Source organism: Salvia hispanica, chromosome 5 (genome assembly GCF_029641045.1).
Source record: "Salvia hispanica isolate PSC_SH4W2 chromosome 5, Shi_PSC_v1, whole genome shotgun sequence".
Classification (NCBI taxonomy): Eukaryota; Viridiplantae; Streptophyta; class Magnoliopsida; order Lamiales; family Lamiaceae; genus Salvia; species Salvia hispanica.
In genome coordinates this window covers 33,572,586-33,714,679 of record NC_142696.1, presented here as the reverse complement: position 1 = coordinate 33,714,679, position 142,094 = coordinate 33,572,586, and the positions used below count along the sequence as shown (strand labels likewise).

General features: G+C 39.6%; 12 protein-coding genes, 1 long non-coding RNA gene, 3 other non-coding genes and 3 pseudogenes across 20 annotated transcripts; 7 read left to right on the top strand and 12 right to left on the bottom strand.

The window, feature by feature from the left end:
• Positions 1-1,297: 1,297 nt before the first annotated feature.
• On the bottom strand, positions 1,298-2,655 carry LOC125186306 (acid phosphatase 1-like). The gene is made up of 2 exons (XM_048082658.2): positions 2,208-2,655; positions 1,298-1,930 (listed from the first exon to the last, which is right to left on the bottom strand). The coding sequence occupies exons 1-2, from the start codon at positions 2,588-2,590 to the stop codon at positions 1,543-1,545; spliced, it is 771 nt and encodes a 256-aa protein (XP_047938615.2). The 5' UTR covers positions 2,591-2,655; the 3' UTR covers positions 1,298-1,542.
• A 4,308-nt stretch (positions 2,656-6,963) lies between these two features.
• Positions 6,964-7,526, top strand: LOC125189485 (uncharacterized). The gene has a single exon (XM_048086759.2). The coding sequence runs from the start codon at positions 7,022-7,024 to the stop codon at positions 7,328-7,330; it is 309 nt and encodes a 102-aa protein (XP_047942716.2). The 5' UTR covers positions 6,964-7,021; the 3' UTR covers positions 7,331-7,526.
• Positions 7,527-12,548: 5,022 nt separating this feature from the next.
• LOC125188830 (profilin-3-like) lies at positions 12,549-13,428 on the bottom strand. The gene is made up of 3 exons (XM_048085891.2): positions 13,217-13,428; positions 13,011-13,148; positions 12,549-12,904 (listed from the first exon to the last, which is right to left on the bottom strand). The coding sequence occupies exons 1-3, from the start codon at positions 13,346-13,348 to the stop codon at positions 12,770-12,772; spliced, it is 405 nt and encodes a 134-aa protein (XP_047941848.1). The 5' UTR covers positions 13,349-13,428; the 3' UTR covers positions 12,549-12,769.
• Positions 13,429-13,600: 172 nt separating this feature from the next.
• Positions 13,601-16,891, bottom strand: LOC125188829 (O-Glycosyl hydrolases family 17 protein). The gene is made up of 4 exons (XM_048085889.2): positions 16,537-16,891; positions 14,249-15,523; positions 14,048-14,078; positions 13,601-13,962 (listed from the first exon to the last, which is right to left on the bottom strand). Exons 1-4 carry the CDS (start codon positions 16,583-16,585, stop codon positions 13,836-13,838), a joined length of 1,482 nt encoding a protein of 493 aa, XP_047941846.1. The 5' UTR covers positions 16,586-16,891; the 3' UTR covers positions 13,601-13,835.
• A 2,764-nt stretch (positions 16,892-19,655) lies between these two features.
• On the top strand, positions 19,656-21,782 carry LOC125190684 (putative pectinesterase 53). Of its 2 annotated transcripts, none has more exons than XM_048088039.2 (4): positions 19,656-20,142; positions 20,647-21,028; positions 21,181-21,386; positions 21,489-21,782. In XM_048088039.2, exons 1-4 carry the CDS (start codon positions 19,811-19,813, stop codon positions 21,634-21,636), a joined length of 1,068 nt encoding a protein of 355 aa, XP_047943996.1. In that variant the 5' UTR covers positions 19,656-19,810; the 3' UTR covers positions 21,637-21,782. The 2 variants fall into 2 exon arrangements, with proteins under 2 accessions (XP_047943996.1, XP_047943995.1); XM_048088038.2 differs by having other exon boundaries at positions 19,659-20,142; positions 21,181-21,416.
• Positions 21,783-26,598: 4,816 nt separating this feature from the next.
• LOC125188359 (initiator tRNA phosphoribosyl transferase family protein) lies at positions 26,599-31,903 on the bottom strand. 2 transcript variants are annotated; one of them, XM_048085154.1, is made up of 7 exons: positions 31,618-31,903; positions 30,813-30,967; positions 28,647-29,334; positions 28,232-28,332; positions 27,862-27,970; positions 27,503-27,562; positions 26,599-27,138 (listed from the first exon to the last, which is right to left on the bottom strand). In XM_048085154.1, exons 1-7 carry the CDS (start codon positions 31,901-31,903, stop codon positions 26,969-26,971), a joined length of 1,569 nt encoding a protein of 522 aa, XP_047941111.1. In that variant the 3' UTR covers positions 26,599-26,968. The 2 variants fall into 2 exon arrangements, with proteins under 2 accessions (XP_047941111.1, XP_047941112.1); XM_048085155.2 differs by having other exon boundaries at positions 30,813-30,962; positions 31,618-31,774.
• Positions 31,904-32,228: 325 nt separating this feature from the next.
• LOC125188360 (4-hydroxybenzoate geranyltransferase 2-like) lies at positions 32,229-36,760 on the top strand (annotated as a pseudogene). Its single transcript, XR_016130575.1, has 9 exons — positions 32,229-32,638; positions 33,177-33,312; positions 33,793-33,913; positions 34,438-34,507; positions 34,705-34,854; positions 35,353-35,488; positions 35,606-35,702; positions 35,943-36,027; positions 36,186-36,760. The product of XR_016130575.1 is annotated as a 4-hydroxybenzoate geranyltransferase 2-like (transcript).
• A 17,093-nt stretch (positions 36,761-53,853) lies between these two features.
• Positions 53,854-54,315, bottom strand: LOC125189486 (uncharacterized). Its single transcript, XM_048086760.1, has one exon. The coding sequence runs from the start codon at positions 54,313-54,315 to the stop codon at positions 53,854-53,856; it is 462 nt and encodes a 153-aa protein (XP_047942717.1).
• Positions 54,316-66,920: 12,605 nt separating this feature from the next.
• LOC148926690 (uncharacterized) lies at positions 66,921-68,789 on the bottom strand (annotated as a pseudogene).
• Positions 68,790-73,229: 4,440 nt separating this feature from the next.
• LOC148926689 (uncharacterized) lies at positions 73,230-74,451 on the top strand. The gene is made up of 3 exons (XM_089059217.1): positions 73,230-73,652; positions 73,766-74,040; positions 74,142-74,451. The coding sequence occupies exons 1-3, from the start codon at positions 73,230-73,232 to the stop codon at positions 74,449-74,451; spliced, it is 1,008 nt and encodes a 335-aa protein (XP_088915343.1).
• Positions 74,452-84,343: 9,892 nt separating this feature from the next.
• Positions 84,344-84,450, top strand: LOC148926688 (small nucleolar RNA R71). Its single transcript, XR_016131881.1, has one exon. It is a non-coding gene; the product is annotated as a small nucleolar RNA R71 (small nucleolar RNA).
• A 4,832-nt stretch (positions 84,451-89,282) lies between these two features.
• On the bottom strand, positions 89,283-95,042 carry LOC148926687 (uncharacterized). The gene is made up of 4 exons (XR_016130363.1): positions 94,754-95,042; positions 94,002-94,068; positions 90,420-92,707; positions 89,283-89,787 (listed from the first exon to the last, which is right to left on the bottom strand). It is a non-coding gene; the product is annotated as an uncharacterized LOC148926687 (long non-coding RNA).
• A 3,953-nt stretch (positions 95,043-98,995) lies between these two features.
• LOC125187600 (pentatricopeptide repeat-containing protein At2g22410, mitochondrial pseudogene) lies at positions 98,996-101,261 on the bottom strand (annotated as a pseudogene).
• Positions 101,262-102,359: 1,098 nt separating this feature from the next.
• On the bottom strand, positions 102,360-103,742 carry LOC125191255 (oxygen-evolving enhancer protein 1, chloroplastic-like). Its single transcript, XM_048088769.1, has 2 exons — positions 103,477-103,742; positions 102,360-103,243 (listed from the first exon to the last, which is right to left on the bottom strand). Exons 1-2 carry the CDS (start codon positions 103,696-103,698, stop codon positions 102,488-102,490), a joined length of 978 nt encoding a protein of 325 aa, XP_047944726.1. The 5' UTR covers positions 103,699-103,742; the 3' UTR covers positions 102,360-102,487.
• A 175-nt stretch (positions 103,743-103,917) lies between these two features.
• TRNAI-AAU (transfer RNA isoleucine (anticodon AAU)) lies at positions 103,918-103,991 on the bottom strand. Its single transcript has one exon. It is a non-coding gene; the product is annotated as a tRNA-Ile (tRNA).
• An 885-nt stretch (positions 103,992-104,876) lies between these two features.
• TRNAR-ACG (transfer RNA arginine (anticodon ACG)) lies at positions 104,877-104,949 on the bottom strand. The gene has a single exon. It is a non-coding gene; the product is annotated as a tRNA-Arg (tRNA).
• Positions 104,950-105,791: 842 nt separating this feature from the next.
• On the top strand, positions 105,792-107,883 carry LOC125187353 (NASP-related protein sim3-like). Of its 2 annotated transcripts, none has more exons than XM_048083935.2 (6): positions 105,792-106,114; positions 106,304-106,521; positions 106,596-106,769; positions 106,880-106,970; positions 107,087-107,321; positions 107,395-107,883. In XM_048083935.2, the coding sequence occupies exons 1-6, from the start codon at positions 105,876-105,878 to the stop codon at positions 107,749-107,751; spliced, it is 1,314 nt and encodes a 437-aa protein (XP_047939892.1). In that variant the 5' UTR covers positions 105,792-105,875; the 3' UTR covers positions 107,752-107,883. The 2 variants fall into 2 exon arrangements, with proteins under 2 accessions (XP_047939892.1, XP_047939891.1); XM_048083934.2 differs by having other exon boundaries at positions 105,793-106,114; positions 106,590-106,769.
• An 8,703-nt stretch (positions 107,884-116,586) lies between these two features.
• LOC148926686 (uncharacterized) lies at positions 116,587-123,748 on the top strand. The gene is made up of 2 exons (XM_089059216.1): positions 116,587-117,353; positions 123,682-123,748. The coding sequence occupies exons 1-2, from the start codon at positions 116,587-116,589 to the stop codon at positions 123,746-123,748; spliced, it is 834 nt and encodes a 277-aa protein (XP_088915342.1).
• A 4,004-nt stretch (positions 123,749-127,752) lies between these two features.
• LOC125190223 (Protein kinase superfamily protein) lies at positions 127,753-131,482 on the bottom strand. The gene is made up of 3 exons (XM_048087461.2): positions 130,372-131,482; positions 129,319-129,390; positions 127,753-129,192 (listed from the first exon to the last, which is right to left on the bottom strand). The coding sequence occupies exons 1-3, from the start codon at positions 131,132-131,134 to the stop codon at positions 127,883-127,885; spliced, it is 2,145 nt and encodes a 714-aa protein (XP_047943418.1). The 5' UTR covers positions 131,135-131,482; the 3' UTR covers positions 127,753-127,882.
• Positions 131,483-142,094: the final 10,612 nt, after the last annotated feature.

Below are 142,094 nucleotides of genomic sequence, written 5' to 3'. Positions count from 1 at the left end.
TTAAGAGATGGAGGGAATACACTATTAACTAGCTTAGAATTTTAATTGATGTAGATTGTAGATAAATAAACCTACCTAGTTGGTGGGTTAAATTAATCTAAGTCATACATGAAAAACAGTATGGGCTTAACGGGGCTGGTAAGATAATACGGGCCTATATTTCATTTATCTTGAATACGAAACAACATATGAAGTGAAGATAAAATCTCATTATCTTAGCAAAACATAGCTAATGGATATAAAGTGCAGTTAAGACTGATAATTATGTTGGTGCTTGTTGATTTGTGGATAGAATAGTCAAAAAATAAAATAAAAAAACTTTTTCTTATTTATTAAAATTTGATTAGTATGCCAGCTTATTAAAATTTATGTTTGTTTATCAAAAATAGTTACTCCATTACACTAATACTTTCTGAACTGAGATTGTAATTTCCCGTTATAGTATAAATTTTAGGATCTTATTAGTTACGGTATTACTTATTAGTAGTAGTATTTTAGTCGTAATTTTGTATTTCGACAATTTACAATGCCATTTTTGTACTAGTATCTTCTTTATACTTTCATAGGAGAATTTAAACCTATGGCACTTTTATTTTGAATATTAGCTTAGAATTTAAAATTAGTTCAAAAAATTATACTCCATCTGTCCCAAGATAAGCGACTCACATTTCTTTTTGGGACGTCCCAAGGTAAGTGAGTCATTTCCTTTTTTTTGGTATCCTCTTTCTTACTTTTTACTTTATTAACTCTCTTACTTTATTTACTTTCAACTTTACTAACAAAACTCCATTTCAATTTGATAGGAATTAATATGGGATTAATTCCTATCTAGAGAAATTATATGAAAAGAGATTAGAGAGGGTGGAAACTAGCGTGACTTTGAGAGATTTGAGAGATTTGAGAGAACTGGCGGTTTCTCCAAGAGGGAGAGCCGGAGGAGAGAACGAGATTAATAATTTAATTCTTCATTCTGCTTGATAATAATAAAAGACTCAACAAATATTTATAATATGTGTGGTACAAAAAGATCTTTATAAACTAGGAAAACAAATCAAAGCAAATCAAATCCTAACCACTATGGAAAGTAAATAAAATCATAATAACTAAATAATAATAAAACATAAATAAACTAAATACATATACGGAGAGAATATCAGCTCCCTTTCAGAATAAAATAGAATATTAGGTCCCTATCAACTTAAATCTCGTGCTGAAAAGTTTGTGCTCACTTATCTTAGAACGGAGGGAGTAAATAACAAAACGAAAAGATAGCGCAGCTAGCACTTGAGAAGAAATATGCGGTGGCGAGAAATTATGTTCATAAAAATCAAGAATATTTACAGCAGCCTAAAAACATGAAAATGCAGATAGGTAAAAGAAAACTAAGAGACTTGAACTGACCTTCCGTGACCTCAAACTGCCAATCCATCCTTATTTTTTGAATCAAGAAAATCCCATTAAAAAAACTAGAACTCTATGCAAAAGACTAGTAACTATTGCTATGGAGCAGACCAAAAAAGTGACATCTTATCTCCATACATACTAGGCAATGTAGTATAAGGGGTTGGGTAGTTTGAAGGAGCGTCTTGCGAGAGCGAATCCCATCAAGTCGCTCCACTGATCTCCGGAGCTCCCGTGGATTATGTAACCTGCATCCTCTATCTCCTTCCTCTTCTCGGATTTGAAAACCGATGCCGGCTTACCTTTATCAGTGTTTCCCCTGACGATAAGCTTTTCCCAGTTGGTGAATCCAGCGTACATTAGGTTACGCTCGGTAGCATGCTTCTGATATTCACCCCGTCCGGTCAACAGAAATAATGTGAAGCCTAGCTTCTGTAGCTCCTTGTACAATCTCAGCCCAGGGACTATTGCTGGAGCCTCCGTCAACTCTACCCAGTCGTTGAAAGAAAGTTCGTCAAAGATCTGTGATCTGATCAACACCAAAAATAACAGCTTAAAGTAGTCCATGTTGATAATAATGGATTGAGGATGCTCCCTACCGTCTACTAATAGGAATAGGAGTCCCGTTTTTTTCATTTGTTTCACATTTTATTTAAAACTAATACTAGTATTAGTATATATATAAATGAGACATATTTCACAAACTTTTTTTCTCCACACATTTCTTAATATTTCTTAAAACTCTGGAAATGTGGCTCCTGATATGAGTATATTACAAGAAGGATAAAAGGGAAATGATTGGTTACCCGAATCCATTGACGGCGTAGTAAGGGACATTGGAGAGCAAGGTCTCGTCGATGTCGAAAACCCAGGCGTCTCTGCCGTCGCCGGAGACCCCGATGGCCCTGGCGTACTCGGCCGCATTGGCCGCGACGGCCTCCAGCTCGGAGGCGTAGAGGTCGCCGGTGATGTACTCCTTGACGAAATCGACGCACCTCGCCGGCACGCGCGTCCAGGCGCCGGCGTCGTTGGTCTCGACCGTTAAGCGCCAGCTGCTGCAGAAGAGGTGGTCGGCGTCCAAAAGGGTGTCCTTTTCCGGCCTCATCTGAATGATGGAAGGGGCCGACCAAGTGGGCCCCGCGCTGAGGATCACGACGAGCGCGATCAGGCCCCATTGGATGAACGCCATGCCGGAAAAACCGATTGAAGAAAAGCTCTTTTCCTGCTTCAAGAAAAGCGCTTTTCCAGGTTTTCCGGTTGGGATGATTTGGAGCTTTTTCAGTTTGATTCAACAATTTATATATCCTCTTTTTCCCGAATATATAGCTCTATAACTGGAAATAGTTTTATGTCCGGTAATAATGGATCAAAATAACTAAATCAAGTACTAATATCAAAGTGTATATAAAAGAGCAAATACAATTAATATTTTAGGCATATTTCTAATTCTTATAAACAAAACTTTTATATGTCCTTGTCCACATATCAATTATAACTAGAAGAGTGAACTATAAAAATAGTCCATGTATTATGCGTTTATCTTGTCAATATACCCTGGATTTTTAAAATATTCCCAGAAAATCTTGTACTAAGCGTTTATCTCGAAAATAGTCATTTTCAATGTTTCGTGACAAAAATACCCTTTTGGGGGTTTAGGCAATTTGGTCTTTTTACATTTTAAATCTAATATTATTTAAGTGATGTACTAAATCTGATATTATTTCAAAATTGTCATTCTTCTTTCCTTTTGTCATTCTTCACTTTGTTTCTTTATTTCAATATTAGATTTAATTTTATAAAATTAAATATAAATTTAAATTTTTAAATATAAATAAATTTTTTAATTATTAAAATTACGATTAAATACTCCCTCCGTCCTACATAATTTTACTTACTTTGACCCGACACGGGTTTTAAGAAATTTAATGGAAAGTGAGTTGAAAAAGTTGGTGGGATGTAGGTCCTACTTTTAGGGTTCGTTTGGTAGCTATGTCATGTTTCGACTAGACATGATACCATTATGATAGTAATCATAGTTTCGATTAGTTAATTTACATATATTGGATGTTTGGTAGATTAAGATAATTGTGAGTTATCTTATTGTAGTGTTTGGTACAATAAGTCACAAGTAAGGATTAAAATTATGATTGTCAAAATTATCCTCATTAGTTTAAGTTAATTACTAAACTATCATCATTTTACCCTAATTATTCCTATAAAATCGTTTTGTTTAAAATTAACATCTTTTCAAGCTAAACTCCTTACAAAAATTAGCATCTTTATATCAAAAAACTTATATTTATTTTGGTATTCTATTTTTGTGAGCATTAATAATTTTGGACAAATTTTATGAATAATCAATTATTATTTTGGACAAATTCTATATGAAAATATTTTATCAAGTACCAAATTTTATATGTTCAATTTTTTTGAAGTTTAAAGCGTTTGTGGATTGAACAACATCGTATATTTATGTTCAAAACAAAAGCAATTGTCTTCAAGTATTACGTAATTATAAGTATAATATAATATAATGTAAATAAAGTAATATAATGAGAATATAATACGATTTAATGTAAAGTAATATAACGAGAACATAAAGTAATATAATGAGAATATTATAATATAATATAATGTAAATAAAATAACAAAGTAATATAATTAGAACAACAAATTGACATCAACAAAATTCTTAATATGATTTAATAGGAAAATGACGTCCTTCAATACAACAACTAAGTAAAATTGATGGGTTAGAAATTTTGATGGGTAAAATTGTATTTTGCTAACTTAACTAGGCTTCCATGATAAATAACATAAGATTTTGGGTAGTTACAAATATGACTAAAACATAAGATTTTCAGTGGGCTTTGTGCGGGCCGGAAATAAAACACGGGCTACTATGTTTGGTAACATAACTACCAAACACACAAATAAACCCAGATTAATCTCTTATCTAGGCGAAACATAGCTACCAAACGGCCCCTTAAAGTATTAGTTTTATAATAAAATGTGAGTTGGAATGAGTTAGTGGAATATGAGGTCCACTACCAAAAATGGTAAAAGTGAAGTGTGTAAAATTATGTGGGATGACCCAAAATGGAATACTGGGTAAAATTATATGGGACGAATGGAGTAACAAATTAATAATTTTAACAATATTTGATAGTGTCTATTATTTAATCAATAAGGTACTACAGACGCCTTAGTTTTAATTAATATTTAATAGTTTTAATCATAAATAGATCATATAACACGATTTATTCTGAAATAAATATGCATCTAATGTAAGACTAATATAATTTTCGTTTATTAATTTGGAAACAATAAAAATTAACTTGAAAATTTCAACACAAATTCACTTATATCAAATTTTTAGTCAACTTCATAATAATTTTAGTCAAATTTTTCTATACATTAGAATCGAATTTTTTTGATATTTAAAAATCAAAATTTAAAATTAATTTTATAAAATTAAATCTAATATTGAAATAAAGAACCAAAGTGAAGGATGACAAAAGGGAAGAAGAATGATAATTTTGAAATTATATCATATTTAGTACATCACTCAAATAATATCAGATTTAAAATGTAAAAAGACCAAGTGTCCAAACCTCCCCTCCTAAGGGTATTTTCGTCACGAAACAATGAAAAAGGATCATTTTCGAGATAAATGTTTAGTCCAGGGTTGTCTGGAGATATTTTTTAAGTCCAGGATTCATTAATTGGCGAAATAAATGCATAGTCCATGGACTATTTTTGTAGTTCACTCTGACTATGAAAAATAAAACAAGATAGTAATAATTGAATGATTGAATGTATGCTGTTTATTTTGGCCTTGTTTGATATAATTAGGTCCATTTTCAACATACATAGGTTGAACTAATAGTTTATTAGTCTAGATATAGTCTCCCAGGGAAGTAATCAATTGTTAACTTATCATTTAATTGCTAATTACAACTAATTTAAGGCTATAAGATTTTAGAAAATGTGTGGTCCATAATTTTCCACGTATAATTTTCGTTTTTATTAATAAAATAAAAAAGAAAAATTTCCAAATTAGGATTTTAGTTGAAAATGTCAATATAGTGTTTCGAAAATATCAACACAATGTTTTGAGAATGTCAACACAATGCTTTAAGAATGTTAACCCATTGCTTATATTGACATTCTACATGTATTATATTGACATATTTTATATAGTATGTTCACATTTCTGCTGTACGAAATATTAAAAGTTTTCAAAAAAAATTTCAAATTTTGACGTCGGAACATATGCATGTAGGATATCGTTGGAATCCTTATGAAATTATCTTTAATTTGATATATTTTATATGAATTTAAAATTTTAGGATTTCTTTTAAAAGTTAGTTATAACTAAACATGCAGTTAATTGACATTAATACCCCTATTAATATTTTTTGGAATTAATCATATGGCCTTATTGACGTTTTTCGTTGATCGTATTGACATTTAGGGATTGATGATCTAAACCCTTAATTTGAATATCTAATGGCTATTATTTAGTTGTAGTTAGCAATTAAGTTATGAGTTAGCAATATAACACTCCCCTAGTCTCCCATGTATCAGAATTAAGCAAAGTCAAATTCTAAATCATTGTCTCTTGACATAGTGCATCTAACATATATACTCATAGGGGGTGTTCAGTTTGCAAGATTGTATCCGTGATTAAATTTGTAATGTGTTTGGTTCACGAGATTCAACCCCACAACTCAATCCTAGATTGATAATCATGAGATAATTAGTCATAGCTAGCCTCATATGACTAAAATAATTTCACAAGTCAATCCTAAATGATATCTTGGTACTCCCTCCATCCCGCTTAAGATGACACGTTTTCCTTTTTAGTCTGTCCCAACTAAGATGACACATTTCCTTTTTTGGTAACTTTCTCTCTCCAATAAATACACTCAACCACTTTTTCTCACTACTGTTAAAATATTCATCTTTCTTTATCTCTCTACTTTAATACACTAAACCCTAAACCCACATTCTCTCTCTTCAATTAAACACTTTAACTAATAACTCCTAAAATCCCGTGCCGGCTAAGCAATGTTCCATCTTAGCCGGAACGAAGGGAGCATTATTTTATCTTGGAAATCGAAAACCACCATATACTTTATCTCAACAGTGCCACATGTTAGGCTTATGGAAGATAAATTAATATGGGGCAGGAGTTTTCTGCCAATTGAAACTAAAACAACAGCTAGAATGCAAATTTATTGTTCTCCCACACAATGAGTTCACTTTCAATAGAAAAAGGAGTTAAATTTGCACCAAAATATGGAGTAATATTTATCAAAATTTCATTTTATTCATGAGCTCGGTGATGTTCCCTAATGATTTGGCACTCTATAGAGGACTAGAGGAGTGGTGGTCTTGGTGGAATATTATTTCTACTTTCATCATTAATCCTAACACAATTTTATAAAATATTTATTTTTTATTTTTACATAATTTTAATAAATAAAATTGATAACAACGCGTTAGTACTTTTGTTCTCACGTGAGGGTCCAACCATCTAAAATTAACCCTCATGCCCATTTCCATAATTCCATTAATCATACATCACTCTCTCTCTTCCCCTTTCCATCAAAAAATGACTTCCAACATGCTACCGATCCGACCTGTGGTGGTGCAGGCGCAGCTGCAACCCGCCGACGCCAACAAATCTCCCAACTGGTGGGCTCCGCTTTTCGGTTTCTCCTCCGAACCGGACTATATCAAACCAGCCGAGGCGGATCGGAAGCCACCAAAAACCCGGTTCGCTCCCGGCTCTTTCACGGAGGATAAAGCCAGGCAGCTGCGGAAGATGACTTGCGATGCGGCCTCGGTCCATGAGACCATGTATCACTCCGCCATCGCTTCCCGGCTAGCCTCCGACTTCTCCGATCGCTCCGCTGCCTGATTTCTTTCTCTATTCAAATGGCAGTGATGTGGACGTAGTGGAATCCGACGATGGATAGCTATGTAATTTCCTTTATTATATAAAATTTTATTTCTATAGTATTATAAATTTGTAACTCTAGTGACGCGAATCAATGCTTACTTAAGTTGAAATTTGGAATATTAATTTGATCTCTATATTTGCGATCATTGGTTAAGTCTAATGTGTTATGATAGTGATTGTTTAATTTATATTGTTTCACCTGCCTAGATTAATTATTTGGGACTTTAGGCCAATAATTATAAATTTAAAGGAAACGTATTTATCCGAAAGAAACTCCACTTGTCATTATCCAATAAAATTTTAGTTGGGCCAATGATAATCATATTAGTTTAGTTCTGACACACACACAAAATTACTACGTAGTAAAGTACTAGTAAACACAATATAAAGTACACAATTTATTAACGCAACCATATATAAAATTCCATAACGATGTAGTAAATATTATACATGAAAAATAAAATTCTAGTTGGAGAAGAAATAGTATGATTTTCGATGGAGTTTATAATATTGGATTGTTTGATACTACTAGAGACGAGTATAAAATTGGCGGGTGCCGACGGCAAACCACAACTATTCATATTTCGCACATGCTGGAATATGCCTTTTGGATTTGTGTGGGGGATGAGATATTTCGCGAAACGGCTAGAGACGGACAAGCAAATTCTATAGCCACCATATGACCAATTGTATTTTGTCTATTTGCACTTTGATAGAAACTTTTGATATGCAAAGATTGATCATCACATATGCGACAACAATTCATATACGAAAGCACGATATAAACATGAATACATGATAATAAGAAAAAGAAAAAAAAAAAAAAGTTTTGCTCTACTCAGTCTTGTTGCAAAAGATTTTTCAAAAAATCATTGCAAAATGTATTATTACGTGTTGCAGTTTTTAGGTGCAAACATAGAATTTCGTTTTAATGATTCATACGAAATATCAAATATTCTAAGAATAGTGTTTTTGGTTGGGACTAAGAGCACCCGCAACGGTCAGCCTGTTGGGGGTGTTGTACCGTCCCATCCCGTTGGGAGGGGACGGTGACGGGTTTGCCGTTGTGGGTGTCTCGTCCTACAGGGCCTGCCGTGCTGAGGGGTTGAGCCCTTATTTGCGGGACACGCGCCAGGGCCATGTGGCTCTCCCTTGTCGCGCAGTGACGTCTCATAGAACCAAATTTTTCTTTTTCATGTAATTTAATCAAATACTCTCTGCATCCCATTTAAGATGGTCACCTTAATATTTTTATTTGTCCCAATCAAGATGACCACTTTTCAATTTTGGTAACAATCTTCTCTCTCCTCTCTCCTTTCTCCTCATTAAAATATTCAACTACTTTTTTCCTTTTTACTTTATTCCACTTAAGGCCATCTACAGTGGGACGGACGATGCGACGGATGATGTCCGTCGCATCGTCCGCCACTGTGGCATCACGAACGAAGGGTTAACCATCATCCGCGCCCGATCGATCGTCCACGGACGAAGCGCGGACGATGCTCATCGTCCGTCGCATCGTCCGCCACTGTGGCATCGCGGACGACGCGACGGACGATGCTCACGCGTTTTCTTTTTTTTTTTTTTAATTTTTTCTAAAATTTTTTCTTATTTAAACACCACAATTTTCTACCATTTCACACACTCCAATTTCACATCTCTTCAATTACTCTCTCTCATCTTCTCAAAAAAGAATCCCGACGATTACGATTTGAGTACATCGGATGGTTGCAGACGGGCCTTGACTCGAGCCTTGTTCGATGCCGTTAATGAAGCCATGGCGGAATGCTTGGCATAAATGCAGCGGAAGCAGGCAGCGGCGGAGGCGGCGGCGGCGGCGCGGGTCCCTCGGCCGATACGACGTCGGACGTATGTCCCGCGCGAGCACGACATAGCTCACGAACGTCTGTTCGCAGATGATTTTGCCGAGCATCCACGGTGGAGCCCGAATGTTTTTCACCGCCGTTTTAGAATGAGCCGAGATCTTTTTCTCCGCATTATGTACACGTTGGAGGGACGTGATGAGTACTTCCAGTATCGGGAAGACGACATCGGCAGACCCGGACTTACACCGTTACAAAAATGCACGGTTGCGATCCGGCAGTTGGTCTACGGCCACAGCGGATATATTCGACGAGTACCTTCACGTCGGGAGACAACTGGCCGCGAATGTGTAAAGACTTTTTGTAAGGTAGTTGTGGAGGCTTTTGGCGACATATATTTGCGACGCCCGACTGCTGATGATTGCCAGAGGCTGATGAGGATGCACGAGACGGTGCACGGCTTCCCTGGGATGCTAGGGAGCATCAACTGTATGCACTAGCTGTGGAAGAACTGCCCGACGGCGTGGAGAGGCCAATTTACTAGTGGCTACAAGGGCAGCCATCCAACGATGATCCTGGAAGCCGTCGCTGACCACCGCCTCTGGATCTGACATACCTACTTCGGTGTAGTCGGGTCGAACAACGACATCAACGTCCTCAACTCGTCCACCCTCTTCGTCGATCAGTGCAGGGGTCGCGGCCCGGCCATCAAGTTCATTGCCAACGGCCGCAGACATCATATGGGGTACTACTTGGCCGATGGCATATATCCAAGGTGACCTGTTTTTTTGAAGACGAACAGCTGCCCAATTGGTGACAGGAGAGTCCTATTTGCGGCAAAGTAGGAGTTTGCGCGGAAGGATGTGGAACGGGCTTTTGGGGTGCTCCAATCGCGGTGGGCAATCGTGAAAGGTCTGGCGCGTTTCTGGTTCAAGGAAGTCATCGCTGACGTCATGTATGCGTGCATCATCATGCATAACATGATAGTCGAACAAGAAGTTGGACATGTCACTGATTGGGTGGATGATGAAGCCGGATCTAGCTCCAGCACGGCGACCCCGCCTGTCGCTCGAGGATTACCGATGGGCTTAATTCACTTGGATTTTATATGGTTTTAGAGGGTAGTTTTACTTGGTTTTGATCATATATTGTGTACTTTGAGACATGGTTATAGCTAATTCTCTATTATATTGGTATTTTGATCATTTTGTGAAGATTGTGTAGAAAAATGTACAAAATATGTGGATGTGCAGAAGCTTTAGTTCGAGACAGTTTTTCTAGGAGATTTTGAAGTCCGATTTGCACATAATGCATACCATTCTCTTCTTCTTCGAAAGAGCTTGGCGTGGATATCTTAAACGTCTCAATCGGAGTTCGGATAGAAGAAGTTATGACTGTTTTACCAAGACTGCGTAGAGCAGTGACATAGCTGGCGACCAGCCGGGTTCGCATGCAAACGAACTTGGAGACCCGCCAGCAAAACTTGAGAAAAACGCCATAGACAGCTGGCGACTCGCCAGCTTCGACGCACACCCAACCTGGCGACCCGCCAGCTTCGTCCGACAGTTTATTTCGGGCCCAAAGTCAACCCTAGGTATATATGCCGAAGGAAACGCCTCCAAACACAACTTACACGCCTCCTACCCCAAAAATACTACTTTTTCACCTAGGAAGAAGAGAAGAACGAGCAGAGGACTAGTATTCATCGCAAGATTGAAGATGAGACCTCCAATCCGCCCAATCCAATTCTAGGAGTTTCTACTTTTAGTTTTATTCTTGTTCAAACAATGTTTTTGAATATTTCTTTGACTTTTATGTTGAACATGAGTAGTTAAATCCTTCGTGGAGTTCTACGGGGGAGATACAATGATTCTTATGTTTAATTGATTTCCTTTTTCTATGTCTTGGCTCGTGTGGTTATTTTGATTTCTCCTGTGCTTATACATTTATTTGACTGATCATCTTATATATGCTTGTGGGTTTTACTACAAGAACTGAGAAGTGAGTAGCTTAATTTGAAAGAGAAGAAATTGACGTCTTTGCCAATATAATCGAGAGATTTGAGCCTTTGAATGAAGCTAAGTATCTTAGGAGCTATTAGGAGTTGTTGCCTTAGTTCTAGAAAGGAAACTTCGGTTCTAGGTAGCAATCTACAAATTATATGATTCGAGATAAGATATAGTTTTACTTTAATGATAGCTTAATAACCCTTGAGACCCTTTGTTGGCATAGTTTGGAAGTTAATTGAGCATAGGATAGTTGTTATCGATCCCGTAGGATTCTACCCTTCTCATCCTTGATCTACATTCGTTTTCTCTTATTTGCTTTTAGTTCTCTATTTTTTTAATTGCTTTTACCTTGCTTTTAAGTAGATTTAGAAAACCAAACTTTCTGATTCATCTAGATAGTAGTTGAGGTTGGTTCGTGGTAATTAGGTTGACACTGATTGTCTCTGTGGATACGATACTCTTTGATTACTATTTGCTACATTAGCCTCGTACACTTGTGGGTATAATTGTGTTAAAAATAAGTTGAGTCAGGGCTTCAGTGAGGTTCTATTGCGACAGACCTCAATGCGCAGCCAACAAGACCATACTCAACTCATGACCGACATGATTGAAGAAGTTTGGAACCGCAATCGTTGTTGAGAATTTGTAGTTTTTTCACATTCGTAGTGTAATGTTTTAATTTTAATGAATTGAAGTTTTTTTTTTCTAAATTTTGAAGTATTTAAATATTCAAATAATAGTTAAAATGCTTAGGGCGTGGCTTAGGGCGGGCTATAGTCCGCCCCATTGCAGGTGGAAGTGGCGGAGGATAAAATGCTGACGTGGCAATGCATAGGGTGTCACATCCTCCGTCCCATTATGGATGCCCTAACAATACTTCCTAAAATGTGGCTATCTTGAGTGAGACGGAGGGAGCAGCTGTATCTCATAAAGTTATAAAGGTAGTAATTGAATTGAACTTCTGGTTGGCTTTTCAAACATATCCGATATAATCTCGTTCGAGCTTACCATTCAATTTTAAAGCTTGGCGTTACTCGATTTCGTATTGACAAACACGATCATTAATAGATTGGCAAGTTAATTAGTACATAAAATTTATTTAATTGCTAATATTAATTACTAATTTTGAATACTAGTATAACAGTATAACCTATGTATATAGAACCTATTTTTGTAAGTGAGAGGAAATTATATTTATATAATCTTTGGGAAACGTATATCAGTTTTGGACGTAATCCGGATTATAACTTGGACTAAATCAATCTAGATTTTAGAAAATTCAGAATATTCTTCAGCACCTTATACTAACTGTATAGAGTATGAATAGGTAACAAATATTTCAAAAAAAAAAAAAAAGATGGAAAATAATTATATTAAAATTTGCCTGAAATTTAGGCAACAACTCAACATACCAACTTGTATGAGAAACAAAAAAGAAAAAATTAATAAAAGTCGATGGCCTGGAAATGAAGGAGTTGATATTGGAAATGAAAAATGTAGGCCTTTATGAGAAACTAAGTAAGAAACAAGAAATGAAAATGGGGGCTAAGTAGATTTATAAAGGTCTACATGCCCTGGTCGATTAGGTAATCAGCCAGCCTCTCAACAACCATGTTGCATTGCCCCGGAGTCACCGGCTCCTCGTACACTCCGAACACCAATGCTTGCCCAGACTTCTTGATAGTTATGCCTCCAGATCCCTATTGATGGCGTTCAGTTTGTTAAACAAGATAATAGTGAGATACAACATGGAATAAACCACGAGTTATCATGGCATCTGGACGGCCTCGTTGTATATAAACAAACCTTCTTTCCACGAATGACCGCGCCGGGCTCGCCTTGAATGACCATATACTTAGCCCCACCAAAGAACAAGCCAGTGGGGGCCAGAGTCCCGGGTTCCTCGAAATCGTTCAATATTCCTTTTATCTCATCTGGCTTCATCTGCATTACGCAAACATCAAACACATCATAATACAATTACAAATTCAAATAATTAACATTAACCTGACCTGAGGGAAGGTGGCGCTCTGAGCCCAGACAGCGCCATCGTGGCCGAGGATAGCGGCCGCGGCCAGTTTCAGCCCTGCCTGTCCTTCGATGTCGCACATCAAGTGCTCATCCACGTAAGTTTGCCACGACATATTGCTCTGCAAATGTTTATCTCGTTAGTATTTCAAATCACTGCTCGATCGAAATATGATGATGATGCTGTTGTATGTTTTATACTGTAATGCAGTGCTTGAAAAGTAATTCAAAATTAGTGAATGGATGCTCGCGCGTCTCGGCTTCTCACCTCCGCCCTTTTCTCTCTAATTAACCTTAACAACCACCCGATTTACACTACGATTTACTTAGTCAAATACATGCTTTTTTTCAAATTTATTCTAATTAGATTTACATTATCAACTTTTATTTAAAATGATAGAAAGAAGTGAGCATGTGTCTAAAACATCCAAGATGATCTACAACTACAAGGGTGTCTTGTCACATACATGATCCAAGATGATCTACAACTACAAGAGGGAGAGGAAATTCCTTGAAAATTATGATACAACAAAATAATTGAACGCCCTTGGGAAACCATGCTTGAGACAATTTTTTCCGCCAACCAAGATACTAGCACGAATCTTACAGCAACACGAATGAAGCCATCAACGAGTAGCCAAGGAGCAGCATTGAGGCTTCTTGCACATAGGACGACGATGCTTTTGCTGAAGGGTTCGCTGTTGCATTTGCGGCCGCAGTTTTGTTGGCCCTGCAAATCCAAGAAAAGTTCAGTCACAGATATGTAATGCCAATGCTAATATTTTGGAACTACTAATGAACGGATGTTTGCGCACCCTAGTGTCATGTAGAGGCAGTTGTCATAACCTGCGAAAATCATAAAAATGACATGTTATTTGTCGAGGAGTATATCCTTGATCCTCAAAAACCCAAACGAAAGTAATGCAAAAGGCACATCTCATGAGTTTGAATAGAGGGCATCAAGAGTAAAATAAGAGAAGAAATAGTATACTACAAATCAGTTAATCAATACATACTCGGGTTCTGGTTCATTCTGACTCCTGCTCCGCCAAAACTGCAAGCGATATCTGTAGCCCCATTCTGCTGGTAGTAACTGTTGAAGGCATAAGAAGCATGAGATACCAAGTTATCAGGCTCGAAGCAAGGCTGACTCGGCTGAATAGCCGAGCAGTCAACGTTTCCAGAACCACAGGCCCAATCTAGACCATTCCTAAGATCAGGTTCCGAGGCATTGGCTGATGCAATGCACCACGTCCCGTTTGAACTGGCTGTCACGTTTGTGTCCGGATTGATATCCACAGTACTTTTCCCAGTGAAATCCAGATTGTACACGCTTGTCTGGTCAGGAAAAAACAGGCCCCAATTTCTCTCTGATTCCAAACCAGGCTTCCTATTCTCATTGAACAATGAGAAGATGTACGTATCTATCTCCCCTCCTGGCTTCGCAGGAGTTCCGGTGTCATTGATGAGATGACGGATCAGATTCGTGTTGTATGTTTGCGCGTTATCTGGAGTGGCAGCAGTCTCCTTAGGGGATCCTTTAGAAGGCCATCCTGTCTCGGTAACCATAATCTGAATAGTTCGGAAATTCAAAGCCATGAGTGCAAAGTTGATTGCATCAATCTGAGCATCAAACATATTTGTGTATAACAATCCGGTGTTTGGATCAATAACTTCAGACGAGGACTCAAAAAGAGCATAGTCGAGGGACACATTGCTCGAGGAGTCTCTATAGGCATAGTAAGGGTATATATTAACCATAAAGGGAGACTGATTCTCAGCCAGAAATTCCAACATCGGTTTCAGAAACAAAGCAAATTTACTGCTGAAAGCCCCTGCAGAAGGTGGGAACGAGCGGGACAAAACACCCAAGGAATGAGTGCTCGAGACTTTAATCTTCTTATGAAGCCCGGCTTTCTTGAGAGAAGTTAGGACATTTTGCATTGCAGGAACTACCATAGCAGAGATGTTACTGGGAGCTTCGGTTACTTCAGCACCAACAGTTATGTAAGTGATTCTTGTGGCCGGATAGTATGGGAGAATGCTGTTTTTCAACCATGTATCAGCATTGGATTGGAACTGAGAGAAGGCTAGCAAGTCGGCGTTGGGAATCCCAATCATGAGCTCAATTCCTGTATTTGCGAATGTCTTGAGGACTTGGATATTGGAGTCGTATATCCTTACATATTTGATATTGTGAAGTTTGATCAGCTGCACAGCTTTATCCGGGGTGGGTAGATCATCTGCATTTCTCCCATAGCATATTCCGATTTTACCACCTCTGCATACGCCTATCATCAAAATAGGCATTATTAGCATCAAAGCATAACACGAATCCCTCGTCTGTCAAACCATATTACAGTCATTCTGCCACATTTTGAGAAGCAAAACTGAACCTAAGAAGCATGGAAAATTTCTAAACCTATTTGCAACGTGTCCAGTGAACAAAACTCGTGTGAAGTCGTATCAAGATTGGTTTACAACACTCAAGCATGGATGTATTTCATTTTCCACACATTCTCGAATCTCTCCACATAGGAATGATAACACTTATTTCGAGAAGTTAAAAAACTGCAAAATCAATGAACCAACCCATATGAAAACTAAAAATAAGCAGGCAACACGCGCCACTATAAGTCCTTCCTACCTCTGAAAATCTAGATCTATATATCATGAAAAAACAAAAGAACTTCATGATATATAGACACATTCTCTCTGCCTCGGGTAACAAGACAAAAAAGTTTTACTAGAATTAGTTGGTAGTGATGCTTATTTCATTAGCTACCGAATGAGCTAGCCGACATACGAACCATGGAGATGCTCCTACAAAGAACTAAAAGCCATCATCAACAACTCATGAATGCAGCATTCAGATATAAGGGAATTACATAACCATATGTAGAAATGCCATAAAGGTCAATTCTTGCTACTTGAAAAGTACATTTACCAGTAATTTTGTGGTATAACACATGAATTTTGGAGAAGCACAAAATGTGCATCTGCCATATTTCAATTACTAATATAGTCTCTAAACTTAATACATCATGGGATGGCCTACTTATAAGAATACACCCTTGCACATGATAGTTGCTGACATCAAGATTCCACAGAAAGTATTAATCTTTGACTAATTATTGAAGCAACATACCAACCAAATAAAGAAAGACATGCCCTGAATTAACCAATAAAAAACGAGTTCTTGAAGAAAACATTTACAAGAAGTGTCCCAAAATGGAATCACAGCAGAATTAGCAATTTAGATAGTGATGATGTTAATGTAGAGAGTGTAATGTGAGCACATTACCAAAGAGCGTAAGCAGCTGAAGAGTTGCGAAGAGAAACGCGCTCCCCATTTGAAACCCAGTTGCTATGTAAGCGTAGAGAAAGGTAAAGACGATTCAAAACTCCACAAGGTTTTAAATAATTGACTCTCAAAACTCAATGCTTGATTTTAACTTTTTGCTGCTGAGTAAATGTACCACTCTTTTTCCCAACGTCTCTCTTCTTACAAGGAAAAAAGGGTCTCCTCTCGAGCTCCGAGTGAGTGAGAGAGAGAGGTGATCGCTGAGCGTCTGTGCGTGTCGGGTGGAGTGTGTCAGCAAGGTGGAGTCTGGGGATATGCGGACTTGAAATTTTTATGAATTCAATTGACAAATGGTTGATGAATCCGAGAGGTTTTTCTTTTTATTTATTGCGGTTGCGGGGTATATTTGAGCTTGTCTCATTCTATTCCCTACAAAAATCCTCTGCCCCAAACACTGTTTCCGCTTTCTCAAATCTCGAATGCTTTGCTATACGCCAATATCAACGGTCACCACTGCCCATTTTGAAATTAATTATTTGATGCATATCTTTATTTTTGTTAGTACACTTATTTAATCTAGTCTCTAGATATAACTATATAACGGGAAAATAATCTGAATATACAATTTCTTTTATTGGCTACTACTCTGATGTTGACTTCGATTTGAATTGCTCTTATTTGTCAAAATTAGGGGTGGGTCGATACAATAAAAACGTTGTATCGTGTATCGTATCAAAAATATCGATATGAAAGAATTTCATATCGTTATCGTATCGAAAGTTTCGATATATCGAATTTTGATATATCGAACTTTCGATATAAAAAAATTTCATATCGTTATTGTATCGATATTTCGATACCGAAATTCGATATTTCGATATATATCGATATATATCGAAAATAAAATATCGATATATCGTAAATTTTCGATATATATCGTATTTTCGATATAAAACGATATATAGCGATATAAGGACATTCATATCGTTATCGTATCGAAAACTTACGATACGATATCGTATCGTATCAAAAATTACGATATATCGAAAATTCGATAATTTTTCAATATTTTTCAATACGATACGATATATCATTTTTTCGGTATTTTTCACGTCAAAATATAGAAATTTTGATGGAAATAAGGTTTAAGACAACACGTTGACGTATCTAGCCAAAGTATAGAATTTGGCGAATATCTTCAGCCCTTTTTTGGTTTGTTTCACACTTACAGTATATTATGCCACAGAAGGCATGAAATCTGCATTCCCTGTTTATACAGACAATTCTATGTTCTACTTTCTTTTGCAAATAAAGGTGAAGCTTCTAAAATACTCCATTTTTCAAAAGTTTGGGGAATATAAAATTTTTGAACTAATGCAAAAGCAAAACAAATATAGTACTATCTCTGTTTGTTAAAATTCAAATTTTTATTATAAAATTTGTAAAGTAAGAGAAACAGAAAGAATTGATTGGAATATTATTAGTGGAAAATGAGTTCATTATATTAGTGACCAATTTAGAATGAGTACTAATTTAGAATTTTTTTCTCACTAATAAGAAAAAAATTCTAAATTAGAAAATGCAGGATTTTAATGACCAACTAAAATAGAAATAATTTTTATTTTTAATAGAACATTTATGAATTAGTATGAAATATGAGTCCTGCAGCTAATCCAAAATTTATTTATGTAATCCTATTTATTTGAAAAAGTTAAAAGGAAATTAAAACAAAACAATTCCTTGCCCAACCTATTCGTTCCGGCCCAATAACGCAAATCCAACTAATAACTTATGAGGCTGTTTTTCGATCATCTTTTTAGGCAGCACACTATTAAAATGATGTCCTTCAGAGTTGAAGTAGTCTTTGTTATCTAGCATAGTGGGATGTAGTGGTGTTACTGTGACACATTTCATTAAACCTTTTTCACCGGACTTTGATTTTTAATTGAGACATTTATTTATTGAATAATGAACTATTTTATTTTGCAAAAATAAGTACCGCTACTATTTACAAAACTAAATATAAATGTTAAATTTAGGAAGGGAAAACAATAAAATTCTAAAATTTTCACTGATGGTGCCATATGGCGCACCCAAATTGGCCGATTCCATGCGACTTATATCGCTCCACAGTCAATGCTGGCAGCCCAATTCACACTTGGTGACTCGCCCCGCTGTTTGCAGCAGTCTATCCATGTTTATGCCTCAAGTGTAACTGTGTAACCAAGTGTTGTTAATGGTTGTCAATCCCTTTAACACTTTATTATATGTGTGCCCAAAGAAGTAGTGAGACTAGAGTAGAGCAATCATGTAAGTCTATTATCATTTATATACTTCACTCTTTATTTATAAATTATATTAAAATTATTGTTTGATTTGTTATTTTAGTTTTTTACTTGAAGTTATATATGTGATAATGAACAAAACAAAACCTCCTAAAAATTATATTTTCTTTCTCCATTTAACACATAAAACAACACCTCCTAAAATCTCGTGCCATCCAACAAGTGTGACATCTTTTGTGGGACGGAGGGAGTATATACTACTAGGAATATAAAATAAAACAAGGGACAAATTGCACTTCATATTTATGAAATTAAAACAAACTAAAAAATTTAAAAATTGCATAACTAAAATTTAAAAAGTTATAGTACTAGTATGTAAGATTTGTTGACCAAACAATTCAAATATAAAGAATAAGAATCTAAATTCTAAATTTGCAGTTGACCGGCTCACCTCGATTAGTTGACCACGAGGCCTGGATGGCTCCGCAGTTAGTATAGAGCCCAATCCACGGGCCGTGACCCACTTCATCGTTTGTAGTGGACGATCCGCCCTTGCCCAGGTCTAAATAAATGTTGGTAGACTTTATTATCGTCATTATATATGTATGTGTTGAAAAGAGTCGTAAGCGTGAGTGCAGCAATCATGTAAGATTAGGTTGGGGGGAGAGGAATATATTGATGTTGAGAAACAAACAAATGAGTGACTCACGGGTGCCTTCTCTAACTCTCTAAAAGCGCATCCCTGCGAACCTACTTTTCCGCCTGTGAATCCACCAAACATATACATATATATTCTGCCCGTGACACCTCTCTCAATTTCATACACCCCACCAAATCCAAAACTAACACTTTATACAATTATTAAAATTAATTCCTATAGTATTTTCTCTCCTCCCAAACTGAACATATAAATTAACCATACATGCCATTTCCTAATCCACCACTCTCCCATTCCACTAGCTACTATTTCTCTCTCAATTTCTAACACAATGCCTCATTGTGGCAGACTTGTGATTTTCTATGTGACAGTTTTGGTGGTAGTGCTGCTGAATTCGATGGGCACAAGATGCCACACCAAAGGCATTAGGCCCGAGAGAACGGCCAACTCGGAGCAGCAGTTCATGAAATGGGTTGATTTTGTGGGAAGCTTAAAGCATTCTCTCTTCAAGACAGCCACCAACAAAGTCTCACCATCTCGCATCATCACAGTCCACAAAAACCCCAAATATGGAGACTTCACTTCCATTCAGGACGCAATTCACTCTCTCCCTACCATCAATCTCGTCAGAGTCGTCATCAAGGTCCATGCAGGCCTTTACACGTTAGTGCTCTACCCCGAATGTTGTCAATTTTTGTCATTTCAGTCCGTCCACAAAATATTGTTCACTTTGTTTTTTTTTTCATTTTTGGTTAGTGGGCCTCACTCAATTTACACTTACATTCGATTATAAAACTAATATATACAATTGGAATCATATTCCACTAATTTTTTAAACTCTCTTTTCTTCATATTTTTTAAAACTCGTGTCAAATCAAACATAGACAATATTTAGAGGACTGAGTGAGTAATTACTAATTTGTAACTTAGCACTTAATTCTTTTTGGACAATGCAATATGTGTACTTTGGTTTGACAAGATCGTTGAATAAGAAGGAAAAAGAAATTAGTGTAATTACAAAATGTAACACGTGAATGAGTCCAACTAGTGTTGTGATCTAATTGGGCTAAATAACAAAAGGTAGAGGTTCACGGGAATGAATGAATGTATGTGATGTGTTGTGATTTTTTGTCATTTTTTATGAAGTCTGAAAATTTTAGCTGGCAGGGAGAAAGTGGAAATACCTCCATTTAAATCATACGTAACGATCGAAGGTGCGGGAGCAGATACAACGGTAGTGCAATGGGGCGATACGGCTCAATCGCAGCCTCTGGGGACGTACGGCTCAGCCACGTTCGCGGTGAATTCCCCATTCTTCATTGCCAAGAACATCACATTCAAGAACACTGCGCCGGTGCCAGAGCCGGGCGCGGTGGGGAAGCAGGCGGTGGCGTTCCGGATATCAGCCGACACTGCAGTGCTGGTGGGGTGCAAGTTCTTGGGGGCCCAGGACACTCTGTACGATCAACTCGGGAGACACTACTACAAGGATTGCTACATCGAGGGGTCGGTCGACTTCATCTTCGGCAGTGGCCTCTCCCTGTTTGAGGTAAGGTACTCTGCCTGTCCGTCATTACTTGTCAATAGTTTCCTTTTCAGTCTGTAGTCAATAATTGTCAACTACTGACTCATTCACGCTCATATTTTATTACTGCTATAAAACTAATAAATTGGTGATCCTGACTCGTCTAAAAATTGCAGAATTGTCATGTGCATGCTATAGCATCGAGGGTGGGGGCGGTGACGGCGCAGGGGAGAAGCAGTATATTGGATGAGAGCGGATTTTCGTTTGTCAAGTGCAAGGTGACAGGGTCGGGGGCGCTCTACCTCGGGAGGGCGTGGGGCCCGTTTTCAAGGGTTGTTTTCTCCTACACCTACATGGACAATATCATCATCCCTAAAGGCTGGTACAACTGGGGTGACCCCTCTAGAGAAATGTATCTCTCTCACTCAATTCTTCTGATCATCTTGTGAATGAAGTGATTAATTGTAGTAGTATTCATTTGCAGGACTGTGTTTTATGGGCAATACAAATGCACAGGAGAAGGGGCAAAGTTTGCAGGAAGAGTGGCATGGTCAAGAGAACTAACTGATGAAGAGGCCAAGCCTTTTATCTCTTTAAACTTCATTGATGGCACTGAGTGGATCACTATTTGATTCTCATTTTTTCACCTATACATATCATTTTTTATGGATATCAATATAACCCCTACCTATGTGTATAAACTATTGTTCATCGTTTCTCACGAATTTTTATTCATATGGGACAAATGGATAACGCATATTACTAGTGACTTTTTTTATTCTTTGGCACACATTTTTTTTTTATTCTTTGCCATCAATCTTCTTTGCACAACCTTGACTGAATCTGCATAGCATAGGCTTATGAAAATACTCCCTTCGTTTCGCCATAATTGAGGCGAAATTTTTCGGCATGAAGTTTTAGAAATGAATATTGAGTGTGTTAAATAAATAGATAAAAAAGTAAGAGAGAAGAAAAGGTAGAGAGAATAAAGTAATAGAGAGTAAAGGGTTACCATATATAGAAATGACTCAATTATGAAAAAACGGAGGAGGTACTTTATTTTGATGTCAACTTTTAAGTGCAATTTCGATTTTATCAATGAGTGCATATTTTGATGTCAACTTTTAAGTGCAATTTCGATTTTATCAATGAGTGCAACATTATGCGATGCAGTGTTTTAAAAATCGGTTTGGACTGGCCGGTCAGATTCAAAACCGGCTGGTTCAACCGGGAACCGCCAACCGGTTGAACCGGTTTTCTTGATTTTCGGCAATTTTTTTAAAATTTGAGTTAAATGAGATTCAAACCATAGACCTCATGTATGCAAGTCCAACTCCATTACCACTCCACCACTTCAATTGTTGTGTCATAATAATAACTTTAATTATTCTTATAATCAATAAATAAATTTTCATTCATTCTATAATTTATTTTTATTTTTTAAATTGATTAATTAATTATGATTAATTGTAAATAAAATATATTATTTATGCTTGTTATCTAATAAACTTTGATAGTAATTTATCACACTAAATTTGAATATTGTCATACATGTATTTAATTAAATATAAGTTTTAATATATTAGGTATATATTTATACAATTGTATTTTTATTTCACTAAAATTTAATTATACTTATCCTTAATTAAGCTTGATAAGATTTTATTATTCACTAAATTTGATCAAAAACTACATTTTATTATATGAATTTGATCAAAACTACATTTTATTATATATAATATATTTGAGTATTATATACTCCCTCCGTCCCCTTAGGAGTCACACTTTGACCGAACACGAGTTTTAAGAAATGTAAAGAAAAGTTGGTTGAAAAAGTTAGTGGAATGCGAGACCCATTTTTTTTATATTAGTTTTATAATAAAATATGAGTGAATTGAGTTAGTGGAATGTGAGACCTACTTACTATTTATGGTAAAAATGAAGTGTGACTCTTAATTGGGGACGGACCGAAATGGAAAAGTGTGACTCTTAATCGGGGACGGAGGGAGTATGATATATTTAATTATATATGTTACAGTAAAACGGCCCGACCAGTGGTTGGACCGATCAGACCAGTTGAACCGTGAACTAGTAGCTTCACAGGTTTGCTTGCCGGTCCGGTTTTTAAAACACTGATGCGATGTGTACCATTGGAAAGTTCTCTGAGTGAAGAATATATTGCTAGCATATAGATATATGAGTTTGATGAACATTGTCATTGTCTAAGCAATTTAAGATTAGCGGTTTACTGGCCAATAACATTTATTTTTGTTTTTTTAAACAAGTACTACAAAGATAAAACTTTTGCTACGTTAGTCTCTGGGTTCAAAATTTAACGATAGTATTTTTTTTTAATTTCAAGTTTTAGTTAATAAATTGCTGGTGTCTTAATTAAGGCGTGCTTTGAACTATTAATACATTATACATGCACAAATTGAAATTGGAAGTCATTTGAAATTCCAGCAAATTGAAGTACTACATATGTCCCTGAAAATTTGATACACATTATCATTTCGGTCCGTCCCTGAAAATTTGATACACTTCACTTTTACCATTTTTGGTAGTGGACCCCATATTCCACTAACTCATTCCTACTCACATTTTATTATAAAACTAAAACTTTAAAAGTAGGACCCACATCCCACCAACTTTTTCTAACTCACTTTCCATTACATTTCTTAAAACCCGTACCGGATCAAAGTGTAGCAAATTTTGGGGGAGGTAGTAATATTGAATTTGGAGTATTTATTACACATCAGTCCGCGCCGGAAAACCAATTCAACACTGCAGAATACGAATCCCCAAAACTATGACGAAATTTAAGCCTCCCTCGAAGCGAATAAAAACCGACCCCTCAATTTCTTCCAGGTACGCAGAATTTGATTTTGGATTGCAGACAAATAAGGAGTTAATTGATTATCGATTTACACCTTTTGCTGTAAATTTATGATGGGAACCTTATTTTAGGCAAACATATATGGTTTTGTTGATTTTGGCTTAATTAACAGTGTGTTATGTGTGTGATATCAGCTCATCTCCCCCTTTAAGGATTATTCAACAGGCAAGAGACTATGCAGTTGCCCAAGCGCAGCAAGATGGTTGTACTGGAAACTTTAGAGTAATCGACTCCCCATTTGAAAACTATCTACTTCCTGTCATTCCAACTCGTGCTGAACTTGGTGGATGAGACTTCTGCTTGTATTCCTAGTAACACTGCTGGAGTGGAAGTATGCGTAATTCATGTTTTTTATATGGTATCTTATGCTTTAGATTTCTTGTTGAATACTAGTAGGCCTCATTCAATATAAGTCTATGGTTCCATATTAGATTCTTTGGTTGTGTGAAATCTTTAGCTTGAAAATGGATAACACAACTCGAAATTTATGTTTGTAGTACTGAAGCTGTTTATTGATCTTTATAGATGTAAGTAGTAGGAAATGATGACAACTAAATAAAAATAAGGAAGGGTGAAAATACACCTCTAGCTAATTTATTTGAAGATCTCTAAGCTTACTAGTTAAGCTCTACATCGTACAGAAGTGAAGATACTCTCATCAGACCTTTCTGGCTTAGAACTTTGGAGGAGAGGAGAAACATCGTATTCGTTTCCATTTGTCTTCTCACTGCTTGGCAGCCTTGGCCACAGCGAAGTAAGGTTTGCAGGACATCTTTCATTGCTGGTCTGCTCGAAGGGAATGCGCTGGTAGCCTGGTACAAATCAATCCAAGCTTCAGTATAGTGTTTATGTCTTCCAAGTAGAGGGGATCCTTTAGATCCTCTTCCATAATGTCAACTATTTATTTGCCTTCTTGAATATGACGCCACACCGAAACTCTCTTACCATAATGACCCTCTTTTCAAGTTATCAATTCAAAAAGGACCACACCAAAATTGTACACATCAGAGCACTCCCAATGCTCTCCCTAAAAACTCCCTTATTTCTCCCTAACTCCTGCCACATCAGCGTCACATCAGCACCAAAATTTATCCCCAGTTTTTAGCCAACTGCTCCAATGGTTTCTCCCTTATTTATCTCTTATTTCTCTCTTATTTCTCCCTAACTCAACATTTCATTTTTACATCATTACTAATTTAATTGTTTTATTTTTGTATATAATAAAGCTAGCTAATTTATAAGACAAGACAAATAATAGTAATAAAGTTCGTTGTATTAAACACGAGTAAAAAATTACAACGACGAAAATTAAAAAAAAAATAGGGGGGAAATTATTTTAAATTAATTATTAAATTTTAAATTTATAGGGGGGGAAATTAAAAAAAAAAAAACTATTTTTATCGCCGGATTATCGCCGATTCCTCCCCATTGCCGGCGAATTTTCGGCGATAATCGGCGATAAAACGCCGGATTTAACGTCGAGTGCATTGGGAGTGCTCTCAATCTTCTAACTCACTCTTCTTGTTTGAGCATACTCTGAAATTGATCGTTAATAAGTTAATTTCCAGGGAATCAAATGAGATTCAAAAAATCATCTGCGAACGAAATATACTACTAATACTTACCTGGAGCCATATATCCTAAGGAGCTGGCTACTGACATGGTATTAGGCTTTCAATGTTTGATCAACTTTCTTGCTAGGCCAAAATCGGCGATCTTTGCATTGAATTTAGAATCTAGCAGGATGTTGCTTGATGTTACATCTCGATGGATAGTTGGTGTTGAGCAGTGATGGTGCAGATAGGTGAGACTTTGAGCAGCTCCAACTGCAACATGGTGGACTGAAGCTGAGAGTTGTACGATCTGTTTGTGCTATGAAGCCATCTATCAAGACTACGGTTCTCCATGTACTCGTACACAAGAAGCTTTAAGGTCTTACTTGAAATGCAGTAAAGTAGTTTCACTATGTTGGAGTGCTGAATAGTGCCTAGTATCAGAATTTCAGCTAGGAATTCTTTCTCAAATTTCTCCTCTAATTTAACATTGTCCCAGATCCTCTTAACAGCCACATACTCTCCTGAGCAGCTTATGGGTACACGGAATACTCTCCACTTCCAATTTTATTCTCGTCTCTTAACCTCGATAATACGATTGCTTCTGTGAAATTTAGCCTCTGGAATGGAGTGAACTTCCAAGTTGAGCCTGAAACCTGCTTTCGCTTTATGTAACTTCTGCAAACATATATTGTGTAAAGAAAGACTGCTAGGAAGGCCACTGCTGCAATCACCTAAAGAATATGGCAACCTGCCTCAGTTTGTTACCACCCCTCTAAGTAGCTTATTTGCACACAAATCTTGGGCACTTAACCGTCAAAGTGGTTTTCAGATACCTCAAATGTTTGCAGCTTCTAGTACCTCCCAAACTCTGTTGGTAATACACCTGATAGATTGTTGGTGAACAACTTGATATTTACCATAAGTGGTATTCTGGCTATGTTAGCTGGTGCCTCGCCGGACAATTGGTACCTCAATCGAATGGCCGAACTTACACTTTTAATAATTAAAGGTTAGCTGGGAATTTAAAAAACTTAACTGTTAGCTGATTTTATAAATTGATATAATTAATTTATCATACATCCTGAACACATAAATACACAAGAACAATTAGAAAGAGCATCCAAGGCAGACCCATAAACATCTTTTTACTAAAAAGTTGAAGATTCCTCTTCAACATGTCCCTTTTTTTCCTTTTGATTTCTGAATAATCAAGAATCTTACATATCTTTCAGCACTCAACTGATCTAAAATCCATGTCTATAGGAAGAATACAATTATCATTGCAAACTAATCTAAGTATTATCAAGGGGAACCATGCCCCAATATATCAGCTCCCAAAAGCTTAAAACTACACTCGGATATGTACCACATGCCAGAAATTAGGCAGACTTGCGTCTCATACACGGACTGGGTCTGTCTATTACTGGTGTGTAGCTTAACCTTCAACAGCTAGCGAGGATCTTAGAGTATATCCGATACCGACATACTTGTGTTGCATAATGGAACAATGTCTTATGAAACAGAGGGGATATATTCTCCACCGAGGCACGCAAACACTTGTTTCAAGTTTCCCCTTGATGGCCGCGCATTTATAATGTACTTGCATAGAAAAACTAACCGTCTCCGCAACTCCAGCTTCGTGAGTTCTCTCTTAGCGAACGACCTCCCATCATCAAAGTTTCCTGTTGGAGCATTTCACAGTCAGAGATCTTTGAATCACTTCCAAACAAAATTACTCAAAACCTATAACTTGCGCAATTTCCCTAGTGAACTTTTTTCACTTTTAATAATCGTTGCACAATTTGATATTCAACCAATCACATAAATCATGTGGACTCCGAGCAATTTGTACATATGAGCTCAAAGTGTAAATAAATATGATTTCATTAATCTAGGCACTATTGTATCACACTGAACATTCTAATAAGAGGGCATAATCTTAAGCGCAAAAACTTATAAAACATGCTACATTCTAATAACATGGCATATTCTTAAAAGCAGAAACTTATAAAACATGCTGAGAGTAGTGCAATATCCTAATCCTACCTGCTTCATCAAAAAATGATGTAAAAACAGCCAGACAAACGCATACACTAATATCTTCTCCTGCAAAAATGTAAATGAAAAAAGATGTAAGCAAATGCTTTAGCAGTCGATGAAATTCCGTCCAAATCACAATGTACGGAGTATTAAATTATCACGCAAAAACAATGTCATTAAGGAATATGGAGAGAAAGAAGGAACTGCAAATGTATCTGTGTAGAGAAGCCAAACAGAGATAGACTGACACTAGATAGAAATAAACAAGTCAAATATAGGATGACGAGATGCATAACAGCATAAGTCATAATGATATATTACCATCGTTACATCTTTTACATTGAATGCAACATGAGAGCGCTTACCGTTGCAACAGCAGATGAGGAGTGTATTCCCCTGTCTTAACTGAGACTGGGCAAAGTTCAGAGCAGACGGAAGATTCCTTAACAAACTAAAACGGTCAAGTTTAGAGTCCTGTCAAAAGAAGAGAAAGGGAAAACTGTCAATGCCAAGATAGGAGGAGAATATGATATTATTCAGTATATTATACAAGAGACCTACACATATATATAGGAAAAACTAGGTTACAAATATATATAAGGAAACCTAAATACATTAATACTCTACAACACTCCCCCCTCAAGCTGGAGCATATATTGGTAGTGGTGGCCAAAAGAAAGATAAGGAAATGCAGGATATCAAAATCTATAAAAACACATTGATAATGATACAAACCAGAATTGGCAAGTGCAAATACATCCCAGGATTGTGGAGAGACACAGAAAATGATTCCCTATCACAGTTCAATATGCAGCAGGTAGGAGGGGCTTCCATGGCTGCAAATTAGGACATCATTAAAATGGGTTTGAGATCTATATTCACAAATCCACAATGCACATCTTAAAAAAATCAGTTTTTTACAACCCCACAAAATCACAACAAAAATTTAGGTTTTCTCATCCTGCTTACTCCAACTTGATCTGTACATTCTAGGATGATCTATTACATTCATAGTTTGGCACTCATTTACTAAGTTTGGATCAAAAAGGTGCAAACTGAATTGTTTTAACTCACTTAAAGACAAATATTTTAGAAACAGAAAAGAAAAATCAACAATTTTGCCAAGTCAAAGATGCTGTAAGAGTAATACCAGGTTGAGATTTGCAAACTGCAATGTTGGTTGAGCCCAAAAACGATATGTGGTGATGGTAACTTGATTTATCACCCTCGGGAACCGTTCTGCTATCCAACTGTAATGACTCTCCTATCAGAAACTCATTTGCACTCCCAGGGCACTTAGAAGCTCTGACAGACAATTGCGGTGCACGTTCTCCCCTGTGTGCACGACACACACGGTCTTTTTCAACAATATTTGCAATCTTTTGATTACATGTGTCAGGACCTGAGCATATTATATCATTCACATGTTTCCAGAAAAGATCTGGCGATAAGCCTCTAGCCCAACTCTCTTCATCATCTCCAGCTCCAGCAATATAATTCCAACTAAATTCAGATGTAGTTCGCTTCTGAGAGCCACTTAAAGATGATGTTGAAACAAGTATGATAGGTGTAAAATCCCAAGAATCATATTCAGGTACTTCATTTAACCAGATAACAGTTTTTTGTGAAATCCATAAGGGCCTTAGGGGTTTCCTCAGAGCTAATGCAATAGAAGCAATATCAGCTCCACTAGCCTCTAATTCCATGTCCCAACCTTCCAAACGCTTTTCAATCATTTCTTTCTCGGTTTGAGAAACCCAAAGGGGAAGATGCAAGGAACAATCCCAGTCAGAAATGCCTTGGTCAGGATTCACTGGCTCATTTAAGATGCCTGATTGCTATTAAAACATAGAAATGGAGGTCAACACTGATGCATGTGAATACTAGAAGCACGTATTCAAGCTAACAAGAATATTCAAAAGGACAGCAAGATAAAATTGGGCAAAATTGAACATTGTTATTAACTTATTATCCAACAAATGAATGAGAAGGGACGTCAGGGGCTCATCAGCATGCAGGATATCAAAGAGAGATGGCAATTGCTGTAAAATTCAATAACATATAAGTGTGCAATGAGTCACTAATACTTGCAAGTTGCAACCTTCACTTTATATTTGCAAACAAGCTACATCCAAGACTTAGCTGATATAAGATTAGATCTGGCTGAAGGTAGAATCTAATGCATGGGCAAACTCAAAAGAAATGAAGTTTAAGCAAATTAAAGTTAATAGCAGAACTGCAAAATATTGTCATTCAAGAGTTCGCCAAGAAAGAAATTCAATAAAACTCATAATTTGTACCCTAGTTAATTGAATACGAGGAAACACAAGCATACAAGTCGGTAAATGCAAGAATTCAAGAGGCTAGTTTACACTTATGACAGATTATTAGTTCCTACTTCCTAAGATACAAATATATTTCTAAATTAAAGAAGTATAAGATGTAATATTTCTTGATTCTTTTGAACGCACTTCACATCACAATTGGTTTCTTCCCTTCATTTCTTGTAAAAAAACACTAGGGGGATGCTTGCTAATTTGGGGGAAGGAAATGGAAAAGAATATGGTGGTCTTAGAAGGAAATGTTGTGTAACTAATAATTTCATTCCATATCTCATTCCTAGGGATGAGCCATACCCCTAAATGTTGGGGAGCAGCAGTGAGCACCCAGAAAACTGAAACCTTCAATTTTACAGAACAAAAAAGACTCAACTTTCATAAAACATGGACCCAAGCCACCATATTATTTTATAACCAATCCATGAAGTAACAACACAAAATGTTTTTTATTGATGATGAGCTTAACACAGGGGAAAAAAACAAAATCTTCACTTATGGTATAACTAAAAACCATTGATCTTTCAACATATCAATTACACTAAATTCTTACAACATAAATGCTATTGTGTCGACTTACACAAATTGTTACAGTTTGCAACCTAATCCCCTTCTATGATGGTTAACCATTCAAACAGTAAATTTTTCACTACAACCCTTCAGTATATCTCAGCTCCCAAGCTTTCCTATTTTTGAGTTATATTCCGTTTTTGAACAATAAGGTGAGAGCCCTACTTCCATTGCAGTAAAATTCTTAATAACTTGAATGAGAACACTTTGAAATTACTAGGTCTTTGAAATTCTTAACCAAAGGCTTTGAAATTATATACTAGAATAAAATATGTAATATCCCAAGTATGATTTTTCCGTATAAAAAGTTCAAGCCAAACAAGTTGAATGAGAACACTTTGAAATTACTAGGTCAAGGATAAACTTCAAGAGTAATACATGCAGGCCAAAAAAACAATATTTATACTTACATTCTGCAGACAATCACATCTATCCTGTCTTTTCTTATAATTGAGAATTGCACGATTTAAGACACAAGTCCAAATTGGAATAGTCTTTGACATGCTATCAGGAAACCTCTTCCCTTTCCGTGTTGAATCAACAATGATACATCCTCCCTTCTGTGCTACCCACCAAAAAGCACATAGACAAGTCAATATACTTTGTAAACTACAGCAACTGACTTAAAAAGCATAATAAGACACTTAAAACACAATTTATTCTTGGTAAAATCAGCCGCTTTGTCTAAAAAATATGTTCTCACTACACTCAAGTCACTCAATAAATATGAATGAGTATTGGAAAACAGAATCACTTTTAATTCAAGCAGACATTGGATCAACGAAATCAGATATGTTGCTTGTCATCAACAAGGAACCAAGCAAGGTTCAAAAAATTCTACATTTACATTGAGGACCTACACACATCAACAGCAATCATAAAATTGCTGTCACTGGTCTACTAATTTCCACTAGAAATCAATCGCCAAATGAGCTTGGAGATCACTGCCAACATGATAACCCCACACATTCTGTTGTAGTTTACTAAATTTTAAACTGAAACTAATATTTTAAACAAGCACCACCCTAAGGTGTTGCATCAATTTTCAAACTACTCATGGTTATGTATGATTTTTGCTAAAGAGTCGCTTGGTCAACCAGAAAACAATAGTTCTGAAGGAGTTTATGTATTATCAGCACTCAATTAACTTCAAATAACGCATTTGGAATCATAATTCAATGTAAAAGCATCAGATATGGGAGAGAGAGATGGTACCAGCGAGGAGGGCGACATGGAGGTTGAGGCGGGCGGTGCTGAAAGAGAGGTTGTTGGTGTGGCCGTCGGTGGATTTAAAGTAACAGTTGGAGTGGAAATTGGGGGAGTACCAGAGGCCGCACCGGAGATTGGCGAGAAGCGGGAGTTCCGGCCATAGCTGCGCGATTTCTCCAACGAAGATGGAGTCCTCGTAGATGGAGCGCAGGGCGTTGTACAGGCTGCTGTCTCTGCGCTTTATGCTCCGACAGATTTTGTATATGTTTTGGCTTCGTCTCTGCTCCTCCATTGCAACTCAGTCCTGAATTGACTGCGACTCGAATCGCTGAATTTCATTTCTGGGTAACAATTCGATTTATAGACTCAAAATTATGGTATACTCAATACTGTTCTCACTTTTAAAGCCCAATAAAAAGCCCATCATCTTAGCCCTTCTCTCTCTCCTCCTTCCAATGCCGGCGACAAAAGATCACCCCCTCCACTTTGGCCTCTTCTCTGCTCCGACTTCTTCGCTTTCTTCCTTGAAAATTGACATTGGAAGTTACAGGGAACTTTGAAGATAAATTTATGATTGGTGCCTGAAGCTGGGAGGTGAAATCGGCGCTGTCTCAGCGATGGCATTTTATCGCCTCTCACCAACTGCTCGGAGCCTCCAGCTCCGCCACCGTCGCTCTTCTCTCTCCGCCGCGCAAACTTATTTCCACTCGCCTCCACCATCCGCCGACTCATGCCGGCAATCGTGGTTTCGCTTCCAAGTCTCCGGAACTTTTCACTCTGAAAATAAATTTAACAATGACTGCAATTCATTACGGTCAATTGGAGCCTATCACCGTCTACTTCAGTATTCAAGCTTTTCAACTGCACCATCCGATGAGAAACGAGAAGAGCCGAGAATTTCCAGGGTTAATGAATGTGATCGGTCGTGGATTGATGTTTATTTACCGGAAAAGGTGCGGCCCTATGCTCAGCTGGCGCGGCTGGACAAGCCGATTGGGACTTGGCTCCTGGCATGGCCCTGTATGTGGTAAGTTTGTTTCTCTCTTTATTGTTGTTAGTTCCCAATTCCTTTGGATACACTGCCCTGTTTTGGGCGATTTGTTTAATCTCTTTGTCTATATTTATTCTCTTTCTATGACATTTATGATTGCATATGATGTCAGTGTAAAGAGAAGTTGAAGTAGACTAAGGTTCCCATTTTAGGAACTTTGTATAATTCTGAAAATGGGAAAACGCCAACTCGGTTGGCATGTGTAAAGAAGCAGTTTTAGGCATAATGTTGGGTTTGATCTAAGTGGTTTAGTTGGCAGACTTAAAAGTTCATGCAGCATTTTGTGCTAGTGCGTTTGAATCCAGTTTGAATCCCACTTACAGCATTTTGTGCTAGGTGTTGGATCATGTTTGTTCGAGCATGTTCCTTGGTAATTGCTTCAAGCACTAAACATAGATGACTGTTTTTCTTAGTTTTAGTACTTTGTATTCACCCTGAGAATGCACACCCAAAGAATGTAAGAAGATAATTGTGATGATTCGGAAGTTCACTGAGGTGATATTTTGGGTTTAAGGTCAATTACGATGGCGGCAGCTCCAGAGAGCCTTCCAGATATTAAGATGATGATGCTTTTTGGTACAGGGGCGTTGCTGTTGCGTGGGGCAGGGTGCACTATTAATGATCTATTAGATCGAGATATTGACACCAAGGTACATATCAGTCTAAAATTGTACTCCCTCTGTTTCATTAGTGTTGGATCATATTCCTTTTTGAGATGTTTCATTAGAGTTTCATTTCCTTTTTTTTTGGCAAAATACACCGCACTTATCTCTCTTACTTTACTCTAGTCTACTTTATTCTCAATCTCACTCGACTTAACTTTTTAAATATGTATTCCTTAATCTCCGTGTCCAAAAGAAATGCTCCAACACTAAGGAATGGAGGGAGTTCATTATTGGTTGTATGTGTTCAAGATTTTTAAAGAATCACCGGGTGTGCTTAGTGTCTAATACTGTGGGTCAGGGTCTCAGGGTGGCACCAAGAGAGAACAAATCTTAATACATTTAGCTATTTCATTATATCTTTAGCTATTGCATTGCAGCATATGATTTTTCTTAATGTTTAGTGTGCATCCTTCTTCCTTCTATTGATTGTATTGCTTCTGCTTTTGATAGTTTAATATGGTGTAGGTAGCAAGGACAAGGTCAAGGCCCATAGCAAGTGGTGTGCTATCACCATTTCGGGGGCTTTGTTTTCTTGGTTTCAATTGCTTTTAGGGTTGGAGATTCTTCTGCAACTGAACAATTATAGGTTTGTACTCATTCTTTCTAGTCTTTTATTGCTGCGGTTTGTTTCCTTGAATTGGCGTGCTGGCTTAAGAGCTTAGCATTAATGTATACAGTGCAGTGCTGATCTCTTAGAAGATACAGAATATATGAAAACAACACCATAAGCATATAAGTTTTACCTAGTACGAAATCTCATCCACAGCTAGCATTTCTAGAGGATTCAATCAACTTGCATACTATGTAACAGAAGCTCTGAATTGCTAATTTTTATTAAATAATTCTAGGAATCAGGATCGCAGAAAGTGCAGTGATTATGATGTATTAACATATAATGGACTACGTTCGAGAAAATGTATCCAACTAGTTCAATTTGTTGCATGTATGATTCAACAAGAAATATTTTGAAGTTATCAGGGAGCTCTTACACTTGTTAGATGTCATTCTTCTTAGGAAGTAGGAATGATTTCCAAATTTGGAATATATGTTGAATGGTGATTAGGTGTGTATGTTGCTTGTTTATTGCTTGACTCATAAAACATTATGTAGCCGCGTTCTTGGAGCTTCATCTCTGCTGCTCGTCTTTTCATACCCTCTGATGAAGAGACTGACTTATTGGGTAATGAATTCCAATCTCGATCCTTTTTAATCCTTGCATCGGTCCTTTTGTCTTGAGAGGGGCAAGGTGAGTGAAGGCACTGCACACTGCACACATGCACACAGACACCAAGGAACTTTTGTCTGCTTCTGTACTTTGACAAGCTCTTCCATACGAGTATCTAATATATCTTTAGATGTGTATCTATGTCGGTGCAGCCTCAGGCTTATCTTGGATTGACATTTAACTGGGGTGCTTTACTTGGTTGGGCTGCTGTTAGAGGAAGCCTTGATCTGTCTGTAGTGATCCCACTTTATGCTTCTGGTGTATTTTGGACCCTAGTTTATGATACAATTTATGCACATCAGGTATTGGCTTATTTTCGATCATGCAGTATGGTTCTGATATAAATTTCATGAACTGGATTTGTATGTCTTCGTAATTTAGGAAATCTAATATCTTCAAGGCTTTTAAGAATTTGGTTCTTTCCTTTTGAGTTATATCTTATGGGTAAGATTTAGCTCCCACAAAAAGTTTTGGGGGAAAGTTAGCCTGGTTTTTTCATTTTTTCTTTGGCTTGCTCATATTTCCATGATTCCATCCTAAGTTCAAGTATATGATAAAAAATTGTCACCGTAAATAAGAATCGATACTTAGTGTCCTTCATTCCACATTCGCCATTAATAATTTCCATAATATCAGTTCTTCCATAAACAACTATTTTGTCGTTTTTCATTTGAACATTTCGGTGCTGAATGTTAAACCTCTATATGAAACAAATAAGTGCTTGTAAATATTATGTATTTCCGTTGTTACAGAATATGTGGTTCTAGTGCCATTGAATTAAATGACAATTGTACATGCAGGACAAGGAAGACGATATGCGAGTGGGTGTGAAATCAATGGCATTGAGGTTTGGAGATTCAACAAAAGTATGGATTTCTGGGTTTGGGGCAGCATGTATCAGTAGCCTTGCTCTTAGTGGACATAATGCAAATCTTGGTATGCTAGTTTTATTCTTATCTCTGCCAGCACATATTTGTGCTTCTCTGCTACTATTGGCTCTCCATATTTACACCTCTCTTCCTTCAATCTCTTTGATTGTGATGGTTGGTACAGAATGGCCATATTACGTATTCTTAGTTGCTGGATCGACACAATTAGCGTGGCAGATACTCATAGTGGACCTTTCAAGCCGTGCTGATTGCAACAGAAAGTGGGTACCTCAATGCTTGTTTTCTGTTGTTTAGGTGGCATTTATGTTAACATATGAGCATGTTCTTATCAATTATCTTCTACATCTCTGAAACTATAGGACTTATAATAAAAAAAATATAATGGAAAATGATGCATGTATTATCAGCAAATTTCAAACTAGTCAGATCTTTTTTTGGGTCTGATCTGTGAACTGCTTGTAATGACTATTTCCCTCTCTTGTATTTTTCCTTATCATCAGATTTGTATCCAATAAATGGTTTGGAGCTATTATCTGCACTGGGATTCTTTTTGGAAGACTCTTATCATGATAGAATTAACATCAGGTATTAAACACCTATACAACAATAAATGATCCTGTTCTTGTAAATTCTAGTTGTATAGATAGTAATTCCATCTTCATCTTACTATTTCATTGTCTTTACATATAAATATTCCTTAATAGATTTAGAAGCATTCTTGAGCACTTGTGTCAATGTTACAGAGGCAGGGGTTGATGGCTTTCCTTGGACAATGCCCTGCAGTTGCAAACGCGTGCTCAACTCTGCTCTCCATACCTATTTTGCATAAACCGAAGGCATAACACAGTTCAGAATAGAAGATCTCGAATTCTGTACAAGCTAGCATAAACTTACGTATTAGTGACGGCCGTTTTAAGGGCACCGGAGGTTGGTCTCATTTCTTTGGAGGGAAAAATTAATTTGTATGTGGACTGACAACATGATCACACACTCTTCAAAATTTCTGCATTGTTTCACTTTAAGAATAGTGTGGCTGACCAAGAAAACACAAAAGCAATGTGGCTGATGCCTCCGCTTATAATTGCCTTTGCCAAGAAAGTGTTATAACTATCCACCTCCGGCGCAAACTCCTACAAAACGACATCACCATTTCTCTTCCTCGGAGCCGCTGTGGACGAGCAATTCTCAGTCATAATTTATTACGTAGTATAAAAAAAATAAACACAATATTTCCTTATTAATTACCTATAAATATATACGAACAATACCCAAGTTGAATTTGGTTTCTAATTTTATTTTATTTTATTTTATTTGACTATTTTTGTCTTAATAATATACTATGAAGTTTTAAAGTTTTTTGGAATTTGGTGTGAACTTTGTTTCCTCTTTTATGTATTTTGATTATTTTCTTGAGTTTAACCTTGATTGGACGAGGAAGACAAGTATGAGTACATCATATCAATGTACCACAAACTACACAATTCTCATATCACAAGTCAAATTGGAGTGTAAAATCGACTCTCTGATAGTTGACTTTCTATCTTAAAGCGCATACAACTAATTGAGTTGAATACTCACTTAGGGCCTGTTCAAGTTATTAGATATAGCAAGAAATGGAGCATTTTCTAATCAATTATGGTGTTCATGTTCTTTGTTTCTAAACTGAACAGGCCCTAGATTAAAACTGGGCCCGCATTGTTCATTGCAGTAATGTGCATAAATGAAATCTTGAGAATTTGGTGGTATATGAATCTGCATTGAAGTCTACATCCAGAAATGAAAATGAATTGACAGCTTTACCCCTCTCAACTTGGTTTCTCTCCCCAAAATTATTACAAAACGCCTCTTATTGAGTTCTACATCAATTAACACAAACCCTTCAATGAAGATAAAACAAGCAGGTTTGATGCGTTTGCTGTCGCCTTTCCTCCCTCTTTTTCAGTCTTTGGACGTCGGCGGCGCCGGAGGGAATGAGTCTACGGCGGGGAGTTTGGAGGTGGCGAAGGTGGAGGAGAAGCTCCGTTTGGAGGGCTTCCGCGTGCCGTTGCTGACGGGAATATTCCGCAACGCGCCGCCTTTCGTCCAGTAGTGCTTGCAGCTCCGGCAGAAATTTCCACACCCAAAGATTGATTATCGAAAATTTAGCAAAAAATTTGAGGGCATTTTTGAAAGATTGGGCAGCAGGCTCCTAATTATTATTCCAATAAAAAATAAAATAAGTGGGTCCCAGAATTATAACTTGTTACATGAACACCCGAATAAAGAGCTATAAATATGGACAAAACAGTGAAACTAATGACTCATATTTATTTCTGGCCAATCCATTCCAATGAACCTGAACAGTAGAGTGTCCACTATACCAGAGCCGCGGCCGGGCCACGGGAGAGCCGCGAGCCGCGGCTCACTATAGTGCGGGGGGTGGGCAGCCGCGGCGGGGGGGGTGGACGTGGGCGCGCCACGATCGTGGCCTGGCCGCGGCGCTTGGGCGCGAGCCGCGGCCCTCCTATAGTGATGGCCAAGAGCCGCGGCTCCCCCCTTTTTCAGATTTTTTTTTTTTTTTAAATTTTGAAATTTTTTCTATTTATACCTAAAATTCATATCTTATTTTTACTCTACTCTCACACACAATTTACCCTATTCCCTTCAATTTGAATTTTTGTGAAATGCAGGGCGGAGACGATCCCGGTTATGGAGATTCGGGACAGGGGGGCTTTCCACCCCACCAACGCTGGGGATCGAGTCCCACCCCTCCTCCATCCCAGATGTGGAGTCCGCCATCGCCGGCGCCGTGGCTACAAACACCCCAAAACCGGGGGCAGTCCTCGGCCTATCAGCAGAGATATGCGGGTCGTACCCAACCAGGGACGGGCGACTATCGACCCAACATGGACGCAATTAACTTCCCGTCTCAATTTCAAGCCTCCCCATTTCAGAGCAGTCATTCTCCGCTTGATGAATCTGATAGATTCACATGGGAACAATTGATGGGGTCGCCTGATACCCCGACGCCGACGCCCGGTCGTGTAGAGACGGGGAGAGGAGGCGGTGGAAGAAGCGGCGGTGGCAGCCGAAGTGGCGGCGGGAATGGTGGGCGAAGGGGCGGCGGCGGCGGCGGGCGTGGCGGAGGATCCGAGCGAGGTGGCGGCGACGGCGACGGAGGGCAGGGCGGCGGCCGCGGTGGTCGCGGCAATGGCGGCGGCGGGCAGGAAGGCGGCGGCGGCGGCGGTGGTCGACGAGGGTTTTTGTACACCGACGCCGAGTCCGTTGCTATTGCTAGGGCATGGGACGCGGTGACGACAGATTCCACAGTTGGCACGGATCAGACCGACTTATGCTTCTGGCGGAAAGTCTTGGTGGTGTACAATGAATTCAAACTGTCGGGGAGCGTCGACCGTACACCCGATCAGATTCGGAAGAAGTTCGGTAGGATCACTACAGCTCTTCGGAAGTTCATTGGTATATACGAGAACCAACTACGCACTGCTGAGAGTGGCCGCAGCGAAGCCGACGTCAAATCCCTGTCGCTGCAGTTGTTCAATGTGCAAGTAGGCAAGAAGTTTACCTACTGGGCAGAATTCCTCGTTCTGCGGGACTCCCCAAAATTCCGAGCCATCTGCGAGAACGCGTCTGATTCCGGGCATAGCCGTACAAGACGGGGCAGGGGCGGCAACTACAGCAGTAGTAGCGGCGGTTCAAGGACCTTCAACCTCAACGACGAGGTCATGGAGGAGCCCCCCCCTGTCACTATCCCGACGTCCACGGCCCCTGGGTCAACAGTCCGCCATCCAAGCCGCTAGATCCGCCTCCGCCGCTGCCTCACAACACTCTGCTGCGGGCCCGTCTGCACCCCCTCCCGGATCGGCCCGAGCGGCGTTGCAAAACACCCTAGCCGTGCAGATGATAAAGGAACTCAAGGACACTCTGGCCTTGTATGAGAAGTCGACCGACCCGACTACCAAGGTGATGTACTACGACCTCATAGTGAGGCTGAGGTCGTTGTTGGGGTGGGAGGACACGGCGGCGGCGGCGACGGGACCTCAGAGCGGTGGCGGTGGTGGTGACGATGATGACGTTGGCGGTGACGATGCAACGGGTGAAGATGAAGTGGCGGATTCTGATGATGAGACCGAGTAGTCGGCGATGGCGGTGTTTTTTTATGTTTTTGTTTGCGTGTTCCTAAACAATTTTCGTTGTATAATTTTACCCCGTTCTATAATACAACGAAGATTTGGTTTTCGAGTTAGTTTTCATTAAATTATGCATTTTATTTAATTATTGTAGTCTAACAATTTTAATTGTAGTAGAATTAAAATATAGACAAAATGGATAAAATAAAATTTTTGGTGGCTTGGCCATGTCCACTATAGTGGGAAACATGGGCATTGGTGGCCCAGCCACGATTTTGTGGCCTGACCACACTTTGTGGCTTGGCCCGGCTATGTATAGTGGACACCCTTAGACTTATATAAGATGCCACACTTGGCTAATGGCACATGATTTTTAAAAAACGTTGTTCCGTTTGTTATGTATATATTGATATGAGAAACTTTTTTCCAAAAAAAATGTTATACACCATTTTTTAGGAAACAAACTAAAAAGAAAAGTGTGACATCTTTTTCAGGACAGAGGGAATATTTAATTAGCATCATATCATATATAGATCTAATACCGATGGTTGTTTATTGCTATTGCATGTTGGCCCAAAACAATACTCCATCCGTCCCATATAAATATGGTAACTAGGGATGACACGAGTTTTAATGCGTAATTGATAAAGTAAGAGATGATGAGAAAAAGTTGTGGAAATATTGTAGTGGATGGTGAGACCCATAAATTTCCAAATGGATATGGACTATTTCTATGAGATAGATGAAAAAACAAATTCAATCTATTTGGTCGGAGCGAGTATTTAAATTAGTATAATGTGGAATAGGTAGACGAAGGTGATTGATTGATGCAGGTGGAACCTTTTGAATAATAAATTCAAGTGGTGATGAACATTTTAAGAAAGCGAGTGAATGTTACGTTGCAAATGTGCAAATTGTCTGTGAAAAGTCGCTTCTATTTTTATTTTTTAGGATTACAAAGTCGCGTCTAATTTGACAAAGTGAGTGGCGTTGATCTGTGCCACAATTCCGTCATCCGCCCGACTTTACTGTGGGTGAGGCATGATTTCTAGCCATTGCCTTGCCTGCTTTCTACACGATTTTTACAGTTTTCCATTTTTTATACAGTATATGATTATCGGATTTTATGTGACCTATGTTAGTGTTGTCCCTGCGGACTTCTTTCTACTACTTGATTTTACATGTTTCTTTTTTATTATTTTTTTATGATTATCGTATATTAGGCAAAATATATTGATGCGTATATATGTTTGCTGCTTTTCACGATGATAATATATTTGTAACATAGGAGTAATAATTATCTATCAAAAGTAATGTTTCACACTTCACCCACCAATTGTGGTATTGAAAACAAAGACTATATCTTGTGTTAGTTGGTAAAAGAAAGCAAAAGCAAACACAATTTTCAATTTGTAATTAAAGAATATAAGTCCACCACTTAAATGTCTTAGGAGACGTGTGTAGCATTTATCGTAATAAATAGTACTAAACCAGATAAAAGTCAAAGTTGACGGAAAAAGATCATTAGAAGTAAAATGGATAGGGATTGAGAAAAAAGCAAGCAATAAATTAAATGCAACACCTTTAAAACACACACATAAAACTATGGGTTTCCAATTCACAATCAATTAATTTTGTTTTGCGCCCACTTGGGGTTGTACACTTGTGCCATGAAACAAATAAGTGCTTTTTTAAGTTGACTTGCTTGCTGGCTATATAATACACACAAATTAGGCCACTAAACACAGCTGATAAATTTTGCTACATATCTTTTGCCCTATTGATTTCATTTCATTAGAAAAAGTAGATAGACCCAAATCTCGATGTTCGACCTAGACGCTGCGTTGACGATGGCCGTTGATGCAACCGATAGCCGCGAAGAACGAGAGGAGGAAAGTGATGAATCCAAGGCCTGGCGGTTGCTTGAGCAAGTGCCAACGGTGGAAGGTGGAGGCGGCGACAGCTCCTGTGCAGTTTGCTCGGAGGGGCTCCGCTTTGGCGGGGTAGCGAAGCGGATCCCATGCGGCCATGTTTTCCATCAAGACTGCATTTTGCGGTGGCTCACCCTCATCTATTCCTGTCCCTTGTGCCGCCAAAGCTGTCCGCCGCCGCCGGGCACTACTTCTTCTCATTGACTTCCGGCTACATCTCACTTGGTTTTAACACTATATCTTTAATTAGCCCTTTTTCTTCTCTAGAATTTTGCTTTATAAAGTGTCTAACAATGGATGTATCATGCATGTGTTAGAGTTCTTTTTTTTTTGGAAGCATTTCTTGGTTAATGTATTGGATATTGAGACCCATACAACTATATATAGCTCTTACTACATCATATATCTCTACCTATTTATTTCTTAATTTGGTTGTATTAGTGTAAAAGATCGATGGAGTACTACTTTTTGTTGATAGTTTACCTTTTAAATTTTAAATTTCAAATTTCTTACAACTTTTATTGTACATTGTATAGTGGTGTAAACCTTTAAATATGAGGGAGTATTACTTGTAGCCGCATCGATTTTTCGTCACCGAAATATTAACATGGCTACTCAGATTGTCATGTCATACGTATAAGTCTTATAAAAACACTTTATATATAACCCTCAAACTAATTTTATATGATCAATTATTCCCTCAGTTCCATGTTAATAAAAGCATTTCTTTTCGGCATGTGAATTAAAAAATAGTACTCCCTCCGTCCCAAGATATTAGACTCATTTCTTTTGGCACAAGAATTTAGGAGGTGTTATTTAGTGGTGTAAGTGGAGGTGGTGATAAAGTAAATTTTTACCATAAATAAAAATGACTCAAATATGTTGGGATACCCCAAAGTGGTATATGAGTCTAATATCTTGGGACAGAAGGAGTAGTTAGGGGTGGCGAAACGGGTTACCTGCGGGTACCCGCACCCGACAAGTCGGATACCCGTACCCGATTTTAGTAAAATTTGTTGTCCCAATACCCGCCCCGCGACATACCGGGATTACCCGATACCCGTGACGGGTATCCCGTAGCTAACCCGAAATCCTAATAAAAAATTTGAAAACCATAATAATAACAGTCAATGTTCCCTAATTTAGTACTTTATTAATATCGATGGTAAACGTTGAATAGATTGAGAATAAAAGTAAGTGGACACTCTATAGCTAGTTCCGGTGAGTTTTCAATTTTATGTTCGTGGGAATATAAAAATGTTTTAAAAGAACTCTTAGATTATATAAAGTACTCCCACTTTTCCGCTTTTATAGTGGCATTTCATTTTCTTCACCCATTTTGGAAATATAATAATATAAATACTTTTTTCTACATTATTATCTTTTTTACTTTATTTTTTCTCCGTTCTAATTATTTATTTTTAATTTTTCAAAATGAGTGCGCATATGACTATTATTATTTAACTATTTACTTTTTTTTCTCCACTTTAACTATTTGAAACACCTTTATTATATGGAACGAAGGGAGTATTAAAAGATGAAATATGATTAATACTAATAATAACGGGTATTACGGGACTAACGGTTATATCCGCCTGGGTAGTGGGTATCCGATCTCGCCCCATTTTCCGTTATTGTCGAATAGCGGGTACCTAATACCCGGCAAGTAGCGGGTCGAGATGAGAATTAGCCCCGCAGCCCATTTTGCCACTCCTAGGAGTAGTAGATATTTAGTATGTGAAGTGAAGAGAATAAAGTAAGAGAGATGAAAATATATCAAAGTAAGAGAGAAGATAAGTATGGGAGAGGGCAAGGGCAGACGCAGAAAATTTGGTTAGTAAGGGCTATACTGTTAACGATACCCACTCTGTCCTTTATGGCCTTGACCCTTTAGCATATTTTTGTCCTCAAAAAATTTAAAATAGTGAAAAAGTGGATAATATGATAGTAAGTCAGAGTTGACGGACCTCAAAAGATATTTTTAAAATCTACGGACCAAAATTAATAGTTTGGTAAAGTCCGCGGACTAAAAAATTATTCTCTCTATTAAATCACAACAACTAAACGCTCTGAATTTGTTAGGTATCAATCATCTGAAAAACTTTCTATCTAAACGACTCAAACTCAAATCAATAATTTTCGATGAATAAAAATATCCTATAAATTAAACTTTCTTATTATTAATTTCACTTAGTAAAGTAAATATGAATAATTTTAGACATACAAACTTATGTATAATTAAATTAAAAAATAAACAAAAAAATAATTAAAATTACCTAGCAAAGTCAGCCATGAATAAGCTGAATAATCAATTATTGAGTATTTGCATAGTTCTAATCCAAGAAAATTTTAAAATAATAGAACAATTTATAGTTCTACTAAATCAATTTTATACTCTCTCCCTCCCATAGTAGATGTCATACTTTCCTTTTAAGTTTGTCCCAAAAAAAATGTCATATTTCTTTTTTGAAAAAAGCTATCTCTCACATTAATATAAATGTACTATTTTCTCTCTTCACCTAACATACAAAACAATACCACCTAAAATCTCATGTCAATCCCCAAGTGTGACATCTACTATAGGACAGAGGGAGTAATATATAAAAGCTAATTCTCCTACACAAGAACTCTATAGGAAATTCTGAATATTTTAATCTAACCAAACAGTATATGCACGTTAGAGCATCCACAATAAGACGGACTAACCAATAGACCAGCACTAGAACTAACCACAAACACCTCCTGCCACATCACTAGGACTAACCACAGTCTGCCACATCATTAAAACTAACCACAACACAATAATACCCTAGCACTAGGACAAGCCGACGCCCTAGCCAATAAAACAAATTCACAAGTACAAAATTAAAAATTTGTCACGAATAGGAACAGAGAAAGTGCATAATTTCATTAAATAAAAAAATTAACATAGTAAAATTCAACGAAAAAAAAAACAATGATTAAAACAAATTACATTATAGATATCAATGTGTACTCCTCCGCGCCCATAACTCTTCAATTATATCTTGTTGGAGTCGAATATGAGCTTCTTGTTGTTGAAGATCGGCAAATGCTTGGACCCTTTCGGCGTCCCCTCGAGATATACCCATTCGTACATTGGCGGTGGCCGCGCCATGCTTAGACCGGCAGCATCTTCATTGGCCCAATCAGTTAGTTCTGGATCTTCATTTTCGACAATCATGTTGTGCATGATAATACACGCATACATGACATCAGCAATGCAGTCGTCATACCACAACCATGTTGGACCCTTCACCGCCGCCCATCGAGCCTGGAGCACACCAAATGCCCGCTCCACATCCTTGCGTGCTGCCTCTTGTCGTTGCGCAAAGTAGATCTTCTTTGGATATGTTGGGCATCTGATCGTCTTCACAAAGATGGGCCACCTAGGGTATATCTCATCTACCAAATAGTAGCTCATATTGTGCTGGTTGTCGTTGGCGACGAAACTGATGGCTGGACCAACACCATGCGCTGCTCGTTGAATAGGGGCGACGACTGGAGGACGTTGACGTCGTTGTTCGACCCGGCTACCCCAAAATATGCATGCCAAATCCATAGCCGGAAGTCAGCTACGGCTTCGAAGATCATAGTGGGATTCTTGCCTTTGAAGCCGGTCGTGTACATCCCTTTCCAGGCGATGGGGCAGTTTTTCCAATCCCAATGCATACAATCTATGTTGTCCAATATTCCGGGAAACCCGTGCACCCTCCCGTGCATATCCATCAGACCTTGGCAGTCTTCCGGGGTAGGCTTTCGAAGAAACCTCTCCCCGAATATGTGAATGATGTCCCAACAAAAATACTGCAGACACTTGCGGGCAGCCGCTTCGCCTATGTGAAGGTACAAGTTGAACATGTTGGTCGCACCTCCGTAGGCCAACTGTCTGATTGCGGTAGTGCACTTCTGTATAGGCGAGTGACAGGGTATACCACTCGCATCCTCCCTGAACCGGAAATACTTGTACCGCCGGCTGCTGCTGTTGCTGCTGGCGCAAGTGCATTGCTGGGGTTTGGTGCCCCTTGCACAGCGGAAGACTTGTACAAAACAAATAAATCAGACACGGATCTATTTGACCGATTATGCGATTAATCAATTCACATGTTAAACAAATAATTGCATGCTAGAATGCAAATAATTCATGCTTAAAGAAAGTAAATCCTAAACATGAATTCTACGGTTTAGAGTTACCGATTTGATTCTCCAAAGAATCGACGATTGCTCGCGCCTTCTCCACGTGATGATCTTCAGTACTAGACCACGGATCTTCTCTCTGGTTCCCGAACTGTATCTCGATATCAGGGTGGGCTGATCTTATCAAAATACTAGGACTCGAATAAAGAAGACAGAAGAAATCCTTTTGGGAAAAGGAGTAGAAATCGAAATCTCCTTCAGCTGGAGATTTTCGAAATTTTCGAAAATTTTATGAAATAAAATTGTGATAATTCTGTCTCCTTTATTCTCCTATTTATATTAAGTTCCTTTTGGGCCCAGACAGGGATCTATGGAAGGTTTTGGATATGGGCTCGCCCAATTAGCTTTTTACTAATTAAATTGAACCCACAATTTAATACAAGCTTATATTGGAATATTACGAGCAGCCACTACAGAAGTAATATTGAACTCTCCCCATCCAAATCCGAAATTACAAGTAATCCGGGTTTCCACTTTTATTATTTATTTCCCGCGCTTAAGATATAAATGTCCATTAATTAATCAATGTCTGCTATGGACTTAATTAATTAATATCTTATTAATTCCAAGAGTGGACTTAGCAAGAAACATTTATTTATTATTCATAGAGTAATAAAACTCCAACTGGCCAGTTTTCCGAATAATAAAACCTTGTTCGAGCTCCTCTTGAGGACATTATCAAACGAGACTCACCTCGTGCACGATTCAACATAATAGCAATCCTAGCACCGCTAGATATTAATCACCACTACCCAATATATCAGGATTATTGGGTTGCGAAAAACCCGCACCATTTGATAAGTCAAAGTAGTGCATAATCAATACCGTATGCTCAATACTAACATATGTAGATTAAGAAAAAATATTTTATCAAGACCTAGTCTTTCAGTAGATAGCATAAAGACACGTCTTGCTGTTAGATCCGTTCAGTGCTATACCACACCAATGTCATCTTATTTCAGTAAGGCTTAGAAATATGCGGACTGACATTGCAACCTTTCACGATAGGTAGTCTAAGCCTATCTAGGTTGTGAAATTCTTCTTTTTCTTTTGCAAAGCATTGCATAGATCTGACCGTGTTACCTTAAAGTGGACGACGCCCACAACCGGTCTACTAAGCAAAAGACTTAGACTTTGTTTACTTCTTATGCATTTAAATGTTTGTAAAACATCTTATAAATGCACAAGCAAACACAATGTAATAATAATAGTGATTCTATTCGTGCGAGACTGCTCGAATAATACTGAATCGGGTTAAAAGTGGATTGTAGAGTTTTACGTATACAAGCAAGATTCTATTCGCGTGAAACTGCTCGAAACATGCTTTTCAGTATACCAAACCTAACACTCTTCACTAACCGATTTATCTCTGCGGACGTATAGGCCCACGACTCTTCGTTAAATCGCCGCAAGTGCTCTTACACCAACCGATTTATCTCCGCGGATGTATAGGCCCACAACTCTTTGTTAAATCGCCGCAAGTGCTCTTGCACCAACCGATTTATCTCCGCGGACGTATATGCCCGCAACTCTTCTTTAACTCAGCGCGAGTCGTCACCATCCCACCACTAGCCATTTTTTAATCTACAGATTAAATGAGAAATGAAGAGAGAATGAAGAGAAACTCAATAACACAAGTGGTGCGAATGAAATGAAGTGCAACGAAACGTATATAGAGTTTTTTAAAAAAATAATTTTAAAAATGCGTTAGCCGATCGCGTCACCATAATAGCGGGCGAGCGATCGGCTAACCGCCCCCACCGACCCCCAACCGCTCGTCCATCTCGTTCGTCCATCGCCTGTTTGCCATCTCCAATAGTGGACATCCCCACACCCTAACCGCTAGTCCGTGCTTTAGTCCGCTATTACGAATGCTCTTAAAAGAGGCTAGAATCAAGTCCATATCTTTTAAGTATATCATTATTATATTATTTAATATTTAATTATTTTCTTCCTCCTCAAACCATTACCACCATTATTGCTTTTCTTTAACTATTTCAGAATTTTAAATTCAGCCCCACTTAGTCTTCAGAGATACTGATTTAAGTGGATGGTTTTCAAAAATTTCAAAAAAATTACAAACTGAATGTGACATCCCTAACCCGAAACATGCATCATTTTGCATATTAGCATATGGTATTTTTATTTATGTTCCAAATATATTTAGTGGGTACCATAAAATTATATTTAGTGGTACGATGGTTTCAACATATTATAGTTTTAATTTTTAAAGAGATTTAAAAGTAAATAAAAATATATTATGTGTGCATGGAATTTTACATATCCATTATATATATAGCATAACTAAATAATGAAAAGTGATGGAATGGCAGATAAAAGCTGACTTATGTTGGTCTTCGGGTGCTATATGGATTTGGTTATACCCCGAGTACTCATCTAAGAAACAGTAGAACTCATGCCCAACCAACCTATCTAACATTTGGTCAATAAAGGGTAGTGGGAAATGGTCTTTCCTAGTTGCTGCGTTTAAGGCACGGTAGTCAATACACACTCTCCACCCAGTGACCGTCCTAGTGGCTATCAACTCATCGTTCTCTCCCTTTACTACAGTCGTACCCCCATGTTCAATTGCCTCACCGCCCAATACGATGACTGATCCATCTCAACCGGGAGGTGGCACGACTTCCCAAACACCAATTGATAAGGTGACATACCGATGGGAGTCTTGTAGGCCATCCTATACGCCCATAAAGCATAATCAAGCTTGAGCGCCCAATCCTTGCGATTTTCCTTGACACTCTTTTGAAGAACTTGCTTGATCTCTCTATTGGCCAAATCGGTTTGGCCATTAGCTTGAGGGTGATCCGAGTTGTCACCCGATGCTTTATTCCATATCTTGCTAACACCGCCTCTAGCCACCTATTGCGAAAGTGGGAACCTCCATCACTAATAATAGCTCGTGGTGCGTCAAATCGCGTAGAAATGTTCTTTTGAACAAACTTCGTCACCACCTTCGAATAATTGGTTGAGGTAGGAATGGCCTCCACCCACCTTGATACATAGTCCACGGCTAAGAGGATGTATTGGAACCCATTAGATGGAGGGAAGGGCCCCATGAAGTCGATGCCCCACACATCAAAGAGCTCAACTTCCACAATTGTCGTCATTGGCATCTCCTTCTTCTTAGAAATGCCCCCCATTCTCTGACATTCATCCAATTCTTCACATACTCTTGACAGTCTTTGGTCGTCATCACAACTCTTCACATACTTTTTGCAGCAGGATTTCATGACCGCCTGACGACCACCTCATCACCCGTCGAATCAGTAGAGGTCCGCCCCAATTCCACTTTCTTTCAAGCTTATCCTTGCCTTGGCTTGGAATAAGTTTGGGGGGGTTTCTAGTGAAATTAGGCCTTTTTCTCCTTCCCCTCTCTCTAATTTGTGTTTCCTCGTGATGTAATTTAAGGTGATTTGAGTGATTCCGGCATGTACCCTAATTTAATATGATGACATCTTATATGGTGATAGTAGGATAGTTTCTTTTCTTTTATTTGATTTTTATCTTTTGGTGTCTCTCTTTTGTGTGTTTTTATCGGTCGAGTCTTTCCTTGGATGAAATTGAAATGAGAAATGGGTGAGTTGGCAAGATGAACTAAGCATGTTTGTTGGATAAGTTGCCTGTGATGATTATGGTTAATATATTTGCGAAAACTTGTTGATTTAGCTAAGTGACCTGTGTTTCCTATTTGTGATTTTCCTAAAGTGAATTACTCGTTGCCTTGTCTATTACCAAAAATTACCTTGTGAGGATTGAGACCACCTCCATTTCTAAAAAATATGTGATTTTTCATCAACTATGTTATGTTTCTAGAACTTGCTCGCGGTTTGTTTGAATCTGCAAAGTGGTTATAGTGATCGGAGAGGACGTTAGGCCATCCTTTGGAACTTTTTCTTAATCTTGAATCAAATTGCGAATCATAATCCTTTGCTAGCCTATTTTGAGCTTAAGCCTTTTTCTTTGATAGCCAAAAATATGGGTTGAATCTTTGTTGGGTCATAGGAAAAGATATTTTTGGAAAAGGATATTGTCCTAGCAAGAAAGGATTGAAAAAAAAAGAAAAAAAATGAAATAAAAGACATGCAAAGCATGTAAAAATTAAAAAAAAGAAAGAAATAAATAAAGAAAGAAAGAAAGAAAAGGAAAAAGTATGGGTTCGATTGAATAAGAGTTGCTAAAGAAAAAAAAATATGAGGATTGGGAAGTTGAGAAGAGTTTTGGCAAAGCCTAGTCTACTGAGAGTTGTAATACACATGGGCAGAGTAGTCGTAGTTTCATTTTTGGGGTTATAAGTCACTTTGGCCAAATGTTCCTCACCTAACCAAAAAGCCTTACATTACAACCTTAAGAAAAGACCTTTCGGATCTTAGATCTATAGTCACAACATAGCAGAGGAGAGTCTAAACTTCGAGCAAGCCTATGGTAAACTATACATTTTTGATTGACTTGAGAGTTACATACTTTACCCATACACTTTGAGCGTGAGAGCATATTGAAAAAAAATTACACTATATACATCCGGTGAGGGTAATTGACAAGGTGGAATACGTGCTAGTAGCTTGAAGCAATGTTCGATATGGTTCTACTTGTTTGCGAAGTTAATGATGCATGATGACTTGTTTTCTTTTACTGAGGCAATGATGAAAATCCAACACACTTGCAAGAGTTTATTTTTCTTTGTTTTCTTCTTGTTCGAGGACAAACAAGTGTTTAAGTTTGGGGGAGTTGATAAACTCGTAGTTTAGCAAGTGTTTAGTTTGTTTGAAAGTGCTTAATTGAGTGTTTTGTGTCACATTAGTTGAGTTTTCATCTATGATCCCATACTTTAGTGTTTTGATAAGTTTGTCGAGTTTTTGTAGTCAAAACAGGTGGAAACGGACGAAAATGGCACCAAAACAGGGGGGTCGGGCGTTTCAGTACATGAGACCGGGCATTCCATTGAAGAAGGCCGAGCATTTTGCCTCTCAGGCCGGGCATATGCACTGTCCCCGGGCGTTTTTCATTCAGAAATCGCCCGGGTCGGGCGTTTGTGCAATGCCGCCGTTTAAGAAGAACGCCCGGTCGGGCGTTTTGTTACTTAAAAATTGCCCGGCCGGGCGATTTACTCGTAATGCTGATTTTCTTCATTTTTCGCTTCGGGTATAAATAGGACCTAGGGTTCAACTCCGGCATACTTTCCACATGCCTCAGAAGCAGTTTCCACATTTGAGAGCAGATTGAAGCGACAAAGAGTCCGATTCATCAACAAGTTTGAAGACGAAGACGATTTGCCCATTCAATTCACCTTTGGGAGTATATTTATTAGTTTTCCTATGTTCAATTCACTTTCGATGGATTTCTCTTATGAATTTGTGTTGAATATGAGTAGCTAAATCTATTGTAGAGTTTTGGTGAAGACTACAATGAATGCTTTTGATTAATTCAAGGACTTTTGATTACCTTTTCTCTTGTGATTTCTTTGTTTCATTCTTGTGCTTTTTCAATTCAAATGCTTAGCTACCAATTGAGTTTGTTGACCAAGTTTTGAGTAATCGAGAGATACCTAATTAGGATTGATAAAAGAATGAACAACACCTAGATAATTTGCATTCGAGAGAAGGAATTCTAGAGTGAGGGCTTGAGCCTTTTGTTTTAAGGAGTTAATTGTGAAGTATTAGAAGGAGACTTCGATATTAATGATTAATCAACTGGTTAAGTGTACTCGAGAGAGGGCTTAGTCTAGACTAGCGGCTTTCCTAGTAATCCTAGAGACTTCCATTGGGTAATCGAAGTTGTTGAATTATTCGCATTATGTTCGTTGTAGTTGGATCCAAGGCTCTACCTTGTTCTCTTATTTGAAAATCATCTTTCGTTGCGTGCTTTTATCTTGTTTATGTTTAATTTTTTTTCAAAATCAAAATCAACATTTTCGGATTCTCTAGATAGTAATCAAAATGGATTTGTGGTACTTGAGTTGCACACTTTGTCTCCGTGTATACGATACTCGTACTTGTTTATTGCTACACTAGCCCCGTACACTTGCGGGTAATTCTCGTGTTTAAAATAAATCGAGTCAAGCTTTTGGCGTCACATATCCGGGTGGGTTACTTGATGTGATTTGGTGGTGGGCTGGACTATTCATTAACCAGTTCTCCCTTTGCTCCGGCCCGTGGACACGAGTGGTGTCGGAGTTGGAGAGTGGGAAGTGATCGCCGGCCTTTTGCTTTAAGTAGACTTGTCCATGTTTGTCAGAGGCGATCACAACCGTTCTCTCTAAGAACGTGATGTCCAACACCGGGCTCGGCGATTCACCAACGTCTGCTATCATGCCATTCAGTGGCACCTCGAGATGGAGGGCAATGGCGGCTACCACCGCACCAACACACAACGTCCTGTTCTTCTTCTTCGTGGCCCGTTCTAGATGTTTAATCATAAAGTGGCCCAGGTTCAGAGCTGGTTGTCTATACAAAATCTGCCACAACAGAAACAGCTCGTCTCTAGTGATGCTCCCATGCTCCACTCGGGCGAAGGGAAAGCAGACGCATGCCTTCTGGAGGATGCGTAAGACGGGGTTCCGGATGGAAGAGCTTTTTTCCGCGTTGGCAGAAAACTTCCTTTCGCCCGTGATCTCCTGCCAGAACCTGTCTGTACTGTGGCTGAACTCATAGGGCATCTTGGACACTATCCCCGTGATTCCAATTATCTCATTAAACTGTGCTAACGGCATATTGTGTACGGTATTCTGCAGCTGAAAAGTGATGGACTCGATTGCGTGCCGAGTCTTGTTCACCGTTAGCGTCGAAAGGAACTCCAGGGTGAGACGATGGTATGATGGATGACCTTGTGCAAGGAACAAGCCCGAAAGTTGTTCGACCTCACACAACTCCAAGAAGGATTGCTCGATCCCGAGCTGACGGAGTGTGAAGAGGCATGGGAGCCTAGCTACTTGGTAAGACAGCTTGGCGAGGGCTTTCCACGTCTTTTTCTGGTCGGAAGTGAGGTTGACACCGGCGGGACTGGGAACCATGATGATAAGCAAGTGGTACCCAGAAATTGGAAGTATTAGATCCGTTCTACGATAAACCACATATATATCCACAAGCTACCCAACTCCCCCAAACTTTATTCAAACCAAAGTCTTGCACATATTTCACTACATTAGGAAGATAGACTCGATTCCTATATGTTTCACCAAGCAAATCATGTAAAGTGTGCAGACAAACGAGCAATTAGGACGATAAACTCAAGTCCTAAAATCACAAAATCACGATCAAAACAAGCATGCACCCCCCATTATACAACATACTCAACAATTCCACAAGAAATCATAATTGGGAGATAGACTCAATCCCTTTATCATTTAATCCATGGGAAACAACCAAGTTCATGCTCAAGACACAACCATTCACCAAAATTGATATTCACACTAGCAATTCACCACCAAAAATCATCACAACACAAAACATGCTAGAATTCAAGACATAATACCACAAGCCCATGAGATAAATCAACCAATTTCAAGCTCAAAGCAACCATTCACACCAAATCCTCTTGGAACTAGCAATTTAACACTAAATTCCTCACAAATTCGAAAATTAAGCTAGGCCAAGCAACAAACCATCAATGTCCATCCAAATACCAAGTAAAATCAAGAGAAGAAGAGGAAAATTCGTACCTTTGTAGCTTAAGAAGTCAAAATTTCGAAATTTCCAAAATTTACCTTGTTCTTGAGCAAATCCACCAATTGCTTGGTTCACAACTTAAATTGGGAGGATAGAATGGATGGGGTGTGTGCTAGAGTGATGTTTATGGAAGAAATTTGAGAGTGGAGAGTGTTTGAGGGAGAAAAACGAGAGAGAGGCGAGAAATTAGGGTTAGAAAAACCATACCTGCGTCGCCCTTTATACACGAGAGAAATGCCCGCCCGGGCGAGGAGACCGGGCGTTTTGCTCCAAAGCCGGGCGTTCTCACTGTGACCGGGCGATTTGAAGGCGAAAAACGCCCGCCCGTGGTCAAACACACCAAAATAAAAACCAAAACACACAAGCACACAAAAGCAACAAATGTACATACTAGGGCTTGCCTCCCCTATAGCGCAACTTTTTACCGTCGTATGCTCGACGCACTTCTAGCTCCACCTACTCGATCAAGCCAACAACAAAGACTTCGTCATGTTGCTCCCTAGTATAAAATTTCTTCAAGTTTTGACCATTGGCCTTGAATGTGCTTCCATCGGGTCCAAAGAGCTCTATCGTGCCATTGCTCATAACTTCCTTAATAGTGAAGGGGCCGGACCACTTAGATTTCAGATTGCCCGGGAAGAACCTCAACTTGTGGTTGAAAAGCAAAACGGCGTCTCTCAGGTAGAACTCACGCCTCTCGATCATCTTGTCGTGGTGAGCTTTCATCCTCGCCTTGTAGATGGAGGAATTAGCGTATGCTTCATTCCTAAACTCATCAAGCAAGTTAAGGTGAAGTATCCTCTCCTTGTCGGCCTTAGTGAAGTCCATGTTCAATTGCCTCACCGCCCAATACGATGAGTGCTCCATCTCAACCGGGAGGTGGCATGACTTCCCAAACACCAATTGATAAGGTGACATACCGATGGGAGTCTTGTAGGCCGTCCTATTGATGCACTTTTTATTAGCACTAAATAAACCTACAAGTATACAGAGTATATATAGTATAGCCAAAGGTCGCTACCGGATATCGAACACGGGGAAGGCAAACACAAAGTGTCTATCCTCTACTAAGACTCAATTACTATCTGGAAAAGCAAATAGGTTTTGAAAAACTTATAAAAACTAAAAACAATAAAAAAACATATAACAACTAAATGCAAATAAAACGCGGAGATAAGCGAAAGAGATAAGGGAATCCCAGGGATGTGCGTTTACAGTTATGGTTATACAAATTCCAACTACAATACCCTAGCACACTTTATACTTTGAAAGGACGAGTCACCTAGCTTATGCTCATGCGATACAAACGTTGATTACAAAATTAGGGTTTTCAATCCTAACACGTAACTCCAAAAAGCTCCTAAGACCCTTGAAAAGTCCTCACTCTCAATTAACAGTGTCGTTTTAAGGGAAGTTAACTGTAGCGTCTACTAAGTGAATCTAACTCGCTAGAACTCTGTCACAGTTATGAAGCAAGCTTGTGTCACTCAATCATGCAGCATCAGAACTACTAAGGGGAGAAACAAAGTAAAAACAAAACGGATATTAAATAGAAAAAGGAATTTGTATAACCAAAGTCGTTACTAACACACAGATTGAAGGGAAGACAATTTGAACATAAAACTAAAGCAAATAAAACTCGTTGGTTGAATCCATGTCGTTCTTGATGTTCTTGAAATCCTTCTCCAACTCCTTGTACAAGTGAAGTACTCTAGCTCTTGATCTTTGTGAATTATTTTGCAAGTAGAAGCTTTCTCATTTGATGAAGCTTGAGGTCTTATTTATAGAGGAAAGTCAATCTTTGTTGTAGAAGGAAAAGATTTCCAAAATATGGTAAATCAGGACGCAAATCTAGGACTTCTCGGATTCGTCGCCTTTCTCCGGCGGTCCGCCGCACCTTGGCCGGCGGTCTCCGCGTTGGACTCCAGAGAGTCTGTTCCCTCGGCGGCAGACCGCCGCACGACTTCTGGCGGTCGCCGGACGAGACTTCTCTGCCAAGCGTATTTTTCCGAGGTGGACCGCTGCATTGATCTGCCCGCCGGGCGCCGGCGGTCGCCGCAAACATCCGCGGCGGTCGCCGTCTGACTCCAGATTTCCAGACTTTGCGTTTTGGCTCCCTTTTTCGGCTCAATTATGCACGTTTCTCACAAAACACATCAAAATACCAAAATAGACAAAATATGCAAATAGTGGACGTGTAGAGTGACTTTGACATAAAAACCGGACCAAATAATGGCCTTAAATAGTGCAAAATCCGAGCATATCAACTCCCCCAAACTTACATTTTTGTTTGTCCTCGAACAAAACAATAAAGACACAAAAATAGGCGCACGGATTGCACAAGGACTAGACGTCATAATTGCCTCAAAAGATGAAAGAACAGATTAAACATGTATTAACGCAATCAAATCAAGCAAGGCTTATTAGTGCACTTTCATTACTAACTTGTGAAACACCTTGAATTCAAGCCCTCACATGTGGTAAACTTCCAAAGATGGGAAGTGTTCTATCACTCTCGAAGTGTATGAAGGTAATATGTATATAAGCACTCAAATCATGCATCATGCAATGTTTACCATAGGCTTGCTCAAAGTCTAATCCCTCCTCTACTAGATGTGATTAAGCATCAAAAGTCCGAAAGGTCTTTATCTTTGGTTGTAATGTAGACTCTTTGGTAGGTGAAGAATATTTGGCTAAAAAGTGACTAAAAATAAAAATATCCCAAGTAGAGTAAAGATAACTCCACTTTTCTAAACCCAAGACACTTTTAATACTTTATCTATTTTTTCTCCTTCAACTCATTTTCCAATCCTTTGATTATTTTCTTTTCTTCTTTTCACAACCTTTCACACTTTTTCTTCTTTTCTTTTTTTTTCTTTTTTCTTTCTTACACATCCTTTCTTTTCTTTTCTAAAATCAACCACGTATTTGGAATTTTTCTCAATTTCAAAACTTGTACTTTCTTTACATTAAGCACACTACTTTTATACTTTCACCTTATCTCTCCAATTCATTTAAAAAATAAGATAGTAAAATCTAACTAACCCAAGGAATTGTCCTCATTATGTTGGCTTCCAAAGAAAAGGCTTAAAGGCTCAAAATTGGCTCCAAAGGGAAAAAATATTTAATTTTTTTTTGAGATGGTCGAAAATTTTTGGATAAAAGTAGGCTAGAAAAGATGGTCAATCATCCTCCTAAATCAACTTAAACACTATGTAAACTTAGGCAAAACTGGAAGCAGGTTCTAGAAACAAATACATTAATGCATATAAATCACACAAGAATGAAATTTAGGCTCAAATTCTCACGAGGTATAGAGCATGATTCAAGGAGAACAAGTTCTTCATGTTAAGTTCACGACATGGATTCAAGAAGACATTTTTAGAACACAAAATTCTCCTACGGGGTTTTGAAAAACAAAAGCAAAAACTTTAAAACTAAAACCTAAACTCACGGTCCACCACTTCATCCCCCCAAACGTATTTACAACAAAGTGTAAAATAAGTTTGTAGAGTTGGTAGGGACGTGAGTGAGTGGCAGCCCGCCGCGGCATGGCCGCCGGTCGCCACGCAACAACAGATTGTTCCAGCGAGCAGGTGGCGGACCGCCGCAGCAGATGCGGCGGTCGCCACGAAGAGGTCAGAACCTGCGAAAAATTTTCAACGCACAAAAATTAAACTAAAACCAAAAATACTTAAAATTAAAACAAAAATTATCAAAAACATAAAAAGAAACTTTCTTAAAATATCCAAAAACATGGTACAAATGCTCATTTAAAGTCATTGAGCTTGACTTCTTCAATCTTGAGGAGGAGGAGGGAAACGGGCGTAGAGGTCGTCGAATGCACCAATAAAATAGGCGATGTCGCCACTCATTGTTTGGCTCTTTTGTCGAGCCTCGGTGGCAATCCGTTGGAGCTCTTCAATCTCACGACGGCGATGCACGTCTTCAAGCCTTTGTTGCTCCCAAAATTGTTGCTCCGCCGTGCGCCAATCGCCTTGAGCCTGTTGGAATCTATGCCGGTAAATGGACTTTGACCAAATTATAATTTCAATGAGACATTTAATTTGGTAAAATTAAATGATATAGCGTCGATCTATGTTCGGATTAGATGACCGTGGTATATTCATTTTCTCAAATCCGATTCCCGGTGAGTGAGAAATAATGGATTAAAGTTGTGCAAAATTGCAAACTTAATGAGCTATGAGAGAAGCTTAGGGAATAATTAAGAGAGTTAATTATCTCACATTGGAAGTTACAACCTTATTAAACTAGTATTTAATAAGAAGAATTATTACATGTTATAATTATAGTGGACAAAGATGGGCTGTAAGAGCCCACATGCGCGCGCCGTCTCCCCCGCCGCGAGTCGCGTGCCGCGAGCCCGCGCCCGTGCCCTTGTCCTTGTCCTTGGATCTTGGCAATTGGTCTTTGGGCTATTCTTTGGGCCTGGTCGTGGGCTTGGTGCTTGGGCTAGGCCCAAGGCTAGTGGGTCTAGTTCTTTTTAGACCACCACGGTTTCCACGTCAGCGAGCCAAGCGGGATGACACCTCGTCTGTATGACGCGGTAAGCCAATGTGGTTGACACGTGACAATCCACGTCATGAACGAATCTAGAAGCTTCTAGATTCAGACTCTCAGCTCTGTAACGACTTGTAACTCCTCGTAACCGACGACCATTACGGTCTAGCATTGATGACAACCATCAAGGTTGTGTTGACCCCTGCAGTGGGCTGAGCCTATAAATAGGCTAGTCATTCTAGCATTCTACACACTGAAAACTAGAATCTGCATCATACACTCTCTTCTCTCTCTGCATTGTTTTTCTGTCGAAAGCTCTGCCCTCTCCTCCATCCAGTTCGCCGGAGCTCTGTTGATTGCGGTGCTGCTTCATCAGAGACGCTAGCCGTTTTATCTTTGGGGACGAAATACCAATCCGAAGAGCACTACCAGGGTGTATCTCGTCTTGTGGAAAGAGGCCTCCTCGACTCGGCTATTTCCTTTTTTTCCTACGATTTATAGTTTTGATCTTCTTGTAATTCAGTTTCAGTTATTTCTCTTGTATTCCTTTTGGGTTGTATTACGCCCGACTTTTTATCTCTTGTAATCCAGAAACCAACAGAGCCGTCCATCCTTGGCGGTTGTAGGCGTTCTCCCTTTGTTGTTCCGCCCAACGGGTGTCCCAAGTGCTGGACACATTTTGTATGTAGGAGTAGATATCTCCTAGTTGGGTGGAGGTGTTTGCTTGAAACTCCTCATCGGGGTTCGGCCTTCCGCGGCGGCGGTTTGCTCTAGTCCGGCGGCGATGTCCCTCTACTTCCTCCTCTTCTTCTTCTTCTTGGTGACGTTGGGGCGGCGGTGGCGGCAGCACTTGACTCTCTTGGGCGTGCGAGTGCTCCCCTTCTTCGGTGTAGTGATCGATAGCATCGAAGGCAGAGTCATCATCGGCCTCAAAGATGGGGATGCGGGCCGGTATATTCCTCTTCCTAAACTCCCCGTTGATGGGGTTAGCCTCAATGGCTCTTTGGTGTGCCGAGGTGTTGAGCTTCCAATTGACTTGGTTAGCCCAAACATCGACCTTAGTCAACTGCGGGATGGGAACGGGGAAGTGATCCCCGGCCACTTGTAGGAAAAATCCTTGACCCCAATAGTCGGTCTTCAATAGCCCCACCGAGAAGAGCACCTCATAGGTGATAAAGCGCTCACTGCCATCTTCCGTCAATCCCACAAAAGAAACCTCCAAGTGCTCGGCGATCGCCGTGATCAAACCCCCACAACAAATAACGCCGCCATCCTTCTTCGTGATCCGGTCCACATAGATAGTAAAAAGGGTTTCATAGTCGAATCCCTTCTTGTTGAGGAGACACCATATCACATTCAACTCCGTTTGGGATACACTTCCCCCATCGACCCTAGCAAACATAAGTTGGGTCATAGCTCGGTGGAGGTACCTCAACACCGGGTTGCGGATTGAAGAAGACTTGGCATAGCCCGCGGCGTGCTCGTGCTCATTCGTCATCGCACCCCAAACCTCATCAATGTCATAATCATTATCGGTCTCGGGGTTGGGGTCGAAGCAATGGAAGATTCAGCAAAGATCCTCCATGGTGAGCGAGTGCCATCGGTTGCCTAAGCAGACATCGATGCTAAGCGGGATGTTTTGCCGGCGGTCCTTGGTGACTTTCAACGAGCTTAGGAACTCAAGAGTATACTTCCTAAAAGACGGCCACTTCCTCTTGAACATGTATCGAAGGTCGTTCCCGTCACCCACGTCACACAACGCCCAAAAGTCCTCCGCGATCCCCAAAGTTTGGAGAGGGCAATCGTGGGGGTACCTCGAGGGCGTGTCTCTCGCGCCAAAAACTTCTTCCACATAGCCTTTTGCTCGTCTGAGGCAAGGCTAATGCCATAGTTCTTTGCATTTTCGGGCTTCCCCTTTGATCCCATTTTCCTACAAAAGAAAAGTACAATACTTAAAAAGTATACCAACAATGGGAAATCAAAGGTTCCCCCAAACTTGCACTCTTATGAGCAATACCAATGAATCAACGTATAAGTGCAAGCTTAGGTGTTCAAAACTTCCTAGATGGTAGCATGGAAACATGTAGAACATAAACACCAAACTAGGAAACACAAATCCATTCCCCAACGTGAATTCATCCCCCATGCAGAGACGTATCAACAATAAATCAATACATATCATCAATCTCTATAGGATACTCAAGTATTGCAATTCATGGAAATAATAATAGCCTCACAATGCTATGAACATGATTGCAACATATGAACAAGTATAAACAAGAAGAAATCACTATTCACAAAGCTTCAAACTATCACCAAAACACAATATCACCATGGAAATCCACAAAAAAGTATACACAATCATCCCCCATCGTAAAATAAGAGTTTTCACCGAACAATTCATCTAAAACATGCCCAAATCCATGAAAGAAGTGAAACAAAACTCAGAGATTTAGTTAGGATTCATACCTTGTGTTGATTGAGAATTGGAGAAGAAGAACTCTAAACTTGGAGAGAATTGAGAGAATGATAGTGTGGGTGTGTGAAATTGGTGATTTATAAAGGTGAGGGTAGTGTGCAAGAAAGGAATTTGAGAAGGAATGGGAAAAAGAATGGAAAACTTACCTTTTAAAACAGCATTCCCGTCTCTGGACTGCGCGCGGCGGGCCGCCGCACGGGGCGTTTAACACAGCGATTCCTGGCGGGCCGTCGTGGCCCGTTCAGCAGTTCATTCGGCCCGCCCTAAGCCTGCCCTAAGCCCGACCTATCCCGCACATGTGAATACACGTGTGGCGACCGTCGTGTTAAGTGCGGCGACCGCCACGCGTTAAATATATTTTTTTATAAAAAGAACGAAAATAAAGAAAAGAGCAAAATTAAAGAGATTGGGTTGCCTCCCAACAAGCGCTTTTGTTTTTAGTCGTTAGCTCGACTTGAAGTGGCCCACTAATTGGTGGGGTCAGCGACCCGAGTGTTGAAAATGGGCATAGGGAGCAACTTGGTCTCTAGCTTCTTCCACCATTTGTACTTCCCCTTATTGGTCTTGATAACATAAATCTCGGGGTCCTCCTTGGGTGCTTTCTTCCTCTTTTGCTTCTTTTTCTGCGGGATAGAGGTAGATGGATTAGTATCTTCCTTTTTGGGAGAACGTCTTACCTCGTTTACAAAGTAGATGATGGAGGTAGTAGGATCCTCCACTTCAAAGGGATCTTGGGGTTTGGTCAAATCCGTGACCATGATTGCCCTACACTGCCGTTCCATCTTCGCCCGCTTTGCTTCCTCAAAGTTGAGCATCTCGCTCTCGATCTTATAGGTGGATTGGCTATAGTTATCGCTAATTGTGATCTCGCCACGACCTACATCAATCAAAGCTTTGCAAGTAGCAAGAAAATCTCTCCCTAAGATTAGAGGGACGTTCTTTTCTACTTTCATGTCAAGCACAATAAAATCGGCGGGGAAAATAAAATCATCGACATTTACTAAGACATCCTCAATCATACCTACAGTTTTTATGGACGAGTTATCGGCCAACCTGAGTGTTACGTCTGAAGTTTTGAGTGGCCCAATGTTGAGCTTTTTGTAGTACTTCAGTGGCATGAGATTGATGGAAGATCCTAGATCACATAGGGCCTTGTCAACCTTTCCCTCTCCAATCCGGCATCGGATAATGAATTGGCCCGGATCTCTCTGTTTCACTGCCTTTTCCTTTTGGATGATCTCGCTGCAATGATGTGGTAGCTTAAGGTCGGCTTTTGTCGGCTTTCTCTTCCTCATCACCGCCTCCCTTAGTAGCTTCGCATATTTAGGTATTTCATGCAACGATTCAACTAGAGGAATATTAGTATGAACCTTACAAAACATGTTCAAAAAATGTTTGAACTACTCTTCGAGCTTAAACTTCCTCTTTGGTTGAAAAGGTAGCACAATCCCATTGTGCCGCACGAGTCCTTGCTGAGTGCGTTCTTCTGCCTTGTCTGTGGCGGCCCGCCGTGGGGTGTGCGGCGGTCCGCCGGCGGCTGGGCAGACTCCACTCAGTGCTTTAGCGGCGGCCCGATGCAGTGGTTGCGGCGGTCCGCCGGCGGCTGGGCTGTCCCCATTTTTCTGCTTTGCCACCCACTTCTTGTTGATGCCATCCACTCGTGCGGCTGCCTTTGCCCTGTCCTCATCCAACTTCTTTTGGATTTGCTCCATTTGAGTGTTGATGTTGGCTATGGCAGTTGAGATCGTGTTCATTCGTTGCTCGAGGTTGTTTATTCTAGCTTCTACCACTCCGATCTTGGTGTCATTAACCTTCCTATCTTGCGTGATTACTTCCAAGATCCTTATGATGCCTTGGTCATACTTTTCCTCCTTCTTGGTTGTCTCAACTACTCATCCCTTGCTAACATTAAATCCTGCGGGGGGTTGCAAGTAATTATTGTTAGAATAAAGAGAGATTAGGATGAGGTCGGTTTCCATTATAATTATTGAAATTACTGACCCCTGATTAGGGCGATAATTGTTGTTGTAATTTCTGTTGGAACCGCCTCCTTGCATGTAGTTGATTTCCTCCACTATCGGGGCAGAAGTTTCGGGTTTAGAGACCGCTATGATAGAGGTCGGTGGAATCGGATCCTCCTTCCTTGATGTATCCATTTGGTCTACCCTAAATCTGAGCTCGACCAATTCCTTCGCAAAAGAATTTGCCTCTGCCTCTTCAATTGCAGCTATCCTGTTCATGTTATGCCTTTCTTTCGACCACCCCCTGCTGTTGGTGGCGAATTCCTCTATTACCGCCATGGCTTCTTCACCTGACTTCCTCAAGAATCCTCCGTTTGCACCTGAATCAAGCATAGGACAAATCTTCTCGTTAAACTCATTATAGATGATTCCTACCTGATAATCCACGGTGAAACAATGGTTGGGGCACTTTCGGAGAAGAGCTTTGAAATGAGCAAACGCCTCGTAGAGGGGCTCGTCATGGCCTTGGATGAATTGGAACATCTCGCTTTTGAGCTTCAAGATTGTGCCAGATGGATAGTATTTGTCGAGGAAGGCAGCTACAATGTCCTTCCATGTGGAGACCTTTTCTCTGGGCATGCATTCAAACCACTCTTTAGCAGAATCAGTTAATGAAAAGGGGAAGAGTCTTACCCTTATGGCATCGTCATCGACACCGTTTAACTTGAGAGTGTTTGAGATCTCCACAAATTTGGAGAGATGGCGATTGGCATCCTCTGTAGCCCTACCTGCAAAAGGAGTTTGCTCGACCCTTTGAATAAGGGGCATGCGTAACTCGAAATTGTTAGCGTCAATACGAGGTCCTTCGGGAAAAGTAATCATATTCCCATGATTGAACATGTTCATCACGGGTTGTATTTTCTGATTCTTCTTCTCCAAAGCCTCGCGGGCTGCCCTTTCCGCATCTCTCTCGTCCATTAGCAGCTTCACCATTTCTTGTGGCTTCTCAATGACTGTTCGGTCACCCATTGTTTTCCTGATCCTTTTTCACTTCTTATTTTCCTACGAGTTCTTTCAAGTTCTAAATCGAGCGGTTCTAGGTTGTCCTTCCCAGAGCGCGTTCGCATACAAAACCTGCAAGAATAAAAAATAAAAACAAATTAGAAATTAAAAATAAAAACTGAAAGCAATTAAATTCCAAAGTAGTAATATTATCCGTTTGAAGATATCACTCCAAAGTGAATTGTCTTCCCCGGCAACGGTGCCAAAAACTTGATGCACTTTTTATTAGCACTAAATAAACCTGCAAGTAAACAGAGTATATATAGTATAGCCAAAGGTCAGTACTGAATATCGAACACGGGGAAGGCAAACACAAAGTGTCTATCCTCTACTAAGACTCAATTACTATCTGGAAAAACAAATAGGTTTTGAAAAACTTTTGAAAACTGAAAACAATAAAAATCATATAACAACTAAATGCAAATAAAACGCGAAGATAAGTGATAGAGATAAGGGAATCCCAGGGATGTGCGTTCACAGTTATGGTTATACAAATTCCAACTACAATACCCTTGCACAGTTTATACTTTGAAAGGACGAGTCACCTAGCTTATGCTCATGCGATACAAACGTTGATTACAAAATTAGGGTTGTCAATCCTAACACGTGACTCCAAAAAACTCCTCAGACCCTTGAAAAGTCCTCACTCTCAATTAACAGTGCCGTTTTAAGGGAAGCTAACTGTAGCGTCTACTAAGTGAATCTAACTCGCTAGAACTCTGTTACAGTTATGAAGCAAGCTATATTAAATCATACAAGATTGTGTCACTCAATCATGCAGCATCAGAACTACTTAGGGAAGAAACAAAGTAAAAACAAAACAGATATTAAATAGAAAAAAGAATTTGTATAACCAAAGTCGTTACTAACACATCCCTAGAATCCTATGAGTTTAGTTACACATGATGAAATAAGCTAAACACATAGATTGAAGGGAAGACAATTTAAACATAAAACTAAAGCAAATAAAACCCGTAGGTTGAATCCTTGTCGTTCTTGATGTTCTTGAAATCCTTCTCCAACTCCTTGCACAAGTGAAGTACTCTATCTCTTGATCTTTGTGAATTATTTTGCAAGTAGAAGCTCTCTCATTTGACGAAGCTTGAGGTCTTATTTATAGGGGAAAGCCAATCTTTATTGTAGAAGGAAAAGATCTCCAAAATATGGTAAATCAGGGCGCAAATCTAAGGCTTCTCGGATTCGCCGCCTTTCTCCGGCGGGCCGCCGCACCTTGGCCGGCGGTCTCCGCGTTGGACTCCAGAGAGTCTGTTCCCTCGGTGGCGGACCGCCGCACGACTTCCGGCGGTCGCCGCACGAGACTTATCTTCCAAGCGTATTTTTCCGAGGCGGACCGCTGCATTGATCTGCCCGCCGGGCGCCGGCGGTCGCCGCACACATCCGCGGCGGTCGGCGGTCGCCGTCTGACTTCAGATTTCCAGACTTTGCGTTTTGGCTCCCTTTTTCGGCTCAATTATGCACGTTTCTCACAAAACACGTCAATATACCAGAATAGACAAAATATGCAAATATTGGACGTGTAGAGTGACTTTGACATAAAAACCAGACCAAATAATGGCCTTAAAATAGTGCAAATCCGAGCGTATCACCTATACGCCCATAAAGCATCATCAAGCTTGAGCGTCCAATCCTTGCGATTTGCTTTGACACTCTTTTGATGAACTTGCTTGATATCTCTATTGGCCAACTCGGTTTGGCCATTAGCTTGAGGGTAATACGGAGTTGTCACTCGATGCTTTACTCCATATCTTGCTAACACCGCCTCTAGCCACCTATTGCGAAAGTGGGAACCTCCATCACTAATAATAGATGGTGTGCCAAATCGCGTAAAAATGTTCTTTTGAACAAACTTCGTCACCACCTTCGAATCATTGGTTGAGGTAGGAATGGCCTCCACCCACCTTGATACATAGTCCACGGCTAAGAGGATGTATTGGAACCCATTAGATGGAGGAAAGGGCCCCATGAAGTCGATGCCCCACACATCAAAGAGCTCAACTTCCACAATTGTCGTCATTGTCATCTCCTTCTTCTTAGAAATGCCCCTATTCTCCGACATTCATCACAATTCTTCACATACTCTTGACAATCTTTGGTGATGCTTGGCCAAAATAGACCACTTTGTAGCACTTTCATGGCAGTCCGGTTGGCTCCAAAATGCCCCCAGCTAGATGCGGCGTGGCAATGCATAATGACGGACTCCCATTCCTCTTGAGGGACGCATCTTCTAATTACCATATCGGCACACCTCCTAAATAAGCACGTGTCATCCCAAAATTAGAACTTCGCGTCATGGAAAAATTTCTTCTTTTGGTAATCTTCAAGTCCTTCGGGAATCACCTTAGCAACGTGGTAGTTCACAATGTTGGCATACCATGCCACTTTCCCTTTAGCCACGAAGAATAGATGCTCATCCGGAAACTCTTCGTTGATGGCTAACTTTAACTTCTCCTCTTCATTCATATGCTCCATCCTTGACAAGTGTTCTGCCACCACATTTTCACATCCTCTTCGGTCTCGGATCTTCAAGTCAAACTCCTGTAGGAGTAAGATCCACCTAATAAGCCTTGGCTTCGCGTCTTGCTTTGCAAAGAGGTGCCGGATTGCGGCATGATCGGTGAAAACGATGGTCTTGGCCCCAATTAGATAGGGGCGGAACTTATCAAATGAGTAGACCACTGCTAGCATCTCCTTCTCGGTGGTAGTGTAATTGACTTGGGCAGGGTCCAAAGTTCGACTTGCATAGTAGATCACACGGAATATCTTATCCATCTTCTGTCCCAGAGCCGAGCCTATAGCCACGTCACTCGCATTGCACATAATCTCGAACGGTTGAGACCAATCCGGCGAGATAAGGATAGGAGCGCTCACCAATGCCTCCTTCAGCTTCTCAAAAGCCTGCAAACAATCAGGGGAAAAATTAAACTTCACATCCTTAGCTAACAAATTGCAAAGAGGTTTAGCAATTCTCGAGAATTCCCTGATAAATCTCCTATAGAAACCGGCATGCCCCAAGAAGCTTCTTACTGCCTTCTCATTTGTGGGTGGAGACAGTTGCTCAATAGCAACGATTTTGGCTCTATCGACCTCCAAGCCACCTGCAGAAATTTTGTGCCCAACCACAATGCCATCCCTAACCATAAAATGATATTTCTCCCAATTGAGCACGAGGTTAGTCTCCTCACATCGCTGCAACACTTGAGATAAATTGTCAAGGCAGTTATCAAATAAATCACCAAATACAGAAAAGTCATCCATAAACACTTCCATAATATTTTCAATCAAATCGTGAAATATGGACATCATGCTTCTTTGGAACGTGGCGGGAGCATTACGCAAACCGAAAGACATTCTCCTATAGGCATAAACACCATAAGGTCAGATAAAAGCTGACTTATGTTGGTCTCCGGGTGCTATATGGATTTGGTTATACCCCGAGTACCCATCTAAGAAACAGTAGAACTCATGCCCAGCCAACCTATCTAACATTTGACGGTCTCATGATGCTCCCACTTCTTCTTTTTGGCGATAGCTTCCTTCATAAACTTAACATATCCGGGCATTTGCTGCAGTGCCTCAATCAGCGGAATATTAATCTGCACCTTCTTGAAGATCTCCCAAAATTTGGCAAACGGATCATTTTTCTTCTTCCTCTGACCTCTGCTGGCTTGACTAGTGTGTTCACCTTAGGGTGAACTGCAGGAGATGATGTCTCAAGTTTCTCCTTTTCTACCTCGGCCTCTGTTTCTTTCTCTGGCTCAGCTACAAGCTTTGGTGGGGTCTCTGGCATAGAAGGACCCTCATAACTTGTCCCACTCCTCAAGTGAATCACCTTGCAATCCTTGGGATTTATAGTTGGCTGCCCTGGGAATTGCCCTAGCTTATGTTGGCCGCTCACAGATTGAGCTATTTGACTCATCTGCACCTCTAAGTTATTCATATGTGTTTCCATGCTGGGCACATCATTATCTACCTTCTCGAGCCTCTTGTTTGAATGCTCCATATTCTTCTGTGACTGTGTCATGAAGGCATTCAGTATGTCCTCTGAATTCCTCTTCTGCGGCTCATTGATCATTCCTTGAGAAACTGTGAACCCCGGAGGTGGCTGTAAAGCATTGTTGGGGTTCCCATATGAGAGGTTGGGATGTGGCTTATTCGCAAAGTGGTTGAAACCTCCGCCCCCTTGATTGGGGCGAGAGTTGTTATAGTCTTTGTTGCCCCCTTGGTATATGTAGTTGACATCTTCTATACCTTCTAGATTCTCTTGCACCGATGATCCCACTCGCATAAGGTCTAGCTTCTTGTTGATGAGCTCCAATTGTTTTGTCAAACTGCTGTCGGGACTGACCTCTGAGGCAGAAGCTATTCTGTGCACCTTGCTCCTCTCATTCGTCCAACCTCCATCATTCGAGGCAACTCTCTCAATCACCTCCATTGTTGCCGCTTCACCGATCTTTATTAGTGATCCCCCAGCGCTCCAGTTAAGCTCGCTCTTTGCATCAGGTAAACACCCCTTCTAGAATGCGAGGACTTGATTGGTTTGGAGTTAAACCATGATTAGGACACCGCTTCAAAAGGGTCTTGAACCTTTCCCAGGCTCCTCGGATACTCTCTTGAGGAGTCATCTCAAATGCTAAAATTGTTGATTGCATATTCAAAGCTTCACTCGGAGGGTAGTATTTTGCTAAGAATTTGGCCACCAATGCATCCCACGTACGGATGAAGTTGGGCTCCAGACTGTCCACCCAATCCCGGGCGTCATCCTCTAGAGAGAAAGGAAATGCCCTCAATCTGATCTGTTCATCTGAGACTCCATTGATTTTCGTCGTGTTGCAGATCTGGATGTACTTGGTGAGATGTTTGTTAGGATCCTTCGTGGATCGGCCTCTAAAAACATTGTTCTCTACCAACTGAAGGAGCCCCCTCCTGAGCTCAAAGTTGTTAGCATCCACGTTGTTGCCAACAATTGTTGGATTTGACACCCCATTATAGGCAAACATATTTTGCACTGTTATCCCATTTTGCCCTTGATCTAACCGCCTCTGCAATGCTGTGAGTTGCTCTTGAAGTTGAGCATTCGTTAGAGGAGGTGGTGGATTGTTATTCCCATTGTTCCCCCCATTTCCTCCGTCCATCAAAAAAGGAGGATGTGGCTCAAACTGAACAGGAGAGTGAACTGGTGACGGAGTAGGTGACGGTGTTTCTTGAACTGGTGAAGGTGACCGTCTCTGGACTGGAGAAGAAACTCGGATCCGCTGGTTTAGCCTCTTCAAAGCGTTTCTCCTTCTGTTGGATGCTTCGATCTCAAGATCGATAAGCTCTAAAGGTAAACCCTTAGAGCGTGTTTACATACAACCTGAAAAAGACAACACAGATCTGAGAGCTCAAAAATAAAAATAAAAATTAAAGCAATAAAATCTAGAGTAGTAATCTCTATCTTTACCACGATATTAAGCTAAAAAGACAAATTGTCCCCGGCAACGGCGCCAAAAACTTGACTCGATTTATTTTAAACACAAGAATTACCCGCAAGTGTACCGGGCTAGTGTAGCAATAAACAAGTACGAGTATCGTATCCATGGAGACAAAGTGTGCAACTCAAGTACCACAAATCGATTTTGACTACAATCTAGAGAATCCGGAAATGTTGATTTTAATTTTGAAAAACAATTAAACATAAACAAGATAAAAGCACGCAACAAAAGATGATTTTCAAATAAGAGAACAAGGTAGAGCCTTGGATCCAACTACAACGAACACAATGCGAATAATTCAACAACTTCGATTACCCAATGGAAGTCTCTAGGATTACTAGGAAAGCCGCTAGTCTAGTCTAAGCCCTCTCTCGAGTGCACTTAACCAATTGATTAATCATTAATATCGAAGTTTCCTTCTAATACTTCACAATTAACTCCTTAAAACAAAAGGCTCAAGCCCTCACTCTAGATTTCCTTCTCTCGAATGCAAATTATGTAGGTGTTGTTCATTCTTTTATCAATCCTAATTAGGTATCTCTCGATTACTCAAAACTAGGTCAACAAACCCAATTGGTAGCTAAGCAAGTGAATTCAAAAAGTACAGGAATGAAACAAAGAAATCACAAGAGCAAAGGTAATCAAAAGTCCTTGAATTAATCAAAAGCATTCATTGTAGTCTTCACCAAAACTCTACAATAGATTTAGCTACTCATATTCAACACAAATTCACAAGAGAAATCCATAGAAAGTGAATTGAACATAGGAAAACTAATAAAGATACTCCCAAAGGTGAATTGTATGGGCAAATCGTCTTCGTCTTCAAACTTGTTGATGAATCGGACTCTTTGTCGCTTCAATCTGCTCTCAAATGTGGAAACTGCTTCTGGGGCGTGTGGAAAGTATGTTGGAGTCGAACCCTAGGTCCTATTTATTCCCGGAGTGAAAATAGAAGAAAATCAGCATTACGAGTAAATCGCCCGGCCGGGTGATTTTTAAGTAACAAAACGCCCGATCGGACGTTCTTCTTAAACGGCGGCTTGCACAAATGCCCGACCCGAGCGATTTCTGAATGAAAAAAGCCCAGGGACAGTGCATATGCCCAGCTTGAGAAGCAAAACCCCCGGCCTTCTTCAATGGAACGCCCGATCTCGTGTACTGAAACGCCCGACCCCCCTGTTTTGGTGCCATTTTCATCCGTTTCCACCTGTTTTGACTACAAAAACTCGACAAACTTATCAAAACACTAAAGTATGGGATCATAGATGAAAACTCAAGTAATGTGACACAAAAACACTCAATTAAGCACTTTCAAACATCCTAAACACTTGCTAAACTACGAGTTTATCAAATGGTGTGTATAAAATAGTAACGAAAAGTGATGGAATTGCGTGTATAAATTTAGTGAACTACACGTACATAGAACAGAATGCATGCACGTCATTAATCTTACACTATTATTATATTGACTACAACTCCCTTTTGGTCCAAAACATATAGTCAAATTACGAATTTGGTCCATTACATTTATTTTCTGATTTTCAGGTCCATAACATACGAAAATTGCTCTCAGTTTGGTCCTTTTTGGACGGCACAGTTAAAGTTCGGAAGTCAAATGTTAATTAGCTAAAGTTTGACTAAATTAAGCTTAAAATTAGATTATTAGTGACTAAATAATTTGCTAATTATTTTCTTAAAAAAATACTAAATATTTATTTTCTTTAAAATACCAATTATTTAGTTTAACACATTACGTCAAAACACACCTCTTCTTTTCTTCTGTCGTTTCTTTCTTCCCCACGCAGTAGCAAAGAACCCACCAAAACTTCATCCTTAATTAGGAACACTGAGCGAACAAATTTGAAATCAAGAGGTTAGGGTTTTCGTTCTCTTGTTTCTGTTTTCTACAATTATTGCTTCAATTCTCTCTCGCGAATATAAGGTATTCTCTCTCCAACCATGAGTGGAGTCGCCGTTGCCAAAACCACCTGAAAATGAAGGTGAGAAGGGCCCTGGTTCGCCGGTAGCTAACCCTAGTCCCGAAGGTGGGTTGGTGTTGTCAAACCCTAGCCCCACTGTGGAAGTCGAAGTACAGCTACATTCTGGTAATGACGAGTCAAAGTCAAACCATAAATCTTACAAGGGTGACCGACGACCTCCGATTGACGTTGATGACCCCGAATTAGAAAGGAGGACGAAGATTAGACGCGACCGCTCAGTTTCTCATAAGCCGCCACTTCATCCTAAGGAAAAGATTGCTACTTCTTCTTCTTCGAAATCCATTTGATTTCGCCAGTTGAAATCTTCCGAGATAAGCCGCCATTTGAAATTCCAGCTCCATGCCCTCGAAATCCATTTCGAGAAGGTTAGTTCGAACTGAGCATATGAGTTATCCTTTTCATGTAAAAAACTAGGGTTTGCAATAATTGGTTATATATGAATTCGTCTTGAGACTAACATTGAATTGTGGTCCTATAGAATATGTATGTAAGTGGTCCCACCGAATATATATTGAACTGATGGTGGGGAAAACTAGTGGATGGTCTGGTTGTATTTTATTTATCTACATCCAATGATTTATTTTATGTGTTGTTGGGTGGTTGATGGTGGGGGATAAAAGTGGATGGTCTGTTGCAGGGAAACCAGTTGACATGGATAATTATTTTTGTTTGAATATGTGTTGGACTAATAGGTTTTGTTTTGTATAAATATTGGACCATTTTGTTATGTTTTTATTGTTTACTTATGGTTGTGACCTTTGCTTACAGATGATACATTCACTACAAAGATCCACTACAATGGTGTAATGGAGACATGGGAAGGGGGTGGAACGCGTTATGTAAATGGTGAGTGTGATTACATTCATAATTGCGATATGGACAAGTGGTCAAAACTGGAGGTTGATGATGCTCTGGAGAAGCGAGGGGTAGATGTCACTGGTTTGGAGTACTTCTACCTGTGGCCAAGGATGAGCTTGGAGAATGGATTGGTGCGGCTGTTTGACAACCAATCCGCAATTGACATGGAAAAGTTAGGAGTCTATTATGGAGTCGTGGATGTTTATGCAGTTCAGGTTGGGGGTATGGTGATTGATGATGTTGAGGGGCCAGAGATGTCTATGAGTCAGTTAACACAAGGGGAAGTGCAAAATCCAATGGAAGAGGAGAAATGAGACTACAACAATAATTTGTTTCTGGATAGGGCTACAACAACAAGAATGGAAGATGCAACAGCAAGAATGGAAGATGGTGTTACTGTAAGTTCTTCAAGTGAAGTGGAGGATGGGGGTCAGGAAGATGGTGAAGGTGCTGATGAGCCTGGTGAGGGATTAGGGTTTAGGGTACATGTTTTTTGATGATGGTCTGGGTAGGATTCAGCAAGTGAGTATGTGGTAGTGGGTGAGTTAGAGGTTGAGGGTGGGGGTGGTTGGATCTTGACATGCACAGTGAGGAGTTTGAAGATGAGGTTGTGGCCACGAAGAAGGGAAAGAGAAAGGTTGATGAGGTTTAAGAGTCTAAGAGAAGGTCTAAGGCAAAGGGAAAGGAAAAGGTTGATGATGATGGTCCTACATTTTTCGACAGCGACTATGAATTAAGCGACAAGGATGAGGACGAAATCATGGCGGCACAAGTCAAGGGATGGAAGAATGTGGTGGAATCAATGTGAGTCATAGATGATGGGGATGAGGTGACTTCAAGTGACAACCTACCGAGTGATTCACCTAGTGAGGATGGGAGTAAGGATGAGAGTTTGGGTGGTGAAGGTGACCCAGCTATGCCCCAGGTTGTGAGCCGAAGATTCAAGTCGGCCACAGAATTGAATGATCCAAGATTGGAAGTAGGTCTGCGCTTCAACTCAAAAGATGATTTCAATGAAGTTATCCGGCATGAAGGTGTAAAGGCGGGTAAGAAGTTGAGGCTGTCGAAGAACGATACAATACGTTGCATTGTCGTGTGTCGTGGGTTGTAAAGGATTAAGGAGAATAAAACGGGTTGTCCTTGGAAGATTACCCTTACCCACGGGCCTTCTCTTGGCTGCTGGCAGATTTCATCGTTGCAGCCAACACACAAGTGTGGAGGTGCTTCTTACGCCTACGGTTGCGCTAATGCCCGGTACTTAGTCTAATAATTTCTTGATTTATTTCAGTTAGTTAATTTTCAGTTGATTAATGTCATTATTTATATAAATTTCAGGCTCTTATCTAAGTACTTCAAAGAGGATATGAGGATCTTCCCGGGAATGACAGTTATTTAATTTATTGATAAAGTCAAATACGAGTTGAAGATTAACATTTCCTTCGGAAAGGCATAGCGTGCAATGGCACTAGCGAGGAGGATGATCGAGGGCGATGTAATCAGGCAGTACAAGAGGCTGCATGATTACAAGGCAGAGATTATTAGGGCTAATCCAGGGAGCACCGTCGTGCTAGCTACGAGGCGGCTTTCAAATGGGAATGAGAAGTTCGCTGGAATTTATGTTTGCTATGAAGCATGCAAAACATCATTCAAGCAATACTGCAGACGTATTGTGGTACTGGATGGATGCCACTTGCGAGGGCAAGGGAAGGGCATACTATTGACAGCCATTGGATTAGACCCGAACGATCAGATATTTCCCATTGAATTTGCCGTTGTAGTCGTCGAGAGTACTGAGACGTGGAGCTGGTTCCTGAAACTTTTAGTCAAAGATTTGGAAATCAATGACTCAAGCAAGTGGACCTTCATATCGGATAGACAGAAGGTATATATACTCTGAAAGTTTCTTTTTTTTTAAATTTTTTTATATATACTCTGAAAGTTATCAGGATGACAAATGCTAATTATGGACTTGTGCATAATTTACTATGTTGGCAGGGGTTTATCAATGCGGTACGGAGTTGCTGCCATATGGCCGAGCACCGATTCTGTGTGTGGCATATGCATAATAACTTCCAGAAGGTGTTCACCTCGACAACATTGAAGGACAAGATTTGGGAAGTCGCTCATGCGACGAATGAATATGCCTTCAATAGGGTCATGGATGAAATCAAGCAACTGAACTGTGGAGCACACAAGTGGCTGACCACACATCTTCAAAGGAGAATTGGAGCCGAGCCTTCTTCGATTTTGAGGCCAAATGTGACATACTCGTGAATAATATTTCAGAATGCTATAACCGGGTTTTACTTTTTGCAAGTGATAAGCCCTTATATGGTATGCTGAAATGCATTCGTATGTATTTGATGGACAGATTCACAACCCGGCGGAAGATGGCTCAAAGGCTCGATGACTGTGTCGGCCCCAAGATACAGAAGAAGATCGAGAAGTTGAAGGCCAAAGTTAGAGACTGTATGGTGAGGGAGGCCGGTGAATGGTTTTATCAAGTGAACACTAAATTCAATGAACAATTTGTGGTCGATCTAAGGGACCGGACGTGCAGTTGTAGGCGTTGGATGCTGACGGCGCTGCCATGCCCACACACATGTGCTGCCATCCAGTTATCATCAGAGACCGTAGAGTCTTTCATACCTACTTGCTACTCAACGGAGACGTTCCGATAGGTCTATGCAGGTGTGATCTACCCGGTACATGGACCGGATTTGTGGCCGAAGAATCCCCATCCAGATGTTGTTCCACCAGACCTTAGACGACTACTGGGACGGCCTAGGGGATCAAGGATGAAGTCGGTTCAAGAGCAGGCCGAGATACGCAAAGTCAAAGCAAAGACAACGAGATTAGCTCGTCGCCTTGTTAACTTCCGAGAGGTGGATGATGGAGGAAGAAAATGTCTAGGAAGGGCCTGATGGCAGATTACAGTTGCCATCTTTGTGGTGAAAAAGGACATAACAAGAGGAGATGTCCCCAAGGCACTCAAGCTGCCAAACTGCCTAAAGGCATGCCTCTTGTTGAATTCTGAGTACTTATTTGTTGTGCTACAATCTGTTCACAAAATTAGTTTGATTCATTGATTATTGTTTTGTAGAGCCAACTGTAAGAAAGAAACGGAATCGTGCCGAGGAACAACCAAAGTGCAGTTTGTGCTGCCAGCCGGGACACAATAAGGCACGTTGTGAAAGTACAATTGCGAAGATGTTTGCGGAAGGCGGTGCCTCGTCCTCTAACCCTCTCATGAAGAAACATGGCTCATCCTCACTCACTCCGAAGAAGAAATGGGGGTCGTCCTCGGTCCCTTCAAAGAAGAAAACACCTTGATTTAGTGATCGATTTTTTGGCATGTACAATGAATACTTGTTGGTTTTCTTGACTATTACTGGATTGTTGGTTTTTTGGTTTTGGGTGTGGTTTGTTTTGGCATGTGAAGATGCAACCAGCTTCAAGTAACGAGTATGGAGGACGTGTATTTTATTTTGCTGGATTATTGCGTGATGCAAAACATATTTTCTTGGTTTGTTTTAGTGCTAATGCTGAATTATTGCTGATTTTATTTTAATGATAAAGCTCTTGTGTTTAGGTTAATTGAATGAGGCATCTTTTGTTTTTCTTGGTTAATTGAATAAATTGGAAGGCTTTGTGAATGTCTATCGATGAAATTAGATGCACTTTTGATAGGAAAGGATTAGGCAGATTATCTGCAATGCGTTTTGAATGTTGATTTGAATCTTGATTTGATATGTGTAGTTTCTGATGTCAATGTTGAGATTCTGGAGAAGCAATTCGTTGATGATAAGATGTTGATGATAAGAAGTTGCAGGAAATTGGAATTGATGGAAGTTCGTGCAAGCCGGGGACAATACAATGGTTTAGTTTGTCCAAGTGTATGTGATTTTTTATGGAAGTTCGTTGTTTTCATCGATGTAAAAAGCTTATTGGAGCTAACTTAAATGCAGAAAATATGCAGCTGTGCATCTCTGCATCTTTTCTCCTTTTAGCTCGTCAGCTTCACGCCAACACACTCTCTCTATGTACACACACAAACACGCACACAAATACATATATCAATCAAACATCTCTGCTTCGGTGAATCGTACTATCTTCCGATTTTCAAGCAGGGAAGCATTCCTTCGGATTGAAGTGATGTCGAAAGGTGAGCGAGCACGTCTAAATTCTTTCAAATACTGCATTTGATTTAATTTTCAAATAAAACTAGAATGAACTAATATATACTACTCTGTCTGATAATTATTGTTGGTAAACTATGTGGTTGTGTAATCGATACTATATAATGCCCGTTTGGATAGAAAAAATGTCGAAAAGTGAGCACGCCTAAATTCGATAATGTATAATGCTCTTTTGACGTTGGTCATATATTTGTGCGTAGGAATTTCAGCTGATTTAGTTCATTTTTTTGGTGATTATTCATTTCTTATGTAAATAAAGATGGAAATGAATCGGTAGATACTATGCCGTGTCCATACGACAAGGCGATGGAGGCTCTGTCTTCACTGATAACGAAGCGCAGCCATGCAGATAACAATAACAATGGGGATCGGTTTGACATATTGTTTGATTACATTAAGGTATCTCTGTTCATTTAAGTGTTTGTTGGATATGACTTATTTTTTTAATTAATTCAAATTTGTGCATATGATGTAAAAAACTTATTGGATCTCACTTAAACATTCCATCAAACAATTGGTGTGCACTACGCTTTAACACAAAATTCAGCATAGCAGCAACGTGAATCTTGTCGGAGACCCGCCAGAAATGCACGCCCAATGCTCCGAACAGAACCACTATTTTCCATTTCACACAACAAAGCTATTTACCCGCCCGGGCATTGATGCACTTTTTATTTGCACTATAAATACCTGCAAGTATACAGAGTAGGTATAGTATAGCAAAAGGTTAGTACCGGGTATCGAACACGGGGAAGATGTACACAAAGTGTCTATCTTCTACTAGAACTCAATTACTATCTGGAGAAGCAAGAATTATTGGAAACTTTTTGAAAACAGTAAATATTAAAAACAGTAAACAACTAAAAACAAGCAAATCACGGAGAAAAAAGTATAGAGATAAGGAGAATTCCAGGGATGTGCTTTCGCTTTAATGGTTATATAAATTCCAAACTACAATACCCTAGCACAGTTAATACTTTGAAAGGACAAGTCACCTAGCTTATGCTCATGCGAAACAAACGTTGATTACTAACATTAGGGTTGTCAATCCTAACACGTAACTCCAAAAAGCTCCTAAGACCCTTGAAAAGTCCTCACTCTCAATTAACAGTGCCGTATTAAAGGAAGCTAACTGTAGTGTCTACTAAGTGGATCTAACTCGCTAAAACTCTGTCACAGTTATGAAGCAAGTTGTATTGAATCATACATAATTGTGTCACTCAATTATGAAGCATCATGATTAACTTAGGGAAGAAACAAAGTAAAAACAAAACGGATATTAAATAGAAAACGGAATTGTATAACCAAAGTTGCTACTAACACATCCCTAGAATCCTATGAGTTTAGTTACACATGACTGAATAAACTAAAAACATAGATTGAAGGGAAAGCAATTTGAACATAAAACTAAAGCAAATAAAACCCGTAGGTTGAATCCTTGTCGTTCTTGATGTTCTTGAAATCCTTCTTCAACTCCTTGCACAATTGAAGTACTCTAGCTTTTGATCTCTATGAATGTGTTCTTGTTGTGTGTCGGAAAAAAAACTCTTTTCTTGATGAAGCTTGAGGTCCTATTTATAGGGGAAGATTATTCCTCATCATAGAAGGAAAAGATCTTCAAAATTTGGTAAATCTTGGAGCAAATCTAGGGCTGGTCGGATTCGCCGCCTTTCTCCGGCGGGCCGCCGCACCTTGGCCGGCGGTCGCCGCGTTGGAGTCCAGAGACTCTGACCCTTCGGTGGCGGACCGCCACATGTCCTCCGGCGGTCGCCGGGCGAGACTCTTCTCCTAGCTTAAATTTCCGAGGCGGGCCGCCACATAGCTTTGACCGCCGGGCGCCGGCGGTCGCCGTACAACTTCGCGGCGGTCGCCGGTCGCCGTCTGACTCCAGATTTCCAGACTATGCGTTTTTACTCCCCTTTTCGGCTCAAATATGCACATTTCTCACAAAACACGTCAAAATACCAAAATGTATAGAATATGCAAATAATGGACATGTAGAGTGATTTTGATAACAAAAACGGACCAAATAATGGCCTTAAAACAGTGCAAAATCAGGGCGTATCAACTCCCCCAAACTTACATTTTTGTTTGTCCTCGAACAAAACACTAAAGACACAAGAATAGACGCACGGAATGCACAAAGACTAGACGTCATAATTGCCTCAAAAGATGAAAGAATAGATTAAGCATGGATTAACACAATCAAATCAAGCAAGGCTTAATAGTGCACTTTCATTACTAACTCGTGGAACACCTTGAATTCAAGCACTCACATGTGGCAAACTTCCAAAGATGGGAAGTGTTCTTTCTCTCACTCTCAAAGTGTATAAAGGTAAAGTGCAAATCACTCAAATCATGCATCATGCAAAGTTTACCATAGGCTTGCTCAAAGTCTAATCCCTCCTCTACTCAATGTGATTAAGCATCAAAAGTCCGAAAGGTCTTTCTTTTCGGTTGTAACGTAGGCTCTTTGGTAGGTGAGGAATATTTGGCTAAAAAGTGACTCAAATATAAAAATATCCCAAGTAGAGTTAGGATGACTCCACTTTTCTAAAACTTAAGGCACTTCTAACACTTTATTTTTCTCCTTCAACTTACTTTCAATCCTTCGGTTTTTTTTTTTTTTTTTCACAACCTTCCACACATATTTTTTTTTTTTTCTTTCTTTGTCTTTCTCTTTCTTTTTACTTTCTTACACATCCTTTCTCTTTTTTCTAAGATCAAGCACATATTTGGAATTTTTCTCAATTTCGCAACTTGTACTTTCTTAATATTAAGCACACTACTTTTTATACTTTCCTCCTTATCTCTCCAATTCCTTTACAAAAGAAGATAACAAAAACTATATTAACCCAAGGAATTGTCCCCCCATTTATTTTGGCTTCCAAAGAAAAGGCTTAAAGGCTCAAAATTGGCTCCAAAGGAAAAATTTGAGAGGGTCGAAAATTTTGGATATAAAAGTAGCTAAGAAAAGACGGCCTAACATCCTCCTAAATCAACTTAAACACTATGTAAACTTAGGCAGACTAGGAGCAAGTTCTAGAAACATATACATGCATACAGATAAATCACACAAGAAAGAATTTAAGGCTCAAATCTCACAAGGTAGAAGCACGATTCAAGGCGAACAAGCAATTCACTAATTATGCACCTTTTCACCCAACCATCATATCAAAACGTTAAGCCACACTTAAACATAGATGGAATATAATATCATTGGCAACTCGGTCTAATGTGTCCCTAAGCATGCGTGTTTCTAAGTTCTTCATGTTATGTTCATGACATGGATTCAAGAAAACATTTTTAGAACACAAAAATCTCCTACGGGTTTTTGGAAAATTAAAGCAAAAATAAACAAAAAACAAAAAGAAAACCCTAAACTCACGGTCCACCACTTCATCCCCCCAAACTTATTTACAACAAAGTGTAAAATAAGTTTGTAGAGTCGGTAGGGACGTGAGTAAACTACTGAAAACAAAAACGTACCCTGAAAAATTTCGCGTAGAGGTTGAGCGGGGCGAAATTTCGAAGAATTTCGAAAAATCGCGCTGGAAAAATGTTTCCAGCTGGCGGTCCGCCGCAGCTGTTCGGCGGTCGCCGCACGTCAAAGAAGCTTTCCAGCGTTCAGGTGGCGGACCGCCGCAGTGGTTGCGGCGGTCGCCACGGAGAGGTCAGAACCTGCGAAAATTTTTGCAAAGCACAAAATTAAACCAAAACCAAAAATACTTAAAAATAAAGCAAAAATTGTTAAATCAAGGAAATAAAACGTCTCAAAAACATCCAAAAACATGGTACAAATGCTCATTTAAAGTCATCGAGCTTGACTTCTTCAATCTTGAGGAGGTGGAGGGAAACGGGCGCTAAGATCCTCGAAAGCTCCAACGAGGTACGTGATATCACTCCTCATTGTCTCTCGTTCCTCTCTAGCTTCGGCGGCCATCATTCGGAGCTCTTCATATTGTTGACGCCGATGAGCGTCTTCCAAACGTTGTTGCTCCCAAAATTCTTGTTCCGCCGTGCGCCAATCGCCTTGAGCCGTCCACCCTTGGCGGTTGTAGGCATTCTCCGCTTGTTGCTCCGCCCATCGATTGTCCCAAGTGTTGGACATGTTTTGCATGTAGGAGAAAATTTCTCCTAATTGGGCGGAGGTGTTGACTTGAAACTCCTCTTCCGGATTTGGCCTCCCGCGGCGGCGGTTCGCTCTTGTCCGGCGGCGATGTCCTTCCACTTCCTCTTCTTCTTCTTCCTCTTCTCGTTGTGGTTGGGATTGCGGTGGTGGCGGTGCTTCATTCCCTTGAGCTTGTGAATGCTCCGCGCCCTCTTCATAGTTATCAATGGCATCAAACGCGAAATCCTCATCGGGCTCAAATTGAGGAATGCGAGAGGGAATGTTCCTCTTTCTAAATTCCCCATTGACGGGGTTAGCCTCGATAGCTCTCCGGTGGGCGGGTGTGTCGAGCTTCCAATTTGCTTGGTTTGCCCAAACATCGACCTTGGTCAATTGCGGGAGTGGAACGGGAAAGTGATCCCCCGCTACTTGCATAAAATACCCTTGACCCCACTGATCGGTCTTCAAAAGTCCCACCGAAAATAGCACCTCATAAGTGATAAACTTTTTTCCACCATCCTCCGTCATACCGGCAAAGGATACCCCCAAATATTCGCCAATTGCCGTAATCAATCCCCCACAACAAATGACGCCCCCGTCTTTCTTCGTGATCCTATCCACATAGTAAGTAAAGAGGGTCCCATAATCGATTCCCTTCTTGTTGAGTAGGCACCACATCACGTTGAGCTCCGTTTGGGAGACACTTCCCCCATCGATACGAGCAAACATAAGCTGAGTCATAGCACGATGGAGGTACCTCAAGACGGGGTTGCGAATTGATGAAGACTTGGCATAGCCCGCTGCATGCTCTTGCTCATTTGTCATCGCCCCCCAAACCTCTGAAAATTCATATTCATTGTCCTCTTCGGGGTTGGGGTCGAAGCAATGGAAGATCCCACTAAGCTCTTCCATGGTGAGCGAGTGCCAACGGTTCCCTAGGCGGAAATCGATGCTAAGTGGAAAATTTTGGCGGCGATCCTTAGTAACCTTTAGCGAGCTTAGGAACTCGAGAGTATACTTTCGAAACGATGGCCACTTCCTTTGGAACATGTAGATGAGGCCATTCCCATCACCCACGTCGCACAACTTCCAAAAATCCTCCATGATCCCCAAAGTTTGGAGAGGGAAATCGTGGGGATATCTAGAAGGTGCCGTCTCTCGGGCCGACACTTTCTTCCACATAGCCTTTTGCTCTTCCGTGGCAAGGCTAATGCCATAGTTCTTCGCATTCTCTGGTTTCCCTTTTGATCCCATTATCCTACAAAAGAAATTACACTCTTAGAAGAGTACCAACAAGTAGGAGATCAAAAGTTCCCCCAAACTTGCATTCAACCAAGTAGAAATCAAGAGATAAGAACTTATATGCACGCTTGGGTAAAATAGCATCCTAATTTCTAGCATAATAACATGTTAAGCAAAATCAACAAAATTAGGACACAAAAAATCATCCCCCAACGTGAATTCATCCCCCATGCAGAGACGTATCAACCAAATATCCATAAGAACCAACAATCTCTACAAAATCACAAATATTGCAATTCATGGACGTAATAATAGCCTCACAATGCTATGAACATGATTGCAACTTTTAAACATTATAAACCAAGAGAGAATCATCATTCACAACTTAATAATCACCAATCAAGCAAAATTTAAACCATAGAATTCAAAAATTCATACACATAGTCATCCCCCATCATGAATTAAGAGATTCTACCGAACAATTCACCCAAAATAAAGCACAATCCATGGAAGAAGTAAAGCAAAACTCAGAAATTGAGTTAGGATTCATACCTTTTTGTGGAGAGAATTTGTAGAAGAAGAGCTCTAGACTTTGAGAGAATCGAGAGAATGATAGTGTGGGTGTGTGAGTTTGGTGATTTATATAGGTGGGGGTTGTGTGCAAGGAAGGAATTTGAGAAGGAATGTGAAAAGGAATGGAAAACATACCTTTTATGGCTCACTCCCGTCTCTGGACTGCGTGTGGCGACCGCCGCGTCTCTCGTGGCGGGCCGCCACACGGGCCTTCGTAAACAGCAATCCTGGCGGGCCGCCGCGGCCCGTGCAGCGGTTACTCTGGCCCGCCCTAAGCCCGATCCTTCCTGCACATGTTAACACACGTGTGGCGACCGCCGTGCTTTAAGGGCGGCGACCGCCACCCGCAAATTTTTTTTTTTTTTTTTTTAAACATATCATAAAAAAAAAAAAAAAAAAAAAAAAACGAGAAGATAAAAAAAAATAAAAGAAAATTGGGTTGCCTCCCAATAAGCGCTTTTGTTAAAGTCGTTAGCTCGACTTGAAGTGGCCCACTAGTTGGGCGGATCAATAACTCGAGTGTTGAAAATTGGCATAGGGAGCAACTTGGTCCCTAGCTTCTTCCACCACTTGTACTTCCCCTCTTTGGTTTTGATGACGTATATCTCGGGGTCCTCTTTGGGTGTTTTCTTTCTCTTCTGTTTCTTCTTCTGTGGAGCAGATGTAGAAGAATTAGCATCACCCTTTTTAGAAGAGTGTCTTACCTCTTTGACAATGTAGATAGTGGAGGTAGAAGGATCCTCCGCTTCAAAGGGATCTTTGGGCTTGGTCAAGTCGGTAGCCATGACTGCTCTGCACTGTTGTTCCATTTTTGCCCGCTTTGCCTCCTCAAATTTTAGCATCTCGCGCTCGATCTTATAGGTGGATTGACTATGATTATCTCTGATTGTAATCTCGCCACGACCTACATCAATCAAAGCTTTGCAAGTGGCAAGAAAATCTCGCCCTAAGATTAGAGGGACGTTCTTGTCTACTTTCATGTCAAGCACAATAAAGTCGGCGGGAAAAATAAAATCATCAACCTTAACTAGGACATCCTCAATCATACCTACAGTCTTGATGGACGAGTTATCGGCCAGTCTGAGTGTTACATCTGAAGATTTGAGTGGCCCGATGTTGAGCTTTTCGTAGTACTTCAGTGGCATGAGATTGATGGACGATCCTAAGTCGCACAGTGCTTTGTCAACCTTCCCTTCTCCAATTCGGCACCTAATGATGAACTGGCCCGGATCTCTTTGCTTCACTACCCGTTCCTTTTGGATGATCTCGCTGCAATGATGCGGTAGCTTAAGGTCGGCTTTAGTCGGCTTTTTCTTCCTCATTACCGCCTCCCTTAGTAGCTTTGCATACTTTGGTATTTCCTGCAACGATTCAACAAGTGGAATGTTAGTATGGACCTTGCAAAACATGTTAAGGAATTGCTTGAACTGCTCTTCAAGCTTGAACTTCCTCTTTGGCTGAAAAGGGAGTACAATCCCGTTGTGCCGCACAAGCCCCTGCTTAGTGGACGATTCTGCCTTCTCTGTGGCGGGCCGCTGCGGGGTGTGCGACGGTCCGCCGGCGACTGGGCAGTCCTGCCTGGTTGGTGTCTCTGCCGTCTCAGTGGCGGGCCGCTGCGTGGTCTGCGGCGGTCCGCCGGCGACTGGGCAGTCCCCAGATTTCTGCTTTGCCACCCATTTCTTGTTAATATCATCCACTCTTGCTACTGCCTTTGCTCTATCCTCATCTAACTTCTTCTGAATTTGCTCCATTTGAGTGGTAATATTGGTTACAGCTGCCGAGATTGTGTTCATTCCTTGCTCGAGGTTGTTTATCCTTGCTTCGACCACTCCGATCTTGGTGTCATCAATCTTCCTATCTTGCGTAATTACTTCCAAGATCTTCGTGATTCCTTGTTCATACTTATCTTCCTTCTTCATCGGCTCAACCACTCCTCCTTTGCTAACATTAAATCCTGCAGGGGGTTGCAAGTAATTATTGTTAGAATAAGAAAGATTTGGGTGCGGACGGTTCCCATTATAATTATTGAAATTGCCGCCCCCCTGATTAGGGCGATAATTGTTATTGTAGTTTCTGGGACCGCCTCCTTGCACGTAGTTTATTTCTTCCACAGTTGATATGGCAGTTTCGGGTGCATTGACTGCCACTATGGAAGTTGCCGGAATTGGATCTTCCTTCCTCGAGATGTCCATTTGATCAATCCTGACTCTAAGTTTTGCTAACTCCTTAGCAAAAGAACTTTCCTCGGCCTCTTCTATGGCCGCTACTCTTCTCGTGGCATGCCTTTCTTTCGACCACCCCCGACTATTGGTGGCGAACTCCTCGATCACTGCCATGGCATCCTCTCCTGTCTTTCTTAGAAATCCTCCATTTGCCCCTGAATCAAGCATAGCACATATTTTCTCGTTAAATCCATTATAGAGGATTCCTACCTGATGGTCTATGGAAAAACCATGGTTTGGGCATTTTCGAAGAAGAGCTTTGAAACGAGCAAATGCCTCATAGAGGGGCTCGTCATGGCCTTGTGTGAACTGAAAGATCTCACTTTTGAGCTTCAAAATAGTGCCTGGCGGGTAGTATTTGTCGAGGAAGGTAGCTACGATGTCCTTCCATGTGGAGACCTTTTCTGGTGGCATACACTCAAACCACTCTTTAGCAGAGTCAATCAATGAGAATGGAAAAAGTCTTACCCGTATGGCATCGTCGTCGACACCATTTAATTTCAGAGTGTATGCGATTTCCACGAATTTGGAGAGATGGCGGTTAGCATCTTCAGTCGCCCTACCTGCAAAAGGAGTTTGCTCGACCCTTTGGATAAGGGGCATGCGTAACTCAAAATTGTTAGCATCAATACGAGGGCCGTTAGGAAACGTGATCATATTCCCATGATTGAACATGTTCATCACAGGTAATGTTTCTCTGTTCTTCTTTTCCATGGCTTCTCGGGCTGCTCTCTCCGCATCTCTCTCATCCATCAGCAACTTCACCATCTCCTGCAGCTTCTCAATATCTGTTCGGTCACCCATTTTTCCTGATCCTTTTTCACTTCTTATTATTCTACGAGTTCTTTCAAGCTCTAAATCAAGCGGCTCTAAGATGTACTTCCCAGAACGCGTTCGCATACAAAACCTGCAAGACTCGAAAACAAAAACAAATTAAACTAAAAAAAAATTAAAACAGAAAGCAATAAAAATAAAATGAAAGCGATTAAAATCCAAAGTAGTAAAATTATCCGTTTGAAGATATCACTCCAAAGTGAATTGTCTTCCCCGGCAACGGCGCCAAAAACTTGATGCACTTTTTATTTGCACTATAAATACCTGCAAGTATACAGAGTAGGTATAGTATAGCAAAAGGTTAGTACCGGGTATCGAACACGGGGAAGATGTACACAAAGTGTCTATCTTCTACTAGAACTCAATTACTATCTGGAGAAGCAAGAATTATTGGAAACTTTTTGAAAACAGTAAATATTAAAAACAGTAAACAACTAAAAACAAGCAAATCACGGAGAAAAAAGTATAGAGATAAGGAGAATTCCAGGGATGTGCTTTCGCTTTAATGGTTATACAAATTCCAAACTACAATACCCTAGCACAGTTAATACTTTGAAAGGACGAGTCACCTAGCTTATGCTCATGCGAAACAAACGTTGATTACTAACATTAGGGTTGTCAATCCTAACACGTAACTCCAAAAAGCTCCTAAGACCCTTGAAAAGTCCTCACTCTCAATTAACAGTGCCGTATTAAAGGAAGCTAACTGTAGTGTCTACTAAGTGGATCTAACTCGCTAGAACTCTGTCACAGTTATGAAGCAAGTTGTATTGAATCATACATAATTGTGTCACTCAATTATGAAGCATCATGATTAACTTAGGGAAGAAACAAAGTAAAAACAAAACGGATATTAAATAGAAAACGGAATTGTATAACCAAAGTTGCTACTAACACATCCCTAGAATCCTATGAGTTTAGTTACACATGACTGAATAAACTAAAAACATAGATTGAAGGGAAAGCAATTTGAACATAAAACTAAAGCAAATAAAACCCGTAGGTTGAATCCTTGTCGTTCTTGATGTTCTTGAAATCCTTCTTCAACTCCTTGCACAATTGAAGTACTCTAGCTTTTGATCTCTATGAATGTGTTCTTGTTGTGTGTCGGAAAAAAAACTCTTTTCTTGATGAAGCTTGAGGTCCTATTTATAGGGGAAGATTATTCCTCATCATAGAAGGAAAAGATCTTCAAAATTTGGTAAATCTTGGAGCAAATCTAGGGCTGGTCGGATTCGCCGCCTTTCTCCGGCGGGCCGCCGCACCTTGGCCGGCGGTCGCCGCGTTGGAGTCCAGAGACTCTGACCCTTCGGTGGCGGACCGCCACATGTCCTCCGGCGGTCGCCGGGCGAGACTCTTCTCCTAGCTTAAATTTCCGAGGCGGGCCGCCACATAGCTTTGACCGCCGGGCGCCGGCGGTCGCCGTACAACTTCGCGGCGGTCGCCGGTCGCCGTCTGACTCCAGATTTCCAGACTATGCGTTTTTACTCCCCTTTTCGGCTCAAATATGCACATTTCTCACAAAACACGTCAAAATACCAAAATGTATAGAATATGCAAATAATGGACATGTAGAGTGATTTTGATAACAAAAACGGACCAAATAATGGCCTTAAAACAGTGCAAAATCAGGGCGTATCAAGCATACATCGCAACGGGTGAGATTTGCACCAACAAATACAAAGATTCGAAAGGCATAAGGAGTTCAGAACGGGTGGATATTCGAAGAAGAAGAAGAAAGATTCGAAAGGCATAAGGAGTTCAGAACGGGTGGGTATTCGAAGAAGAAGAAGAAGAAGAAGAAGAAGAAGAAGAAGAAGAAGAAGAAGAAGAAGAAGCAAGCTAGCTCACAAATGCATCGAACTCAAAATACAAATTTCAAACAAAAACTAGGATTTTCATCAAATTAATTCAACACACAAAATATCCCAACAACAACTACAAAACATAGAGCATATACAATGCATACTTGCTGGTTTTCTTGACTGTAGCTAGATTGTTGGTTTATGGGTTTGGGTGTTGTTTGTTTTGGTGTGTGAAGATGCAACCAGCTTCAAGTAACGTGTTGTTTGTGATTGACCGTTTGAAGTACTTTATAAATATGAAGGATGACTTTCACATGTATATTTTTGCATATTTATAACCCAAATTCCAAACCCAAGTTCGAATGTTAAAGAAGAAGAAGCAAGCAAGCAAGCTAGCTCGCAAATGCATCGAACTCAAAATACAAATTTCAGACAAAAACTAGGATTTTTATCAAATTAACTCAACACACAAAATATCCCAACAACAACTGCAAAACATAGAGAATATACAACAACATACACTAATTTCTCCAATTTTGCCTTCATTTCTGCTTTAATTTCGTCCAACATCAACTGTACCGCCTCAATGTTTTCATTAATTTCTGCTAAAACCAACCCTAAATCAGAAGCAACAACTGAGGTTGACGAAGAAGAGGCTTCTCCTTGATGGACCGGCTCACACCACTTGAAGAAATTGCATTCGTTCTTCTCACAAGTAAAGTAAAGCTTCCCTTTTGACGGTTTGGTATTGTTTCTGACGATTCAGAGTGTTGCTACCTTCTTACAAAAGCAGAGTAGAGGCCTAAATTGAAGGTCGCGCCAACCGCCGTTGTCGCCGGAATTGCTGCTGGAAGTCGACCGATGCATTTCAAACGATTTGTCGGTGTGTTGCAGGGTAGGGGAAACCAGACGAAGAATTAGGGTTCTTCGCTGATTGTGTGTGGAAGAAAGAGAGTAATAATAAAACGATGAAGTGTGTTAGTGATAAAGAGAGGGAAATGAAATAATTTGGGAAAAATAAATAAATTTAATTTTTTAATAAAACAAATAAATGGTAGTGTTTTTTAAGAATAGAAAATTGGTATTTTTTGCTTAATTCACTCAAACTTTTGCTAATTAACGGTTGACTTCTGCATTTTAACAGAGCTTTCCAAAAAGGATCTAACCGAGAGCGATTTTCGTATGTTATGGACCCAAAAACTTGAAAATGAATGTAATGGACAAATTTCGTAATTTGACTATATGTTGTGGACCAAAAAGGAGTTGTACTCTTAGTTTATCTACTTTTTTACCTATCCACTTAACACACTAAACATCAATTTCTTAAACTCTCAAAAAGAATCCTCAACTATAAAAGAATGAAGAGTACTCTCTCTGTCCCACAAAGATTGTCTCATTTTTCCATTTCCGTCCGTCCCACAAAGTTTGTCCCATTTCACTTTTTACCATTTTTGGTAGTGGACCTCATATTCCACGAACGCATTCCTACTCACACTTTATTATAAAACTAATATATAAAAGTAGGACTCACGTTCCACTAACTTTTTCAACTCACTTTTCATTATATTTCTTAAAACCCGTGTCGGGTCAAAGTGGGACTATCTTTGTGGGACGGAGGGAGTAACAATAATTTATTATGAATAAAATTACGAAAACATCCCAAAAATTGACATCATGTATATATATACTACTACTAATAATTATATTAGGTCATGAGGATCACTACTAGTGTTGATTATGTCTACATTAAATTTGAAACATTATTAATTTATGTCGACTCCTTATATATAGAGCTAATTTGGTCCTTGATTTAGTATACCAAATGATCTTATTCTGAGTCTAGGATTGATAGAAGTGAGTGATGATGATCAAAATGAAAGATGTAGTATGTGTAGCAATATTGTTTTTGTTGCTGTCTGATTTTGCAGTAAAAAGCAAGGGTGTGGAAATATGTGGTGAACATCAAGGAACACAAAGGAGGATGATCCATGTCCAAATAAAGAAACGGAGCCGTGGTCCGGGTGGAGCCAGTTCGCCTAAACTATCTCCTATTCCTTCCTCTCCTTCTCCCTCTTATTTACCTTATTCTTTGCATATATGTTCATGCTTTTTATTTCATTTCATCTTTTTCATTTAATTGATTTTGTGTAATAAAGTTTGTTGTACAATATTTATCTTATTCATATATGTCTCCAATGTTGTGAAGCCAAAATGTAAATTGGTTTATATTATTACTATTGGAATTGGTTCCTAGAAAATCATGGTGGAACGGATAAGATCACATGAGTTCAAGTGCTGGATTAATTCTATGTCAATCGGAATTAGATTCAAATATAAATAAATCAGAAAATTTATTAAATTGGAGGATTTCAACCATATGGTTTGACTCGAACAATTTATTAGAATCAAAGTATAGTGGAACGATGGTAATTGAATAAGGGATTCCAATTTTCTACATAAAATGATTATTTTAATACTTTAAGTCTCAGGGATGAATTGTTCAAAAAAAAGTAGACATGATAGTTAAAAAATTAGAGAAATGTGTTAAAATCAATCTACGACACATCACACAAATGTTAACACACCGGTAAACATAGAGCATATACAACAACATACATATATTTCTCAAATTTGGCCTTCACATCTGCTTTAATTTCCTCCAACATCAACTGAACGCCTCAATTTTTTCATTAGTTTCTGCTAAAACAAACCCTAAATCAGAAGCAACAACTGAAGTTGAGGTTGACGAAGAAGAAGCTTCGCCTTGATGAATTGGCTCACACCACTTGAAGAAATTGCATTCGTTCTTCTCACAAGTAAAGTAAAGCTTCCCTTTTGACGGTTTGGTGTGGTTGATGACGATTCGGATTGCCGCTAACTTCTTACAAAAGCATAGCAGAGACCTAAATCGAAGGTCACGCCCACTGCCGTTGTCGCCGGAATTGCTGCTGGAAGTCGACCGATGCATTTCAAATGAATTTTCAGTGTGTTGCAGGTAGGGGAGGAGACGGAGAATTAGGGTTCTTCGTTACTGTGTGGGGGAGAAAGAACGAGAGAAGAATAGAAGAGGGGTAAAGTGTTAAACTAAATAATTGGTATTTTAAAGAAAATAAATATTTAGTATTTTTTTTAAAGAAAATAATCAGCAAATTATTTAGTCACTAATAATCTAATTTTAAGCTTAATTTAGTCAAACTTTAGCTATTTAACGTTTGACTTCCGAACTTTAACTGTGCCGTCCAAAAAGGACCAAACCGAGAGCAATTTTCGTATGTTATAGACCTGAAAATCAGAAAATAAATGTACTGGACCAAATTCGTAATTTGACTATATGTTTTGGACCAAAAGAGAGTTGTACTCTGTTATATTATATTTAGTCTCATCAAAGGGGGATGACTATTGAAAATATCGGCAAAAACCGACTTCTTCCACTTTTGATAAATATAAACGCTTTGTTGTGTTTTTGAGAAGGAGAAAAGTGCTGGGGTTTGGTGCCTCTTGCACAACGGAAGACTTGTACAAAACAAATAAATCAGATACGGATCTATTTGACCGATTATGCGATTAATCAATTCACATGTTAAACAGATAATTGCATAACACAAAATAATTCATGCTTAGAAAATATAAATCCTAAACATGATTTCTACGGTTTGGGGTTACCGATTTGATTCTCCAAAGAATCGTCGATTGCTTGCGCCTTCTCCACGTGATGATCTTCAATACTAGACCACAGATCTTCTCTCTGATTCCCGAACTGTATCTCGATATCAGGGTGGGCTGATCTTATCAAAATACTAGGACCTAAATAAAAGAGACAGAAAAATCAATTTCACGGAGGAGATCTGGAGAGAAAAAATCGTCCCCTTCTCTGTGATGGAGTGGACAAAAATTTTAAGAAAATAATAATGTGTCTTTTCGGTCTCCTTTATTCTCTTATTTATATTAAGTTCCTTTTGGGTCCAGTCAGAGATCTATGGAAGGTGTTGGATATGGGCTCCCCCAATTAGCTTTTTACTAATTAAATTGAACCCACAATTTAATACAAACTTATATTGGAATATTACGAGCAGCTACTACAGAAGTAATATTGAATTCTCCCCATTCAAATCTGAAATACAAGTAATGCGGGTTTCCACTTTGTTTATTATTTATTTCTCGCGCTTAAGACATAAATATCCATTAATTAATTAATGTCTGCTATGGACTTAATTAATTAACATCTTATTAATTCCAAGAGTGAACTTAGCAAGAAACATTTATTTATTATTCATAGAGTGATAAAACTCTAACTGGCCAGTATTCTGAATAATAAAACCTTGTTCAAGCTCCTCTTGAGGACATTATCAAACGAGACTCACCTTGTGCGTGATTCAACATAATAGCAATCTTAGCACCGCTAGATATAAATCACCACTACCCAATATATCAGGATTATTGGGTTGCGAAAAATCCGCACCATTTGATTAGTCAAAGTAGTGCATAATCAATACCGTATGCCCAATGCTAACATATGTAGATTAAGAAATAGTATTTTATCAAGACCTAGTCTTTCAGTATATAGCATAAAGACACGTCTTGCTGTTAGAAACTTTCAGTGTTGTACCACACCAATGTCATCTTATTTCAGTAAGGCTTAGAAATATGCGGACTGACAGTGCAACCTTACACAATAGATAGTCTAAGCCTATCTAGGTTGTGAAATTCTTCTTTTTCTTTTGCAAAACATTGCATAGATCTGACCGTGTTACCTTAAAGTGGACAACGCCCACAACCGGTCTACTAAGCAAAAGACTTAGACTTTGTTTGCTTCTTATACATTTAAATGTTTATAAAACATATTATAAATGCACAAGCAAACACAATGTAATAATATACTGATTCTATTCGTGCGAAACTGCTCGAATAATACTGAATCGGGTTAAAAGTGGATTATAGAGTTTTACGTATACAAGCAAGATTCTATTCGAGCGAAACTTACTCGAAACATGCTTTTCAGTATACCAAACCTAACAAAAAGGGAGGGAAAAAAAAGGAGAAAAGAGTGTTACAGAGAAAGAGTATTTGAGAGAAAGATGAGTAGTTAGAATATTGTCTTACGCGAATGAGAGGATTGGGTTGAAGATTAAGGATGGTAAAACGGAAGCAGAATAAGAGATTTTGTGAGATTATATGTCGCGATAAGGTGTGTATAAATCACACTTTTAATTTTACATGTGTAATATGGTTGATTGTTATGTGTTAAGTTAAAGTGAATAATTGGATTATATGGTGTGATACTGATATGATATGTGTTTAATTGTGATGATGGGAATATATGCTTGATGCAATAAATATATTAATAGTATATTAAATTGAAATTATTTAGTGGAATATGATATGGATATGTGATTGGTGCGATAGATATGTTTTGCATATGGTATTGGAATTAACTGAATCATTTGATTAAAGATGATCTGTGATAGTCATGTCTTGGATCTGAAATCATAGTGGACATATTAGGACCTTTGGGTCAATCATAGTGGGACCTTCGGGTCATATCATATTGGGACCTACAGGTCAATTCACAGTGGGACATACAGGTCAATTCACACTGGGACCTACGGGTCAATTCACACTGGGACTTTCGGGTCAAATCATATTGGGACCTACGGGTCAATTCACTGTAACACCCCTTACCCGATTATTTTAATAATTGAATAAATGATGTCACATTTTGGTACAAATCCTGACTCAACAAAAAAAAGTATATATATACATTAAACAACCTTGATAACTCATAACTATTTACAAATATAAATGTCTAACAAAAATTTTGGAAGTAAAAGAAACATTTCACTTTCTAGACATACCACGTCTAACATATTCAAAAGAATTACCAATGGAAAAGCGTTGACTAGAGACCTGACTTGAGCAACTGTGAAGAAAAAGAGCTAATTTGATCACCTAATCTGCAGGGGGAAAAGAAAAGAGTGAGCTTCAACAAGCCCAGTAGTATACCCACATTAGAGCTTAATTTCCGGAGTTAAGTAAACATTAGGCAATCTATATATTTATAAAATTTATTACCATGAATTCTTCTATCTAGAATCAATATCCTTATATCAATATACATATGCTTACTTTTTTTTAAAAAAAGTAAACAACAATACATCTGACATTTATATCTTCCTTTCTTGATTGACCTTTATATCCTCCTTTCTTGATTTTCTGGGACTTACAAAAGGCATAATCATATAATACTTCATTGATATATCCAGGACTATACAGTGATAATATACAGGTAATCACTCACATAGTTTTAACACAAGTACACTTACCAAATCTATACATATTTATTCTTTACCAAAACCAACAACCATTTAAATTCCACATTCATATATTCTCCATTGATCTCAAAATATACCACATAATTAGTAATCACATATACATTCATAAAATATATAAGACAGAGTTCAAAATAAAAATAAGCTAGCTACTTCCAGATAATCACACCAGTCATTCAATTAAACTCAAAGAATACGTTACAATCTTATTCAAATATCAGCGCATATACGGATAACAGATCACAGACATTTTCACATATACGAACAATATAGCCCCTTAAGTGCTTCGTGACAGACTGGGGTACGCGGGCTAGATCAGAAACAGAGAGTCAGATGCAGATGCGGATTTAGTCCTCGAGAGGACTCCGCTCCGACCACCCATTTAGGGTGCAGACAGATAATCATACCACCCATGAGGGTGCAGATCAGAGACAGAGATATCAGAGCCAGAGCCAGATCAGAGACCACCACTTAAGGTGCAGACAGATATTCAGATAATCACGATCCTTGCTTCGGTGATCCAGAAGACGAGTGATCACAGATAAAGCCAATTGTACCCACAGAAAGCACTCAAGCACAGGGCGTATACAGAGTCAAGTATACTCAATTTCATCTCAATACTTATATTAAAAAGTATCTCTAACAAAACACCTCAACAACTATTTGCATACCCTATCATATCAAATATACTGATTAAATTCCAATTCTCACAATACTATCACATATCCAAATATCACATATTTCCAGTCATAAGCAACATATACAAATCACATAATGCATCACCGATTAGCACACAATATTCTATATGCAATCAAGCAAACTTAATTCAGGAATTAAAGACCTAATGTAGAATACACTATTATATATGCAATTACGTAGACTTAATTCAGGAATTAAAATCCAATGAAGAGTATACTACCTCGAGCACAAAGAGTCTTGACATCGAAATCCTAGATTCCTGCTCCTCCTTGCCCGTCTTACCTTACCTTTTCACACATGTGTACATAAATTTCATGTATCAATCATCATTACAAAATACTTTAAATATGAATCATATTCTCTTTTTAGTTTCTTTTAACCATTTACATGCCTAGCTTATTCAAAATATTATCCACGCTCAAAATTCCAAACCTATATCTTGTGACCAAATTATAGCTAAAACATTAGAAATTGAGTTCTTAGAGACTAATTTACATAAGATAGCACACAGATTCACTATTTTTCACCAACTTAGAATTAAGCTTATAATAAATATTTCTAAATTTGCATATCTCACTTATCATGAACATCTTTAACCGAAAATATATCGGCATTATCAAGTTTCACACTTAGCTATACATTGTCCCAAACTTCATCATGCAAAGAATAATAATTTCCCTTCATTAAGGTGTAAATCATAGTTATAAGATAAATTCTAAAATCAATCTAAGTAGCATAACAAATTTCACAAGCTAAAAAGAATAATCCTAAGCTTCCCCTACATTCACACATTAAGATAAACTTCCATTTTCATCTCTCTAACTATTTTAGGAAGAAATTAGCTATAAAAAGCTTAGAGTTTCGCCAGATTTGGTCAAAATTCAAATTGGGGGAAAACTTAATTATGAACCCTAGCTTTAAATTCAAGAAGAAGATATACAAGTAAGAGGTGTAAGAGACTTGCTTACATACAGGAGAGATAAGTCTAGCCTAGAGCTGTTAGAAAAACGGCGATGACTCGCCGGAATCTGCCGGGCAGCAGCGATTCAGAGAGGGTGGGAAACCGGCGTGTGTTTGAGCAGCGAAGCAGACTTGAGCCAGAGAGAGAAGAAGAAAGAAGAGTCGCCGGGGCAGCGCCGGAGAGAGATGACAGCGTCGCTGAGTGTGTGTGTATGAAAAATGGAGGTTTCTCCATGGGTGTCAGTAAAGGTGTAGAAATGTGAGGGAGAGGAGGGGGGGTTTGACTCCCGTAAGTTCCAGAAGGGAGAATAGGAATAAAAATCCTATTCATTTTATAAAAAAAATTAATCTTTCCTATTCTTTATTTCATTTTTTTTTTATCCTATTTCAAAAACAAATCCTATACCTACAACTTAACTATTGAAGTCTAAAATTTCATATAAACACACATTTCAGATCTTTTTATTTTACAAACAACCCGACACACTAAACTTCACTCACTGATATTTCTAATTTAATTCTAGACTTCTATAGCATTTAACTAATTTTAAATTTACGAATTTTCAGACCGTTATAACATCGAAAACCTCTAATCGAGGACTTTTCTCAAGAACGTACTAAAACTCTTTAAAACTCAATTTTTTGCTCGCATATCTTTTCTTACACTTATTTAAGACTATATTTCATTATTCCATAATTTATCAAATTGTCAAAATTTATTTTGTTAATTAATTCGAATTATTCGCTGAAAAACCTAATTCTAGCGATTTATAGCAACGAAATTTACTTTTCCGTCTAAGGTGGGTTTCGGGGCATTACATTCACAGTGGGACCTACGGGTCAAATCATAGTGGGACCTTCGGGTCAAATCATATTGGCATATTGGAAATCCCGGCCAGATACCAGGCTTGAACTATCACAGAATAATAAACCGAACAAAGTGGTATGTGCATATGTGTATGGAATTATTTTTAAAATTTGTTGATAATTGTTATACATATTAGTTAAAGAATATGTTTTTTTTGAGCTGTGGAATTAAAGGTAAGGTTTATATACACTGAGTTGTGGCTCATATAAACCACTAATATTTTTCAGGAATAAGATATCAATGATGTGTGGGTTGCTGTGAGTTACAGTTATTATAAGGGTCGGCGGCTGACGCATTTTGGCAACCTTCTCCTCCTCATCATTTTGCATGTAGATAAATGTGTAGTATATAGAGTGGTGAGAGAGTCCCACTACAGTTTAGAATACTTTGAAATATGCATCTGATAAAATATGTGGATGTTATGTGGTAGTTGACATGTGGATTATTTATTTTAAATTTTTAATTTATTTATAGTAAATGTATACATTATAAGGGTTGAGGTGTGACACTGAAAAAAAAAAAAAAAACTTACGTGGCAAAGTTTTGTTTTCGCAAAATTATTGAACACATCAGTGGTGGATCATGTGTCCAGGAGGTGCGATCCCCCTCCACGACCAACCGGTACCATGAACCCATTCGTAAATTTTCCATGAACCACACGACACCATAAAAAAGGGGAATATAAGGATTGTGATCTTACCTTCTAGGATTCAAGCGGCGCTGCGGTGGAGTGGGTGTCAGTTCAGGCGTTAAGCGGCAGAAGATAGACTGGCCGACTGAGAGTGTGAGTGAGAGTGGAGAGGCTCTGTACATGTATGGATTGTTATTGGTCTTGATTTATTTAGGATGGTTCAAGTTACTAGGATTTGGTTTGGTTATCATTATGGTATTAACATGAACTTTTGAGTGTTGGATTTATTTAGTATGATTTGGGCTTGTAACTAGTCGACCCAAGATAGGATCATGCGATTTCCATCTCATTCAGGACGACGTAGTAAGAGCATCCCCATTCGTGTTCTTAGTTGAAGTGGGTCCGGATCCAATTTTACTCTTTGTCCTTAGCTAAAAGCACAACACCCACATTCGTGCTCTTAACAAAGGACAAGCTCAAGGGTCCCACCATTCTATTATTCAATTTAAATACTTCAATTACTAAAAACATTCCTACATTATAAAAATACATTAAAAAATAAAAATTACATAATTAAAATCTTAAAAAATAAAAATTACATAATTAAAATCCTAAAAAATAAAAATACATAATTAAAATCCTAGAAAATAAAAAAATACATAATTAAAATCCTAGAAAATAAAAAAATACATAATAAAAATCCTACAAATTAAAAATTACATGATTAAAGACTAAAAAATACCCCCGTGGAAGACTAGTCATCTATCCCCAATGTTCTCTTGAGATCCCGGATCATTCCCACATGTGTTGCAAGTTGCTCGGGAGTCATGTTAGACGTATCGGACGTATTGAGTTGACCCAAGAGGGCCCACAACGAGTTTCGGGGGCGGAGGTGGCACAAAGTGAGCGGGAGCGGGGGCGGATGGAGTCGGGGTGCGACGGCGGTTAGCCGTCGCCTTCTTCCTTCCCTGCGGCCGGCGGGAACTGCTCGGGCCAGCGTCGGAGCTACCCAAGTTAGTTCCGGCAAGTTGGGTAGCCACATCATCTGAGGCGTCGTCGGATAGGGCTACCGACCTCGACCGTTTGCTGGAGGAGCTGGAGGAGGACCCCGCTACTACGCCACCCCTATACTTCGGATGTTGGCGCCCCTCCTGCCAACAATTGTGGTACTTGACGGTTTCAACTCCAAGCTTTGGTAGGTCGCCAAGGCGGCACTGATGATGTCGAGCTCGTTCTTGCCACTCCCTGCCGCGCGCTCTTCCTGTTGGTAATACCCCTGGAACTTACCGATTGCCTCGTTGCATCTGAAGATGCAATTGCGCACCATACTATCATTGCGATAGATGGTTCCCTCCGGCCGGGTTTCATTGTAAAGACGAGTGATGCGCCACCAATACGTTTCCCCAGTTTGGTTCGTGCCAACATCCGGGTCTTCGGAGACTGCCAAGTAGGCTTTGAACATCTGCATCATCTCATCCGGAGTGTATGGGGTGTGGGTACCCCGAGTAGGAGGAGTAGGTGTAGGGATAGAAGTAGGAGTACGAGCAGAGCTGCCGCTCCCTCCTGAACCGGATTCGGGTGCCCACCCGAACTCGGGGGCATCTTGGTCGTCCACCGAGTAAGGCCGGTAGCCACCCGGAACTTGAGAACCTTGGGTTTGAGGAGGGGCTGAAAATTGCGTTTCTGGATTAGAGAATGGCTCGGAGCCGAACCATTTGTGGTTCCAACCGCGGGAGCATGAGGGGTGATCGCCGAATCCGGACATTGTGTAGTGTGGTGGGAATTTAGATGAGAGAATATGAGAAAAAAGATGAGAGAATGTAGATGATAGAATAGATGAGAATGTGATTTTTTTGTGTTGAAGTGGGGGTATTTATAGATGAAAATGTAAATTTTGGTTGAAAAAATGAAAAATAAATTGAAAGTGGGTAGAAAACGGATATAATTTTTTGGGAAGTGGGAATTTTTTTTTTTTTATTTAAAAACTTTTTTTTTAATTAATTTCGAATTTAAAAAAAATAAATAAATATGCCAACGGCAGAAGCTGCCACGTATGCTGCTCAGCGGCACTGACGTGCTCTTAGCTAAAAGCAGCGTGCCACTGGCACGGACGGACGCCTTCCATCGGCGGACGAACGGCGTCCCCGCCGCTGACACGGATGGACGCCTCCGCGCTGCGGATGCTCTAAGTAAACGGAATGGCGACCATGGAATAGTTTGCGGTTTCAAAAATATTTTTATAGTTCATGATACAACTGATAGTTGAGATTTAAAATGATATTGAATGTTTATAGGTCGTGTTTCTGCTCTTTAAAATGTTTGTTTTTTGTATTCATTAGCTATGATTTACTTATTATTTATTGCAAATCTTTGTTTTATGATTAATTTTATTTGTTGTTTGTATTTACAAATGTTGTTAACCTTGAACCATGATCCTTTGATTGTCATACTATTTTTTATAAAATTTGTCAATTTATATTTATACTTCAAAAATTTATTGGTCCGTGGCATGCACGGGTGCTGACACTACACTAGTTATCTGTAAATTTCATTTGGCACACACTGACAATCCGATTATTTTAGCTGCTAGAAAGTTACAACTAATATAAAATCAATAGTTTAATATTTATGCTAGTTGATTATATAAATGATAAAAGTGGAAAATGTTTATATTTTAACATGATAATTATCCTATTTGTTCCAGTACACGTCTGATTAATTATGTTCAAATACACCGATTTTCAATATCTCGAAATGAAGGCCGAAAGAATAACAGGATAAATATAGTCAAAGAACAATACTGTAATTTGTACATTGTGTTACATTCTAGCATACCAACTGTCAGATAAATGAACAATATTGCAATCTTGATTTTCAAAAATGGGTCCCAAAACCAGAACCAGTTTTGGCTCTGCTGCGAGGCAGAGGGGGGAATGCCATTGACACGAATCTTGTTCTAAATTTCCACAGGCTCCAAAAGACAGCCACGGACATCATTTTCAGACTCTAAGTGACCCTTTAGCTGGTTGAGCATCGCGTAGATTAGATCAGCACCCTCATGTTTCTTGTCGTCAACCATGAACTCAGAAACGCAACCATCAACTTCAATGGAGCTAACCGCATTAGTCTTCCTGAGGCCACAGTCCTTGATTAGCTTCCTCATCCTCTTCATTTGTTCCCACTGCCGAGCTTCACCAAATATGTTCGATATCAGCACATACAACCCTCCAGCATACGACTCCACCTCTAGTATTTGCTTTAGGACGAGCTTTGCAATCCAAACATTCTGGTGGATTCTGCAAGCGCCAAGCAACGTGCCCCAGATAACTATGTCCGGCTTCACTGACATTTCTCCAACCAGCTCAACTGCCTCCTTCAACAACCCTTGCCGCCCAAATATGTCAATCATACAAGCATAATGCTCAATATCATATTGTATTTTATACACTCGACTCATTTTGTTAAAGTAGTATCTCCCAATCTCAACCAGACCGCAGTGACAGCAGGAAGAAAGCAATCCGGAGAAGGTAACTGCATCAGGTTGCATCCCACTTGCCTCCATCTCTTGGAAAATCTCAATAGCTCGGTATCCAGATCCATGTGAAGCAAGAGCATTGATGATTGTATTCCATGAAACTATATTCTTCTCCGGAATGTTGAGAAAAATTTCCAACGCTTCTTCCACAGAACCACATTTGGCATACATGTCCATGAGGGCATTGCACAAAGTAGCACTAGGTCGCTTGCCATTATCACGCAGATAGTCGTGCAATTTCTTTCCTTGCACTAAATCACCAAGCTGACTACACGATGAAAGAACAGTAACCATAGTGGTCTCATCAGGTGTCACACAAGAATCACACATTCTGTAAAACAACTCTAAAGACTCCTTATAGTGACCGTTTTGATGATAACACGAGATCATCGAGTTCCAGGAAACCACATTTTTAACAGGAATGCGGTTAAAAACTCTCTCAGCCGGTTCAATCAAGCCGTGCTTAGCATATGCACTGACCATGGAAGTCCAAGAAACAACATTCTTGTCAGCCATCCGTATGAAAATCGCCTCAGCCATCTGCAAATCCCCACACTTAGCATACATATCAAGAAGCGCATTTTTCGTATGGGTATCAAACGGAGCCCCATTAATCTCAATGTACCAATGAACAAACTTTCCCAGCTCCACATCATGAATCCTGGAACAAACAGATAGCAAACTGACAAATGTGTGGCCATCAGGTTGGATCCCATCTTCCCTCATTCCACCAAAAAGGAAGAAAGCTTCTTCCCACAGACCAATCTTTGCATAACCATTGATCAAAGAGTTCCACGACACAAGATTCGCGAACTCCATCGAATCAAAGACTTTCCCGGCACAGTCAATCATCCCACAACTAGCATAGAAGTTTATAAACCCGTTTTGAATCATTACATAGGACTCAAAAAACCCTAATTTGACAGCTTGTAAATGAACCGAAATCCCTTCCACACACGCCTTCTGAAAAGCACAAGCTTTCAGGACAAAAGGGAATGTGAACTCATTCGGCGTTATACCGAAACGCGACATTTTCACGTAAAGAGAAATCGCCTTATCTGAGTTTATCCGACTGGAAAAGGCCCTTATTAAGGTGTTGAAAATGTGCCTATTCGGTTGAGGAATTCTGTCGAACAGGTAGTGCGCGTATTGCAGGTCGGCAGAGGCTGACAAAGCAGCGAAGGATATTAGCTTGCTAACCAAGACGGCGTCTCCAGCGAGGCCACGGGTGATGATTTGGGCCTGGAGAGCTTTCAGGTGGCTCATCGACGAGCATTTTTCGATCAAACAATCGAAATTTTGTGTGGAGTTTGGGGCGGCGGAAGTATGTAGAGATGTTGGGAAAGTGTATTTGAAGTGTGTAACAACAGCCAGTTGTCTGGAAAACTTAAGCATTGGTACTACTCTTCAATGTTCCACATAATTTTGGCGATTAAACCAAAATTTGTCTCACTATATCCACTTTTATTATCGCATATGAAGCGAATCTGCAAGCCAATGTATCCAATTTTATAAGTTATAACATCTCATTACCATTTAAAAAATCATTTTGATTTAATATGATTTTTAAAAAATTAATTAACTTTGCGAAGAAAAAGTAAAAGGTAAAATTAAGTGAAATGTAAATCAACTATTAGTTTTGTAATGGATTGTGAGTCTAAACAATTAAGTACATTGTGATGTCAGGTCCGCATGCCAATTAGAAATAAAAAGTAAATAGTCCTTTAAATCGCGAACAAAGTTCTTTAAATGGTAGGCAAAGTGAGTATTTTATCAAAGTTGAACTGCATAAAAAGAAAGTAAATTATCCTCAAATTTTTGTTTATTTTTAATTTTTATTTTGAAAATATAGAATTTATATTTATAATTTAAATTTGGCTTTGTTCAAATAGTAGTAATAGTAGTTAGGTGGAGTAACATTTAAAACGATATGGATTATTAACACACTATCGGTAAAGTAAGAGGGAGATAGATAGAAAAATTGATTGAGTGTTGTTAGTAAAAAAATTAGACTCATCTCACTAGAGAGAAAAAATTTACATAAATAGAAGGGTAAATAGCCATTCAAATCACCAAATTTGGTCAAAAGCTGGTCTGTCTTACAAAGTTTAAAATCCGCTAATTAATCACGTAGTTTCAATTTTTCTAGTTTATCCCAAGGTTCGAATTATAGGTGGAATGTTTGCATCTCTACATTGAAATTCTTCTTGAAATCTCAATCCAATTTTTAAGATCAAGTTCTCTGTGATTGCACTTTAGATTGTACACTCATCTTTTTCGTGATTTAAATCTAAATCCATCTTGAAATCTCAATCCACGTCAATAAAGATTCCACCTAAAATTCGATTCATAGGATAAATTAGAAAAATAAAAATTTCGTGATTTAATTAACGGATTTCAAACTTTGTGTATAAATCAGATTTTGAACAAACATGGTGATTTGAAATTTTGACTGACTATTTTAAGGGACGAAGGGTGAATTGATCTATTTTAAAAGAATATCCCAAAATGACTTATGTGATATATTTTAGGAGTATTTTACATTTAGCCACAGGTCCCAATTGTCATTAAGTTGAACACCATCTTACTGAAAATAATTATTGTTAATGTACACCATCTTAAAATCGAGGAGTTCAATCATCCCTTTTCACTTACAACAAAACTCGAAAAAAAGAAAAAAGAAAACGAAAAAGCAAGCATAAAAAACTAAGACTACTCAAGCTGCGCATACCAGACGCCCTGGATCTTGACATCTTTGGGCGCCTTTGATCCCAAATCCGTATCCGACGGCTGAATGCTCTCAAACACTCCGATCACCTCCCCCGTCTCCGGCTTGCTCTTGGTCACGCTCAGCGTAATATTCCCCGTCAGCGACGCCACATTCTTGTTGTTCTCCTTCTCCAGCTCCTCCTCGTCCCCACGGCCCCCAGCCGGCAGCGCCACGGCGTTGTCGTAGCCAGTGGACCCACCGCGGCCCTTCGGGTCGAGGAAGGAGGATCCCCGGTAGGACGGCACCAGGAACTCCCCGCCGAAGCTCTCTGGCTTCCCAGAAGCTACTAGATTCTTGATGGTGAAGAGAAAGGGCACGCGCTCGCCCCCGGGGAGCTGGACGGTGACGGCCGCGTAGTCGATGCCGTCCTTCTCCTCGAACTTGAGGGTGCCGTCCTGGGAGACCTCCAAGGGGCCCTCGATCTCGTCCAGCGTGTAGGTCAGCCTTGTCATCAGCTTCGTCTTCTGGAACTCTGCTGGGGCGTTCTTGCTCACGCCCTCCGCCTTCACGGTGAACGAGGTTGGCTCGAGGCAGAATTTCTTGGCGTTGTATTTGCCCGCCTTGAAGGCGAACGAGTCGACGCCGCCGTCGATGGTGGGGCACTGGTTGGCCGTCCCGGTGCCTTTCACTTCTAGGTAGGTCTTGCTCTGGATCTCATCGAAAGTTAGCCTCTTCGGCACACCTTCTGCACTTGCTCCCTAACAACACGTATACCAACGTCATATCACGTGTCAAAAGAGAACTGAAACTAGTGTATAAGTCTAACGGTCACTCATCATATAGCTAAATTTGTTTTAATTGGGATAAAATCCTATAGATTTCTATTATGATATCGCATACTATAAGTAAAAATTTAACTAACATTAGCAACTGGTACATTAAACAACAAAAACTATAACAACATCGTGGATGAAGGAGGTGTGATGAATACCGAGACAAGGAGGGCGGAGGAAGCGAGGGCGAAGCCAGCGATCTTTGCTGCTTCGGTGCATTTGTGAGCAAAGTCTTGGAGAGAGCAAGTCAATCTGGCGGCGGAGGGTTCGACTCCGAAGGCCTTGCTGATGCCTTGAGCAGGGCGAAAATGGAGGCTGCTACGGCCAGCCTTGGTGGGCTGCATGAAGGTGGCGGCCGCCTGTAATGATGACGTTGCCATGATTATGTGGTGATTCTTTGATTGGAGGCGGAGATGCAATGCAACTCTATATTTTGTATGGGTATGGGTATGTAGTGTTTGTAACGATAAAGAGATAGGATAAGAGCTTCTATCATTGGTTCCAATTCAACCTATGGCTGACGTGGACTATTTTCACTTCAGATATAGATTTTGTACAAATATAATTAAAAATAAATGAAAACATATTAATAAACAAAATGGCCCATGCAGGTCTCGAACCTGCGACCTTCGCGTTATTAGCACGACGCTCTAACCAACTGAGCTAATAGGCCAATTTATGATGATCAAGAATTAACCAATTACTGTCTCTTTTGTTTTCTCTGTTAAGAAGTAACCAAATGTATCTAATTAGGTTTGAATTAATTATCAATGGATACAATACTGTATCTACACGAATGAAACAATCGAATGAGCATATGTAACAATGTTTGTGTAATAAAAGGAGGAAATGTCTAGATTAACGATAGTATTGAAAAGTACCCAAAAAAGAATAAGATTGAAGGGATTAAGATCATAAGAAACATGTCTTGCAATGCAGAAGTCCAGCTATCTTTTACAAAATGGGACCAGTTCTTAATTTTATTACTATATGCTTATATAACAAAATTGTCTCGACCCAATTTTCAAATCTAGTGAATCATTAATGTAATCTATAATCTATGAACAATATGAGATGATATACATTAATGGTCTAGGTCATAGTACGTACAAAGTGTTTTATCTTTTGGTTTTTGTTGCAAAATACTATTTCCAAGTATTACATAATTGAAATCACATGTATGCGCACAGTTCACTATGCACTTTTATTAGTTTAGATTTTAAATTATACCCTAATGTTTACTGTTTAATTACTTTACTTAATATTATAACAAATACATACTTAATTTCACAATAACGTGTCATAGTTTGCGCTTATGGCACACACCTACGTTTTCCACAAACAAGATTTGAGAGTTTTTTTGTATGGTGCAACAAGAAGAAGATTGTGACCCTTTTTTAGTTTTTTTTAAAGTGGCTAATGATTGATTATAAACCAAAAACTTTACAAAATATTGAACAAACAACGAATAAAATTCAGCAAGAATGGTAAACAAAATAAATGTGAACAGAATAATAAATTCAAGTTAAGGAACAAAATATTAATAGTGAACCATAGACGACTCTGCTGGGGATCGAACCCAGAATCTCTGGTTCCGTAGACCAGCGCCTTATCCATTGGGCCACAGAGTCATTGACTTCATCATTTCTAGCTATGATATTTATAGTATTTATCCAGCATATATTTAGTTCAATCATAGATTTTAACAAGATGTGATGAAGTTTCAAATCATTTTTGGAAAATTAAAATATACCAGTTTATATATACATTACACTTATTCCAAGTACAGAACCCGTACTAATCTCAGATATTGCAAAATGACTTCATCAAGATTGTCACTACAAAACTATATTTAGAGGGAAGTTGATCTTGGGGAATAAATCTAGAATACACATACTCACGTAGAGGTGGTTGTGGTATCATTGACAAGCTTATATTATACTCCATCCGTTCCACAATATTAGAGTCATTTCATTATCATGCTCCACACATTTCTTATATCTTTCTCTGTGACAAGATAAAATTCCTCGAGTACTCGTTAACCAAAAGAGTATCTAACTCTATTTTACTATGGATCCAATCCCCCATTTTTTTTTATAAATATGATCTTCTTTCTGATGGTTATGGAGTATAACGTAGGGAATGAGGGAGGATGCTTTTAGACACTCATGCGCCAAAGATATTGGAAATCTTATTATCAAGTAAAATAGGCAGAAGACCATCTTTGTCGTAAAATTTGATATTTGCATGCATCAATAGTTAGAAACTTATCTTGGTATCTAGATTAAATTCTTAAGGTGAATTAGGAAATAGGATTCGTAAACATTAGTCTACTTTGTTTGTGTTATGAAGATTTAATAACAAAAACTTTGATAATTTTTCCTGAACTTAAGATCACTGCACCCTGACAATCTGGATACGCTGTCGTTTCATAGTAAGCGGCTCAGTATATAAACTCCTTCCATTTTTCAATTTTGCGCCAGAGGGTTTTGCATTTCCATTTAAACCAGAGCAAGAGCGGGCTAGGTTTCCCTCTTTGTTGTTTCTTAATACGAAAATGGCAGATGGCGCGGCGGACTCCTCAGCGCAAGGCCCCGCTGACGAGAAAAACCCTAACTCTGTCAATGCGGCGATTGAGTCCGGTAACGGTGCCGGCCCCGAGGAATTCACCTGCGACGATGATCGAGAAAAGACATTGGAATTCGCAGACGAATTGATGGCTCGTGGCTCTAAAGCCGCCAAGGATAGCAATTATGCCGAAGCCGCTGATTGCTATAGCCGTGCCCTAGAAATCAGGTGATATTCATCATATATATGTGTACACTAGAGCTGGAGCTTGGGAATTTGCATAATTTTTTAAATTAGTAAGAGTAGAGTTTTATGTTTGTTGATCTTTCTGTGAATTTCTATAGTATTCACACATTTTCTTGTGATTTGTTTTTTTCTTTAGCCTGAAATTTGGATATGGTTCATAATTGGTTTTAGGGCTGCAAAATTTGGTGAACTTTCCCCTGAGTGTGTTGCTGCTTACTATAAATATGGATGTGCTCTGCTGTACAAAGCTCAAGAGGAGTCTGATCCATTGGCTTCTATGCCGAAAAAAGAGGGTGCCTCTCGTGAAGATTCCGGTAAAGAAAGTTCATCACAAATCCATGCCAATGTCCAACCTTCAGCTATGTCTGCTGCAAAAAATGTGGAGCAAGGTGAATACGAATTTTGATCACAAAGGAGTTACTATTTGTATGTACATTTTCTGATGTTTTATTGAAAGATGAAGGAGACAGTGAAAGTGATGCTGAAGACCAACCTGATGGCGATGAGGATGAGTCTGACCTTGATTTGGCTTGGAAGATGCTTGATGTAGCTCGGGCCATTGTGGAGAGGGTCCCAGGAGACACAGTGGAAAAGGTGGACATATTGTCAGCTTTGGCAGAAGTAGCTCTAGAAAGAGGTCCTTCTCTTCTTTTCTTTCTTCCCTCCTTTTCCCCATAGCATTTTATACATTAGAGAGTGGTCGTTTGGTCTTTCTTTGCTTATTATGAAAAATTTTTCTTTATCCAGAGGATGTTGAGACTTCACAGAGTGACTACTTGAAGGCACTATCTATGTTGGAGCGCTTGGTTGAACCTGATAGTCGGCTTATCGCTGAGCTGTATCCTTGAATTGTATATTTGCAAATTGATGAGTAGTATGTAAATCTAGAATTACTTTGGGTTCCAAGCATGTTCCAGAAAATTAAAATATATATATTCCTTAACAGAAATTCAGCAATTTCAGGATTTGCCTGTGTCTTGAAATTGGTTCGAAACCAGAAGAAGCTATTCCATATTGTCAAAAAGCTATCTCAGTTTGCAAGTCAAGAGTTCAGCGACTTTCTGATGAAGCAAAGAACTTCCCAGCAGAAGAATCAACCACTTTCGAGATGGGACCAGTTCAACCATCTCTAGATAAGGAATCCGAGATTGAAACACTTACTGGTCTCTGTGAGGAACTAGAAAAGAAGGTAAGATGATCAAAAGAACCTCACATGAAGAGTTTCTTTGCCATTGTATTAACTGGTATTCATTTCGTTGCAGCTTGAAGATCTTCAACAGCTTGTCGCAAACCCAAAATCCATCCTCTCAGATATCCTAGGTGGGATTATTTCCGCAAAAGCTAGGGCTCTTGAGAAGAACGAACCAGCACTGAGCTCATCACAGATGGGCACGGCCACCACTGGTGGCGCAGACTCGCCAACTGCTTCTACAGCTCACACAAGTAGCGCTGCTGGAGTGACACATCTAGGCGTGGTGGGAAGAGGAGTCAAGCGAGTTGTGATGAGCTCGACTGCACAATCCAGCCCTGCTAAGAAACCTGCAATCGATTCCTCAAACAATGGCGATGGTGGGAGTGAGGTCAACGTCAATGCAGGAATAAATGAGAAGAATGATTAATTCTGGCTCTACGCTTCTCTGTTGTCTTGAACTCGGTTGGTGCATCTATGATTATGCAATATGGCTACTAATTTCTCATCTAAGACTACTGATTCAGTGTCTTGCTATAAAAAAAAGCTATTTTATCCGTTAGGAGCATGTTTTTATAATGTTTAATTATAATGCGCTGGTTGGCTTGTGGAATAGACCAAAAAGAATAATTTATGGGTTATTAGTGTTTCATGCAGCTTTAAAATGTCTCAATCATCAAATGTTTGCAAATTTTATCATTTTTTGTGAAATGTATCATTGTCAAAATTTGATCACGGAATTTTATTTCGTCATGATAGAGTTTAAGTTGAAATTCTTTTTCTTTTTTACCCCAAATACATATAACAACATTGTTTAGTAAAAATTGAAGTTGTTTTGATTATTATGTTGTGTCCTACTCGAATAAAACGTGCTCGCTTGTATGTCAAAGATGATGATAATTTCGAAATACGGTGAAATTGAGGACATTTATTAAAGTTTACACAAAATCCTAGTATTTTTTAAATTTTTTGTTATAAAAGACATTATTTCAGGAGTTGAAGTTGCCTAAAAATACATTTCACCTCAGATTCTGGTGAAATGAATGAACTTTTCGTCACTAAATTTTTTGAAAAGGGACAATTTATGAAAAACGATAAAAGTTTGGGGCATCTGATATGAAAACAAAATTTAAATATTTTACAAACTGGGGACATAAAGGTCCAGTAAATCCAAATTCTAGGCAGCTAAACACATTGCCAAAAGCTCATAAATAGTAAATACTCCCTCCGTCCACGAAAATTCGTCTCGGTTTGATCGGACACGGGTTTTAAGAAATGTAATGGAAAGTGAGTTGAAAAAGTTAGTGGATTGTGGGTCTTACTTTTAAATATTAGTTTTATAATAAAATGTGAATAGGAATGAGTTAGTGGAATATGGGGTCCACTACCAAAAATGGTAAAAGTGAAATGGGATAAATTTTGAGGGACGGACGGAAATGGAAAAATGGAACAAATTTTGTTGGACGGAGGGAGTACATTATTAGCAAAAACACCAACAATTAGAAAAATAACACAATGCAATCAAAAGTTATCGAAGAAACCAAATTTTAATACTTTCAGCCTTATTATTTTACGCAATTTACAAACACCTCTTTAGCAGTTTGTCTTCATTACATGCGTGTTCCATTAAACTTTTTAATAAATACAATCTGACAATAATGTTTTGGTGCTCTATTCCATAAGACTCTGTGGCCCAATGGATAAGGCGCTGGTCTACGGAACCAGAGATTCCTGGTTTGATCCCCAGCAGAGTCGATATTATGATTTTTGTTTCTAACAAAACTCTTATCAATAGATCTTGATAATTTTATGCTTCCTTACTTTTCTTTTGTATCATTTTCTTCTTTAGTTTCATTCTTTTCATGTCATTTTTGTACAGTTGTATAAGAAACTCTTATCAATAGATCTTGACAATTTTATGCTTTTATAGAGGTTTGAAATTTATGAAATAAGCTAATCATTTGTTTGAATAATAAGTTTAGCAGAAATTAATTTCACTAATAACGAGTAATTAAAATTGAAATTAAATTTTAAAAGAATTAATTATTGATTTGAAATTAAAATTAAGTGATCCATGGTGTGTGTTTGACCATTTTGTTGGACGACAACCTCCATCATTCAACCTCCAGCATCGCCACCATTCCCCGCTTCCTCAAATTCTCCTCTCATTTTCAGGAGAATGATCCTCAACGGAGGTAGACTAGTACGCCTCATTTCTACTACACCAACACAGATTATTCTGTTAATCATATGCAATTTGTTTCAGGAGAAGCCTCAATCCGGAATTGACGACTGAAACGACGTCGTCAGCTGGCGCTGGATTGCCGGAGTTGCGGTGGCTTTTGTGCTTGGCAAGCCCACTGTTGTTGAGTTTTACGCAGATTGGTGTCAAATATGTCGAGCTACAAAGTCAAACAGCAGTTTAAGTAAGTATCTTAACGCTCCTATTCCATTTCCTAAAAATAGAAACTCTTTCCGTTTTGGTCAATATCATAAAAATATAAACTTTTCATTTTAGGAAACTTCGGTCCCTCGCCTATTTTTCACTAACACACTTTTTCTTTCGATCTCTCTCTTATTTTACCAATTTTGTACTATTAAACCTGTAGGGATCAGATTAGTCTAGATTCACTAATTACCGAAACCTCTTTGTTCTTGTACAATAGAGCTCAGCCAAACTCTCACCCACGCGACTGATTTTACACAAGTAATGTTAACTAAGATTACAAAGAATCTAGTTCTAACTATTACAAGGTCTTGAAGTTAGCTATTCAGTCTTACTTGCAACCACTTCAACCTGCACACTCAATACACAAGTCAATCACACTAGGAAAGATCCTCTCGGATCTAAACACAAGAAACTAACAGTTAACAGAGAACAAGAACAAAAGATCAAAGTATCTTGGCTCAGAGCCCGCCACAACAACACAGATCTATTCTTCCAGAACAAGACCCAAGGGAACAACAATGGATTGGATAGAGTCAACCCTCAGACCACCAATACCTCCACCAAATAAACCCCTCGCACTAGGTCAAGTTCCACCGAACAAATCTCCACACACGGCCTTCAAGTTCTCACAAACCCTAGATCTTCTCCAGCACCAAGCAATCGAAGAGATTGCCTTACACCAACACTCACAACAGATCTACCACTCAACAAACCATGGAAGATCACAAAGAGATGGCCGGAAGAACATCGGAGAAGAAGAGAGAGTATGAGAGAGAAGCTCTGAAGAGAGAGAGAGAGATTAGAGAGTTGGTTAATGAGAACGGCGCATAGCCTTCTCACATAACAAACACAGCCCTACATCCAACGGCTGGAAGGCATCATCCGAGTGAGAGGGGCACGTGGCAGCATCTGGTGAGTGAGGGTAAGTAATTGGGCTCAGCCCAATTAATAACATCAGGGCTTAACAAATAACACAGCCCAATAAGAGTCCACTCTAAATATCCAACATACTCCACCTTGGACTATTATTCTGGGAAACCAATCAAGAGTTGTGGGCTAAGGTAAAATCATCACAACCTACAAGGCAGAACCCTCAGCACTAAAGGACAAGGTCCACTAGCATCTTGGGAACTACCAGGTTGCCTTTAGACACCAGAGGGGCTGACACCCATTAGTCTAAAGGTCTTCATGCCTCCAGCCACCTACCACCCTTACCACAACAGATAAGGTGGCTGAGGTCTTTCCCCTGGGACATGCAACCTATCCTAGATCAAAGTGCAAAAACTTAATGCAGAAAAGAAGTTTTTCTAAAGGTAAGGGTTTAGTTCCCATGTCAGCTGGGTTTTTATCAGTATGCACCTTTTGAAGAAACACTTCACCATTTTCTACAATATCCCTAATGTAATGAAACCTTACATCTATATGCTTTGTTCTATCATGAAAAACAGGGTTTTTACATAACTGAATAGCAGATTGAGAATCAGAGAACAACACAGGAGAGGATTTCACAAACTCGAGTTCAGAAAGTACTCCCTTTAACCATACAGTCTCTTTCATTGCCTCAGTGATGGCAATATACTCTGACTCAGTGGTGGACAAGGCCACAATGTGCTGCAGCTGTGATTTCCAACTTATGCAAGACCTACACACTGAAAATACATAGGAGGTTGTTGACTTCCTCTTATCTCTGTCATTAGCATAATTGGAATCCACAAAACCAGTTAGTAAGACACCATCATCACATTTAGAATAGCATAAACCATACTTAGCAGTTTGCTTCAAGTATCTAAGAAGCCATTTCAGAGCTTCCCAATGAACAAGACCTGGATTAGACATGTATCTACTAAGACATGACACAAGCATAAGCAATATCAGGCCTAGTGCTAACCATCAAGTACATAACAGATCCAATAGCATTGGCATAGGGAATTCTCTTCATAGTATCAATTTCAGATTGAGACTTAGGGCACATATCTTTACTCAACATAAAATGAGCAGCTAAAGGCACAGAAGCAGGCTTAGCATCAAACATGTTAAACTTTTTCAGAATTTTGTACACATATGGTTCTTGATGCAACACAAGGGTGGATATATTTCTATCTCTACAGATATTAATCCCTAAGATTTTCTGAGCATCACCTAGATCCTTCATGTCAAAATTCTCACTCAAAGCAGCTTGCACACCCTTAATGTTTTTCAAACAAGGACCCATTATAAGCATATCATCAACATATAAAAGCAAAAACACACGCACAGTATCAAGGTTCTTCACATACAAGCATGCATCAAAGGTACTTCTGACAAAACCTAACTTTTTCATACATGTATTAAACTTGATGTTCCACTGCCTAGGGGACTGTTTCAAACCATATAGGGCCTTTTTCAACAAGCACACATGATTGGGAAACTTGGGATCAACAAAGTAGCAGTTAACAATGTAACGCCCCACTTTTTCAAACCCTAATTTTCGGGTTATAAAATTTTTTGCATTAAATGCCTTAAATGCTATGATATGTGGATTATTTGATGAGTAATTAATTACATGGTGTCTTTGTGACCTAATTGCGTATGAGAATGGAGTTTTAGTTGAATAGTCAACTTGTTGAAATGTTGACGTGGCTATTGAATAATCAAAGATGTGGAAAATATGACGTGGCCGTTGAAAGGTCAATGCGTTGAGAAAATGAAGTGAAAGTGAAGAAATGATTGATTGGTGAATATTTGATGCGGAGTAATATAATTGTGGTGAATTATTTTCCTAAGGGATGAGTGAGATTTAAATAGGAGCATTATTTAATCATGTGGAATTTTCGACCCTCCTATTTATTGGAAAGAAATCCTATTTTTCTTGGATTTAATTATTGCTTGGGATAATTATCCGAATTAAATCCAAAGTCCGAATATCCTTTGATTATCTTGAGATTTTCGAAAATCTCATAAAATAGGGGAGGAAGGAATTGTTTATTATATTATTTGATCCCTTATTTATTCTCTTCCATGAATAAATATAAATATGCTAGAATATCCTAGCATATCTTGCCAAATCTAAGAAGATCTTGTCATATCCTATTTAAATTAGGATTTTAATTAATTCTTTGTGGAGAGAAGTGAATTCACGCCACTTTTATATTGATTGGGGAGTATTTTTATTCGTGCTCCGTGATATATTATTCTACTCCGTGAAATATTTGAATTTAAATCTTAGGCTAATCTAAAAGCCTAGAATTCGAAATCCCCTACTAATTCTCTTCAAATTTTCGGTCCTTCAACAAACAAATCTTCCCAAATCTTTATTTATTTAATTATTGGATTATATCTTGCACTCTATAAATAAGAGTGAGAATCCAAAACCCTAGCATCAGAAGAAAACCGCCCCCCCTCTACTTCACGTCGCTCTTTTCTCTCCCCACTCTCTCCAAATTTTCTTCATCTTTTCTCCAAGATTTCTTCATCAATTGAGAAGAATTCAAGTTGAAATCCAAGAGTTTATTGAAGAATCAAGGCTATAATTTGTTTCTACCTATTGTTCTTTTGGAAAAAGGTACTTTAATTTTGATCTTCTCTTCTTCTACCGATTAATCGGTGTTCTTGAGTCCACATGCATTTAGATTGAGCGAAGGGGAACTAAATTGATGAATTTGGGATGCATGTGATAAGTGTGTGTGTGACCGAGAATGTGTGTGTGCGTGCACATGTGGGGTGTTCGTGTGCGTGTGATGTGTGTGTGGAGCACTCATGCGTGACACGATTTAATGGTGAATTTGGAGTTGTTAATTGAATAAAAATGATATGCTAATCGTACTTCGATGTTTGAATGATGATATCAAAGATTTGTCAATGGGAAAAAGGGAAATATGGGAGACATGCATGATTTGAGATCAATGATTGAAACTGATTTATGATACGCCTAATTTAAAGGTGATACTTCGCGCTCTCAGCGTGATAAACGAGGAGAAGAGAATACTTTCAAGCTAAGCCGACGAGGTGGGCTTTCTTTTAAAATAAGGACATTGTCCTAAACTGATATTGATGAGAATGAGATATGTGTTATCATGCCTTGATTTGTTTTGTCGTGTCTATCCCTCGTGGCTATGCCACTATTGATTTAATCGAATTCGGATCCTTGTAAAGCCGCAAACTCTACTTGGGTTAGTGTACACCAATGTTAGACCGAGTGTCAGCGTACGGGTTGGCCGGTCTAGTGACCTGGATTGCGGCCGCATTCCTTGTCATGTAGAATGAGGATATGGTAAACGTCGATGTGAAAAATGGTTGCGCGACCGTGATATTTGATAAAGAATATATTTTGGTGCCTCGGGTCTTTCTAAAGTTAAAACCCCGATGGACACTTGAAAATGGCATGATAACTATAATTGTGATAAAACTGTTTTCGGCAATGAGCCCACTGAGTATGATTATAGTACTCAGCCCTGCATGTGTTTTCCCTATGTGAGGATTGAGCGGTGACGAGCGGGCGGCGGTGTTGAGTAGGAAATAATAATATGATCTGTTGGAACTCTAAGTGTCGTTGTGTCTCCATACATAACTTCACTTCTTTCTTGGTCGCTTCCGCTATATTGTGAAAACTTGTGATCTTTTGGTTGGGTTGAATACTTTTATTTCGTGGGAATTTTTGGATATGGAGTAGTTGGTATTATTTTGGGAACTTTGATAAGCATTTATTGCGATAGCCTTTTTGGTTGGATTCCTTTGCTAAGACATTATTCTTTTCATATTTAATTGTTCATTAAATGCTTTGGTTAAATCCCTTTTTAAATGGAACCCTAGCCTATGATCTTTGATGCATTTAAGTCCGTCTGGTTAACGATCGCCGCATTTATTATACCCTAGATGGGCGGGTCGTTACAGTTGGTATCAGAGCCTCAGTTCTTTCCGCTCTGGACCCAAGAGTCTTGTTGAATTAAAAATCTGAAATTTGTGTAAATTGACTAATTGATAATAGTCGAAGGTTCAACACCGCAACTCGTCTCCGCTCAACCACGATGAATGAGATAACAAGTATCTCTTGAATATTGATTTGAATTATGAAATATTGGAAGTTGAAGCGAATGGGAGTTGTGATATTTGGAAATTGTGTGAGATTATAAAATGATGATTATGCATGCAATTGAAATTGCGGATTATGATTATGCAAAATAAAAGATGAATGTTGTTATGCAAGTGATTTGCGACTAAGATCGCTACGAATCGAATAAATGAAATTCTATATGATTTGTAATTTGCGTGATATGTGATGAACGACATCTATGAGAATGAACTTGAGCATGCCGCTATACATAGTTGTAAGTTGTGCCGTGAATGAAAATTTTGTGATAATATCGAACTTGGAGGCATCAAACTCCGAATACGAGGCGAGCGACTTATGAGAACGAATTGCGAATCATCGAAATGCGAAAATATATGTATATATACACACCTTTTGGCACGGAAAGGAAATTCCGTTATTTCTTGATATGATATTATCTCCACACCTCCGTCGTTCGACGCATACACACACACACACACACACACACATATATATATATATATATATCCATCGTACTCTCAGCATCAGTTGAAATCTTATACACTATTGATATTTTCTTCGATCCTTGTTCTGTTGCTGAGATTTCTTTTGTAGATGCCTAATCATTATTATGCACCGATGCGCGATCGTTATGCGAAAAATAAGGTTTTCCCTGTCGAAACCTACCAAGAGTTTGAGTGGGATGGAAAGTCCTTTCTCCTAACCTATGTCACTGAATTCTACGATCGCTGGATGGATGCATACGCGTATGGAGGAGTTACCCATCACGCGGGGATCTCAAGATTGATCCACACTCTGCCGAGTCCTTGGAGCGAATGGACTGCCCAAGCTGCATTGCCATATACATGGTTCAGTCCGCCAGAGTACAAGCCTCGAGGCGACATAATCGGCTTGATAGGAGTGCTACTCCCAGCTATGGCAGCTGCGAGGGATGGACCGCCGCTTAGTCCCCCAGCGCACAAGTATCCGCCAGGACAGGCTCGCCGATGGAGGTATCGTCGCGATAAGGAGCCGCATGTTGATCGTGTCCCTAATAGGCCAAGACTTAAGGCTAATGCGGCTAACTCTTTGATTATCCATGGGAATGTGGAGGACATGCGTGCGATAACTCCGCCGCCCCCAGATGTTGGTGAATATGGTGAGAATGAGGGACCGGATGAGGAAGGACCTGCTTTGGAAATGGATGAGGACGATGACCCCGAGGAGGATATGAACGATATCGACTAGGAGTGATAGTCGTGGAATATTTGTTTTGGCTTCCCCCATGTTTTTGGATTGATTTGTTGACACCTCATGATTTTGCTACTCTTTCGTTTTCTGCATTGATACTAAGACCTCTATGAGGCAACGTTTCTTCTTTCTTTTATCTATATGCCATGGGAGATATTTATTTTGATTCAATGGATTGCCTTTCGTACATGGTACAAATTATCTATCACTATGTTATCATGCCATCACATCATGCCTCTTGTCGCACCACCATTTTTGAATACCTTATGGCGCCTTGTACTCGCCACTTAAATTGTACGACTGCTTCATAAGTGCAACTACCTTGATGATATGGAACATTGATCTTTTGATGACCTTGACGCAACCGATTTTTGTAAAAAGGGTTGACACTACTCTTTGCAATCCGTCTACGTGACGAACTTTTGATATCCTGTGCTTGGCCATATACTCTAAAACAATTGACCCATGAACCTTGTTATTCAACTATACCACGTGACTATTGTTAGAATCATGGGAATATTTTGTGTTGATAAATCAGAATGCCACCAAGATGCCATCGAGAACAAACTCCTCAACCCGAGGAAGAGGAAAGCGTGTCACAACCCATTCCGCATCCTCCACCTCCTCCGCCTCCGCCGCCTCCGGTCGATCGAGAAATCGTGAAGCTATTCTTGGAGCAAAAACCACCTGTGTTTGACGGATTAGGAGAACCGGTCAAGGCTGAATCTTGGATCCGGGAAATAGAGCGCATCTTCGCGATTTTGAGATGCAACGATAGAGAACGCATGAGTTGTGTGACCCATCAGCTGACTGAGGCAGCCAACTTTTGGTGGGATACTAGAACAAAGACTATGCCGCGAGACCAGGTAGAGGCGATGACGTGGGAAGGTTTCAAGACGGAAATATATAACAAGTATGTGCCGAAGAGCTATCGGAAAGCAAAGGCATCGGAGTTCCACAATCTGACACAAGGACGCATGATGGTGACCGAGTACGATCGAGCGCTTAACAGCATGACCCGGTACGCCCCCGATCAAGTCGACACCGACGAGAAGCTATCCGACAAGTTCCGTGAGGGACTGAAACCAGAGATAAGAATGTCGTTGGCCAGCCGAGGGAGACTCCCCTACACCGAAGCGTTAGCACTTGCGCTAGATATTGAGGCAGCAATGCCTAAGGAGAAAGCTAAGGAGAACACTACCTCGTCTTTACCCCCACCGCACTACTCCAGAGAGAAACGGAAGTGGGACGAGCCTAGAACTTCACACGATGGAAAACGGCACCAGTCGAGCCAGCATCGGTCCCAGTACGAAGGAGGGCAGCGTACGTCTAGCCAGAGAGGAGACTACCGACCGAGGGCACCACAATGCAATGTGTGCTCTAAGTACCATTTCGGAGAATGCCGATATCAGAACGTGATCAAGTGCTACACTTGTGGAGGAAACGGTCACTTCTCTAGGGAGTGTCCGAGTAACAAGGTAAGATCGGGATCGAGACGGAACGATCAGGGATCCCGTCAACCGGCGAGGACACCGCCGAATGAATCGGGAGGAAATCGCGACTCATCGTCGCGGCAACAACAACCTCACCGCCCCAGACTTCCTCCCCAAGCTAGAGCGTTCGCGCTGGAGCAGAAGAAGCCGAAGAAGGAACAAGAGGATCGTGGGAAAGGAAATTTGACAGGTATGGGCAAAATTCTCAACACCCCCGTTGTTGTGTTGTTTGATACGGGCGCATCGCACTCGTTTATATCTGAATTATGTGTGCGCACTTTGAGCTTGCCTACTAGCGAATCTGAACGTAGAATGATGGTGTCCTCACCAGTAGGAGGAATGATAGAAATATCTAGAACGTGCTCGAACGTAGAAATTGTTATGGGAGAATTTAAGATAGTTGCTCACGACTTACGAGTCATAAAAATGTAGGATATCGATATAATCTTGGGAATGGACTGGCTGACAACGAACTTTGCGACGATTCATTGTAAGGAGAGGCAAATATCTCTACAAACTCCGGGAAGCGAACCCACCATATACCATGGAATCTCGATGAACCGGCGAACCGCCATCATATCCGCGCTTCAAGCGACCGCAATGATGAAAAAAGGGCGAACTGCCTATCTCGTCTACATCCATGGAGAGGAGAAGGACGAGAAGAAGATGGAAGATGTTGCTGTTGTGCAAGAATTTCCCGACGTTTTTCCAGAAGTGTTACCTGGACCACCGCCAGATCGGCAATTGGAGTTCACGACTGACCTTGAACCGGGAGCCGCACCCGTATCAAAGGCACCATACCGAATGGCGCCAAAAGAGTTGGAGGAACTAAAGATACAACTCCAAGAACTCATGGACTTAGGTTTCATTAGACCTAGTGTCTCGCCATGGGGCGCACCAGTACTATTCGTAAAGAAGAAGGATGGATCGATGAGGATGTGCATCGACTATAGGGAGCTAAACAAGTTGACCCTAAAGAACAAGTATCCACTACCGAGGATAGATGACTTGTTCGATCAACTTCGAGGAGCAGGCGTGTTTTCAAAGATGGACTTGAGGTCCAGATATCACCAGCTACGAGTTCGAAGGGAGGATATACCCAAGACTGCGTTTCGCACAAGATATGGCCACAACGAGTTTGTGGTGATGCCGTTTGGATTGACGAATGCCCCAGCGGTATTCATGGATTTGATGAATCGAATGTTCCATCCGTACTTGGATAAATTCGTTTTAGTCTTTATAGATGACGTACTAGTCTACTCAAAGAACGAGAAGGAGCATGAGGAGCACCTACGAATCACGTTGGAGACGTTGAGGACCGAGAAATTGTACGCCAAATTCAGCAAGTGTGAATTTTGGCTGAAGGAAGTGAATTTTCTAGGACACATTGTGTCGGTAGAAGGAATCCGAGTGGACCCCGCCAAGGTTGAGGCGGTACAACAATGGAAGTCGCCTTCAACACCAAACGAAATTCGGAGTTTCCTAGGATTGGCAGGATACTACCGAAGATTCATAGAAGGATTCTCCAAGATAGCGAGACCAATGACGCAACAACTCAAGAAAGGAGTCAAAGTGAATTGGACCCCAGAGTGTGAAGCAAGTTTTCAACTCTTGAAGGAGAAGTTGACAACCGCACCAGTGTTAGCTGTGCCCGAGTCTGGAGCGAATTACGTAGTCTACACCGACGCTTCGAAGGCTGGATTAGGATGCGTATTGATGCAAAATAATAAAGTGATCGCCTATGTGTCACGACAGTTAAGACCACACGAGTTGAACTACCCAACGCACGATTTGGAGTTAGCAGCAGTGGTACATGCCCTAATGATTTGGAGGCATCATCTCTACGGAGTTAGATGTGAAATCTTTACGGACCACAAGAGCTTAAAGTATTTCTCCGAGCAGAGAGACTTGAATATGCGACAACGAAGATGGCTCGAACTAGTGAAGGACTACGATTGTGGCATTAACTACCACCCCGGCAAAGCAAATGTAGTGGCAGATGCTTTGAGCCGTAGAGATCATTCGCAAATAGCTACTTTCCTAACGGAAGAGGAGAGCTGGATACGAGAATTTAGCAAAATGCGATTAGAAGTGATAAGAGCACCTGAAACAGTGGAAGAGCGAATTGCCACTTTGGTGGTTAAACCAGATCTGAAAACGAGAATCGTTGCAGTGCAACGGATGGATGCGGAAATAGAAGAAATCCGAATTGAAGTGAGAACCAGTGAATCCGGAATATTTAGTGAGGAGTTCGACAACGCCCTCACCTTTGAAGGAAGGTTGTGCGTGCCAAACAACGAAGAACTTAAGAACGAGATCATGAGCGAAGCTCATGAAACTCCATACACTGCCCACCCTGGAAGCACGAAGATGTACCAAGACTTGAAAAAGTCCTTTTGGTGGAATGGCATGAAGAGAGATATTGCGGCATTTGTGGAACGTTGCTTAGCCTGCCAACAGGTGAAGGCATTACATCAACGACCGCATGGAAAATTACAACCATTGGAGATACCCGAGTGGAAATGGGAGCACATTGCCATGGATTTTGTGACGGCCTTGCCAAAGACCCTAAATGGGAACACCGCAATCTGGGTGATTATAGATCGACTTACCAAGAGTGCGCATTTCATACCGATTCCGGTAACCCATGGATCGAGCAAGCTGGCTCGGATCTACATAAAGGAGATCGTGCGATTGCACGGAGTCCCAGTGAGAATTACGTCCGATCGTGACCCGAAGTTCACATCGAAATTTTGGATTAGTCTACAACGCGAGCTTGGAACGCGATTGAATTTTAGCACGGCATTTAACCCGCAATCCGAGAGGACGATCCAAACCCTCGAGGATATGTTGAGAGCTGTGATACTCGGCCGCGATGGAAGTTGGGAATCCGTACTACCGCTAATTGAATTTGCTTACAATAATAGCTTCCAAGCAACAATCAACATGGCGTCATATGAAGCCTTATACGGCAGAAAATGTAGATCGCCGCTCTACTGGGATGAAGTTGGAGAGCGACGGGTGCTAGGACCCGATGCAGTTGAAGAGATGGTTGAAGTCGTTTGACAAATTCGTGTGAGAATAAAGGAAGCCCAGGACAGAAAAAAGTCATACGCTGACGTCCGACGAACCGACTTACAATTTCAAGCCGGTGATAAAGTTTTTCTGAAAGTGTCCCCGTCGAAAGGGATAACACGTTTTGGTGTTAAGGAAAAATTGAAACCACGTTTTATCGGGCCTTACGAAATTCTAGAGGGAATAGGACCCGTAGCCTATCGATTGGCGCTACCGCCAAGTCTTGGAAACGTGCACAACGTCTTTCACGTATCGCAGTTGCGAAAATATGTGTTCGATCTGAAGCACGTGATTCACTACGAAGAAGTCGCGTTGAATTCCGACTTGAGCTACGAAGAGAGACCCCAAATGATCTTGGACCGAAAGGTTCAGAATTTGAGAAATAAATCCATTGCTAGTGTGAAAGTACTATGGAGGAACCATGAATATGAAGAAGCCACGTGGGAGCTTGAAGACAAGATGATGGAACTGTACCCGGAACTTTTTCCATGAGGTACCAAATTTCGGGACGAAATTTCTTTTAAGGGTGGTGGAATGTAACGCCCCAATTTTTCAAACCCTAATTTTCGGGTTATAAAAATTTTTGCATTAAATGCCTTAAATGCTATGATATGTGGATTATTTGATGAGTAATTAATTACATGGTGTCTTTGTGACCTAATTGCCTATGGGAATGGAGTTTGAGTTGAATAGTCAACTTGTTGAAATGTTGACGTGGCTATTGAATAGTCAAAGATGTGAAAAATATGACTTGTCCGTTGAAAGGTCAATGCGTTGAGAAAATGAAGTGAAAGTGAAGAAATGATTGATTGGTGAATATTTGATGCGGAGTAATATAATTGTGGTGAATTATTTTCCTAAGGGATGAGTGAGATTTAAATAGGAGCATTATTTAATCATGTGAAATTTTCGACCCTCCTATTTATTGGAAAGAAATCCTATTTTTCTTGGATTTAATTATTGCTTGGGATAATTATCCGAATTAAATCCAAAGTCCGAATATCCTTTGATTATCTTGAGATTTTCAAAAATCTCATAAAATAGGGGAGGAAGAAATTGTTTATTATATTATTTGATCCCTTATTTATTCTCTTCCATGAATAAATATAAATATGCTAGAATATCCTAGCATATCTTGCCAAATCTAAGAAGATCTTGTCATATCCTATTTAAATTAGGATTTTAATTAATTCTTTGTGGAGAGAAGTGAATTCACGCCACTTTTATATTGATTGGGGAGTATTATTATTTTTATTCGTGCTCCGTGATATATTATTCTACTCCGTGAAATATTTGAATTTAAATCTTAGGCTAATCTAAAAGCCTAGAATTCGAAATCCCCTACTAATTCTCTTCAAATTTTCGGTCCTTCAACAAACAAATCTTCCCAAATCTTTATTTATTTAATTATTGGATTATATCTTGCACTCTATAAATAAGAGTGAGAATCCAAAACCCTAGCATCAGAAGAAAACCGCCCCCCCTCTACTTCACGTCGCTCTTTTCTCTCCCCACTCTCTCCAAATTTTCTTCATCTTTTCTCCAAGATTTCTTCATCAATTGAGAAGAATTCAAGTTGAAATCCAAGAGTTTATTGAAGAATTAAGGCTATAATTTGTTTCTACCGATTGTTCTTTTGGAAAAAGGTACTTTAATTTTGATCTTCTCTTCTTCTACCGATTAATCGGTGTTCTTGAGTCCACATGCATTTAGATTGAGTGAAGGGGAACTAAATTGATGAATTTGGGATGCATGTGATAAGTGTGTGTGTGTGACCGAGAATGTGTGTGTGCGTGCACATGTGGGGTGTTCGTGTGCGTGTTTTGTGTGTGTGGAGCACTCATGCGTGACACGATTTAATGGTGAATTTGGAGTTGTTAATTGAATAAAAATGATATGCTAATCGTACTTCGATGTTTGAATGATGATATCAAAGATTTATCAATGGGAAAAAGGGAAATATGGGAGACATGCATGATTTGAGATCAATGATTGAAACTGATTTATGATATGCCTAATTTAAAGGTGATACTTCGCGCTCTCAGCGTGATAAACGAGGAGAAGAGAATACTTTCGAGCTAAGCCGACGAGGTGGACTTTCTTTTAAAATAAGGACATTTTCCTAAACTGATATTGATGAGAATGAGATATGTGTTATCATGCCTTGATTTGTTTTGTCGTGCCTATCCCTCGTGGCTATGCCACTATTGATTTAATCGAATTCGGATCCTTGTAGAGCCGCAAACTCTAATTGGGTTAGTGTACACCAATGTTAGACCGAGTGTCAGCATACGGGTTGGCCGGTCTAGTGACCTGGATTGCGGCCGCATTCCTTGTCATGTAGAATGAGGATATGGTAAACGTCGATGTGAAAAATGGTTGCGCGACCGTGATATTTGATAAAGAATATATTTTGGTGCCTCGGGTCTTTCTAAAGTTAAAACCCCGATGGACACTTGAAAATGGCATGATAACTATAATTGTGATAAAACTGTTTTCGGCAATGAGCCCACTGAGTATGATTATAGTACTCAGCCCTGCATGTGTTTTCCCTATGTGAGGATTGAGCGGTGACGAGCGGGCGGCGGTGTTGAGTAGGAAATAATAATATGATCTGTTGGAACTCTAAGTGTCGTTGTGTCTCCATACATAGCTTCACTTCTTTCTTGGTCGCTTCCGCTATATTGTGAAAACTTGTGATCTTTTGGTTGGGTTGAATACTTTTATTTCGTGGGAATTTTTGGATATGGAGTAGTTGGTATTATTTTGGGAACTTTGATAAGCATTTATTGCGATAGCCTTTTTGGTTGGATTCCTTTGCTAAGGCATTATTCTTTTCATATTTAATTGTTCATTAAATGCTTTGGTTAAATCCCTTTTTAAATGGAACCCTAGCCTATGATCTTTGATGTATTTAAGTCCGCCTAGTTAACGATCGCCGCATTTATTATACCCTAGATGGGCGGGTCGTTACAAACAAAGCCTCACCCCAAAACTTTTTTGACAATCCAGACTTAGAAAGCATGCATCTCACTTTTTCAAGTAAATTCTTGTTCATTCTCTCAGCAACCCCATTTTGCTGTGGGGTATAAGCCACAGTTCTATGTCTTTTGATTCCAAAGCTATCACATAAATCATCCATCTGATTATTACAGAACTCAAGGCCATTATCAGTTCTAATAGCCTTAATCTTCTTACCAGTTTAAGTTTCAATCAAGGTTTTCCAAGTTTTAAGTTTTTCAAAAACATCAGACTTGTGTCTCATCAAAAAACACCAAACTTTTCTTGAGAAATCATCAATCACAGACAAGAAGTAAACACATCTAGAGTGAGAAGACACAGAAGCTGGACCCCAAACATCCATATGCAAATATTCCAGATACATTTACTCACATTAGCAGGAGCAGGGGTACTAGCAAAAGAAACTCTATGTTGTTTACCCAGCACACAAGAATCATAGAAAGGTAACTCACTTTGAACATCATTATCAGAAAGAATGGCATGCTTTTTCAGGATACTCAAACCTTTTGCACTCATATGACCTAGCCTATTATCCCATAACATGGTTCTGTCAGTTTTAACAACATTGGCATAAGCTTTTTCACATGCAAGAGGCACAGCATTACAAACATACAAGCCACATTTTTTCTTAGCTTTGAAAAGACACATAGAACCTCTGCAAATCTTCATACAGCCTTCTCCCCATTTCCCCCCCATACCCTCATTTTCAAGAGCAGTACAAGACATCAAATTATAGCACAGATCAGGAACATATCTGACATCCTTTAAGCTGAGCACATAACCATTTTCAAACTTCAAACACACAGTGCCAATCCCAAGAATTTCACATTTCTTGTCATCAGCCATTGACACAAAAGTCTTAGTTACAGGTTTCAGCTTAGAAAACACTTCCTTAAAAGGACTCACATGATAAGTACATCCAGAATCACACAGCCAATCATTTGAAGTGAAGGGACATGCAGGGAAGGCATTCACAAATTGCAGGTCATGCACCATGAACACATAATCATTGACATTGTCATAAGTAGGAACATTAACAAGGGTTTCAACCTGGGGATTGTTGTTAGGAAACTTATTCTTCTTAGGTTTAGTGCACTCTCTCTTATAGTACCCAACATCACCACAGTTGAAACACTTTCTATAGGTTTTAGGATCCTTGCTTCTAGACCTAGACCTAAACTTTTTCCTAGAGTTTGAGGAATTACCAGAACCACTACTGGGCTCATTGCCCCCTCTAGATTTAGATCTTCCTCTAACATTCAACACCTTATTATAAGCATTCTTATCAGCAGCCCTTTCCCTAAGCTCAAGTTCTTTGGATTTCAGGGAGCTAATAATCAGGTCTAGAGGAGCAGAGTCTCTACCATACTTAATGGCAGCCTTAACATCACTATAGGAATCAGGTATGGCATTCATCAGGGCTATGCTTGTGTATTCATCTATGGTTTTATCACCTGACCTCTTGATGTCCTGAACCAACTTCTGAAACCTATCCACATTGTCATCAATATCTTTAGCAAGATCAAGCTTAAATTTGAACAGTTTTTCAAGCAAATACATTCTGGAAGACATAGAGGTTTCAGTATACAGAGTATCAAGTAATTTCCACATTTCAGCAGCAGATTCCTCATGATCAACTTTTCTAATCACATAATCAGATAGATTTAACACAATGGTAGCCCTAGCCAGATCATTCATCTCATCAATTTTATCCTGAGCAGTATCCTCAGGTAAAGTACCATCAACAACTTTGAACACTTTTTGTTGAATCAAAACACATTTCATTTTCTGTTTCCAAATAGCAAAATCATTTTTACCATTATAAGGAACCAAACCAACAGGTTGAGCCATTTTAGCAAGAAAAAAGCAAGACCACAGGAAGCAAGACAGAAACACACAGCCTTACACACCAGAAAGCACAGAGACATACACCAGCAACACAAGAAACAGACCAAGAGCTTTCACACAACAGAAAGGGACTCAAATCCTTGACTGTCACGAGCAAGACTGGCCAAGGCTATCCCAACTCGCAATCACTCACTACTGGAGGGCGCAGGGGGCCGCTTGGGCAGTACAAGATGCTTGGTGGTCAAGTAACTTGAGATCACAGATCACAGAACACAAGAACCAGCGGAAGCAACACAGATAAAAGAAAGCACAGAAGTCCTAAGTCCTTGCCAGAGACTGTCTACTAGAAACAAAAGCCCAAGCCTATATTTGGCACTAAACAGAAAACTTAAACAAGAAAGATATAGCCAATTTACCAAAGTGAATCCCCACTCGAAGGAGGATTCCACTTGCCCACCTCCTTAAGCGACTCGGCGTGCTAGAATCCCCCCGTGGCTCTGATACCACTGTAGGGATCAGATTAGTCTAGATTCACTAATTACCGAGACCTCTTTGTTCTTGTACAAGAGAGCTCAGCCAAACTCTCACCCACGCGGCTGATTTTACACAAGTAATGTTAACTAAGATTACAAAGAATCTAGTTCTAACTATTACAAGGTCTTGAAGTTAGCTATTTAGTCTTACTTGCAACCACTTCAACCTGCACACTCAATACACAAGTCAATCACACTAGGAAAGATCCTCTCGGATCTAAACACAAGAAACTAACATTAACAGAGAACAAGAACAAAAGATCAAAGTATCTTGGCTCAGAGCCCGCCACAACAACACAGATCTATTCTTCCAGAACAAGACCCAAGGGAGCAACAATGGATTGGATAGAGTCAACCCTCAGACCACCAATACCTCCACCAGATAAACCCCTCGCACTAGGTCAAGTTCCACCGAACAAATCTCCACACACGGTCTTCAAGTTCTCACAAACCCTAGATCTTCTCCAGCACCAAGCAATCGAAGAGATTGCCTTACACCAGCACTCACAACAGATCTACCACTCAACAAACCATGGAAGATCACAAAGAGATGGCCGGAAGAACATCGGAGAAGAAGAGAGAGTATGAGAGAGAAGATCTGAAGAGAGAGAGAGAGAGATTAGAGAGTTGATTAATGAGAACGGCGCATAGCCTTCTCACATAACAAACACAACCCTACATCCAACGGCTGGAAGGCATCATCCGAGTGAGAGGGGCACGTGGCAGCATCTGGTGAGTGAGGGTAAGTAATTGGGCTCAGCCCAATTAATAACATCCGGGCTTAACAAATAACACAGCCCAATAAGAGTTCACTCTAAATATCCAACAAAACCCATGGAGGAAGTATTGCTTTTGTTTTGGCTCATTACAGTCGTGTGTGAAATACATGTACCTAAGTCTTTTGTGATGCTTAACCATCCAATTGGCTTGTAGACTACTGATTATAGTTATCTGCCATCGATTTAAAACATTTGGTGTATGATGTACTAGTCTTTGAGTATAAATTTTACATCTCTGAAGTTTGTTGCTCCTTAACCTTCAGAATTTGGTAAAAAATGTGGAAATATAAATGTGTTAATTGTGATATAGGTCTTTTCAGCCTCAAAATATTTTGTTTTCACGAGTGCAAAAATTAGCCAGGTTACTGCATTTTCAATCCTTGGTTACATAGACATCACGTGAATGAATGTCTCCGAGTTTATTAGTTCGATATTTCATTTCAAATATGGAGTTGGATGCCAATTCATGATAATTTTGTTCTGACTTGTGGCTGCTGCTATTAGGGACAAAGTAAATTTTGTTATATTGAACGTTGATAATACAAAGTGGGAACAAGAGCTTGATGAATTTGGTGTTGAGGGCATTCCCCATTTTGCATTTCTTGACAAAGATGGTAATGAGGAGGGGAATGTGGTAGGCCGCCTTCCACGTCAGTACCTGCTTGAAAATGTTGATGCCCTGGCTCGGGGGAAGCATACGTTCCTCATGCACGTGTTGTAGGACAATATTCAAGTACTGAAGCAAGAAAAGTTCATGAAGTTGTTGATCCGAGAAGACATGGATAGGGAATTTGGGAATGTTTAGGCCAAACTGATGGGAACCAGCTCCATAGGGTGCACCAGAACCAGTATATTTTTACACTTCACAAATGCTGATGGTTCATCACAAAATCCTATAGTTGCAGAGAAACATCTTATTTTATTCAGAAATCAAATATGCAATATTTGAACAAGAATTGTGTAAGAATTTGATTTTTTATATTCACACTATTAAATAGCACAAAACTTTGATATCTGTCTTCTCAGTGTCCACCAGAAGTTTATGTATAAACAGATGTAGGTTAAAAGAAGCAGAAGTTGCCTAGTTTATCGAACTACATTATTCAATAAGCTGTTGGATGATGGTGAGCTCTTTTCACTCAACCAAGTATCCTGTACCGAAACGGGCGAGTTGTTCTTCAACTCTTCTGTCGTAGGCAGGGCAGCAGCAGCGGTAGCTGCCCTCTGTGGAACAACCAACCTCCTACTTCCTACCCATGACATGGTTGTCGTCTTCTTTGCCATTGATATGTTAAATGATTTCTCACTTCCTTGGTATGGCGATGAACAATTCGAGGCAACTGAGGAACCCATGTGCATATTTTCATCCATAGGTGCCCAACCACTGACCCGAATCTGTTCTAGCTCATCTGCCACTTCCATCATTGAAGGTCTCATATCTCTATGAAAAGCAAGACACCTAAAAGCAAGCTCAGCTACTTTATGAATGGATGAAAGTGTCCAAGCATCTCTATTCGGCTCAAGGAAGGGGTCGACTATCTCATCTATCCGGCCTTTCCCAATTCTATCGATAGCCAGAGCAGCAAGATTGATCTCGCTGTGTGGTCGAGAGAAGTCAACCACTTTCATGGCTGTAATTATCTCTACAAGAACCACCCCAAAACTGTATACATCGCTCTTGTCTGAAAGATGGAAGTTCTGGTGATACTGAGGGTCGAGGTAGCCCGGGGTACCTTGCGGTGCTGTGGATATGTGGGAGTCGTCGGTCATGCCAAACCTAGAAAGCCCAAAGTCCGCTACTTTGGAGTTAAAATTGTAATCTAGCAGAATGTTGCTGGACTTGATGTCTCTGTGGTATATTGGAGGATTCATTGCTGAGTGAAGGTGGGAAATGGCATGAGCTGTCTCTGCAGCAATGGTGAGACGTATCGTCCATGGAAGCACAGAGCCTCGCTCACGCTGCAGATGCTGGGACAGGGTGCCGTTGGCCATGTACTCGTAAACAAGGATTTGTTCGCCATTCTCGATGCAGCACCCTAGAAGGCGGACCAAATTCTGGTGGCTTACAGAGGACAGAAGCTTGATCTCATTCATCACCTGGTCGACACTCTCGTGATCGCGATGTCTTATTTTCTTGATTGCCACCAATTCATCGTTATGGAGCTTTCCTGCATAAACTGTGCCGTAGGCACCTGTTCCTAGTCTCTGCTTCTCAGAGAAGCTGTTCGTTGCTCTCTCGATATCTTTGTAAGTGTACAAGGGCACACTCGAGTTTCCTGCTGCTTCACTGATCAGCCGCCTCGCGCTTAATCTGTTCTTCAAACTCGTAGCTCTATTCTTCACACAGTAATACACCAGTGCTAAAACCACCACCAAACTAGCTCCAGCAACAATACCTAAAAAATTGAACAAGATCAGTGATGATTGTATTGCTCCAAAGCTAAAACTATGAAGTTTGTATTGTAATGTGGAGAAAGGTAGATTAAGCTGATTGTCTATCAGATTTAAGTTGAAACAAGTACCTCCAACAAGCATGCCTACTTTAGTTCCCCTACATCGAATAGACAAGCTTGTAGCACGGCATTTTCCAGCTTCTACAAGGAAAAAAAAATTCAAAGTTAGTACGATTGAAGTAGTTAAGTTTCCAAATCCACATCAAATAGTTATGATCAATATGAAGTTATGATCAATATGAAAATAAATCATTTAACAACTACACTAGTGATTTACTTTTCAGCTGTTGTATTTGCAACAAGATGAAATTTCAGTCTCAAACAAAGGGCTTATTTGATTTGGAGATACACATTCGGTAACAGCATAAGAACGAAATGTCTGGGTTATTACGATACGTTAGTCATCTCTTTCCTCTGACTTTCATATCATCAAATCTTTGTGGTGACCATGTGATCTTCTTATACTACTTGCAATTATAAAATGAATAGCTTGACTTAGTGATTGTCCAATCAACAAGTGGCAACACTAACAAATAATGTCCTTGTCTTTTTTTCTTCTTAGTGATGATAACTAGTAACCTAGTAGATATATCATCACTGCTGACAAAATCAACTTCTCTGTTACTTGACTTTTCTTTTTTTTTCAGTAGCAAAGTTGAAGATTGGATAATAAATTATGATCTGATAGGGCGTGATCTCTTACCAAATGCTATGTTTTATTTTTATCCATGAAACTCGGGGAGGAAAGGATCATTTTGGAACCAGCCAATGACTTAAAAATTCAAGTAGGAAACTGAAGTTTTGGAGTCCGTTTCTTCACTCTTTCCATCTACCAAGCTGTAACGGAATTATCTACCTTCATTTTGTTGGACTTATACCTAATAAACCCATCCAGCTAATAAATGCTCTATCAATATGACCTGATCCTGATCCCCTCAGTATAATGAATGAAAACAGGTCAACAATTTCCAATTTCAACAAGGCCAAAAATCTTTAATTAGGCCAACGCGAAGCTAAAATGGCATACATTTCACATTGGTCAAAATTCAACTTTTTCCCCAAAGTCAGAAACGCGAATTAAATAATTTAATTAAGAAGGGAAGGAAAAGAGCAAAGGCTGACCTTTCTGGCATCCGACTCCACCGCCACCGGTCGAAAAACCGTCTCCGGCGTAGCCATGTTTACACTTGCAACGATGCCGCAGCTTTCCTTCATACTGAAATCCCGTGCAGTCGGCGTTGGGGTCACAAACGCCGTGGCAGCTGCCGTTGATCCACCAACCGAGCTCCACCTTCTGAAAATCGAGAGCGATCGAAGAGCCCTGGGTGGCATTTTCCACCAGGATCGACGACAACAGAAAGCTGCAGTTCCCCGTTTTCTTCACTGTTTCGTAATCCAAAAACTCAGCGGAATCATTTGACCCGACTGAATAGCACGTTAATCTCTCCTCGCTTCCGTTCCCCCTTTGGCAGTCATGCGAACCCATGGTGCTCATCACCAATCTGCGAGGAACCACGCAATCATTCATCGTCTTGCTGCAGTTCTCCAGAAGGAGGCCGTTACGCCACGTCGGGGCGAAGTTCGAACCGAAGAGTTGGCTCAATTCGTCGATCGGACGGCGGCATTTGGCCGGAATACCTACTAAGATGTGATCGGACGTGATGTTGTAGACGTCGAATCCGCCGATTTGGATCGCGGGGTTGTTGCTACTGCAATTCAGCTTGATTTGGCAACCATCTGAGAAACCGAACGGGTGTTGAACTGGAATTCCGCCGCACTTCCGATTGCAGGAAGTGGAATTGATGTCGAGTGCGGAAGACGGCAAGGATAGATTTGAAATTGATAAAAGTAACAGAAGAATTGATTGGAGAAAACCGAGAATCATTTTTATGAGAAACTATAAGATCTCTAGCATGATGCGAGATAGAGAGAGAGAGAAGTAGTATGATTGAAGTTGACCAGCGATGGAGAGAATTAATGGAGGGAAATTAAAGGGCACAGTTGATGTTGGTGGGGAGAAATTAAATGCCGTTTAAATGCGTGATAATTTGCTCTGTCGCTTTGAAATTTCCAACGAATTTCAGCTCCAGCTCCAGCTCCAGCTTAGCTCTTCTAAATGGAAAATACCTATCGATTTGAATGTGATCTGATCATCAACGAGTGAGGAAGGAAGGAAGGAAGGAGAAGATGAATGTGTGAGAGCAGAGATGGAATGATGTTCATTGCGCGTAGATAAGATTTGATGAAGATGCGTGAGATGACGTTTATGCCCTTGGTTACGAGTTTGGTCATCTGCAAATAATGCTAGTCTATGTTTTTGATGTATTATTGTTGACTATTATTAACCGTGCCATGCGCTTCAACTTTGAACTAGTCTACTTTCAGGTTTCAACACGATATATATGACGATACGTAACCTTATTATAATTCCAACGCATCTTACATGCTTTTATACAAAATATCTCTGTCACTCAACCCTAAAGTCCACCAAAAAAGGAAAATTACATGACACATAAAATACCATCAATAAAATACAATCTTCAATATTGATTCTGAAAATGACTTACGTTTTATTTAGTTTATCATAATTAAGATGAGTCATTACCAATAATATAAATATCTTATGTCTACTTATTCTTTAACAAAAAAAACATTGTATAAAATTTTGTATGGTTCGAAGAATGAGTTCAGTTCTTATAATTGGAGAGGGAGTAGGAAGTACTTCCTCCGTCCCAATGTATTAGACCAACTTTCCTTTTTGGGATGTACTTCCTACTCTCAACATATTAGACTCATTTCCTTTTTTAGTAAAAAGTATTTATCTTATTTTATTCTCCACCTACTTTTTTCTCTCTTCTCTCCCTTACTTTTTCCCTCTCTCATACTTTACTCTCTCCACTTTAACTATTTAAATATCAATTCCTTAAATCATGTGTCCGAAAGAAGTGAGTCTAATACTCCGGGACGGAGGGAGTATTACTTAATAACAGATATGAAAAGTAGTCCAAAAGTTTATAAGCACTTCATAATAATTAATGGGCTGACATCAATAAAGTCTAAAATATTGGTAGCCCAAAAGCTCTAAAAATTCGAAATTTTATGGCCTAAAAATAAAATTGGCCCTGGACCAAAATTTTGTAGTCACAGTCCGCGACATACAAAATAAAACAAAGGTATCATCAATTTTAAGAAAGAGCGAACTTCAAAAATGGTCCTTGGACTATGAATTTATCTTGAAAATGGTCCATGGATTTTAAAAATATCATCAGTAGTCCCTGGACTAAGGGTTAATGTAAAAAACGGTCATTTTGCACTGTTTCGAGACGAAAATGCCCTTTTGAGGGATTTTGGGGGGTTTGGGCAATTTGGTCTTTTTACACTTTTAACATTTTAAATCTGATATTGTTACAGTCATGTACTGAATCTGATATTATTTCAAAATTATCATTCTTCTTCCCTTTTGTCATCCTTCACTTTGTTTCTTTATTTCAATATTAGATTTAATTTTACAAAATTAAATTTTAAATTTCAGTTTTTAAATATCAATAAATTTTTACTATTTGTGATATTTTTAAAGTCATATTCAACGGAGCGGATCACCTCCCCCATCTTATACACCATTTGCTACCCCACCAATAGAATAATGCCATGTATTTATTCTTTAAAATGAACAATTTCCTACTCATTGCCACGTGTTTATTCATTAAAATATAAAATTAACGATTAAAATTTTCATTAAATACTAATTCTGTGGCGGCTGCTCTTCCGGTGCCTCAGTTGCCGGGGTTCTTTCCGCCGTCGCTGGTAGGTGATCCGATACCATTTGCCACTACGCTGCCGGCGGTGGAAGAGCAGCCGCCACTTCCTTTCTTCCTTCAGAGCCCGTCGCTGGAGGACCTGGCGACCGCGGGTGCTGGCGGCGGCGGGTGGGGGGAGGAAGGAGCGACTGGAGGAGGGAAGGGTATTAAGGGAGAGGGTGTTGCAGGTGGCGGGTTTACTACCGGTGGAGAGGATGAGACCGACGGCGGCGGGGGGATTAGAGGCGATCGCAGCGGGGGAGAAAGGGATTGTTGGCGGAAAGGCCATTGGCCGCGGTTTCTGAATAGGTATGAATAGGTATTGTAGATGATATATTACTATTTAATGAAAATTTTAATCCTTAATTTTATATTTAGTAAATATACACATGGCACTATTATATTGGTGGGATATAAATGATGTAGAAAATTGTTCATTTTAAAGAATAAATATATGGCATTATTCCATTGGTGGGGTAGCAAGTGTGTATAAGATGGGGGAGGTGATCTGCTCCGCATATCGGAGTAGGGAGTATTACTTAATAACAAAGATGAAAAGTAGTCCAAAAGTTTTTAAGCACTTTATAATAATTAATGGGCTGACATCAATAAAGTCTAAAATATTGGTAGCCCAAAAGCTCTAAAAATTCGAAATTTTATGGCCTAAAAATAAAATTGGCCCTGGACCAAAATTTTGTAGTCACAGTCCGCGACATACAAAATAAAACAAAGGTATCATCAATTTTAAGAAAACAAAATGGGCTGAATTTAACAAGCCCAAACTCTTATTAAACCATCAACAATAGCTAAAATTTGGCAACAGAACCGCTTCAGTACTGAATGAGAATTTGTATTTTATTTTATGTAAAAATGACAGGAATGAGATTCTACTAATGTACTACTACTAAGTATTTATAGGTTGCACTTTGAGACCATAATCCCATAATATCTAAGAACGTCCACAGTGGGGGAGCCGTGGCTCTCGGCCCGAGCTTGGGCAGCCCGCGGCCCCCTACTACTGAGGCGAGGGGTGCCCGCGGCTCGGGGGGGTGGACGAGAGAGAGCCGAGCGCTCGGCCAGGCCGAGGCTCTTGGGCAGGCGGCTCGGCCCGCCACTGCAAGGGCCAAGAGTCGCGGCCCTGCCCACCGAAAATTAATTTTTTTTTTTTTTTTCAAATTTTTTTATATATTCATCCATTCTCCTCCAATTTTTTTACCCCAAACCAAACTCTACTCTTTCTTTCCACTTGATTTCAATTTAAGATTAAAAACATGGATTCCGACGATGAAAATTTTCAGCGCTTGGTCGATGAGGAGTTCGAAGAACTCGTTGCAGCGGTGCAAGATGAAGCCGACGAGGAGGAGGCGGCTTTGGCGGCGGCGGCGGTCATCCCTCGGCCGAGATACCGTCGCCGGTTTAGCAACCGTGACCATGTCGGAGCCGACCAGCGGTTGATGGAAGACTACTTCGGCGATAACCCCCGTTATACGCCGGAGATTTTTCGTCGGCGATTCAGAATGTCGCAACGACTCTTCATCCACATTGCGGATTGTTTGTCTCAGCGATACAGGTGCTTCACCTTGCGGAGTGATGCCACCGGTCGACCCGGATTGTCGACATATCAGAAGTGCACGGCCGCAATTAGGCAGCTTGCCTATGCCGGGCCTGCTAACATGTTTGACGAATATCTACAGATGGGAGAAACGACTGCCCTCAAGACGCTGAGGCAGTTTTGCAAGGGTATCAAAGAACTCTTCAAAGGGGAGTACCTACAGAAACCGACGGCCGAGGAATGCCAGAGACTGATAAATATACACGGGACAGTGCATCATTTTCCGGGCATGATGGGCAGCATCGATTGCATGCACTGGGAGTGGAGGAACTGCCCGGTGGCTTGGAAGGGGCAGTTCACTTCTGGTTTCAAAGGGCGACATCCCACAATGATTCTTGAAGCCGTTGCTGACTACCGCTTGCGAATCTGGCATGCGTATTTTGGTGTCGTTGGGTCGAACAACGGCATCAACGTTCTACAATCATCGCATCTCTTCAATGATGAGTCCCGGGGTGAGGTCCGCAAATCAGCTTCGTGGACAATGGCACGCAGTACAACAGGGCATACTATTTGGCCGATGTAATATACCCTCGCTGGCCCATGTTTGTCAAGACGATCCGACAACCTGTTGGGCCGAAGCAGACCTATTTTGCAAAAAAACAAGAGGGTGCTAGGAAGGATGTTGAGCGGGCTTTCGGAGTCCTCCAACCGCGATGGGCCATTTTACGGTGTCCGGTTCGACAATGGCACGAAAATGATGTCGCGGACATCATGACTGCGTGTATCATATTGCACAATATGATAATAGAAGATGAAGGCTTTACTACAGAGCGTTGGGCACCGGAAGATGGTGCTAGCACAAGTCACGGTATTGCAACCCCTCCTCTGCAGATCGCAGTAATGAATACTTGATTCAGCGCTTCACCAATATGCGGAGTGAAATATCACATTCAACACTGCAGGCTGATTTGGTTGAAGAGGTCTGGAACCTTAGAGGAGGGGGCGCAGCGTGATAGGGGTTCTCTTTGTTGTTCGCGTTGTATCAAAAATTTTCGTTGTGTAATTTTCCCTTTTATTATAATACAACGAAAATTTTGTTATAATGTTGTTTAGTTTAATTATTTCTATGTATTTTAATAATTATATGCAAATAATTTTTATTCTAGCTAAATTAAAATATATCAAAAAAGTTAAGAAAATAATTTTAATTGGTGGCCCGGAGGGCCACCATTGTGGTAGCCAAGTTTTGAGGGCAAGGGCCAAATTTGTTGGGCATGCCCAAGAAATGGTGGCTTGGGCATGCCCAAGAGGGCCACCATTGTGGACACCCTAAGTAATATTTCCTCCGTCTCACAATAAGAGTCACATTTTACTTTTATCATAAATAATAAGTAGATCTCACATTCTACTAACTCACTTCATTCACATTCTATTATAAACCAATAAAAAAAAAATGAGACTTCATATTCCACTAACTTTTCCAATATACTATTTTTACATTTTTTAAAATCTGTGTCCACACCAAATATGACTATTATTGCGGGACAAAAATGAGTACTTAATTATACTTTTATTGATAATTATTTGACCCCATTAATTATGGAGTATTAACTTAATATATCACGTCGGGTCATTCAATATACATATTCATAAATATCTGCAATCTTTTAGACGTTACGTTTGGACCATATTAAAAACTTCCAAAAAATACAACTAAAGCATGGATTGATGCATTATAAACTAATGATACATGCTATAAGTTCCAATCACAAAACTATGAGACGCGGCTTCCAACATAATCAACATTTCTTCATCCAAAAAATAGGTGACAAAATTAGTGTTAGCTAGAGAGAACTTGGACTGCCAATATTAAGCCCATATCGATCACCACCGGCTCCACCTTGGCTTTAATACACAACACAAGACTGTTGCACATGTTCTTTGCCAGAAATAGAGAGTGAATACAGTTATACATACATATACAATATTACATCATAAACATGCTGAAAACTTATTGGAGCCATATATTAGTAATTATTGAAGAAAAATATATAATAAAAAAATACTATTTGATTATTTGGTTTATTCAACTCTGTCGTTTTATGTTATAGTTGATAGTTGATTAACTAAGAAATGAGAAGGCTAGTTGGAAATAGACATGCTATATCACACCACATGCAATTTGTCATGCATTAATTGAACAAGGCCATACGGTTGTATTAGCATATATAGTACATATGATATTATGATTAGTGATGGGTTGGTTGGTTTATTCAAGCATATATACATAGTGAATTAGTGATGATGACCTCTTATCCTAATACAAATATAATCAATGCATCGGATTATTCTGTGTACCCTACAAAGAATTGAACAAACCAAACAAAATTTATAGTACTGTATGAGTTTATCCTGTCACTACAGCCAGCCCATATGCCATGCTCGCTCATGTCTACACACATCTAATTTCTACTCTCTAATTTCAGTATCACATTTCAGAAAGTAGTTTAAATTTTCCTTTAATACTGCACAACAGATTATGTATGTGTAGTACACTGCAAATTAGTATGCATTTTCATCTGGTATCTTTAATCATCTTTAAAAATTATGTTGATTTTTAAGAAATCATCAAAATTTATATGGTCTAGACAGTACATGACAGTTTATGTTGCAGGTATTTAGAAGCTAACCATTAGTATATGTTAATTACATAGTAGGAGATTTGATATGCCGAACGACAATTTGTGAGCGACATTTGAGCGCCCCTCTTCCACATCACTTCTCTCTCTATATTCTGTGAAATTATCACATCTCTCATTCTCAACCAATCTACCGATCTGAAATTCCTCTCTATAATCCCTTCAGTTTTTAAATTAATTGCAAATTAAGATTACGATGCTCAGAAGAATGAGAGAAGAGCTCTAATTTCAATTGTTACTGGTGCTGAAGATTACGACACCTCAAAAGGAAAAGAGCTCTGATTCCATTTGTTACTGGTGTCAATTGAGAAGTGCAATTTCTAGGAGAAATTTGTTAATAAGTGATTCTCTTCTTACTTCTTGCCATTTCTCTAGTTTCCATGAATATCAAAACCCATATGCACATTTTTTATGGCATACAAACTCATTTGTGAAATTCCCTCTCCATCATCCGGATTGAAATTCCAAAGTATATCATCATCCGGATTGAAATTCCCAAGCATATAATTGTTTTTTCTAAATTGAAATTCTAAATCATAGTGGAACCGATTTCTTTTCGGCAATTTTGATTTTAATTAGTAGAATGAAGGATGGGAAAAGTTTAGACTTTTTCTCCCTGATAAATTACGCCGCCAATTGACGGGAGTAGCAATTGAATTACACCTATTTTATTCTTCTTTCTCTTTTCTGTGCTATCATATGTGTTTATGGATTTTAGCATAGGTTTTGACTGTCACAAAAATATGTAGAATTGAGCAAGAAGAAAAAACATGATAGAGAGTAATTTTGAGTTTTGCAGAGGCACATAGAGATTGTTTTCTGTATATTTCGCCAATAATAAAGTTGATTTTAGAATTGAAGAAGAGAGATAAATGTGAAAGAGAAACAAAGAGAGATGAAATCGCACGGAGAGAAAGAGGACGTGAGAAGTGATAAATAGAGAGAGAAGTGACGTGGAAGAGGGGCGCTTAAATGCCGCTCACAAATTGTCGCTCAGCATATCAAATCTCTACATAATAGTACATTTATTTACCTTTAGTTAAACAGATTAAACACTATCCACTTGCAGTTTTATTTAATAACTGATAAAAAATGCATCAATTTTTTTAGGCCACTTTCGGAAACTAATTTTGGAAACTAATTTTTGGTCTATTCTCATGACTTAGAAATCCCATAAAAGGGTCATCAGAGTACACAAGGTTAAGCTTAGCATTCAAAGACTTAGTACACACTCTTACATATCCACAATTTCACAAGTTATAAAACCATCACTATATTAGTATCTCAAAATCGCTCACATTCACATGTTTCATCATGGAACTCGCAAACTCAGGGTTCAATACCCAAGTTGGTGACAATCCTCCAGTGAATCCACTTAAACTTATGCATCTGGTTTCCTGCATCATAAGCTCAAAAATACTACTCCCTCTGTTTCATACTAGTGGAGACGTTTATTTTCGGCATGCTATTTAAGAAAAATTTTATTAAGTGAGCTAAGTAAAGGAAGAATAATGTAAAAAATGAAAGAGGTAGAGAGGTGAAGAGAGAATAAAGTAATAGATGGCAAAGTAAAGGAGAAGAAATGTGTTGAGTTTTGCTAGAAAAAGAAATGACTCCACTATTATGGAACATATCAAAATGGCAAAATGACTTCACTACTGTGGAACAGAGGGAGTAGAAAGCAATACACGAATACTGCTAGTAAAAGGCAGGAGCTGAGTAGACGGAAGAGGCGCAGTCTGCGGGGGAGCCGATCCAGACGTGGCTGCCTTCACCTTCCCTTTGGTCTGGGCTTTGGCAGTCTTGGTGCCAATGGGACGTCTAAAAGTAGACGTAGGCGTGCCGGAACTAGTGAAGATTAAAACAACAAATGAAGAGACTATCATTGTCCTCGAAATCAGATGATCAAGACTAGGTCATGTTGTTGCATCCACGGCAACTCTTCTAGGTTAGGCAGTGCAGTTGCTGCCGGAATGAACTTAGAACTTCCTGTCATTACACTCCACTCGGTAGTTTGGCAAAAACATGACTGGATAATCGCTGTCAGTGTGTGAGCTACGGACTTGGAAATCACGGGTTACTGCCTTCCCCGCAATAGGTATCTTCCAAACTCATTCAAGCTCTCTCGTTTGTCATCTCAAATTAATTCTTATTTTTCCTACTAAACCCTAAACACAATTTCCTTTTTTGTTTTTGTTGAGTTTGTTAGTTGGTGACTTCATTTGCCAATGTGGGATAAATATGAAGGAAGATTTGTATTTTCCCCTAGAACTACTTACAAGCATATGCAAGTGCTTCTATGTAAATCTGTTAGAATATATAAGGTAATATGTTGGAGGAGTAATTTAGTTTGGAGGAAATATTTGAGAAAGAATGGGTGGAATGTATGGGAAATGATTTATGAGATGTTGGTATTGTAGGAAAACTAAGGAACACTTTTATTCTCAAACTTTCTCAACTTCTACAAAATGGTACAACTATCCCATATTTATATGCATTCATTTCATATTCTATAATTCTCTACTAGATTCTTTAATATTTTATATCTAGACAAAAATCTAGATATTCTCCTACTTAATTCTAGAGAATTCTATAATATCTAGATATTTCACTACAAAAAAAAAAAACGGTTGTTAGTGACGGAAATTAGTGACAGCGGGGGAAATTTCAAGAATTAATGACGGATGTATGACTGAAAAGCGTCAGTCACTAATTGGTGACGGAAAAGTCCGTCACTAATCCGAATTCACCAAGGGAGCCGGTTGATTCCGTCATTGTAACTTTAGCGACTAAAAAATCCGTCCCAAATATTTTTTAGTTACAAGCTTCTTAATGACGGATTTGTCGATATTTAACTGTCCCTAAATCCTTTAAGTGCCTAAATTTCGCCGTTTAGTGACAAATAATTTTGTCACTAAATTGTGAGTTTTTTGTAGTGATATATAATTTGCATCATATCTAGATAATTCTATTGCAAAAATCAAATTTATTTTAATTCCAACAATGCTCTCTCCTAACTACGATATAGTGAAGACTGGTCCGCTCGTTCTCAGAATGATACTAAAGTCATACAAAATGACCTTGGATGCTTCGTTTGTCAATGATCACCCACGAGCCGTGGCGGGGACTCAGGTGATGGTGTCCAGTGACTAGTAAAAAAAATGTGAAGATCTCCTTTGATATATGACAATATTAGTAAATCTACTCTTTAATTTCAGGTTTTCATGACTGTAATTAATTTCAGGTTTTCATATACTACTCCTTCCGTCCCACAAAAGATGTCACACTTGTGGGACGACACATGATTTTAGGAGGTTTTGTTTTGTGTGTTAAATAGAGAGAGAAAATATAATTCTTATATTCATGTGAGAGAGAACTTTTTTCAAAAGGGGAAATGTGACATCTTTTGTGGGACAAACTAAAAAGAAAAGTGTGACATCTTTTGTGGGACGGAGGGAGAGTAGTATATATGTTCCTCGTCTTCGTTCACTGATTGGATCGGTGAGGGATTGCATATTTTCATGTACTATTTGGGTATTCTATTGTAAATAGTTGAAATTTCAATTTCAATTTCATTTACTTTTACGACAGGACATGCATAAGTTAACATCTATACACTCATGTATATTAGAAATCACAATCTCAAAAATCATAATTCTAGAAATCATATTTTCTGATAATTTTACTTTTCTAGGAACTTGCAGTTTTCTAATTGAACCAAACCAGTACATAATTGACATCAAATCATGCCAACTTCTAATGGATGGTCATTGAGAAAAATTGACATACAAACTGTACTTTCCTAGGACCGTGTAGTTTTATAATTCATAACAACATCGCTCGAGACAAGTTTCTCATCCCCAACCTTGGCCCGTGGGTGGTCATTAAGAACTGATGCACATAATGCGAATTTGTATGCGACTGTTTTGTCTGTGAAGACCATACCGACACACTCATGCACGTACACATAGGCTATTTCAACATGATAATTACAGTTAGTAGATAAGCTTTAAACTTGAAATCATGGTTTATTGTCTTCCCTGCAAGGTGATGTGCCTCGTCGACTTCGAACACAACGATATGTTCTAGTTGAATAGTTTTAACAACGGTGAAGTCGCTTGTGCAATGATCTTCGGAATAGTTACCGACATGCGAGACTTGACTTTGAATGAGAGAGACTATTTAATTTCCTTAACACTTAATGTTGAATATTTATGGACTAATTGGTATTGTACCTATGTATTTAATTTATTAGGCTGACCTTGATTATTAAATGTTGCGGCCTGATTCCTTGTGTGGGAAGCCCATTTGCTTGCCCAGCTAGGTTACTTACTTGGTCTCCTCGATGGTTGCCACGTGCCTCCTATCACTCGGATCACATACCACAGCCGTTGGATCATGGGTTGTGATTGTGATGTGTGTTAAGTGTCATCTGTCTCTCTCTCACTTCGAATATTCAGTTTCACACTCTCTTTTGCTCTGGATATTTTTCCTCAACATTCTCTCTTCTCTCTCTACATCCAAGGTGGTTACCGCCGGTCATCTCCTCCGATCTTCAGTTTCCTCCGATGAATCTGTGTTTTAGTTGATTCTATCGGTGAAGATTCAGAGTTAGGTTACCTTCTCAGTTTCCTTTAGAGTTTGGTGTTGGATCTGACCTTGGGTTTCAGATCTGACTGGTTTTGGTGTTTGGTGTGAAAGATCTTGTGAGATTCTAGTAAGATCTGTGAGATTTGTGATGTTTCTGAGCCGCGGTGGGTGAACTGGTGGTGGCAGTTGGTGAGACTAGGGTTTCTG

What these genes read in the sequence shown, in the direction of transcription:
- LOC125186306 (XM_048082658.2), bottom strand. Translation starts at nt 2,590, where the DNA reads ATGGCGTTCATCCAATGGGGCCTGATCGCGCTCGTCGTGATCCTCAGC. An exon ending in TACGCCGTCAATGGATTCGG is followed by an intron (nt 1,931 to 2,207) that starts GTAACCAATCAT and finishes GGTGTTGATCAG; the next exon opens with ATCACAGATCTTTGACGAAC.
- LOC125189485 (XM_048086759.2), top strand. Translation starts at nt 7,022, where the DNA reads ATGACTTCCAACATGCTACCGATCCGACCTGTGGTGGTGCAGGCGCAG.
- LOC125188830 (XM_048085891.2), bottom strand. Translation starts at nt 13,348, where the DNA reads ATGTCGTGGCAAACTTACGTGGATGAGCACTTGATGTGCGACATCGAA. An exon ending in AGAGCGCCACCTTCCCTCAG is followed by an intron (nt 13,149 to 13,216) that starts GTCAGGTTAATG and finishes TGCGTAATGCAG; the next exon opens with ATGAAGCCAGATGAGATAAA. An exon ending in CGGTCATTCGTGGAAAGAAG is followed by an intron (nt 12,905 to 13,010) that starts GTTTGTTTATAT and finishes CGCCATCAATAG; the next exon opens with GGATCTGGAGGCATAACTAT.
- LOC125188829 (XM_048085889.2), bottom strand. Translation starts at nt 16,585, where the DNA reads ATGGGGAGCGCGTTTCTCTTCGCAACTCTTCAGCTGCTTACGCTCTTT. An exon ending in CAGAATGAACCAGAACCCGA is followed by an intron (nt 14,079 to 14,248) that starts GTATGTATTGAT and finishes TGATTTTCGCAG; the next exon opens with GTTATGACAACTGCCTCTAC. An exon ending in TGCCTCTACATGACACTAGG is followed by an intron (nt 13,963 to 14,047) that starts GTGCGCAAACAT and finishes TTGGATTTGCAG; the next exon opens with GGCCAACAAAACTGCGGCCG.
- LOC125190684 (XM_048088038.2), top strand. Translation starts at nt 19,811, where the DNA reads ATGCCTCATTGTGGCAGACTTGTGATTTTCTATGTGACAGTTTTGGTG. An exon ending in GTGGCCTCTCCCTGTTTGAG is followed by an intron (nt 21,029 to 21,180) that starts GTAAGGTACTCT and finishes TAAAAATTGCAG; the next exon opens with AATTGTCATGTGCATGCTAT. An exon ending in GGTGACCCCTCTAGAGAAAT is followed by an intron (nt 21,417 to 21,488) that starts GTATCTCTCTCA and finishes ATTCATTTGCAG; the next exon opens with GACTGTGTTTTATGGGCAAT.
- LOC125188359 (XM_048085154.1), bottom strand. Translation starts at nt 31,903, where the DNA reads ATGGAGGAGCAGAGACGAAGCCAAAACATATACAAAATCTGTCGGAGC. An exon ending in CCATGTCGCCCTCCTCGCTG is followed by an intron (nt 30,968 to 31,617) that starts GTACCATCTCTC and finishes TTTGGTGGGTAG; the next exon opens with CACAGAAGGGAGGATGTATC. An exon ending in AGTTTGCAAATCTCAACCTG is followed by an intron (nt 28,333 to 28,646) that starts GTATTACTCTTA and finishes CCTAATTTGCAG; the next exon opens with CCATGGAAGCCCCTCCTACC.
- LOC125189486 (XM_048086760.1), bottom strand. Translation starts at nt 54,315, where the DNA reads ATGTCACCTTATCAATTGGTGTTTGGGAAGTCATGCCACCTCCCGGTT.
- LOC148926689 (XM_089059217.1), top strand. Translation starts at nt 73,230, where the DNA reads ATGGCACTAGCGAGGAGGATGATCGAGGGCGATGTAATCAGGCAGTAC. An exon ending in TCATATCGGATAGACAGAAG is followed by an intron (nt 73,653 to 73,765) that starts GTATATATACTC and finishes CTATGTTGGCAG; the next exon opens with GGGTTTATCAATGCGGTACG. An exon ending in AGGCCAAATGTGACATACTC is followed by an intron (nt 74,041 to 74,141) that starts GTGAATAATATT and finishes TTTGATGGACAG; the next exon opens with ATTCACAACCCGGCGGAAGA.
- LOC125191255 (XM_048088769.1), bottom strand. Translation starts at nt 103,698, where the DNA reads ATGGCAACGTCATCATTACAGGCGGCCGCCACCTTCATGCAGCCCACC. An exon ending in CCTCCGCCCTCCTTGTCTCG is followed by an intron (nt 103,244 to 103,476) that starts GTATTCATCACA and finishes ACGTGTTGTTAG; the next exon opens with GGAGCAAGTGCAGAAGGTGT.
- LOC125187353 (XM_048083934.2), top strand. Translation starts at nt 105,876, where the DNA reads ATGGCAGATGGCGCGGCGGACTCCTCAGCGCAAGGCCCCGCTGACGAG. An exon ending in TGCAAAAAATGTGGAGCAAG is followed by an intron (nt 106,522 to 106,589) that starts GTGAATACGAAT and finishes TTTTATTGAAAG; the next exon opens with ATGAAGGAGACAGTGAAAGT. An exon ending in AGAAGTAGCTCTAGAAAGAG is followed by an intron (nt 106,770 to 106,879) that starts GTCCTTCTCTTC and finishes TTCTTTATCCAG; the next exon opens with AGGATGTTGAGACTTCACAG.
- LOC148926686 (XM_089059216.1), top strand. Translation starts at nt 116,587, where the DNA reads ATGCCACCAAGATGCCATCGAGAACAAACTCCTCAACCCGAGGAAGAG. An exon ending in TCGAGCCAGCATCGGTCCCA is followed by an intron (nt 117,354 to 123,681) that starts GTACGAAGGAGG and finishes TCATTCTCTCAG; the next exon opens with CAACCCCATTTTGCTGTGGG.
- LOC125190223 (XM_048087461.2), bottom strand. Translation starts at nt 131,134, where the DNA reads ATGATTCTCGGTTTTCTCCAATCAATTCTTCTGTTACTTTTATCAATT. An exon ending in TGGAGTCGGATGCCAGAAAG is followed by an intron (nt 129,391 to 130,371) that starts GTCAGCCTTTGC and finishes TTTTCCTTGTAG; the next exon opens with AAGCTGGAAAATGCCGTGCT. An exon ending in AGTAGGCATGCTTGTTGGAG is followed by an intron (nt 129,193 to 129,318) that starts GTACTTGTTTCA and finishes TCAATTTTTTAG; the next exon opens with GTATTGTTGCTGGAGCTAGT.